The following is a 105,191-nucleotide window of genomic DNA, read 5'->3' on the forward strand; positions in this document are numbered from 1 at the left end:
ATGAGACTTTGGGTAGGAGTCTGCCTTCTTTGCCACAGTGACTTTTCTATCGTCTGTGCAAGTTTGAGCTGACCAACGAGGTCTAGACATCAAGACCGTTTTAAAGGAATAGCTCCCCCTATACCCACATCATGTGTGGCTAAGGCTGTACATCCTAGCTTACCCTTACAAACTTTTTGAAACATTGTGAAAACCCTGGTTAGGACTTCACGCTGTTTTGCCTCTAAGTCTAAAAGTCTATTGTTTAATTTTCCTAACCATTCTGCATTTGCTAATGGGATAGTTGGAGGTTCAATCTGAGAATTTCCTAGGCCTACTCCTGCCTCATCCTCACTATCCTTCTTCACAGTCCCGATTACCTGACATACTTGTACTGGCTTATCCTCCTCCCTGCGGTAAAATGGTTTCTCAACCACTGGTATGGTTTTATGGTAGGTTGTGGTTTTCCCACCCTTTGACAGGTGTGGTATGCTCTACAAAATTGTCTCACATCCTTTGTAAGACCTGGCCAGTAATAATGTTTGCTTATGTGTGATTTGGTCTTCCGAATTCCCCTATGTCCTGCAAAAGGAATGTCGTGTGCTAACCTTAATAATTCTGGTCGATATTTAGGTGGTACCACTATCTGTTCAACAACTGTCCAGTCTTCGTCGGCAGGCCTATGAGGCGGTCTCCATTTCCTCCTCAAAACCCCATTTGCCATATAATAGCCTTCCAGAACTCCTTTCACCGCAGCTTCTGACAGAGCTGTCTGTGCCATTTGGTATATCTCTGGATCAGCTTGCTGTGCTGCAATCATAGATGATCTGTTAAACATCTCACTTGGATGATCTAAATCCCCAAATAAGGTTTCAGATACTTGGCTATCAATTTGTGGTGCCCCTTTTACCTCTGACAATGGATCCTGTTTAGCCATTGCTCGGGTAACTACACATGCAGCAAATAATCCTGGAACTTGTTCCTGCAATTGCAATGGTTCTGTCACTATAGGAGAAACCGATACTTTTGATCCAGCCAAATTGTTTCCTAGGAGTAGATCAATTCCCTTTACTGGTAAACTGTGGACAACACCTACAGTTACTATCCCAGATATGAAGTCACTCTCTAGGTGTACTTTATACAAAGGTATGGATATATACTCCCCGCCAATTCCATTTACTAAAACTTTAGCGTTCAAGGCACTCTCTGGTGGAAACCTCATATCTTTCCCTAGCAAGAGTGTTTGGGTTGCTCCTGTGTCCCTGAGTATAATGATAGGTTTTCCTGCCTCCCTTACAGGATATGGAGTTACTCTCCCCTTTAACAAAAAATCATTATAATTCTCAGGTATTTTATTCTTAACCTCTACGCTCCTTTTAGTTTTAGTATCTGGTTTCACATTCACAGCTGTCATTAAAGCTATAACCTGGTCTGCGATACTTTCAGTCAGAGTCTTTTCCTCTGCACTAACTTTGCATACCCCAGCAAGTCCTATGGGTTTACCATGCAATTTCCAGCACTCTGAACGAAGATGACCCGTTTTGTTGCAATGATAACACTTTGGCTTGCGAACCCACTTCTACCATCAGCATCTTCCTTTCTGACCTGAGGAGGTGATCCTGGGGCATTCCCAACTGTTCCTCCTTGTCCCTGGCTACTTGCCTTCCTTTCACTCTCCCACTTTCTATCATTCTCGGGTTTATGAGGGTGACGGACAAAATAGGTTGGCTTATTCACAAACTCAAAATCATCAGCAATCTCTGCTGCTTGCCTAGCTTTCAAAACTTTCAGGTTATCTATATGTGTTCTCACTACTGAAGGAATGGAGTTTTTAAACTCTTCTAAGAGAATCAATTCTCGAAGGTTCTCATACGTGGTTTTTATCTTTAATGCCCGTATCTAACGGTCAAAATTCATTTGCTTCACCCTCTCAAATCCTAAATATGTCTGCCCAGTCAATCTACGTAAGTTCCTAAACTTCTGACGGTAAGCTTCAGGGACTAACTCATACAAAGCGAGAATGGCCTTTTTTGCCATCTTGTAATCTTCAAAAAACATGGCATAAGCTTCATGAGCTCTGCCTACCAGCCTGCCCTGCATGAGCAATGTCCAGCTTTGTTTCGGCCATTTCATCTGTTTGGCTGTTTTTTCAAAAGATATGAAAAATGCCTCTATGTCCCTTTCCTCGAACATAGGAAGAGGCTGTATAAATTTAAACAACTTCTCGCTGGGTCCTGATCTAAATTCAGATTATTCCTGACCCAAATTTTCCGTGGATTCAAGACCACCCTTTTGTCTTAGTTCCATCTCTCTTAGCCTATATTCCCTCTCTTCTCTTTCACTTTCTCTTCAAAACGCTCTCTCTTTCTCCCTTTCCTCTTTTTCCAATTCAAGTTTTTAAAATTCTTTTTCCTGCTAAAGCTCCAGTTTTTTATTTGTAGTCGAATCCTAGCCAATTCCACTGCATCACTGTCAGACCTACTACCTTCATGTCTCTCATATTCACTTTCTTGTTCCTCGTATTGCCCTTCATCTGTATCATCATCATCATCTTCTACTAATTCCAGATGTTCGGTTATTAATCCAATTATCCCTGCTTTTTAGGCACCTGATTTCAATTCCAACCCCAATTTCGTTGCCAATTCTTTTAATTTGTTCTTAGTTAAAGTTATCAAGCCACTCAGGGAAACATTCTGTTTCCCCAAAAACTCTGCTACAACCACTAATGCCATAACAATGGTATAGACTGTATCTTATTATACAAGAGACCCCTGGTTCTTTTAATTTATTTGCAATTGGTGTTCGCTTTATATCCCAACAATCGAGTTTCCAATTGATATGATCCCAGACTCGAAAGCAATTAATATGATGCCGAACGCAGGATCCCAAGTTAAATATGTTATCCCAGGGACAAATAGTTACTATGATTCCAAATACGAACCCTCCAAATTAGTCTGATTCTGTTCCCAGACACGAGCCACCGAATTAAATATGATTCAACTGCGAGCGAGCCCCAGTTAAGATGTGATTCAAATCCCAGATGGGAAACCCAATAAATATGTGATTCAAATCTGAGTGAGCCCCCAATTAATACGTTATTCAAATCCCAGATGAGAAACCTAATAAATATGTTACGACCGAACGCTCCAAAGTCCCCAATCAATATATACGATTCTGATTGTGGTGGGAGAAACGAACTGTTAATTCAATCCCGTCCCTCCACAGATCGCCTAACGTATCATTTAAAACTTTCCAAATTAAAGAAAGACCCAGCCAAATCATACCATCTATTAACCCCCAATGAGGCTAACCAAACCAGGTGTCTTTAAATCAGCAAATTAACCATTTAATTAGAAAAACTAAATTCTTAAACACTATGAAGATATAAACACAATTTAAAATAGGAAAAATTAGAGTCCTTGCAAATTTACAGGCCAATGTTGCTTGAAGTTCTCACAACCGTCTGATGGGGGATAAAAGGTTCTTCCACAGTAGAAAAGTTTGTCGTCTAATTCCAGCAGTACGTGATGCTTGCCTTCTCCAGCGAATTTCAACAATTAACAACTTGTGAACACATTCAATAGAATCAATCTGACTTTAGAGTTTTTGAGGGATAAAAGATTGTCACAGTCTAACTTCCCTTTCTGCAGTTCAAATTATCAGAGATCTCCATTTTGGCTTGACTTTTATTTTGAAGTTTGTAAGATAATAATTAAACAGACTAAAATTCTATTCCTTCAGTTTAAATGGTTGAGAGTTCTTTTTCCAGGTGCTGTCACCACAACTGTCTGTGTGTGTTCTGTGTCAGTTCTGTTAGAACAAACTGTCTTCAACTAAAAAGCCAGTTCAAAATTGAATTGTAACAAATGTATCGCATGATACTCACTGCCAGTGGCTGCATCTATGGTAACGAGAATGCACCCTTTGAATCGTTGTATCCAACGGCAACTGAAAATGCACCTTTCTATAACTCCTGAGGCTTGCTGGTTCTTAAAGTAATACTGATCCTTTGCAAGCCTTAAAGGCAAACTGCATATTCCCCGGAGAAAAAGCTATAGGACCATGACACTTAGAGCAAGCCATTGTTCTGGGTCCAGGGCTTCTCAGACTTCTGGCTCTGGTTGGGCCTTGGAATGTGCAAAAGTGTTTCAGATGCAAATTGGGGTGGCCATCTTGGATTTTGTTTTAAATTAGATTTTTAAAAAGTTAACTGTAGGATTTTCTCCTTTAAAAGTCTAATGTAAGTTTCCAACTGATGAATTAATATTTCTCACTTGGCATATAGTGTTTTCTTGACAATTACCCTCAACTCCATGAGCCCTTAACTTGCCTATTAATTTTTTGCTGTCACCTTATCGAATGCCTTTTGAAATCCAGGTACACTGCATCTACTGGTTTCCCCTTTATCTACCCTACTAGTTACATCCTCAAAAAACTAATAAATTTGTCAAACATGATTTTCCTTTCATAAAACTATGTTGACTTTGCCTGACCATGCCATGATTTTCAAGTGCGTTATTAAGATTTCTTTAATAATAGATTATAGCACTTTCCTGACAATTGATTTCAGACTAACTGGCCTGTAGTTCCCTGTTTTCTTTCTCCCTTCTTTCTTGAATAGTGGTGTTACATTTACTAACTTCCAATCGGCTGAGATCGTTCCAGAATCCAGGAAATTTTGGAAATTCATAGCCAGCGCAGCCACTATGTCTACAGCTATCTCTTTTAGAACCTAGGATGTAGGTCATCAGGTCCTGGGAATTTGCTGAATTTTAGTTCCTTAAGTTTCTCCAATACTTTTTCCCTACTGATAATTACCTTAATTTTTTCATTCTTTTTACCACTCGTTTAGCCCCCAGATTACCATCTATTTCTAATAGGCAACTTATGTCTTCTATTGTGAAGACAAACACAAAATATTTGTTCAATGTCTATGCCATTTCCTCATTCTCCATAATAATTTCTCCTGTCACTGCTTCCGAGGGACCAACATTTACTTGAGCTACTCTCTTCCTTTTTATATGCTTGTAAAAGCTCTTACAATCTGTTTTAATATTCCTAACGAGTTTACTTTCGTATTCTATTTTTTCCCTTTCTGACAACCTTTTGGTGGCCCTTTGCTTGTTTCTAAAACACACCCAAACCTCAGGCTTGACACTATTCTTTGCAACATTATAAGCTTCTTCTTTTAATCTAATACTATCCTTAACTTCCTGAGTAAGCCACAGTTGGAACTTTCTTACTGAGTTTCTATTTTTCAATGGAATGTATTTTTGTTGAACATTTTGAATTGTTCCTTTAAATGTTTTGTACTGTTTATTTACTGCCATACCTTTAGTCTACATACCCAATCAACCTCAGTCAGCTCTCTCCTCATACTTATGAATTGGCTTTGTTTAAGTTTAAGGTTCTTGTTTGTGATTGGAGTATGTCACTTTCAAGCATAACATGGAATTCAATTGTATTATGATTACTATTTCCCAGTGGATCTTTTACTATGAGATTATTAATTAACCCTGCCTCATTACACAATACTAGATCTAAAATAGATTTATCCCTAGTTGTTCCACAATGTATTGCTCCAGGAAACTGTCACAAAGCACTCCTCAGACACCTCCTCTAGGCTACCCTGCCAATTTGATTGGTCCAGTCTATATGATGATTAAAGTCCCCTACAACTATTGCATTGCCTCTGTTACAAGCTGCAATAATTTCTTGTTTAATACTCTGTTCAATGGTATAACTACTGTTCGGATGCCTATAAACTACTCACATCAGCATTTTTTGCCTCTTGCTATTCCTAATCTCCACCCATACTGATTCTATTTCCAGATCTTCTGAGCCAAGGTCTTTTCTCACTAATGCCCTTATCTCAGCCTTTACTATCAGAGCTACCCCTCCTCCTTTGCCATTCTGTCTGTCTGTCTTGAAATATTGTGTACTCTGGAATATTTATTTCCCAACCCTGGTCACCTTGTAACCATGTCTCTGTAATGGCGATTAGAACTAAACAATGTATTTCTATTTGTGCTACTAGAACATCTACCTTATTGCGATGCTTCATGCTTTCAGACAAAGAATTTTTAATTTATTATTTTACTGCTGTTCCCTGCATGGACCTTACTCACTGATGCACAATTGCTGTTAAACTCTCAGTCCCTTCCTGTTTCACTCTGCTTGTCTTTACCTATATCATTAGATTGTTAGGATGGAAGAGAAAGGGGGGTCGCCAATGCAGTGAAAGACACTCGACATGGCCAGCTGAACATCAAGTTAATAACTAACCACAGCATTCACTGCCTCTTGGCTGACGTTCGTCTCAGCCCAATTTATTTATTTATTTTATTTAGAGATACAGCACTGCAACAGGCCCTTCGGCCCAGAGTCTGTGCCGACCAACAACCACCCATTTATACAAATCCTACATTAATCCCATATTCCCTACTACATCCCCACCATTCTCCTACCACCGACCTACACTAGGGGCAATTTACAATGGCCAATTTACCCATCAACCTGCAAGTCTTTGGCTGTGGGAGGAAACCGGAGCACCCGGCGGAAACCCACACGGTCACAGGGAGAACTTGCAAACTCCGCACAAGCAGGACCCAGAACTGAACCCGAGTCACTGGAGCTGTGAGGTTGTGGTGCTAACCACTGCGCCACTGTGCTGCATGTCACTGGTTCCTTCATGGACTACGACAACTGGATCCTCCCCCTCCCACTCCAAGTTCGTCTCCAGCTCGGAGGAGATGTCTTTAACCCTGGCACTGGACTGGCAACATAACCTTTGGAGCTCTCAGTCGCAGCTGCAAAGAACAGTTTCTATCCCCCTGACTATACTGTCCCCTATCACTACCACATTCCTTTTCACTCCCTCCACTTGAATGGCACCCTGCACCATGGTGCCATGATCAGTTTGTTCATTCAATCTACAGTCCTTGTTCTCGTCCACACAGTTAGCAAGCACCTCGTTCCTGTTGGTCAATGTCAAGGCCTAAGGCTCTTCCAACACTACATGCTGAAAACCCATACCTGCCTGACTTGCAGTCATATTCTCCTGTCCCTGACCATTGACCAACTCTAAAGTTCTACTTAACCAAAGGCTTGTGACTGCCTCCTGGAATAAAGTGTCCAGGTAACTCTCCTCCTTCTGGATGCTCCACAATGTCTACAACTCAGACTCCAGATCAGCAACTCTGAGCCAAGGTTGTTCCAGCTGCAGACACTTACTGCAGATATGGTTGTCTGGCACTGCAGTGTGTTCCACAGATTCCCATGTCTTGTAGTCAAGGCACATCATCATCCCTGCTTTGTCTGTCTAACCTTATTTATTTAATTAGTAAATTAGTTATGAATTTATTCAGCTAAAATATTAGCAAAAGTTAGGCCTTCATCCAACTCTTTGATATATATATGTGGTGTAAAGCTGAGGCTGCAGTACGGATCTTTTGTAAACACCACTTAGCATATCCTGCCAATCAAAGTGTGTTCCCTTTATCCCCACTGTCTGTCTCCCACCCCCTAACCAATTACCGACCTCTGTCACAATGTTCCCTCCAATTCATTATACTTTTATTTTTGCTAATCTGTTTTGTGAAATCTTATTAAATGCCTTCTGGATTTCCACACCCATAGACACCAGTTACAATAAAAGGTCATTGACCCGAAACGTTCACTCTGCTTCTCTCTCCAAAGATGCTGCCAGTCCTGCCGAGCATTTCCAACATTTTGTGTTGCTGTTTCACATTTCCAGCAGCTGCAGTATTTCTGTTCGGTAGACTCCTGTGTCCACCATGCTAGATTAGTCAGACCTAATCCACTGTTCCTCCTAGCAAAGCAAAAATAACTGCACTTCACTTTTTGGTGTCTTTAACTCCTGATACAACTGGGTAGATTCTGCTCAACTGTCCCTTGAAATTGCTTTGGGGTCTAATGTATGTATTAGGAGTTTGAATTATATTTAGTAATGAGGGGGTGCAGGAGGAAGATTGGAAAGGCATATTGATAGGGGATTCTAGAGTTAGGGGAACAGACAGGCATTTCTGCGGCCGCAGATGTGAATGGTATATTACCTCCCTGGTGCCAGGGTCAAGAATGTCATGGAGCAGCTGCAGAGCACTCTGAGGGAGGAGGGTGAACAGCCAGCAAGTCGTGGTCCATATTGGTACCAACAACATAAGTATTAAGAGGGATGAGGTCCTGCAGGTAGAGTCTAGGGTGCTGGGAAAGAAACTAGCAAGCAGATTCTCAAAGGTAGTAATCTCCGGATTACTCCCAGTACCATATGCAAGTGAGTATAGAAATAGGAGGATAGAGCAGATGAATGCTTGGCTGGAGAGATGGTGCAGGAGGGAGAGCTTTAGATTCCTGGGACATTGAAACCAGCTCTGGGGGAGATGGGACCTGTACAGATTGCATCTGAACGAAGCCAGGACCTATGTCCTTGTGGGGCGATTTGCTGTGCAGGGATTAAAGGGTTTAAACTAACTTGGCAGGGATGTGGAAACAGGACGTTACATTGGAGAGGCAAACCAAGGTGCACAGAGGATTGGGAGAGACAGCACTATAGTAGGAAATAGTAAGACATTAGATGGGGTCACTGTAAGAGGGAATGTAATGTCTAAGATAGGTTTACTGTGCATGTATACGAATGAGTGAGGTGTGGTAAATAGGGTTGGTGAGCTGCAGGCACAGATAGCCTCATGGAATTATGATGTTGTGATAATAACAGAGAGTTGGCTCAAAAATGGGCAAGACTTCTTCTTCTTCTTTGGCCTCCTTATCTCGGGAGACAATGGGTAAGCACCTGGAGGTGGTCAGTGGTTTGTGAAGCAGCACCTGGAGTGGCTAAAAAGGCCAATTCTAGAGTGACAGACTCTTCCACAGGTGCTGCAGATAAAATTGGTTGTCGGGGTTGTTACACAGTTGGCTCTCCCCTTGCACTTCTGTCTTTTTTCCTGCCAACAGCTAAGTCTCTTCGACTCGCCACACTTTAGCCCCGCCTTTATGGCTGTCCGCCAGCTCTGGCGATCACTGGCAACTGACTCCCACGACTTGTGGTCAATGTCACAGAACTTCATGTCGCGTTTTCAAAACATCTGGATACTAAATATACCTGGATACAAAGTGTTCAGGAAAGATAGGGAATGAAAGAAAGGAGGAAGCGTAGCCGTATTGATTAAGGTGAACCTTACAGTGCTGGAGAGAGAAGATGCTCCAGAAGGACAAGGGAAGAATTATTTAGTTAGGGGTATGAAACAATAGCCATACCATTATATTGCTGGGTGTATTCTATCAGCCACCAATAGTGAGAAGGATATAGAGAAACAAATTTCCAGGAAAATGCAGAGAGGTGCAAAAACTATAGAGTAATTAAAATGGGGGACTTTAATTATCCTAATATAGACTGGGACAGTAATGGTGCAAAGGCAGAGAGCGGCAAGAGTTTCTAGTGCGCATTCAGGAGAATTTTCTAAATCAGTATGTTTCCAGTTCAATGAGGGAGGAGGCATTGCTGGATCTGGTTCTGGGCAATGAGGTGGGTCAAGTGGATCAAGTGTCAGTAGGGGAACATTTAGGGGACAGTGATCATAGTATCATCAGGTTTTGGTGAGCAATGGAAAAGAACAAGGAGCAATCCAGAGTAAAAATAATTAATTGGGGGAGGGCCAATTGCAATGGAGTGAGAATGAATCAAAGATTGGCAGGCAAATGTGTAACTAAACAATGGGCTACCATTAAACAGGAGAGAGTTCAGGTACAGTCAAGGTACATTCCGACAATGGGGAAAGGTAGGACAAACAAAGCCAGGGTTCCCTGGATGCCGAAAGAGATAGACAGTAAGAAGAGAGTAAGATGAAGCAGAAAAAGGGTATATATGACAGATTTCAGGTGCTAATACAATTGAGAACCAGGCTGAATATAGAAGGTTCAGAAGGGAAGTGAAGAAACAAATAAGAGAAGCAAAGAGACAGTACAAGAAGAGACTAGTGGCTAACATAAAACCAAATCTAAAAATCTTATACTGGCATATAAATAGTAAGCAGGTGGTAAAAGGAGGAGTGGGGCCAATTAGGAACCTAATAGGGGATTTACGCATGGAGGCAGAGGGCATGGCTGAGTTACTAAATGAATACTTTGCATCTGTCTTTACCAAGAAAGAAGATGCTGCCCAAGTCATAGTGAAAGAGGAGGTAGTTGAGATACTGGATGGGCTAAAAATTGATAAAGAGAAAGTATTAGATTGACTGGCTGTACTTAAAGTTGATAAGTCACCAGGACCAGTTGAGATACTTTCAAAGATACTTAGGGAAGTAAGGGTGGAAATTGCAGAGGCACTGGCCATAATCTTCCAACCCTCCTTTAGATACAGGGGCGGTGCCAGAGAACTGGAGAATTGCAAATGTTACACCCTTGTTCAAAAAAGGGTGCAAGGACAAATGCAGCAACTATAGGCCAGTCAGTTTAACCTCGGTGGTAGGAAAGCTTTTAGAAATTATAATTTGGGACAAAATTAATAGTCACTTGGACAAATGTAGATTAGTTAAGGAAAGCCAGCATTGATTAGTCAGGGGCAAATTGTGTTTAACTAACTTGCTGGAGTTTTTTGATGAGGTAACAGAGAAAATTGATAAGGCTAATGCAATTGATGTGGTGTACATGTACTTCTAAAGGCATTTGATAAAGTGCCACATAACAGGCTTGTCAGCAAAGTTAACGCCCATGGAATAAATGGGACAGTGGCATTGTGCATATGAAATTGGCTGAGTGATGGTTGTGAATAGTTGTTTTTCGGACTGGAGGGAGATATATAATGGGATTCCCCAGGGGGTGGTGTGAGGACCTAGACATGGGTGTGCAGGGCACAATTTCAAAATTTGAGGCTGACATGAAACTTGGAATTATTGTGAACTGTGAGGAGAATGGTGATAAACTTCAAGAGGACATAGGCTGGTGGAATGGGCAGACAAGTGGCAGATGAAATTTAATCCAGAAATGTGTGAAGTGATTCATTTTGGTAGGAAGAATGAGGACAGGCAATATAACTTAAAGGATACATTTCTACAGGGGGTGCAGGAGCAGAGGGAGCTGAGGGTATATGTGCACAAATCATTGAAGTAGTAGGGCAGGTTAAGAAAACAGTTAATAAAGCATATGGGATCTTGGGATTTATAAATAGCGGCATAGAGTACAAAAACAAGGAAGTTATGATAGACCTTTATAAATCACTGGTTCGGTCGCAACTGAAGTATTGTGTCCAGTTCTGGGCACTACACTTTAGGAAGGAAGTTAAGGCATTAGAGAGGGTGCAGAAAAGATTTACGAGAATGGTTCCAGGGATGTGAGACTTCAGTTACATGGATAGGTTGGAGATGCTGGTGGTGTTCTCCTTGAAAAAGAGAAGATTAAGAGGAGATTTGACAGAGGTGTTCAAAATCATGAGGGTTCTGGATAGAGTGGATAGGGAGAAACTGTTCCCATTGATCGAAGGATCAAGAACCAGAGGACACTGATTTAAGGTGATTGACAAAAGCAGCAACAGCGACATGAGGAAAAACATTTTTACGTAGCAAGTGGTTAGGATCTGGAATGCACGGCCTGAGAGTGTGGTGAAGGAAGGTTCAATCGAAGGCTTCAAAAGAGAACTGGATAACTATCTGAAGAGAAAAATTTGCAGGGCTATAGGGGAAAGACGGGGTAATGGGACTAGGTGAGTTGCTCTTGCAGAGAGCTGGCACGGACACGACGGGCTGAATGGCCTCCGTCTGTGTTGTAACCATTCTATGATCTATGATTCATGTGGGTTCCTGGAAGGTCGCAGTAAATGTGATAATGGAACGAGGATAGGCTCACAGTGATTTTAATTCTGCTATGGCCCAATTTCTGCCAGCTCTTCTTTCTTCTTCTTTGGCCTCCTTGTCTCGGGAGACAATGGGTAAGTGCCTGGAGGTGGTCAGTGGTTTGTGGAGCAGCGCCTGGAGTGGCTATAAAGGCCAAATCTAGAGTGACAGACTCTTCCACAGGTGCTGCAGATAAAATTGGTTGTCAGGGCTGTTACGCAGTTGTCTCTCCCCTTGCGCTTCTGTCTTTTTTCCTGCCAACTGCTAAGTCTCCTCGACTCGCCACATTTTAGCCCTGTCTTTATGGCTGCCCGCCAGCTCTGGCGATCACTGGCAACTGACTCCCATGACTTGTGATCAATGTCACAGGACTTCATGTCGCGTTTGCTGATGTCTTTAAAGCGGAGACATGGACGGCCGGTGGGTCTGATACCAGTGGCGAGCTCGCTGTACAATGTGTCCTTGGGGATCCTGCCATCTTCCATGCGGCTCACATGGCCAAGCCATCTCAAGCGCCGCTGGCTCAGTAGGGTGTATAAACTGGGGATGTTGGCCGCCTCGAGGACTTCTGTGTTGGAGATACGGTCCTGCCACCTAATGCCAAGGATTCTTTGGACGCAGCGAAGATGGAATGAATTGAGACGTCGCTCTTGGCTGATATACGTTGTCCAGGCCTCACTGCCATAGAGCAAGGTACTGAGGACACGGGCTTGATACACTCGGACTTTTGTGTTCGGTGTCAGTGCGCCATTTTCCCACACTCTCTTGGTCAGTCCGGACACAGCAGTGGAAGCCTTTCCCATGCGCTTGTTGATTTCTGCAGCGAGAGACAGGTTACTGGTGATAGTTGAGCCTAGGTAGGTGAACTCTTGAACCACTTCCAGAGCATGGTCGCCGATATTGATGGATGGAGCTTTTCTGACGTCCTGTCCCATGATGTTCGTTTTCTTGAGGCTGATGGTTAGGCCAAATTTGTTGCAGGCAGCCACAAACCTGTCGAAGAGTCTCTGCAGACACTCTTCTGTGTGAGATGTTAATGCAGCATCGTCAGCAAAGAGGAGTTCCCTGATGAGGACTTTCCGTACTTTGGTCTTCGCTTTAAGACGGGCAAGGTTGAACAACCTGCCCCCTGATCTTGTGTGGATGAAAATTCCTTCTTCTGAAGACTTGAACGCATGTGAGAGCAGCAGGGAGAAGAAGATCCCAAACAGTGTGGGTGCGCGAACACAGCCCTGTTTCACGCCACTCAGGATAGGAAAGGGGTCTGATGAGGCACCGCTATGTTGAATTGTGCCTTTCATATTGTCATGGAATGAGGTGATGATGATACTTAGTAGCTTTGGTGGACATCCGATCTTTGCTAGTAGTCTGAAGAGACCACGTCTGCTGACAAGGTCAAAGGCTTTGGTGAGATTAATGAAAGCAACGTAGAGGGGCATCTGTTGTTCACGGCATTTCTCCTGTAGCTGGCGAAGGGAGAACAGCATGTCAATGGTCGATCTCTCTGCCAGCTAGGCTGAGTTAAAATCAGGCATGGCGAGATTTGACCTCAGCAAGCTTTCCCAGGCATTCTTTAATGTTTGCAACCAGTGGTCATTCTTTTTAAACCCATGGGAATTCAGTCTCTTTTAAAATGCAGTCCTTAAATGTAACTCAATCCCACAGTCTGCAGTGTAGAAAAAATGATCAAAAATCCTGAAACGTGATGATTGGTGATAATTTGGCCAAGTGATATTAACTTACGATGTTAGTACTCTGCTACATTGATATTAATTTGCTTGTCACAAAATGAGACCATTTGAAATATTGCAGACTATTGGAGGGCTTCCTTTCTCTTGAACTTGAAAAAGTGAATGCAGTTCATTGTTCTACAGCTGCCAACTGATCAATGAAGAACATACTGAATAACATCTGTTTACGCTTCCAGTACTGTCAGTAGACAGGAGTTATTATCCTCACTTGCTAAGTGGTTTTAGCATCAGGTATACTCAATTGACCTGCTCTAAATACCATTCAAAGGCCACTAGTTGGTTCTAACTGTGCCACTGACAGCTTCTTAAGTCTCATAGCTTCACCATAACCTGGTCCAGATGCTTGTGCACATACTGGATGACTCCCAAATCCACACAGTACTAGGAAAAGATTGCAGATCACAGTACTAAGAATTACTAGCCAATTACTTCGAAGGTTTAGGATTGGTGAGTAAAACCCCAATTGTGCAGTGAAGCTGAATAATGAACCTCACAGCCTTGATTCCCCCCACCCCCACTTTCAGCTTCCTGTTTTTGGACAACGGTGAACTAGCCACATTATATTTATGGAGACGTGCCTCAGTAACCAATGTTAAGTTGACCAATTTTGAGGTTAATGCTCTGAAGTATGAATAGTCATTTTCTCAATCACAAATGCATTTATACTGTACAAATGACCTGTTACTGTTTTTGCTGCTACAGATGCTTACACATTCTTCAGCCAACACAGGCCAACGTGTCCAGTCTCAGCTATATTACCCCCGACCCCTCTCCCCCACTGCCAACCCCCACCCCACCAGCGCACCCCCACCCTCCCACCCACCCATTCTGATCCTAGCTTTGTTTTTTGATACATTGTCTTTTTCAGTTTTATGAATCCCTTATTGACAAGTTGCCCACTCGAATCCCTTCTGGTCCCAATTTTGTTGCATTAGAACCTTGCCACCATATTTGCCATGATGGTGAGGTAGAGGTGTAAAATACGAGGATAGAACCATTATACCCAGATTGCTAGTGACTGCATCATTTCCACCTGGGGGATAGCCAAAGTGATGTGATGCCCCATAATTTGTGGAGCTACCAGCACTGGACAAAGTCAAGGTGTCAGATTCTTTTTTAGGTGCAAACCATAAATCAGAAAACATAAACATGGCTAAAAGCATCAAGAGACATTCAAATATTCTTTTAATATGCTCCTGCTCCTCCTGGCCTTGTAAAGGACTGGAAAACACTTGCCCCTTCTGTGGCTGACCCTCTTCTGTCCTGGGCTGGCTTCAGCAGGAAAGCCTCCACAGTTCCCCACTGTGACCTGAGTTCAAATTGTAGCTGGGTCTCAATGACATCATGTACTGGGCAGGCATCCTTTCCGCCTGCTCAGAAAAGCAGGTTAAAATTGTGGACAGCGATGTCTTCAAAGCTCTAGGGTGGCTTAATTAACCCAAGGGATTTTAACTACCTAGCCACTCGATTTCCACTGGGTATGTAAAGTTAATATTGACCCTTGTGTTTTTTATTCTGTGCTGGCACTCATGGCAAAGTATTCACACCCTGCCCAGTCCTTCTCCTGCCAATACTGTGATGGTATAGTTACTGCTGGAAAGGCAGATAGAAAACCCATGCATGAGGAGGAGGAAAGGTAGGAGTGCAAAATAGTGGAAGAGAACTGCGAGGAGAAGAGGAAGAGTCAAGGGAGAGAGAGAAGGGAAAGGAGGAAGAAAAGTAACCTGAACAAAAATGAAAGAGGAAAGAACTAGACAAGAGGAGAAGAAAAGGAGGGACAAGGGGAAGAGAGTCTCAGGAAAGAATATTTCTCAAAGTATAGAGAGCTTATCGAAAATAAGGGAGCTGAGTAACATCCTGTAACGCGTCTACAAGGCCTTCTCTGAAGTGCTGCCTAGTAGGTCAATGCTATATTCACAACCTTGTAGTTACAAACCCAGATTAATTTTTAATTAAAAATGGAAAAGCAGATTGAAAAAGGAGGTGGAGTGAATGCAAGAAAGCTGGGCAACTCTATTCCAATTTATGCTTTTGCAGACTGGGCTAAATGTGATGCCAGAAGCTATAAACAAACAAGAGGGTAGGTGAAGCTAAAGAGGAGAGGGGATCCTCAGGTGTGAGTTGACAGCCAGTAGGGGAGGTGGAAAGGTGGCAGTCCCAGTCTGATCAGCTGAAGGCAGCAATTGGAGAGGTTCTCATGATACACTGCGAAGAATCAATCTAGCAGATGCAGCCTGCGTGCAGTCTGTCTACCAGGAGTAGAGGGGAAAAAGACCACTGAATTTCTATAGCATTTAACACCAGATCTGTTCCATACAGTTCACCCAGTGTGTACACAAGCACTTAGACCATGCCAGGAAGCTTACATTCATATGGCACCTTCTACATCCATAGAACATCCTGAAGCACTTCATATGTAGTTATAAGTTATTGTTGTATCTGTGTTGTGCTGCAATTTGTGGCTATTTCAAAGATTTCGAACCAGAAGACAGAAGCACCACGAGTGCTGCACTATGTTGTTTTGATGGTCACAGATGACCTGCACATCAAAAGCTCTGACAGTTTATGAAGACAATATGATTGTGTGGAAGGGTCTGTAGGGAACCTCTAAGTATACCTTAGTCTTGGGGAACCCTGCTATGTGAAAGCCTCAGCTCACTGATTGCCTCTGAGACAGAAGAATGTGGGGTCAAGCTCCATTCCAAAGAATTTGAGTATGTAGTTCTGATGAAAGGTTGTCCTATTTTTCCAATGATCAGTAATTAAATCCCTTATTGGTCTCCAACCATCCTAAGTCCTCCAGTCCTACATCCCCAGCCTGAACTCTCCATTCCTCTGACACTGGCCCCCTATTGCAACTCCTTACCTTTCTCCCCTCCTCCATTAGCAGCCATGCCTTCAGAGGTCTCGGCCTCACTCACTGATCTTTAGTCCTCAAACTCATGCACCCCTCTCCACCTCCCTCTCTTCCTTTAAAACTCTGCTTAAACCCATTTCTGTGACTAAACTTTGGCTAGCACTCCTGATATCCCCTTCGTTAGGAACACAGGAGCAAGAGGAGGCCATTTAGTCCATTGAGTCTGTTCGACCATTCAATGTTGAATTCATTGTTGATCTGCGACCAAACTCCATATTCCTGTCTTTACCCCATATCCCTTAACCTCTTTGGATAACAAAAATCTATCAGTATTAGATTCAAAATTAACAATTGATCTAGCATCAATTGCTGTTTGCAAAGAGAGTTCCAAACTTTTACCACCCTTTGCATGTTTCTTAATTTCACTCCTGGCTCTAATTTTTAGACTATGCCCCCCAGTCCTAGACCCCTAACCAGCGGAAATAGTTTCTCACTATCCACCTATCTGTTCGTCATAACATAATGAAAACTTGGATCAAATCACCCTTCTAACCTTCTAAATTCCAGGGAATATGACCCTGGTTCGGGTAATCTCTCCACGTAATTTAAGCCTTGGAGTCCAGGTATCATTCTGGTAAATCTCCGAAGCACTCCCTCCAAAGCCAATATATCCTTCCTTAGTAATATAAAAGCAAAATACTGCAGATACTGGAAATCTGAAATAAAAACAAGAAATGCTGGAAATACTCAGCAGGTCCTTAGCTTATCCTTCCTTCCTTAGCCTTGGCTAAGATTTTGCTTAAGCCTTGGGATGTTTTCAATATGTTAAACGCTTGTCAAGTTTTTGTGGTATTTCCTTAAGTCCTTCAGAGGCAACAACCCGCAAACAGTCCACCCTCCATTTAGCTTGTAGCAATTCATAGTGGTCCCTCAAAGTCAAAGTGACCATATTGCCTGCCATAGGGGAGGGATATATGCATGTATATACTCAGAACATAGGTTCAAATAGTTCTGCATTTTAGAGAAACCACTGTTTAGATAACTGATAAAATGGACCAGTTCCTCTTTCTCTTTTTTTCAAAGCTCGAATCAAAGGAACAAATGAAAAAGAGCAATTCCACTGAATGTGATAGATATCAAACTCCAGGTTTATTGCTTACAGTTTCCCCACCCAATGAAAAGGCCCCAACAACCGGAAATGACTTTTAAACAATGTGTGATATCTTCTCATGACATTCTGCTGCCCTCAGTTCCACACAATGACCACAGCTCCACTTCCAGCCTTCTGTAACCCCTGTTTCTGCGCACACAGCGACATCTCCACATCACCTTCCCTGGGTCCCGACAGAGCCAATACAAACAAACAGTACCTGAGGCCTGTTACTGCAGATCGCATGGTACAAAAGGGGCAAATCATTAACCCAGGGACTGAATCCACACATATATTCAGCTTAATCTCACCCTCCACTTCTATACACAAACTGTAAACAGTCAAGGCTTTTATACTTTCTTCACTGCTAGTCATCAGTTCGAATTTCACAATCATCACAACACTTCCTGTCACTAAGTATAGAAGAGGATTTAGCAATGAGTTCATTTGGATTTTCTTCACTCCCATCCTTGTGTGCTGTTAATATTGCAAATGATGTCTATTGTTCCATATTAGGTGCTGAAACCAAGGGCTGAACAATGAGGTAAATACCAGTGTAATGAGGGTAAATTTATTGATTATATCCCTTCCCTCCCTCCTGCCTTAAGTGGGTTCTGTTTGAAGGCAACACAGTTTAGCAGAGGGCCACAGTGCTAATCCCTGACTCCTGTTTGAGCATGGCTGCCCATAAGATTGTTCAACATTAAAATATAAACTTCTAATTTCACTGCAGTTACACTGTTTTATGCTCATAAGAACACTGTTTAGAGATAGGCTGAGGGCAGACAATTTGTGACAAACTTTCCTTGACACAACTGTAAATTTTCACCTTGGTGTCCTTATAAATTGGGCTCCACCTCCCCCTGAGGGGACTTGAGTAGGAAAGGAACAAGGAATGTTCCACATATCTTGCAAAAAGACAGGCAGGGCTAGGCCCCATGCAGGTACCCATAGCAACACCTAGTTATTTGGATAAAGTGAGTTGATTTAAAGGAGAAGTTGCTCAATGAGTGAACAAGTTCAGCCAGGCAGAGGAGAGTGATGCTGGAGACTGGTTGGACTTCCATTCAAGTAAGAAATGGAGAGTCCTTAGACTGTCCTGGTGGGGGATGGAAGTGTAGAGAGATTGGACTTTCATGGCAAAGAGGAGATGGTGAGAGCCAGGAAACTAGAAATTGCTGAAGTGCAGGAAGACATCGGAAAAGTGCAAAGAGACTAAACAAGAGGAGAAAAAGGTGGCCACAGCTGTTACTTCAGAGGCCTGAGACACAGGCCCAGCGCTGGAACACCGGACCTCAGGTAAGTGAGGCGGGGTTGCCAGAGCCAGTCGGAAGGCCCTGGCGAGGGGCGAGTGGGGGGTGGGGTGATCATGCAGTCCAGGGGAAGGGAAGATCACGGGGGGTATAGTGGCTCCCTGTGAGGGTCCTCCATGGTCCATGAATGAGGGACGCTCCCCACAAAGCCTGCAGGGAGGGCACCTCATTTTACAAGGTGTCCTCCCTACGTGGCGGAGGCACCCCCCCCCCGCCCCCCCGTGGCTGGTAAGATCCAGCGATGGCAGGAAGAGGCCCTTAATTGACTGTTAATAGGCCACTTAGGGCCTCAGTTGGCCTCTGGGTGGGAAGGCTGTAGTCAGTCTATCCCGCCCCCAGGAATATTGCTTGGCGATGGGGCGGCGACAGGCTCTGAACCCCCGCACCATCCGTCGCAATTCTATGGGCCCTCATGCCTCTGACTCCACCTCGGTGGGGGGGAGGGCAGGCATAAAATCCAGCCCAATGGGTCTACCAAGACAGTTGTGTTTGTAGTTCTTGGGAAGGAGGTAGAGGCGGGCTGTTCCAGATTGGGGGAATTATGAGGTTGGAGGCCATGGATATCTTCCCCCTTCAGCATTCAGAAGGGATCATTCCCTCTGCGACACCCTGCTCCACTCCTCCACCCCCAACACCCTGTCCTCTGCCCACAGCACCTTCCCACGCAAGCACATGAGTTGCAAGCACTTTCCCTTTTATCTCTTCCTTTCTTACCATCGAAGGCCCCAAACATTCCATCCAGGTGAAACAGCGATTAACTTGTGCTTCCTTCAATTCAGTATACTGACATGGCAGACTGCTCAGAAAAATGAAAGCCCATGGAATACAGGAGAATGTGGCAAATTGGATCCAAAATTGGCTCAGTGACAGGAAACAAAGGGTTGTGGTCGACGGATGTTTTTGTGAATGGAAAGCTGTTTCCAGTGGTGTTCCACAGGGCTCAGTGTTGGATCCCTTGCTGTTTGTGGTATATATGAATGATTGGGACTTAAATGTGGGAGGCATGATTGGGAAATTTGCTGGACACAAAAATTGGCTGTGTGTCTGATAGTGAAGAGGATAGCTGAAGACTCCAGAATGATATCAATGGTTTGGTTCAGTGGGCGGAAAAGTGGCAAATGGAATTCAATCCAGAAAAGTGTGAGGTAATGCATTTGGGGAGGACAAACAAAGCAAGAGAATACACAATAAACGGGAGGATATTGTGAGGGGTAGAAGTGAGACACCTTGGAGTGCATGTCCACAGGTACCTGAAGGTGGCAGGATGGGTAGATAGAGTGGTGAAGAAGGCATATGGAATGCTTTCCTTTATTGGCCGAGGTATAGAATACAAAAGCAGGGATGTGATGCTGGAACTGTATAAAACCCTGGTTAGGCCACAGCTGGAGTATTGTGTACAGTTCTGGTCACCACATTACAGAAAGGACATAATTGCTCTGGAGAGAGTACAGAGGAGATTTACAAGAATGTTGGTAGGACTTGAAAGTTGCAGCTATGAGGAAAGATTGGATAGGCTAGGGTTGTTTTCTTTGGAACAGAGGAGGCTGAGGGGTGATTTAATTGAGGTGTACAAAATTATGAGGGGCCTAGATAGAGAGGACAGGAAGGACCCTGTTTCCCCTAGCGGAGAGGTCAATTACCAGGGGGGCACAGATTTAAGGTGATTGGTAGAAGGATTAGAGGGACATGAGGAAAAACTTTTTCACCCAGAGGGTGATGGGTGTCTGGAATTCGCTGCTTGTATCGGTGGTGGTGGCAGAAACCCTCAACTCCTTTAAAAGGTACCTGAACATGCCCCTGAAGTGCTGTAACCTGCAAGGCTACAAGCCAGATGCTGGAAGGTGGGATTAGATTGGGCGGCTAGTTTTTTCAGCTGGCACAGACACGATAGGTTGAATGGCCTCCTTCTGTGCCGTAACTTTTCTGTGGTTCTATGGTACTGTATTCGCTACACATGATGAGGTCTCCTCTACATTGGGGGACCAAATGTAGATTGGGTAATTGCTTTCTGTTAAATCTGCAAGCGTGATACTGAGCTATGGTCACCTATCGATGTAATTCTCGGCCCCACTCCTACTCTGGCTTTTTTGTCCACTGCCTCTTACACTGTTCCAATGAAGCTCAAAGTAAGCTCGAGAAACAGCACCTCATCTCTCGACGACGCACTTTACAGACTTCTGGACTCAACGATTTCAGATCATAACCTCTGCCCCAATTGTTTTCTTTTTGTATCTTTTTGTTTATGGATAGCCGATAATTCTGCTTTTCACATTCACACCTCCTCTCGACACATCTTTTATTTCTTTACTTGTCCTATTAACATTCTCTTTTTGCCTTGCACTATCATTCCTTTTGTCATTCAATCTCTCCTACTTTCCACCCTATCACAGACCTTTCCTTTTGTTCTTTCCCCCTTCCCCGTTTTCCCCTGACTTTGCTTAAAAACTGTTCCTCCCAGTTCTGATGAATGGTCATTGACCTGAAATATTAACTCTGTATCTCTCTCCACAGCTGCTGCCTGACTTGCTGAGTATTTCCAACATTTTCTGGTTTCATTCATTCAATTAGTTAGTCATGAAATTCCTGCTCCACTGATAACTCAGCTCGTCATTTAGTTATAATTTTAAACAATGTTTATTGAATAACTTTCAATCACATGAGTTACATTTTGTGTATCACACAGCAGCAATGCGTTGTTCTATCTAAACAGAATCTGGGGTAGTGGGGACTGGGTTGGGGGGTGGCGGGTTATTCAGTGAAATTGGTGTTTGTCAGTAGCGTGAAACTCACAGCGAATCCACAGCCAGTTTCACACCGTGCCACAGTTTCATTTCCATCAAAGTCGCAACTGGTGAAGACCAATTTCAGCCCCGACTATGTAGCTGTTACATTCTTCAACTACGGGATCCCATCGCCCCACGTCCTGTGTCGGTGAGTGTGGAAACTCACAATGAGTCTGCCTCTGTGTTTTGTGTCGATTGTCACATAACTTCAGAACAATCTGCGAAAGCCAAGGACCTGCCGCCAGCAGTTTTATATCATTTGCGAAACAGTTGGAGAAGGTTTCTCTGTACACAGTCCTGCATTTCAAGCAGGTTTCATCTTACAATCAGTGAAAACACATTTGATTGTGAAGGGGGTTCATGGTCCGTGTGGTCTCTGCCTAGATATTAAAAGAAATCACATTTAATGGGTTTCACTTCCGGACTATCCTGTTTCATGAGATAAAGGTCCAGGACCCTTAGAAGATTCCCTTAGAAGTTTGAAACTACTGACATTTCACTCTCTGGATTTCACTTTTGTCTCCATCACTAAGGGTAAAGACAATTAAACGTGTGAAACATTATTAATGTAAGATTCAAACAATATTAAACAACTACAAGTGGGATTTGATATTTTTAAGTCATGATCTTCCAAAACTTTCTTGATCCAGGAATTGTTCCCTTGGATTGGAATACTGCCGTTATTTCGGAGAGAAACCAGGAAATGATAGATGTGTTAGTCCAATGTCCATGGTGGTGGTTTCTAGGATCTGTCATTTGGGACAGAGTGACTGAGCATTTGGACAAATAGGAATTGATCAGAGAGAGCCAGCATATGTTTGTAAAAGGTAAATCCAGTCTAACTAAACCTACTTGAATTTTATGAGGCAGTCACTAATGCGGCAGATAAGGTTGTGCATATGGATATTGTATGAATTTCCAGAAGGCATTCAAAAACGTTCCACACAAGAGGTTGGAATTGGAGGCAAACTATTGACATAGGTAAGGAATTGGTTAGGAGGTAGGAGACAGAGAGTAGGGACAATGGCTATATACTCAAATTGGCAAGATGTGACTACTAGTGTCTCCCAGAGATCTGTACAGGAGCCTCAGGCTTTCACTGTATTTATAAATGGCGTCAATGAGGCAATGGAGAGCCATGTATCCAAACTTGCTGATAACACTTAATGGCATATTAAGCAGTGTAGACAGCAGTTACAAAAGGACATTGATAAATTAAGTGTGTTGACAAACTGGTAGATGGAGTTCAATATGGAGAAGTGTGAGGGCATCCAGTTTTCACCTAAGAAAGTGATCAGAGTATTTTCTGAATGGTGAGAAGTTAGGAACTCCAGAGGATCAGAGAGAATTAGGAGTTCATGTACAGAAATCACTAAAGGTTAGCGAATATGTACTCCATCTCACTAAAGATAGATTGGCCTTGGATTGGGTGTAATGCAGATTCATCAGGATGCTAAAGTGTTTAGAATGATATTAAAGATTTGATCGGGTAGGTAGAAAAAATGATTTCCTGTGGTGGGGTGTAATCTTGAAGTTAGAACTAGGCTGTTCAGCGGGGATTTCAGGAAGAACTTCTTCACACTAAAGGTAGTGGAAATCTGGAACTCTTTCCCCCAAAAAGCTGTTGTGTTTGGAGGTCAATTGAACATTTCATAATTGAGATTGATAGATTTTTTTTAACTAGGTAAGGATATTAAGGGATAGGGAACCAAGGCAGGTAAATGGAGTTAAGATACAGATCAGCCATGGTCAAAGTGAATGGCAGAACAGGCAAATGGCCTCCTCCTGTTCCTGTGTCTCTATGATCATGAAATATGTGATGTGTTAGAATTATGACTTCAAAAATCATCATAATTAGTTCATACTAAAATACAATCTTCTAGATTTAGATCATTTTAAAGCTCTTGCTTACCTTTGGCAGACTGTCTTACCCTTCTGATTATGCAAATAACCCCATCAAGGCAAATTAGCGCAACCAGGTACAGAACCAGGATAGACATGCGCGTGTTACTGCAACTGGTGTAAGGACCTGCAGAGGGGAAGCAACATTAAATTCAGTCTGTGTAATCCTATATTATACGTGTGGCTCAGAACACTGGCTACCTGGACTGAGGACCATAACTTTCTGGAAGGAAGGAAACTGAACCAATTTACAATTGGTACAAACTGTACAACTGATCCACAATCTCTCAGCTTGAATTATTTATATTAAATGATTCATATCATATTCCAGATTGTTTCACCTACTTTCAGTATTTGTATGAGTTACACTGCTGGTCGCTGAGAATGTTCCAGATGTTGAGGTGTGGGTGTCTGAAGATTCTGCACTCGGTTCTGTCACGTTGAGGGAGATGTTTACTGAACTCTTCCAGACAGGTTTCCCTGATCCCTGATCAAGTATAGCACAGAGATACCTCCCAGTGTCCATCTACTCTGCTAAGTGAATAGTAAGGGTGTGAGACTGGTGTTTATTAGCAGGATTGTGTGAGCTTTGGGGAGAGATTCTTTGTGATGACTTTTTATCCACACAGCAGCGTCTGTCAGAATGTAGCCTATATTCCTCAGTGTGAACAGCGTGCAGACACTTGTTAACATTTCCAGATGTGATCCAAAACAGAGTGAAGGGCCGATCTTTTCTATTCTCAAACTGGCAGGGTAAAGTCACACTCTCTCCCTCTGACACTGTCAGCAACAAGGAGTTTTTATCAGTAGAAAATATTTCATCAGAATCTATAAACAACATTGAAAAGAATATTTGTTACTAATTGTTTAATTAAGTGTGAGTCTGTCTGTAACTAGCTGCGTTATCAGGAGTGGATTCAACATATGAGGCGGAGGGGCAAATCCTCTTTAGTTTTTAATCTTTTTCTGATTGCCCACAGTTAGGTTATACATTTCTAAGCTGAGGCAGATTGTATAAGATCAGCAAACACTCAGAGACTGAAACCAAAGAGCAAAACGACAGGACAAGTAACAAATGATCAAACCCACAATGAAAGACAAGGGCAGATGCTAAAGCACAGAGACAAGAAAGGAAAGATTTCAACCCCTTTTCTTTTTATCTAGAAACTCGGGAATTTTATTCTCCCTGATGCCTCAATGATACCTCCCCAATACTGCATCCCCACCTCGCAATACCTCCCCCAATATTGCCCCAGTACACTTGTGATGGAATATAGGTATAATAGGCTTAATTAGGTAGAATTTAGATATAGTTAATCTCTGATATAGATATTATACCTTTTAGAATTAAAAATTGAATAAATGGTCAGTTTTCAAGACTCACTGACATTCCCCTTTGAGAGGGTAGAGTTAAAAATTTCAAGGTCTTTCAAGGTTCCTGTTACAATAGAATGTGAGCCAGAAACAACTTTTGAGTTGGGAAATTCATTTCAGTGTTTCTGTTGCCAGGGAATTGGAGGATAAACATACATTGAAATATCCTGTGTGACATCAGTAAAAGGTAGCCATAAATTTAATTAATTGATGGTGTTGGTAAATGTAGGCAGACTGAGCCACAAAGAAAGTTCAACTTACCATAAAACACAATTGTAGATAATAAAGTAATAAATTAGAAAAGTGCTTACAAAGACATGTTAGGTAAAGCCAATTATAAATATTTTGACCAGATAAATGCTCACAACTTCAAGAGCAGAGGAATTCCTGCAAAACATTAAGTGGAGATATTAGTTAATGATATGCCCATACATGGATTTTAAAAACAGGAAAAGCATGCAGAAAGGTAACACCTATATACTAAAAGGTTAGATGACACCTTGGAAACAGTACAAACATGAGGGTGTCTAAAGCAAAGTGCTGAATTCCTCAAACAATACTTCTCACCCTATGGTTTACTTGGGGAATTTAAGGTAAAAGTTTACTTTAAATTTTGATGGATATTCTAAGATATTTTGCTGTAACATTAGCAAGGTTAAACTTTTGCATTCTATGTTAGAAATAAGGTTATGTGTTACATCTCTTGGTAATATTTGATATTGTGATATACATATCCACTTAAAAGTGTGTTGCATGTTAAATTATTTAATAAATATATAAAAGTTAATAAATGGTCTCATGTCATAATCTGTATACAACTACAAGAACCCCCTCTCTGTGTCTCTTTAAATGGAGAGATACGTATTGAAGAGAGTTTCCCAAACCCTTATAATATCTGGAATTTTTATGACAGCCATAATTATTAAAAATAGGCTATCCGAAAGATGGTAATATTCTCTGTTAGTTTTCTTTCTTTGAGGGAAAACTAGTTCAATTCTTTGGACCCAAATAAGTGTCTATAAAAATTTATCTGGTTTGAACTTAATTAAGGGAGGTTCATAAGGATGTACGCCTGATTTGGTTTAGTGCCTATAAGGGGTTAAAGTCATAAATCACTTCAGTTGGCGCCCAAAAACGTGGTCTTATATGTTAGTCTTTAATGTTTATTTTAGATTTGTAAGTACAGAAGGAATGTTTATTGTCAGTGGCATCAAGACCCAGATTTAAGAATGTAGAGATGGCAAACTCTTGATCACGGTTTGTGGATCTTAAATCAGAACTTCCTCATACTACTTTTGAGGTTCGGAAATTTCCGTTAAAGTTCACTTTAAATCCTAGTTGAGATTAGGTCCTGATGCATTTTAACTCCGAGTTCAGGTTCCATTCAGACAGAATGGCTTTTGTTGAAGGGATTCTTATTCTTTCTATCCAGAAGAATTACTATCCATACCCCTAGGCCAATTGACAGCACAGTATGCTGAAGCTGCAGCATTACGGTATGCTTTAAAAAAGGCAGACTCTATTAAGCCTGCATTAATTTGCACAGATAGTGACTATTGGCCATGTGAGCCGAATGGAAGATGGCAGGATCTCCAAGGACACATTGTACAGCGAGCTCGCCACTGGTATCAGACCTACCGGCCGTCCATGTCTCCGCTTTAAAGACATCTGCAAACGCGACATGAAGTCCTGTAACATTGATCACAAGTCGTGGGAGTCAGTTGCCAGCGAACGCCAGAGCTGGCAGGCAGCCATAAAGGCGGGGCTAAAGTGTGGCGAGTCGAAGAGACCTAGCAGTTGGCAGGAAAAAAGACAGAAGCGCAAGGGGAGAGCCAACTGTGTAACAGCCCCGACAACCAATTTTTTCTGCAGCACCTGTGGAAGAGTCTGTCACTCTAGTATTGGCCTTTATAGCCAATCCAGGCGCTGCTCCACAAACCACTGACCACCTCCAGGCGCTTACCCATTGTCTCCCGAGACAAGGAGGCCAAAGAAGAAGAAGAAGGCTATTGTAAACAAGTTTACAACTTTGTGTTCTGGGAGCAAACAGGCTTTACCAACCATAAAGCTAAACCCATCAAACACAAATCATAGTGAGAAGATATTCTCCATTTGTGAAAGGAGAAACGTAATTGTCAGGTAATTCGTGTGCCCGGACATACCACTGGTTCAGTACATTCAAAGGGCAACAGTCTTGCAGATGGACAGGCAAAACATGACATCCCCTCGAGAGGGGCCTGCCATAGTTAATGTAGTCACTAGGGCAGAATGGGCAGCAAATCAGGATGAGGAACTGATTCAGCTATTAGACCCGATGGAAGAGAATCCAAAAGAATATCCATCAAAGTACTTCTATTCGGAGACTCTGACTGGTATTGTACCGGTTAAGTTGCCCAAGGGTGTCCCGGAGGTACCCCAAGTCACAAACGAGAACAGCTTGTAATAGAAGCTCACAAGGATATAGGTCAGGCACACAGTGGTGCCCGAACAACATTCTGTAAATTGCCTCCTTTATATTGGTAGCCAGGTATGCTTAAAGCCTGTAAAACATATGTGGCAAATTGTGAGCCATGTAATTTGATCAACAAATCATCACTTATTAAACTGCCACCACTGGCTCCTGTGAAGCCTAATAAATCAATGGAGAGATTTTTTGTTGATTTCATTGACCACTACCCCCATCAATGGGGTATAAACATATTCTCATTTGTGTTGATGCCTGCACTTCTTTCTGCTGGCTGGTCCCCACAAAATCTGTTTGGGAAACCGCACTTGTCAATGCTATTACTGACATTATTACTGTAGCTGGTGCATCCAAAATCCTACACTCAGATCAAGGCAGAGAGAGCCTTTGTTTCCAAGGTTTTCAAAGACTATTGCGTGCAAAGGGGGATTGGGTTCAAGCACGGCACATCACGTCATCCGCAGTCAGCGGAACTGCTGAAACCAGGAAGTAAAAAAGCTATTGACCAAACTGTTGAGAATCAGAGGGAATAAGTGGGTCACCATCATTCCGGAGGTACAGTTATCACGAAATAATGTACCCATGTGTGCATCAGGGACAGTATTCCCCAGAACACCGTTTTATTTAATGTATGGTGTTGAAATGCATATACCACTTACTCACGATTCTTTTATTGCCTCTATGCTTTCTGACTCCTTGACCTGACAGTAACAATTAGATTTGAAACAAGAAATAACCAACCAAATTCATGAAATTGATCAGCGGATCAAAGAGAAGAATAGACAAAAGCAGGTAACTAAAAAAGCTTGGCAACCTGTAACCGGAGAGTGGGTTCAGGACAGAATGTTTGAACAGAAACCTGGTTTGTGACCAAAGTGGAAGAAACCTGTTCAAATACATTCTGTCATTATTGAAAGAACTGTCAAAATATTTGCTAATCAGCCCAATGGCAAGCAATCTTTTAAAATTGTCTCTGCAGCCCACCTGAAGAGGTGTCCTGAAGGGTACACGAATGAAGGAACAGTACAAGGTGCAGTCGTACACTATCTTTCAGGACCCAGCCTGCAGGATGGCATCAGAAACAATGCAAATCGAACTGAAACCAATTACGTCAATAATTGTTCCTCCTCCATGCAGGACTTTTTAGCGCCTCAAAGGTTGGTTTCACAAGGCACCACATGGTGCAATGAACGATCGTTGTTTTCTTCTGATTACGCAAATTACCCGAACAATGGGCGGCACAGTGGCGCAGTGGTTAGCACAGCAGCCTCACAGCTCCAGCAACCCGGGTTCAGTGCTGGGTACTGCCTGTGCGGAGTTTGCAAGTTCTCCCTGTGATCGCAAGGGTTTTCGCCGGGAGCTCCGGTTTCCTCCCACAGCCAAAGACTTGCAGGTAAATTGGCCATTGTAAATTGCCCCTGGTGTAGGTAGGTGGTAGGGAATATGGGATTACTGTAGGGTTAGTATAAATGGGTGGTTCTCGGTCGGCACAGACTCGGTGGGCCGAAGGGCCTGTTTCAGTGCTGTATCTCTAAATAAATAAAAATAAATAAATGAAAATGAGCACAAATGCGCACTATGGCTACTTGCACAGGTAATCCAGTGTTTGGACCTGCAGAAGAGAAGCAACAAATTCAGTCTGTGCAATTCTATATTATACAAACAGCTGATTACACTGGTTACCAGGCTGAGGAACAGAACTTTCTGGTTAGAATCTGAGATAGTACAATGGTGAAGGAAGACCTGTGCTCCAGAACTTGCCGCACCCCTAGCCAAGCTGTTCCAGTTTAGCTACAACACTGGCATCTACCCTGCAATGTGGAAAATTGCCCAGGTATGTCCTGTACACAAAAAGCAGGACAAGTCCAACCCGGCCAATTACTGCCCCATCAGTCTACTCTCAAACATCAGGAAACTGATGGAAGGAGTCATCAACAGTGCCATCAAGCAGCACTTGCTTAGCAATAACCTGCTCAGTGATACTCTGTTTGGGTTCCGCCAGGGCCACTCAGCTCCTGATCTGATTACAGCCTTGGTTCAAACATGGACAAAAGAGCTGAACTGAAGAGGTGAGGTGAGAGTGACTGCCCTTGATATCAAGGCAGCATTTGACTGAGTACGGCATCAAGAAGCCCGAGCAAAACTGGAGTCAATAGAAATCAGGGGAAAACTCTTTGCTGGTTGCAGTCATACCTAGCGCAAAGGAAGATGGTTGTGGTTGTTGGAGGTCAAACATCTGAGCTCGAGGACATCACTGCAGGAGTTCCTCAGGGTAGTGTCCTAGGCCCAACCATCTTCAGCTGCTTCATCAATGACCTTCCTTCTATCATAAGGTCAGAAGTGAGGATGTTCGCTGATGATTGCACAATGTTCAGCACCATTCGCGACTCCTCAAGTACTGAAGCAGTCCGTCTAGAAATGCAGCAAGACCTGGACAATATCCAGGCTTGGGCTGATAAGTGGTAAGTAACATTTGCACCACACAAGTGCCAGGCAATGACGATCTCCAACAAGAGAGAATCTAACCATCTCGCCTTGACATTCAATGGCATTACCATCGCTGAATCCCCCACTATCAACATCCTAGGGGCTACCATTGACCAGAAACTGAACTGGAGTAGCCATATAAATACCGCGGCTACAAGAGCAGGTCAGAGGCTAGGAATTCTGCGGCAAGTAACTTACCTCCTGACTCCCCAAAGCCTGTCCACCATCTACAAGGCACAAGTCAGGAGTGTGATGGAATACTCTCCACTTGCCTGGATGGGTGCAGCTCCAACAACACTCAAGAAGCTCGACACCATCCAGGACAAAGCAGCCCGCTTGATTGGCATCCCATCCACAAACATTCACTCCCTCCACCACCGACGCACAGTGGCAGCAGTGTGTACCATCCACAAGATGCACTGCAGCAACGCACCAAGGCTGCTTCAACAGCACCTTCCAAACCTGCGACCTCTACCACCTCGAAAGACAACAGCAGCAGATGCATGGGAACATAACCAGCTGCAAGTTCCCGTCCAAGTCATACACCATCCTGACTTGGAACGATATCACCGTTCCTTCACTGTCGCTAGGTCAAAATCCTGGAACGCCTCCCTACCTCACATGGACTGCAGCGATTCAAGAAGGCAGCTCACCACCACCTTCTCAAGGAGAATTAGGGATGGGCAATAAATGCTGGCATAGCCAGTGACGCCCAGATCCCATGAATGAATTTTTAAAAATGAACCGACTTACAAAACTGTACAAATGATCCTGAATTTCTCAGCTTGAATTATTTATATTAAATGATTCATATTATATTCCACATTGTCACACTTACTTTTACTATTTACACTGCTGGTCACTGAGGATATTCCAGATGTTGAGGTTGGAATGTCTGAAGATTCTGCACTCGGTTCTGTCACAGTGAGGGAGATGTTTGTTGAAATCTTCCAGACAGGTTTCCCTGACACCCAAACATGTACAGCACAGAGATACCTCCCAGTGTCCATCACCTCCGCTGAGTGAATAGTCAGGTTGTGAGACTGGTGTTTATCAGTAGGATTGTGCGAGCTTTGGGGAGAGATTCTTTGTGATGACTTTTTATCCACACAGCAGCGTGTGTCAGAATGTAGCCTATATTCCTCAATGTGAACAGAGTGCAGACACTTGTTAACATTTCCAGATGTGATCCAAAACAGAGTGAAGGGTAAATTTTGATCTTTCCTCGTCTCAAACTGGCAGGGTAAAGTCACATTCTCTCCCTCTGACACTGTCAGCGACAAGGAGTTTTTATCAGCAGAAAATATTTCATCAGAATCTGTAAATAACATTGAAAAGAATATTTCTTACTACAATAATCTCCAATGTGACATTATGCCAAAGAATTTCATAAAATCCATGTTAACTATATCCACTGCATTTCTCTACCTACCATGTCTGTTAACTCCTCAACGGTTTGTCAGACCCAATCACCCCCTTTGAAATTCGTGCCCTCTGCTTCTCATTATTATCGACTTATTTACATACGTTGCAATTTCATCTTAATAAAGACTCTAAAATTTACCCAATGATAACGATCTGCCCAAACCTGACCCTGATATCTCTCCTTAAATCTCCACAATTTCCTCCGTAATCCCTCACCCGATAACTCGATACCTCCTTTCATAACTCTCCAAAAACGTCCCCGATACCTCCCGATACCACCCTCGATACTTCGCCCAATATCTCCCTGATACCTCCCCCAATATTGCCCCAGTACACATACCACTCCAGTTTATCAGGATGAACAAGTCATGGTTTTCACATCCATCTCCAGACAGTGCAAACCAGGACGGACAGTTGGATAATTGTCTTCCTTTGGAATTCTGGACTGTGCAGGTAAATACCACCGAGTTAACTGGCTTCACATTGAAAGCCAGTGACTGAGACTCCATTTCATCTTCATTTATTTTGCATCTTTTACACATCGGCTGTTTTTGCCATTTATTCTTACGAGGATTGATTGTTTCACAAGATTTTATGCTCTTTTTAATTTCACATGTTATTTTGTCCATTTCGACTCCAAGATTACTGGTGCTACACAAGGTTACTACATTCCCAGCACCAGTGGACATGTTGCATTGCAGAGTGGTGACATCTTCTGATCCTCGGGAGAAGAGATAAGTGGATCCTGCAGGGAAAGGACAGAATCAGATGGAGATAAAAACATTCCACACAGGAAAGATCATGAAACAGTCAAAGTGCAACTTCACATGGGGAATGATAGTGGATAGTGACACCACTCCCCACCATCACAGAGTCCAGACCAAGACTGTCATCCTCCCCCACCCCATCCCCATCACACAGTCAGATAGGGCCCCCATCACCATCACACAATCTGACAGAGACCCCTCCCCATCACACAGTCTGATAGAGCCCCTTCCCCATCACACAGTCTGATAGAGAGCCCATCCCCATCACACAGACTGATAGAGAGCCCATCCCCATCACACAGACTGAGAGAGACCCCATCCCCATCCTCATCACACAGTCAGATAGGGCCCCCATCCCCATCACACAGTCAGATAGAGACTCCATCCCCATCACACAGTCTGATAGAGACCCCATCCCCATCACACAGTCAGATAGGGCCCCCATCCCCATCACACAGTCAGATAGAGACTCCATCCCCATCACACAGTCTGATAGAGACCCCATCCCCATCACACAGTCAGATAGGGCCCCCATCCCCATCACACAGTCTGATAGAGAGCCCATCCCCATCACACAGTCGAATAGAAACCCCATCCCCATCACACAGTCTGATGGAGAGCCCATCCCCATCACACAGTCAGAGAGGGCGCCATCCCCATTACACAGTCAGATAGGGCCACCATCCACATCACACAGTCAGATAGGGCCCCCATCCCCATCACACAGACTGATAGAGACCCCTTCCCCATCCCCATCACACAGTCAGATAGGGCCCCCATCCCCATCACACAGACTGATGGAGACCCCAACCCCATCCCCATCTCACATTCAGATAGGGACCCCATCCACATCACACAGTCTGATAGAGAGCCCATCCCCATCACACAGACTGATAGAGACCCAAACCACATCACACAGTCTGATAGGGCCCCCATCCCCATCACACAGTCTGAAAGAGAGCCCATCCCCATCACACATTCAGATGGGGCCGCCATCCCCATCACACAGTCAGATAGGGCCCCCATCCCCATCACACAGTCTGAAAGAGAGCCCATCCCCATCACACATTCAGATGGGGCCGCCATCCCCATCACACAGTCAGATAGGGCCCCCATCCCCATCACACAGTCTAATAGAGACCCCATCCTCATCACACAGTCTGATAGAGAGCCCATCCCCATCACACAGTCAGAGAGGGTCCCCATCACCATCACACAGTCAGATAGGGCCCCCATCCCCGTCACACAGTCTGATAGAGAGCCCATCCACATCACACAGTCAGATAGGGCCCCCATCCCCATCACACAGTCAGATAGAGAGCACATCCCCATCACACAGACTGATAGAGAGCCCATCCCCATCACACAGTCGAATAGAGACCCCATCCCCATCACACAGTCTGATAGAGACCCCATCCCCATCACACAGTCAGATAGGGCCCCCATCCCCATCACACAGTCTGAAAGAGAGCCCATCCCCATCACACATTCAGATGGGGCCGCCATCCCCATCACACAGTCAGATAGGGCCCCCATCCCCATCACACAGTCTAATAGAGACCCCATCCTCATCACACAGTCTGATAGAGAGCCCATCCCCATCACACAGTCAGAGAGGGTCCCCATCACCATCACACAGTCAGATAGGGCCCCCATCCCCGTCACACAGTCTGATAGAGAGCCCATCACGATCACAGTCTGATAGGGCCCCCATCCCCGTCACACAGTCTGATAGAGAGCCCATCACGATCACAGTCTGATAGGGCCCCCATCCCCATCACACAGACTGATAGAGAGCCCATCCCCATCACACAGTCTGATAGAGAGCCCATCCACATCACACAGTCAGATAGGGCCCCCATCCCCATCACACAGTCAGATAGGGCCCCCATCCCCATCACACAGTCTGATAGGGCCCCCATCCCCATCAAACAGTCTGATAGAGAGCCCATCCCCATCACACAGACTGAGAGAGACCCCATCCCCATCCTCATCACACAGTCTGATAGAGACCCCATCCCCATCACACAGTCTGATAGAGCCCATCCCCATCACACAGTCAGATAGGGCCCCCATCCCCATCACACAGTCTGATAGAGAGCACATCCCCATCACACAGACTGATAGAGAGCCCATCCCCATCACACAGTCGAATAGAGACCCCATCCCCATCACACAGTCTGATAGAGACCCCATCCCCATCACACAGTCAGAGAGGGCCCCCATCCCCATCACACAGTCTGATCGGGCTCCCATCCTCATCACACAGTCTGATAGAGAGCCCATCACGATCACAGTGAGATAGGGCCCCAATCCCCATCACACAGTCTGATAGAGAGCCCATCACCATCACACGGTCAGATAGGGTCCCCATCCCCATTACACAGTCAGATAGGGCCCCCATCCCCATCACACAGTCAGATATAAACTCCATCCCCATCACACAGTCTGATAGAGACCCCATCCCCATCATACAGTCTGATAGAGAGCCCATCCCCATCACACAGTCAGATAGGGCCCCCATCCCCATCAAACAGTCTGATAGAGAGCCCATCCCCATCACACAGTCAGATAGGGCCCCCATCGCCATCACACAGTCATATAGGGCCCCCATCCCCATCACACAGTCTGATAGGGCCCCCATCCCCATCAAACAGTCTGATAGAGAGCCCATCCCCATCACACAGTCAGATAGGGCCCCCATCCCCATCACACAGTCAGATAGAAACTCCATCCCCATCACACAGTCTGATAGAGACCCCATCCCCATCATACAGTCTGATAGAGAGCCCATCCCCATCACACAGTCAGACAGGGCCCCCATCGCCATCACACAGTCTGATAGAGAGCACATCACAATCACAGTGAGATAGGGCCCCAAACCCCATCACACATTATTGAGTTTTTTGACAAGGTGACCAAACAGGTGGATGAGGGTAAAGCCGTGGATGTGGTCTATATGGATTTCAGTAAGGCGTTTGATAAGGTTCCCCACGGTAGGCTGTTGCAGAAAATACAGAAGTATGGGATTGAAGGTGAATTAGTGCTTTGGATCAGAAATTGGCTAGCTGAAAGAAGACAGAGGGTGGTGGTTGATGGTAAATGTTCATCCTGGAGTATCGTTTCTAGTGGTGTACCGCAAGGATCTGTTTTGGGGCCACTGCTGTTTGTCATTTTTATAAATGACCTGGATGAGGGTGTAGAAGGGTGGGTTAGTAAATTTGCGGATGACACGAAGGTCGGTGGAGTTGTGGATAGTGCCGAAGGATGTTGTAGGTTACAGAGGGACATAGATAGGCTGCAGAGCTGGGCTGAGAGATGGCAAATGGAGTTTAATGTGGAAAAGTGTGAGGTGATTCACTTCGGAAGGAGTAACAGGATTGCAGAATACTGGGCTAATGGGAAGATTCTTGGTAGTGTAGATGAACAGAGAGATCTTGGTGTCCAGGTACATAAATCCCTGAAAGTTGCCACCCAGGTTAATAGAGCTGTTAAAAAGGCATATGGTGTGTTAGCTTTTATTAGTAGGGGGATCGCGTTTCGGAGCCACGAGGTCATGCTGCAGCTGTACAAAACTCTGGTGCGGCCGCACCTGGAGTATTGCGTGCAGTTCTGGTCACCGCATTATAGGAAGGATGTGGAAGCTTTGGAAAGGGTGCAGAGGAGATTTACTAGGATGTTGCCTGGTAGGGAGGGAAGGTCTTACGAGGAAAGGCTGAGGGACTTGAGGTTGTTTTCATTAGACAGAAGGAGGAGGAGAGGTGACTTAATAGAGACATATAAGATAATCAGAGGGTTGGACAGGGTGGATAGTGAGAGCCTTTTTCCTCGGATGGTGATGGCAAACACGAGGGGACATAGCTTTAAGTTGAGGGATGATAGATATAGGACAGATGTCAGAGGTAGTTTCTTTACACAGATATAATAGGGGTGTGGAACGCCCTGCCTGCAACAGTAGTAGACTCGCCAACTTTAAGGGCATTTAAGTGGTCATTGGATAGACATATGGATGAAAATGGAATAGTGTAGGTCAGATGGTTTCACATGTCGGCGCAACATCGAGGGCTGAAGGGCCTGTACTGTGCTGTAATGTTCTATGTTCTATGTTCTATCCCCATCACACAGTCAGAAAGGGCCCCCATCCCCATCACACAGTCTGATAGAGAGCCCATCACGATCACAGTCAGATAGGGACCCCATCCTCATCACACAGTCTGATAGAGAGCCCATCACGATCACAGTCAGATAGGGACCCCATCCCCATCACACAGTCAGATAGGGCCCCCATCCCCATCACAGAGTCTGATAGAGAGCCCATCCCCATCACACAGACTGATAGAGACCCCATCCCCATCACACAGGCTGATAGATAACACATCCCCATCACACAGACTGATAGAGACTCCATCCCCATCACACAGTCTGACAGAGAGTCCATCCCCAGCCTCATCACTCTGTCTGATAGAGAGCCCTTCCGCATCACACAGTCAGATAGGGCCCCCTTTCCCATCACAAAGTCTGATATGTCTCCCATCCCCATCACACAGTCTGATAGGGCCCCCATCCCCATCACACAGTCTGATAGAGACCCCATCCCCATCACACAGTCTGATAGACTCCATCCCCATCACACAGTCTGATAGACTCCATCCCCATCACACAGTTTGATAGACTCCATCCCCATCACACAGTCTGATAGTGAGCCCATCCCCATCACACAGTCAGATAGGGCCCCCATCCCAATCACACATTCAGATAGAGACTCCATCCCCATCACACAGTCAGATAGAGACTCCATCCCCATCACACAGTCAGATAGAGACTCCATTCCCATCATACAGTCTGATAGAGACCCCATCCCAATCACACAGTCTGATTGAGAGCCCATCCGCATCACACAGTCAAATAGCGCCCTCATCCCCATCACACAGTCAGATAGGGCCCCCATCCCAATCACACAGTCAGATAGAGACTCCATCCCCATCACACAGTCAGATAGAGACTCCATCTCCATCACACAGTCAGATAGAGACTCCATTCCCATCATACAGTCTGATAGAGACCCCATCCCCATCACCCAGTCTGATAGAGCCCATCCCCATCACACAGACTGATAGAGACCCCATCCCCATCACACAGTCTGACAGAGACCCCATCCCCATCACACAGTCTGATGGAGAGCCCATCCCCATCACACAGTCAGATAGGGCCCCCATCCCCATCGCACAGTCTGATAGAGAGCCCATCCCCATCACACAGTCAGATAGGGCCCCCATCCCCATCACACAGTCGGATAGGACCCCTATCCCCATCACACAGTCTGATAGAGACCCCATCCCCATCACACAGTCTGATAGAGACCCCATCCCCATCACACAGTCTGATAGAGACTCCACCCCATCACACAGACAGATAGAGAGACCAACCCCATCACACAGACAGATAGAGACCCCATCCCCATCACACAGACTGATAGAGACTCCACCCCATCACACAGACAGATAGAGAGACCAACCCCATCACACAGACAGATAGAGAGACCAACCCCATCACACAGTCTGATAGAGAGCCCATCCCCATCACACAGACTGATAGAGACTCCACCCCATCACACAGACAGATAGAGAGACCAACCCCATCACACAGTCTGATAGAGAGCCCATCCCCATCACACAGTCTGATAGAGAACCAATCCCCATCACACAGACTGATAGAGAGCCCATCCCCATCATACAGTCTGATAGAGACTCCATCCTCATCACACAGACTGATAGAGAGCCCATCTCCATCACACAGTCTGATAGAGACTCCATCCCCATCACACAGTCTGATCGAGAGCCCATCCCCAGCTTCATCACTCTGTTTGATAGAGAGCTCTTCCCCATCACACAGTCTGATAAGGCCCCCATCCCCATCACCCAGTCTGATAGAGAGCCCATCCCCATCACACAGTCTGATACAGACTCCATCCCGATCACACAGACTGATAGAGACTCCACCCCATCACACAGACAGATAGAGAGACCATCCCCATCACACAGTCTAATAGAGACCCCATCCCCATCACACAGTCTGAAAGAGACTCCATCCCCATCACACAGTCTAATAGAGACCCCATCCCCATCACACAGTCTGATAGAGACTCCATCCCCATCACACAGTCTGATAGAGACCCCATCCCCATCACACAGTCTGATAGAGACTCCATCCCCATCACACAGTCTGATAGAGACCCCATCCCCATCACACAGTCTGATAGAGAGCCCATCCCCATCACACAGTCTGATAGAGAGCCCATCCCCATCACACAGACTGATAGAGACCGCATCCCCATCACACAGACTGATAGAGAGCCCATCCCCATCACACAGTCAGATAGGGCCCCCATCCCCATCACACAGTCTGATAGAGAGCCCATCCTCATCACACAGTCTGATAGAGACCGCATTCCCATCACACAGACTGATAGAGAGCCCATCCCCATCACACAGTCAGATAGGGCCCCCATCCCCATCACACAGTCTGATAGAGACTCCATCCTCATCACACAGACTGATAGAGAGCCCATCCCGATCACACAGACTGATAGAGACTCCACCCCATCACACAGACTGATAGAGAGGCCATCCCGATCACACAGACTGATAGGGCCCCCATCCCCATCGCACAGTCTGATAGGGAGCCCATCCCCATCATACAGTCTGATAGAGACCCCATCCCCATCACACAGTCAGATAGGGCCCCCATCCCCATCACACAGTCTGATAGAGACTCCATCCTCATCACACAGACTGATAGAGAGCCCATCCCGATCACACAGACTGATAGAGACTCCACCCCATCACACAGACTGATAGAGAGCCCATCCCGATCACACAGACTGATAGAGACTCCACCCCATCACACAGACAGATAGAGAGACCAACCCCATCACACAGTCTGATAGAGAGCCCATCCCCATCACACACTCAGATAGGGCCCCCATCCCCATCGCACAGTCTGATAGGGAGCCCATCCCCATCATACAGTCTGATAGAGACCCCATCCCCATCACACAGTCTGATAGAGACTCCATCCTCATCACACAGACTGATAGAGAGCCCATCCCGATCACACAGACTGATAGAGACTCCACCCCATCACACAGACAGATAGAGAGACCAACCCCATCACACAGTCTGATAGAGAGCCCATCCCCATCACACACTCAGATAGGGCCCCCATCCCCATCGCACAGTCTGATAGAGACCCCATCCCCATCACACAGTCAGATAGGGCCCCCATCCCCATCACACAGTCTGATAGAGACCCCATCCCCATCACACAGTCAGATAGGGCCCCCATCCCCATCACACAGTCTGATAGAGACCCCATCCCCATCACACAGTCAGATAGGGCCCCCATCCCCATCACACAGTCTGATAGAGACCCCATCCCCATCACACAGTCAGATAGGGCCCCCATCCCCATCACACAGTCTGATAGAGACCCCATCCCCATCACACAGTCTGATAGAGAGCCCATCCCCATCACACAGACTGATAGAGACCCCATCCCCATCACACAGTCTGACAGAGACCCCATCCCCATCACACAGTCAGATAGAGAGCCCATTCCCATCACACAGTCAGATAGGGCCCCCATCCCCATCGCACAGTCTGATAGAGAGCCCATCCCCATCACACAGTCAGATAGGGCCCCCATCCCCATCACACAGTCGGATAGGACCCCCATCCCCATCACACAGTCTGATAGAGACCCCATCCCCATCACACAGTCTGATAGAGAACCAATCCCCATCACACAGACTGATAGAATGCCCATCCCCATCATCCAGTCTGATAGAGACCCCATCCCCATCACACAGTCTGATAGAGACTCCATCCTCATCACACAGACTGATAGAGAGCCCATCCCGATCACACAGACTGATAGAGACTCCACCCCATCACACAGACAGATACAGAGACCAACCCCATCACACAGTCTGATAGAGAGCCCATCCCCATCACACAGTCTGATAGAGAGCCCATCCCCATCACACAGTCTGATAGAGAGCCCATCCCCATCAACCACTCAGATAGGGCCCCCATCCCCATCACACAGACTGATAGAGAGCCCATCCCCATCACACAGTCTGATAGAGACTCCATCCCCATCACACAGTCTGATCGAGAGCCCAACCCCATCACACAGTCTGATAGAGAACCAATCCCCATCACACAGACTGATAGAGAGCCCATCCCCATCAACCACTCAGATAGGGCCCCCATCCCCATCGCACAGTCTGATAGAGACTCCATCCCCATCACACAGTCTGATAGAGACTCCATCCCCATCACACAGTCTGATAGAGACTCCATCCCCATCACACAGTCTGATAGAGACTCCATCCCCATCACACAGTCTGATAGAGACTCCATCCCCATCACACAGTCTGATCGAGAGCCCAACCCCAGCCTCATCACTCTGTTTGATAGAGAGCCCATCCCCATCACACAGACTGATAGAGAGCCCATCCCCATCACACAGTCAGATAGGGCCCCCATCCCCATCACACAGTCTGATAGAGAACCAATCCCCATCACACAGACTGATAGAGAGCTCTTCCCCATCACACAGTCTGATAAGGCCCCCATCCCCATCACCCAGTCTGATAGAGAGCCCATCCCCATCACACAGTCTGATACAGACTCCATCCCGATCACACAGACTGATAGAGACTCCACCCCATCACAGACAGATAGAGAGACCATCCCCATCACACAGTCTAATAGAGACCCCATCCCCATCACACAGTCTGATAGAGACTCCATCCCCATCACACAGTCTAATAGAGACCCCATCCCCATCACACAGTCTGATAGAGACTCCATCCCCATCACACAGTCTGATAGAGACCCCATCCCCATCACACAGTCTGATAGAGATTCCATCCCCATCACACAGTCTGATAGAGACCCCATCCCCATCACACAGTCTGATAGAGAGCCCATCCCCATCACACAGTCTGATAGAGAGCCCATCCCCATCACACAGTCTGATAGAGACTGCATCCTCATCACACAGTCTGATAGAGACCGCATCCCCATCACACAGACTGATAGAGAGCCCATCCCCATCACACAGTCAGATAGGGAGACCATCCCCATCGCACAGTCTGATAGAGAGCCCATCCCCATCACACAGTCAGATAGGGCCCCCATCCCCATCACACAGTCGGATAGGGCCCCCATCCCCATCACACAGTCTGATAGAGACTCCATCCTCATCACACAGACTGATAGAGAGCCCATCCCGATCACACAGACTGATAGAGACTCCACCCCATCACACAGACAGATAGAGAGACCAACCCCATCACACAGTCTGATAGAGAGCCCATCCCCATCACACACTCAGATAGGGCCCCCATCCCCATCGCACAGTCTGATAGAGAGCCCATCCCCATCATACAGTCTGATAGAGACCCCATCCCCATCACACAGTCTGATAGAGACTCCATCCTCATCACACAGACTGATAGAGAGCCCATCCCGATCACACAGACTGATAGAGACTCCACCCCATCACACAGACAGATACAGAGACCAACCCCATCACACAGTCTGATAGAGAGCCCATCCCCATCACACACTCAGATAGGGCCCCCATCCCCATCGCACAGTCTGATAGAGACCCCATCCCCATCACACAGTCAGATAGGGCCCCCATCCCCATCACACAGTCTGATAGAGAACCAATCCCCATCATACAGTCTGATAGAGACTCCATCCTCAACACACAGACTGATAGAGAGCCCATCTCCATCACCCAGTCTGATAGAGAGCCCATCCCCATCACACAGTCTGATACAGACTCAATCCCGATCACACAGACTGATAGAGACTCCACCCCATCACACAGACAGATAGAGAGACCATCCCCATCACACAGTCTAATAGAGACCCCATCCCCATCACACAGTCTGATAGAGAGCCCATCCCCATCACACAGACTGATAGAAACCGCATCCTCATCACACAGTTTGATAGAGAGCCCATCCCCATCACACACTGATAGAAACCGCATCCTCATCACACAGTTTGATAGAGAGCCCATCCCCATCACACAGACTGATAGAGACTGCATCCTCATCACACAGTCTGATAGAGACCGCATCCCCATCACACAGTCAGATAGGGCCCCCATCCCCATCACACAGTCTGATAGAGAGCCCATCCCCATCACACAGTCTGATAGAGACTCCATCCCCATCACACAGTCAGATAGGGCCCCCATCCCCATCACACAGTCAGATAGGGCACCCATCCCCATCACACAGTCTGATAGAGACCCCATCCCCATCACACAGACTGATAGAGACTCCATCCCCATCACACAGTCTGATAGAGAGCCCATCCCCATCACACAGACTGATAGAGAGACCATCCCCATCACACAGTCTAATAGAGACCCCATCCCCATCACACAGTCTGATAGAGACTCCATCCCCATCACACAGTCTGTTAGAGACCCCATCACCATCACACAGTCTGATAGAGAGCCCATCCCCATCACACAGACTGATAGAGAGCCCATCTCCATCACACAGACTGATAGAGACTGCATCCTCATCACACAGTCTGATAGAGACCGCATCCCCATCACACAGTCTGATAGGGCCCCCATCCCCATCACACAGTCTGATAGAAACCGCATCCTCATCACACAGTTTGATAGAGAGCCCATCCCCATCACACAGTCAGATAGGGCCCCCATCCCCATCACACAGTCTGATAGAGAGCCCATCCCCATCACACAGTCTGATAGAGACTCCATCCCCATCACACAGTCAGATAGGGCCCCCATCCCCATCACACAGTCTGATAGAGAGCCCATCCCCATCACACAGTTTGATAGAGACCGCATCCTCATCACACAGTCTGATAGAAACCGCATCCTCATCACACAGTCTGATCGAGAGCCCATCCCCATCACACAATTTGATAGAAACCGCATCCCCATCACACAGTCTGATGGAGACCGCATCCTCATCACACAGTCTGATAGAAACTGCATCCCCATCATACAGTCTGATAGAGACCGCATCCTCATCACACAGTTTGATAGAGACCGCATCCTCATCACACAGTCTGATAGAGAGCCCATCCTCATCACACAGTCTGATAGAGACCGCATCCTCATCACACAGTCTGATAGAAACCGCATCCTCATCACACAGTTTGATAGAGACCGCATCCTCATCACACAGTCTGATAGAAACCGCATCCTCATCACACAGTTTGATAGAGACCGCATCCTCATCACACAGTTTGATAGAGACCGCATCCTCATCACACAGTTTGATAGAGACCGCATCCTCATCACACAGTCTGATAGAGAGCACATCCCCATCACACAGTCAGATAGGGCCCCCATCCCCATCACACAGTCTGATAGAGAGCCCATCCCCATCACACAGTTTGATAGAGAGCCCATCCCCATCACACAGTCTGATAGAAACCGCATCCTCATCACACAGTCTGATAGAAACCGCATCCTCATCACACAGTTTGATAGAGAGCCCATCTTCATCACACAGTCTGATAGAAACCGCATCCTCATCACACAGTCTGATAGAAACCGCATCCTCATCACACAGTTTGATAGAGAGCCCATCCTCATCACACAGTTTGATAGAGACCGCATCCTCATCACACAGTCTGATAGAAACCGCATCCTCATCACACAGTTTGATAGAGAGCCCATCTTCATCACACAGTCTGATCGAAACCGCATCCTCATCACACAGTCTGATAGAAACCGCATCCTCATCACACAGTTTGATAGAGAGCCCATCCTCATCACACAGTTTGATAGAGACCGCATCCCCATCACACAGTCTGATAGAAACCGCATCCTCATCACACAGTTTGATAGAGACCGCATCCTCATCACACAGTCTGATAGAGACCGCATCCTCATCACACAGTTTGATAGAGACCGCATCCTCATCACACAGTCTGATAGAAACCGCATCCTCATCACACTGTTTGATAGAGAGCCCATCCTCATCACACAGTTTGATAGAGACCGCATCCTCATCACACAGTCTGATAGAAACCGCATCCTCATCACACAGTTTGATAGAGACCGCATCCTCATCACACAGTTTGATAGAGACCGCATCCTCATCACACAGTCTGATAGAAACCGCATCCTCATCACACAGTCTGATAGAGACCGCATCCTCATCACACAGTCTGATAGAAACCGCATCCTCATCACACAGTCTGATAGAGAGCCCATCCCCATCACACAGTCAGATAGGGCCCCCATCCCCATCACACAGTCTGATAGAGAGCCCATCCCCATCACACAGTTTGATAGAGAGCCCATCCCCATCACACAGTCTGATAGAAACCGCATCCTCATCACACAGTTTGATAGAGAGCCCATCCCCATCACACAGTCAGATCGGGCCCCCATCCCCATCACACAGTCTGATAGAGAGCCCATCCCCATCACACAGTTTGATAGAGAGCCCATCCCCATCACACAGTTTGATAGAGACCGCATCCTCATTACACAGTCTGATAGAAACCGCATCCTCATCACACAGTCTGATAGAAACCGCATCCTCATCACACAGTTTGATAGAGACCGCATCCCCATCACACAGTTTGATAGAGAGCCCATCCCCATCACACAGTTTGATAGAGACCGCATCCTCATTACACAGTCTGATAGAAACCGCATCCTCATCACACAGTTTGATAGAGAGCCCATCCTCATCACACAGTCTGATAGAGACCGCATCCTCATCACACAGTCTGATAGAAACCGCATCCTCATCACACTGTCTGATAGAGAGCCCATCCCCATCACACAGTTTGATAGAGAGCCCATCCTCATCACACAGTCTGATAGAGACCGCATCCTCATCACACAGTCTGATAGAAACCGCATCCTCATCACACTGTCTGATAGAGAGCCCATCCCCATCACACAGTTTGATAGAGAGCCCATCCCCATCACACAGTCTGATAGAAACCGCATCCTCATCACACAGTCTGATAGAAACCGCATCCTCATCACACAGTCTGATAGAAACCGCATCCTCATCACACAGTTTGATAGAGATCCCATCCCCATCACACAGTCTGATAGAGAGCCCATCCCCATCACACAGTTTGATAGAGAGCCCATCCCCATCACACAGTTGGATAGAGACCGCATCCTCATCACACAGTCTGATAGAAACCGCATCCTCATCACACAGTTTGATAGAGACCGCATCCTCATCACACAGTCGGATAGAGACCGCATCCTCATCACACAGTCTGATAGAAACCGCATCCTCATCACACAGTCTGATAGAGAGCCCATCCCCATCACACAGTTTGATAGAGAGCCCATCCTCATCACACAGTCTGATAGAGACCGCATCCTCATCACACAGTCTGATAGAAACCGCATCCTCATCACACAGTCTGATAGAGACCGCATCCTCATCACACAGTCTGATAGAAACCGCATCCCCATCACACAGTCTGATAGAGACCAGATCCTCATCACACAGTCTGATAGAAACCGCATCCCCATCATACAGTCTGATAGAGACCGCATCCTCATCACACAGTCTGATAGGGACCCCATCCCCATCACACAGTCTGATAGAGACCCCATCCCCATCACACAGTGTGAGATGTCCCCACATGCCCCAGTATTACAGAGAACTTGATGACTCTCATCTCGTGAACAGAGGAAGATGGTTGTGGCTGTTGCAAGTCTATCATCTCAGTCGCAGGACATCACTGCAGGAATTCCTCAAGGTAGTGTCCTAGGCCCTCACCTTTACATGGTCTATCTCCGACACTTCCCTTCCCTTATTCGACTTCTCTGTCTCCATGTCTGGGGATAGGCTGTCTACTAATATTCATTATAAGTCCACTGACTCCCACAGTTGCCTCGACTACACGTCTTCACACACTGCCTCCTGCAAGGACTCCATTCCATTCTCCCAGTTTCTCCATCTCTGACGCATGTGCTCTGATGATGCAACCTTCCATGACAGCACTTCTGATATGTCGTTTTCCTCAACCAAGGATTCCCCCCCACTGTGGTTGACAGGGCCCTTGACCATGTCCGGCCCATTTACTGCACCTCCACCCTCACCCCTTCCCCTCCCTCCCAAAACAGCAACAGGGTTCCCCTTGTCCTCACTTTCCACCCCACCAGCCTCTGCATCCAAAGGATCATCCTCCGCCATTTCCGCCATGCCCAGTGTGATGCCACTGCCAAACGCATCTTCCCTTCTCGTCCCTTGTCAGCATTCCGAAGGGATCGTTCCCTCCGCGACATCCTGGTCCACTCCTGCATTATCCACAATGCCTCGTCCCCCTCCCATGGCACCTGCCCATGCAATTACAGGATGTGTAACACCTGCCCTTTTATCTCCTCTCTCCTCACCACCCAAGGCCCCAAAAACTCCTTTCAGGTGAAGCAGTGATTTACTTGTACTTCTTTCAATTTAATATACTGTATTCGCAACTCACAATGTGGTCTCCTCTACACTGGAGAGACCAAATGCAGATTGGGTGATCGCTTTGCGGAACACCTCCACTCAGTCCGAAAGCATGACCTCCATATTCCGGTTGCAGACCATTTCAACACCTACCCCCTGCTGTCATGCCCACATCTCTGTCCTGGGCTTGCTGCAGTGTTCAGTGAACATCAATGCAAGCTCAAGGAACAGCATCTCGTTTACCGATTAGGCACGCTGCAGCCTGCCTGACTGAACATTGAGTTCAATTATTTCAGAGCATGATGGCACCCCTTTCTATTTTTAGTTATTTTTTCCTTTTTTATTTTTTATTTGTTTATTTTATTTTACTTTATTTCATCAAACATTTTTTAACCATGTGCCTACCCACTGTTTTTTTTCATGCTTGTGCTTGTGGCCAGGCTGTTCATTTTTCTGTCAATTAACACCCTCTCTGCACTAATGCTTTGTCTTTCAGCACACCATTAACATGCCGTTTGCCTTTGCTCCATGAGCTTCTGGTCAATTATTCTTTGTGAACCTCTGTCCTATCAACACCTTGCCTTTTGTTATCTCTTGCCCCACCCCCACTTTACTTGCTTAAAACCGATTACATTTCTCACATTTGCCAGTTCTGATGAAGTCACTGACCTGAAACGTTAACTCTGCTTCGTTCTACACAGATGCTGCCTGACCTGCTGAGTATTTCCAGCATATCGTGTGTTTATTTCAGATTTCCAGCATCTGCAGTATTTTGCATTTATTTTAGTGCCCTAGGCCCGACCCTTTTCAGTTGCTTTATCAATGACCTTCCCTCCATCATAAGGTCAGAAGTGGGGATGTTCGCTGATGATTGTTCGATGTTCAGTACCATTTGCGACTCCTCAGATACTGAAGCAGTCACTGCCTGCATGCAACAAGATCTGGACAACATTCAGGCTTGGACTGGTAAGTGGCAAGTAACAGTCACATCACACAAGTGCCAGACAATGACCACCTCCAACAAGAGAGGATCTAACAATCTTTCCTTGTTGTTCAATGCCATTACCATTGCTGAATCCCCCACCTTCAACATTCTGGGGGTGACCATTGATCAGAAAATTAACTGGACCAGCCATATAAATACTGTGGCTACAAGCCAGGTCAGAAGTTTGGGCTTCTGTGGCGTGTAACTCATCTCGTGACTCCCCAAAGCCTGGCCACAAGGTACAAGTCAGGAGTGTGATGGAATACTCTTCACTTGCCTGGATGAGTGCAACTCCAACAACACTCAAGAAGCTGAACACCATTCAGGTCAAAGCAGCCCGCTTGATGGACATCCCATACATCACCTTCAACACTCACTCCCTCCAACACACAGTGGCTGCAGTGTGTACCATCTACAAGATGCAATGCAGCAACTCTCCAAGGCTCCTTCAACAGCACCTTCCAAACTCTACCACATTGAAGAACAAGGGCAGCAGACGCATGACAACACAACACCTGCAAGTTCCCCCTAAGGCACACACTATGCTCACTTAGAACTACATCGCCATTCCTTCACTGTCACTGGGTCAAAAAACTGGAACTCCCCCCCCGAAAAGCACTATAGGTGTATGTACAGGCCAAGGACTGCAGTGCTTCAAGAAGACAGCTCACCAACACCTCTCAAGGGTAATTAGGGATGGGCAATAAATGCTGGCTTTGCCAGCAATACTCACATCCCAGGACCGAATAAGAAAATGCCAGAGCCTGGAAATACTGTGGCGAGTAACCCACCTCCTGACTCCCAAAGCCGGTCCACCATCTACAAGGCACAAGTCAGGAGTGTGATGGAATACTCTGCACATGCCTGGATGGGTGCAGCTCCAACAACACTTAAGCTCAACACCATCCAGGATAAAGCAGTCAGCTTGATTGACACCCCATCCATCACCTTAAACAGTCACTCCCTCCACGACCAGCGTACAGAGGCTGCAGTGTGTACAATCTACAAAATGCACTGCAGCAACTCACCAAGGCTCTTTGACAGCACCTTCCAAATCTGCAGCCTCTACCATCAAGAAGCACAAGGGCAACAAGCGCTTAGGAACACTACCACCTGCAAGTTTCCCTTCAAGTCACACATCATTCTGACTTTCAAATATAACACCATTCCTTAATTGTTGCTGCGTCAAAATCCTGAAACTCCATCCCAAGCAGCATTGTGGGGGTATCTACAACACACAGACAGTAGCAGAAGAAGGCCAACCCAATATCTCCTTCTCAGTGGTAATGAGGGATTGGGCAATAAATGCTGAAATTGCCAGCGACACCCACTTCCTGAGAAATGATAAAATTAATATGAAGTAATCATCCACTTCCTGAAGAAATTTACTTTAAGAAGTAGCATTGAATACTGCCTCCTAAGTTTCAGCAAGATTAGAATAACTGGTAATAGGTTTATGGATGCTAGTTTGACCTTTAAAAGGAAAGCATCTAGATCAGTATTATCTTTTTAATTGGGGTTTCTGTAGCAGCAGGGAATTAGCCAGAGCAGAATGGTGCAGGACCAAAAAGATATTTACAATTAAATGTTTCATTTGATGGAACAACAATGATATGGAACAAGAGCAAAATTATTAATAAGGTACCGACCTGCAAGTTGTACCAATTTCATCAGCCGAACGGGAAAACAGCTCATTAGTTAGGAAACAAACTGGTATCTAAAATGATGAACATGGACTCAGTTTAGATAGTCGCTCCTTATATGGTGTTGTATTTTAATGCAAAAACATAACGGCTGTCAAATTCAGCTGTGGCACAGTTGGTAGTAGTCGTGCCTCTGTGTTACAAGGTTCTGGGTTCAACTCCCACTCCAAGACTTGAACACAATCAAGGCTGACATTCCAGTGCAGTACTGAGGGCGTACTGCACTGTCGGAGGTGCTCGCTTTTGGATGAGATATTAAACCATTTGTCTGCTCGGGTGACTATAAAAGATCCCATGGCACTATTTTGACAAAGAACAAGGAAGTTATCCAATCTTTATCCCTTGATCAATATCGCAAAAATAGATTATCTGATCATTATCACTTTGTTGTTTATGAGAGTTTGCTACTTGCAAATTAGCTTCCGTTTTTCCTACATTACAATAGTGACTGGACTTCAAAAGTACTTCATTGACTGTATATTGCTTTGAGACAAAGCTCTTGTTACATATCATTGTTATTCCATCAAATGAAACATTTAATTATAAATAACTTTTTGTGGTTGTGAAAGGCACTATTCAAAAGCAAGTCTTTCTTTCTTCAGTCAGGGTTAGGAGCATATACAAAAAGTGGCAGAGATTAATCAGTATTTGGATTCAAAGGGGTTTGATCAGTCTCAAATACTGAACATTAACCATCAGCTTTTGTAAGCACTGTACTTTAAACGTGGCTTTTCAGCAGAACAAACTGACTAACTCGCTCTCCCCACAGTCCTTTATCTTTTACAGTCTCAAATGTTCAGCCAATTCTCACTTAAAAGATGCAAAGGACTCTGCCTCAACCACTGCCTGTCAAAATATTCTCTGCCCCCAACAACCCTCTGTGTAAAGAATTTGCTCCTCACTCTCGAAATGGCAATTTTAAACTGATGGCTACTGATTAAACTGTGTTAAAATGGCATGGTAAGGACAACGATACAATGACATTGAACATCCATACAAGAACAATGATTTATATCCTTCAACTTTTATATTTCTCCATTGAGATACTGATAGAAACTGATATTTCCAGATAAGGAATGTGTTGAAGATTAATGGAAAGTATTGATCCTTACCTGCAACATGTTGGAACAGGTTGATGGTCGGCACAGACTCGGTGGGCCGAAGGGCCTGTTTCAGTGCTGTATCTCTAAACTAAACAAAACTAAACTAAACTAGAACGAAAAGACCCACAAACAGAGCACCAAGTGCCATTTCAGATTCCTGGATGTTACTCTTTAGAAGCTGGGTGGCTGTTTCACCATCGCATTCTGATCTGTGAGAAAAAAAGGGAAGTGTGACTTTTAGAGGCTGTGGAAGAGAAAAGCTGCTTCCTCTGTGATCAGCTCAGATGAAATGTGTGATCTGTCATTGTATTAATAGGCCTGGGGACAGCAGTTGGCCTGTTTGTTCAACTCTCCGATCAGAGAAGGGACTGGAGAGGTGAGAGGCTCCGAAATGCAAAGTGTACATTCTGAGTGTGCACCACATTAACAGTAACAAACTGTACCAGCAACTACAGTCCACACGGTGATCAGTCTTTGTGTGAAGACATTCTTCCCAGCAGCTGTGTTCAAATTTCTTTTCACCAGTGTTAGCTCCAATCCATTGTTCTGCTATCTTGACTTATCTTCAAATATGCACAGTGGTCAATATACTTTCTCTTTAATGACTCTTCAGTATCTGGGCATCACTGGCAATTCCGGCATTTATTGTCCATTCCTTGCTGCCCTGGAGAAGATGGTGGTGAGCCGCCTTCTCCTTAAACTGCTCGCTATATGTGTGGTGTAGTTACACCCAGAGTGCTGTTTGGAAGGGAATTCCAGGATTTTGACCCAGTGATAGTGAAGGAACAGCGATATAGTTCCAAGTCAGGATGGTGTGTGACTTGAAGGGGAACTTGCAGGTGGTGATGCTCCCATGCGCCTGCTGCTCTTGTCCTTCTCGGTGGTCGAGGTAACGGGTTTGGAAGGTGCTTTCAAAGGAAGCTTGGTGAATTGCTATAGTGCTTCTTGTAAATGATACACACTGCAGCCACTGTGAAGTGGTGGTGGAGGGAGTGAATGTTTAAGGGCTGTTTTGTGGATAGGGTGTTGAACCAGTGGACTGCTTTGCCCTGGATGGCGTTGAGCTTCTTGAGTGTTTTTGGAGCTGCACTCATCCAGCCAAGTGGGGAGTATTCCATCATACTGGTTTGTGCTTTGTAGATTCTGGACATGCTTTGGGGAGTCATGAGGTGAGTCACTTGCTGCAGAATACCCAGCTTCTGATCTGTTCCTATAGTCACAGTATTTATTTGGCTGTTCCAGCTAGGTTTCTGGTCAATGAATGTTTGTGGTGGGACACTCCAGGATGGTAATGCCATTAAATGTCAAGGGGAACAGGTTAGATTCTCTCTTGTTAGAGATGACCATTGCCTGGCACATAGAGTCATAGAGTCATAGTGTTATGCAGCACAGAAACAGGCCCTTTGGCCCATCGTGTCTGTGTCGGCCATCAAGCACCTAACTATTCTAGTCCCATTTTCCAGCACCTGGCCCGTAGCCTTGTATGCTATGGCATTTCAAGTCCTCATCTAAATACTTCTTAAATGTTGTGAGGGTTCTTGCCTCCACCACCACTTCAGGGAGTGTGTTCCAGATTCCAACCACCCTCTGGGTGAAAGATTGTTTCCTCAAATCCCCTCTAAACCTCCCGCCCCTTACCTGAAATTTCTGCCCCTTGGTTATTGACACCTCTGCTAAGGGAAAAAGTCTCTTCCTATCTAACCTATCAATGCCCCTCATAATTTTGTATACCTCAATCATGTCCCCCCTCAGCCTCCTCTGTTCTCAGGAAAACAACCCTAACCTTTTCAGTCTCTCTTCATAGTTGAAATGCTCCAGCCCAGGCAACATCCTGGTGAATCTCCTCTGCACCCTCTCCAGTGCAATCACATCCTTCCTATAGCGTGGTGCCCAGACCTGTACACAGTACTCCAATTGTAGCCTAACTAGTGTTTTATACAGCTCCATCATAACCTCCCTGCTCTTATATTCTATGCCTCGGCTAATAAAGGCAAGTATCCCATATGCCTTCCTAACCACCTTATCTACCTGCGCTGCTGCCTTCAGTGATCTATGGACAAGTACACCAAGGTCCCTCTGACTTTCTGTACTTCCTAGGGCCCTACCATCCATTGTATATTACCTTGCCTCGTTAATCCTCCCAAAATGCATCACCTCACACTTCTCAGGATTAAATTCCATTTGCCACAGCTCTGCCCATCTTACCAGCCCAATCTAAGGCTTTCCTCCTCACTATTTATGACACCACCAATTTTCCTGTCATCTGCGAACTTACTGCTCATACCTCCTATATTCATGTCTAAATCATTAATGTACACTACAAACAGCAAGGGTCCCAGCACCGATTCCTGTGGTAAACCACTGGTCACAGGCTTCCCTTCGCAAAAACAACCCTCGACCATTACCCTCTGTTTCCTGCCACCAAGCCAATTTTGGATCCGATTTGCCAAATTGGCCTGGATCTCATGGGCTCTTACCTTCTTAACCAATCTCCCATGCGGGACCTTCTCAAAAGCCTTACTGAAGACCATGTAGATTACATCAACTGCCTTACCCTCATCTACACATCTAGTCACCTCCTCGAAAAATTTAATCAAGTTAGTTAGACACGATCTCCCCCTGACAAAGCTGTGCTGACTATCTCTGATCATTCCCTACTTCTCCAAGTGCAGATTAATCCTGTCCCTCAGAATTTTTTCCAATAGTTTCCCAACCACTGATGTTAGACTCACCGGCCTGTAATTACCTGGTTTATCCCTCCTACCCTTCTTGAATAATGGTACCACATTCGCTGTCCTCCAGCCCTCTGGCACCTCTCCTGTGGCCAGAGAGGATCTGAAAATTTGTGTCAGCCCCTGCTATCACCTCCCTCGCCTCACACAACAGCCTGGGATTCATCTCATCTAGGCCTGGGGATTTATCCACTTTTAAGCCTGCTAAAGCATCTAATACTTCCTCCCTTTCAATGTTAATATGTTCAAGTATATCGCAATCCCCCTCCCTGATCTTTACACCTACATTGTCGTTCTCCACAGTGAAAACAGATGAAAAGTAATCATTTGAAACCTCACCTATGTCCTCTGGCTCCACACACAGATTGCCACTTTGATCCCTAATGGGCTCTACTCTTTCCCTGGTTATCCTCTTGCCCTCAATATAATTATAAAACGCCTTAGGATTTTCCTTTATATTGACTTCCAATGTTTTTTCATGTCCCCTCTTCGCTCTCCTAATTACTTTTTTAAATACCCCCCTACACTTTCTATACTCCTCTAATGCCTCCGCTGTGTTCAGTGCTCCTAACCTGCCAGAAGCCTCCTTTTTTCCTCTGATCCAATACTCTATATCTCTTGACATCCAGGGTTCCCTGGACTTGATAGTCCTGCCCTTGACCTTAATGGGAACATGTTGGCACTGAACGCTCACTATTTCCTCTTTGAATGCCTCCCACTGGTCTGATGTAGACTTTCCTACAAGTAGCTGCTCCCAGTCCACTTTGGCCAGATCCTGTTTTATCAAATTGAAATCAGCCTTTCCCCAATTCAGTACCTTTGTTTCTGGCCCGCCTTTGTCCTTTTCCAGAACTACTTTAAATCTTACAGAGTTATGGTTACTATCCCCGAAATGCACCCCTACTGATACTTCTATCACTTGTCCAGCTTCATTCATGAAGATTAGGTCCAGTACTGCCCCTTCTCTTGTAGGACTTTCTGCGTACTGGCTCAAAAAGCTCTCCTGTATGCATTTTAAGAATTTCTCCCCCTTTAAGCCTTTTGCACTAAGACTATCCCAGTTGATATTAGGCAAGTTGAAATCCACTACTATTATTATCCTATTATTTTTACACCTCTCTGATATTTGCCTACATATCTGTTCCTCTATCTCTCCCTGACTGTTTGGAGGCCTGTATTACATGCCCAGCCAAGTGATTGCCCCCCTTTTGTTCTTAAGTTCTACCCATATGGCCTCATTTGAGGAACCTTCTAAGATATCATCCCTCCTTACTGCAGTAATTGACTCCTTGATCAACAGTGCAATGCCACCTTCTCTTTTATCCCCTCCACTGTCATGTCTGACGATTCCATACCCTGGAATATTGAGTTGCCAGTCCTGCCCCTCCCTCAGCCATGTCTCTGTGATAGCAATAATATCATAATCCCATGTGCTAATCAAAGCCCTCAATTCATCTGCCTTGTTAGTAAGACGCCTTGCATTAAAGTATATGCAATCCAGCCTTGCACTTTTCACTTGTGCCTTAACAGGTCTATATTTGCTCTGCCTTCCAGACTGACTCAGTTTCTCTTCTATATTTGGCTGTGTTTCACCCCCTACTGTACTTCCACTCTGTATCCCATGCCCCTGCCAAATTAGTTTAAACCCCCCCCACCCCCACCGACACTAAAAAACCTCCCAGCAAGGATGTCGGTCCCGTTCTGGTTCAGGTGCAACCCGTCCAACTTGTACAGGTCCCACCTTTGCCAGAAACAGACCCAATGATCCAAAAACCTAAAGCCCTCCCTCCTGCACCACCTCCTCAGCCATGCATTCATCTGCTCTATCCTCCTATTCCTTTACTTGCTAGCACATAGCACTGGGAGTAATCCAGAGATTACAACCTTTGAGGTCCTGCTTTTTAATCTGCTCCCTAGCTCCCTAAATTCTTGTTGCAGGACCTCATCCCTTTTTCTAACTATGTCATTGGTACCAATGTGTATCACGACCTCTGACTGCTCACACTCCCCCCTCAGAATGTCCTGCAGCCACTCCGTGACATCCTTGACCCTCGCACCTGGGAGGCAACATATCATCCTGGAGTCTCATTTGCAGCCACAGAAACACCTATCTGCACCCCTTACGATAGAATCCCCTATCACTAAAGCTCTTCCAATCCTTTTCCTCCCCTACTGTGCAGCAGAGCCCTCCGTGGTGCCACGAACGTGGCTGATGCTGCTTTCCCCTGGGAGGTCATCCCCCAAATAGTATCCAAAGCGGTAAATATGTTTGAGAGGGGGATGGCTACAGGGGACTCCTGCACTACCTGCCTGCGCCTACTAGTCCGTCTGGTGGACACGCATCCCTTTTCTGCCTGTGCAGCCATTACCTGCGGTGTGACCACTTCACTAAACGTGCTATCCACGACATCCTCAGCATTGCGGATGCTCCACAGTGAATCCACCCACAGCTCCAGCTCTGTAATGTGGGTAGCCAGTAGCTGCAGATGGATACACTTCCTGCACACATGGTCATCAGGGACACTGGAAGCATCCCTGATTTCCCACATAGCGCAGGAGGAGCATATCACGGGGCTGAGCTCTCCTGTCATAACTTAACCTTAGATTAATTAGTTACTCCCTTAATTACAAAATACTAATTATCACCAGAGGTATTTTTTTCAACAAAAAAAACTTTGCCCTTATTTTTTTCAGCTATTTAAATGCACTCACAGCTGCTACTCACCCAACCAATCACTTTGCAGATTTCCCATGATGTCACTCCCGCTCCGGATCAGCTTCCGCCCAGGTCCGCAAGCCGCCGCCGCTCCTGTCTTCAGGTAAGTCAATGTGTAAGTCAATGGAAGACATGTGTGGCGCAAATGTGTAGCCAGTCCATCCACAACTTAAAGGGCTCAACAATTTAAGTTCAAGCAACGGTATTGCAAAAGGGCCATTTATAATGGGCAATTGACTGAAGTTGGCCACGTTTCACAACCCAGGATCTCACGAGATTTTGTAACTCAACTTTAAAAAAAAACAATCTAGGAATCGAAATGAAACACAGACACAATGGGGTGACTTCATGAATATACTAGTCAAGAGCTAGTTGATGCAATCAGACCACACAATGGTATGCGTCTGTCCAGATTTAAGTGACCTACCTCGACCATTGAAGTCCTGTAGCCAAACTGTAAATAACACTTACAAGCTAACAAGCTGTGGGTTCCAGTATGTTTGTGGTGGACACCCACATCCCTTGGAAATGTGAAAAAAAACTGTTTCATTAGCGTGAAACTCATTCACCAATTTGATGATGCTGATAAGCCAGAATCTTCCACATCGAAATGCCTTCAGATGCTAATGGTCTAATCACAACGCAGGATCTCGAATTGTTGCAAGATTTAAGAAGTTACAATTAAAAGGAGGGAGTTGCTTCAATTATTGTCACGGGTGTGATTTTTGTACTATTAGAAACGTGTCTTTAGGAACAAGAGAAGCAACTTGCAAGGGAACCGCAGGCAGGATTGACCATCCACACAGATGGGAACGTACTCTCTGAGTGACCGACAGGGTGAGTGCATTTCAGAAATTAAGGGACAGCGTTTGTGAGTATTGATTTAACTTGAAGGGAGCTGATGTTTGTAAGTTATCAGGAGTACAATAAACTGTTAAAAAGAGTATTGTGTATACTGAGTTGTGAGCCTTGACCATTTCCCCACCTGGAGGGGGTCAGGTTGGATTTTAGAGTTAGGAGTATAAGAGGGGAGGTGTGGGTTCACCTACCTGCAAATGTTACTTGCCACTTATCAGCCCAAGCCTGAATGTTGCCCAGATCTTGCTGCATGCAGGCACAGACTAAATCATTATCTGAGGATTTGCAAAAGGAGTTGAACACTGAAAACATCAGTAAACATGCTCACTTCTGACCCTATGATGGAGGGAAGGTCAGTAATGAAGCAGTTGAAGATGTTTGGTACTAGGACATTGCCCTGAGGAACTCATGCAATGATGTCCCTCTGGTGTTGAGGTGATTGGCCACCAAAAACCACAACTATCTTCCTTTGTGCCTTAAAATTCATTCCTTTGATCAAGCTTTTGACTGCCCTTCCTATTAGCTCCTCCTTTAGGTCAGATTCCAATTTTTGCTCACATCTCTGTAGGAAAGAAATGTTGGGGACAGTTCAAATTTTGTACCAGTTCCTCTTTGTCATCATTTCTCTTTGAAATCTTGAATCAAATAACAAATGAAAATGAGGTAGTCTGCTGAATGTGATAAATACAATCGAACTCGAGGAAAATGTCCCACCAGTCTAGAAAAACCTGAGAACTGTTACTGCGGATTGTATGGTATAAATGGAGCAAATCATTAAGTAGCAGAAATATCCAAAGACTGAATCCATTTGTATTTTTGGCTGAATCTCACACCCACTTCTGCACCCACAAGCTATAACTATCTGAGAATTCTGCACTTGCTTCACTGTCAGTCATCAGTATAAATTTCACAATCATGACAACACATCCTGCCAAAATGTATGGTGGAGGCTTTAGTACTGAATTAATCTGGGTTCACTTCAATCCAGACCTTGTTGTGCGGTGTTCATATTACAAATGAGTGAGGTGCTGAAATCAAGGGCTGAAAAATAAGGCCAATGGTAGTGCTATCAAGAAACAGTTGGAGCTTGATTAAAAATATATTTCTTGGGATGTGGCCACCATTTATTGCTTGTCCCTAGTTGCCCTTGAGTAGGTGATGACAAGCCTTCTCCTCGAACCCTGCAGTCTGTGTGGTGTAACTACATCCATAAAGCTTTCAGGTTCGGAGTTCCAGGATTTTGACCTCGGGTGAATGAAGGAGAAGTAGCAATTAGGGATAGTGCCGTACGTATGAACAGGAGGACTTGGGCACTCGTCAGTGTTGGGAGCCCTGGTTGAGCCTGATTGCTGCGTCCTCACTCGGATCAGTTCATGAACTCCATTAGTTTGGCGTAAAATTCCTGCTCCACTGATAACTCAGCTCGTCATTTAGTTATAATTTTAAACAATGTTTATTGAATAACTTTCAATCACATGAGTTACATTTTGTGTATCACACAGCAGCAATGCGTTGTTCTATCTAAACAGAATCTGGGGTAGTGGGGACTGGGTTGGGGGGTGGCGGGTTATTCAGTGAAATTGGTGTTTGTCAGTAGCGTGAAACTCACAGCGAATCCACACCGTGCCACAGTTTCATTTCCATCAAAATCACAACTGGTGAAGACCAATTTCAACCCCGACTATGTAGCTGTTACATTCTTCAACTACGGGATCCCATCGCCCCACGTCCTGTGTCGGTGAGTGTGGAAACTCACAATGAGTCTGCCTCTGTGTTTTGTGTCGATTGTCACATAACTTCAGAACAATCTGCGAAAGCCAAGGACCTGCCGCCAGCAGTTTTATATCATTTGCGAAACAGTTGGAGAAGGTTTCTCTGTACACAGTCCTGCATTTCAAGCAGGTTTCATCTTACAATCAGTGAAAATGCACTTGTGTTCATGGGAGTCAGTTGCACTCTTGTATTCTGCATGTTTTCCCTTCCCTGAAAATTAATGGAAGGTTTTAAGACGATCTGAGACAACAGCTGGGTCCTCGCTTTCACGTTTCATCCAAAAGACAGCTCCTTTGGCAGTGCGGCAGTCCCTCGGTACTGTAGTCAAGTGTCAGCCTAGATTATGTGCTCAAGTCTCGGGATTGCCATTCAAATTTCCTGATACGCATTTTTAATATCTGAGGTTCCATAGCAGCAGCTTGAATCTGTAAAATCATCTCTACAGACTCCTAGCTTCAGTATGCCTCCTTGTATTTGCTCCAAAAACGCATGTTGATCCCAGCTTCTAAACAGCATCACAACAGCCTCCCATCCCCCCACCACCACCTGGCTCACACTAGTAATTCAGTGCTGTGCTATCAGGCCATGTGGGCTGGGCAGTGCTGGGCCACGCCAAACTCATTTCATGTCACAATGCTGCAAGCAGTGGAATGAGGAGACCATCCTCTAGACATTCAGGACTGCGTTTAAGCCCAGCTGCCAGAGGTGAAAGGTGAAAGGTTATTGTGCTAAAACTGCCACCAACATAGCACGCGCTGGCACAGAGAGGTCACAAGTTCAGGTGATAAGAGTAAAGCAAAAGTTCACACACTGAAACACTGGAGTCCTTCTCTGTGCTTGAGATCAATGCACCTTGTAGGTTCTGTGTGGACGAAATTGGCTCTGCACCAAATCCATCTGTACCTGATCTGGGCCCGCTCGACAATGGGGCCTAGAAATTGGATCCTGGTGCAGCGCACACTGCATATGTCCAATTAGATGGCAGCAGGAACACGGTGAATTGTACCCCTGACCTCATTTAGGAACATAGGAAATAGGAGCAGGAGTAGGCCATTGGGCCCCTCAAGCCTGCTCTGCCATTCAACTAGATCATGGCTAACCTTCTACCTCAAAGCCATTTTCCCACACTATCCCCATATCTCTTGATATCTCTAATATCTAATAGAAGGTTGTGGGCCCAGTCACAGCCCCAGAAGCAGCTGATCAGTTACAGGGGGAGGGTGCAAGCCTGAGTGACTGGGACCTGAAGTGATTGTGGGATGGGGAGAGAAGGTGTGCTCGTGGGCAGTGGCTGGTAGCGGCTCACGGTTTTAATGTGGGACTGGGAGGAGCATTCCTGCTTTCCTCCTGATTCACAATCAGGTATGGATTCTTTTTAAAACTTACTGCTTTGATGTTGGCCTCCAGTCATCTTTTTAAGGACCCTGCTTAGGTCTGGTGAGGCCACTTGGAGACCTGGTCATCCTGAATTCAGCAGTCCCCGAGTCAGCAATGCTCAGGGAAAACCAGTCTCTGGTTTGCGTCCTAGAACAAGAGTTAGGTCCTTCTTAGCATATCCAAAGTGCCTAACACCTGTTCTAGGTGACCGGCAGAGACACCTCTGCAGCACTGAAACAATATGGTGACAGTAGTGTTTCCAACACTATTTGGGTATGGAGGGTTGGTCTCTTAAATTGGACTTCTTTTGCATCCATTATCTGCCAGGAAATATGTTGCAGCGATGGGAAAGTGTTCAATACCCAGTACTTAGCACGAAGAGTGTAAAATATTTACATATTTGTTAAAAACTTGGAAAAACACTATGAATTTAAACAAGTTATCCATTGTCTTTCTCCTATTACTCGTTTATGCTCAGGTGTCCTCCATTTTAGCATAAATAGGATTTTCTTCCATTTCTAATGGGCAATGTTTTGGGTCATTTTCCTCCAGGTGGGACTGTGTCACTGCCTCTCCCGGGTTCTCTGACCCAGGACAGCCTATCACAGAATACGTCTGGTCAGTATATAATGCACCGGGATCCTCCTCTTTGAACTGTGACTGGCCATTTAGTTCGAGTTCAGTGGCTTCAGAGATTCCATGGTCCATGTGGTCTTTGCCTAGATAGTAAGAGAGATCCATGTTTAATGAGGTTCACTCGCAGTCAGGGAAAAATCATGAAAAGGGACGATCCCATTGCATGAGATAAAGGTCCAGGAGCATTAGAACAGATACAGTGTTGTCTGGGAGGATTATGTTGAAAGATTGAAACTACTTACATTTCACTCCCTGGATTTCAGTTTTGTCTCCATCACTGGGAAAACAGAACATTATGTGTGAATAATCAGTAACATGAGATTCAAACAATATGAAACAGCTGCAAGTGGAGACTCCATTCGGTCATTTTCTCCCCAGGGCCTGGATTTGAGTCCAGCCCAGGCTAAAATTCTCTCATTCATTTTAGCTCTCTCTCTCTCATTGTCTCTCCCACTCTCTCTCTCTATCTCTGACTCTGTCTTTCTATGTGCCTGTGTCTGTCACTTTCTCCTTGTCTCTCTCTACAAACATACAAATTAGGAGCAGAAGTAGGCCACTCGGCCCCTCTATCTCACTCGCTGCCTCTGTCTGTCTTTTTTCTCTGTGTGTGTGTCTCTCTCTTTATATATATTTATATATATCTGTCTCTTTGCCTGACTCTCTCTCTGGGCTGCATTTTCGTTATGGGGGTGGGAAACTCTTTCCAGGTCCCAAACCCACCCCTGAGGGGGCACTTGTTGGAATTTTGACCGGGTGACTCATTAACTGGCATGGAGACGGGTTCCCTGTCCAATTAAGGGCAGTGGGCGAGCTCTCAAGGCTGGAGAGCCAATCAGAGGCCTTCCAGCATCAGAGAAGCACCCGGTCTACCTGGAGTATTGACATATTGGCCTGCCACTGGGTCCCCACCTCCAGGCAGTTGACCTGCTCCCCGTCACATCAGGAAACTGGAGGAGACTAGAAAATCCCAGTCAGCCCCCATTAAGTGTCATTAACAAAGCTCTTAATGAGCCTAATTAGCTGCCCACTTCATGAGGATGGGCGGCTTTGCCATGCCCCAAACTCGCCTTCCCCAGAATGGCTGGGAAATGAGCACGCCACCCAGCGCTGGTATTTTCCAGGCCCCATCCACCTCAGCGGGGCCCAAAAATTCAGTCTGCTGTCCTTCCCTCTCTCTCGCCCCCTGTCTGTCTCTGTCTCTCTCCCTTTCTCTCTCTGCCTCTCTCTGCCTGTCTCTCACTATAGCTGTCTGACTCTGTTTTTCTTCCTCGCTGTCTCAGCCTCTCTCTCTCTCTTTGCCTCTTTCTTTCTACTTGTTCGCTGCCTCTCTCTCTTTCTCTTTGCCTCTCTCTTTGTCTCTCTGCCTCTGCTATGTGAGCAGTCCTCTTGCAATGAGTTTTCACAAGCTCAATCCAGTTCCCTGCCTAACACTGCTCATCTTTCAGTAAAATATTTGGACTAAGTGATCATTAAAGTTGTTCAAAGCATAAAATTGTCTTACTCAGTGTAAGTTGATTATTACAATCAGATAAGCCAAAATATTGTAATTAGAAAGTTTTAAAAAAAAGAACTGAATACATGACAGTGAAGGGATCTATTCTGACGTTGGGATGAAGGAGCACTATCGGATCAGGGAGCTGCATCTCCAGGATAAAGGAACACTATCGGATCAGGGAGCTGCATCTCCAGGATAAAGGAACACGATCAGATCAGGAATCAGAATCTTCGGGATAAAGGAACACTGTCAGATCAGGGAGCAGAGTCTCCGGGATGAAGGAATACTGTCAGATCAGGGAGCAGAGTCTCCAGGATAAATGAACACTGTCAGATTAGGGAGCAGAATCTCTGGGATAAAGGAACACTATCAGATCAGGAAGCAGAGTCTCCGGGATAAAGGAACACTATCAGATCAGGAAGCAGAATCTCTGGGATAAAGGAACGCTATCAGGTCAGGGAGCCGAGTCTCTGGGATAAAGGAACGCTGTCACATCAGGAAGCAGAATCTCCGGGATAAAGGAACACCATCAGATTAGGGAGCTGAGTCTCCTGCCATTCTATAGTGGACTTACAACTGTTCGGTTGTGAAATTGGCTGGAAAATCAGAAAATGCTTTGTGCTGTGTAGTGGAATAGTTCAGTATTTCCCTTTCAGGTTTTAGGATTTGTTCACAAATCATATCCAGTCTATTGGGAATAAAAGTGTTCTTTTTATATCACCCAATCTTTCTCTGTTTGTCTCTAACTGTTTGTCTGTCTCTAAATGTCTCTGTCTCTTTGTCTTTCTCTCTCTCTGTCACAGTCCCTGTCCCTCTCTTTCTCTATAAGGCTCCTTGATGAGATGCGTTTGAATGTCTCGATTCAGTTTGCAGCTTGTGTCAGGCACAATACAAATCCATCCCTAAATTGTCACTTTTATTCAAACAGCCTGTGAGGTGTGAGAAGTGGTGATGTCCAAGCTCCTCCCTACATTTGGAGTTGAGCAGCATTGCTAAGAGAGAGCAGAGAGAGCTTTACGCTGCGTCTAATCTGCACAGTGCCTGACCTGGAGTGCTCCGAATGATACTGGATGGCCAAAGTGGAAAAGCACCCGTGGGCTCCCCTCACCTTCACTCTATCAACAATCATCTAATCCTCCGATGCAAAAAACCCTGTTGTCAGTACTGAACATTGCTGGGGATGATGGCTGTCACCCTGCTTACCCTTTCACCACTGGCTCTTCGATCAAACAGTACACATGCCCTGTAGAGGCAGAGATTGGGCCGGTGCCCTCCAGCCCTTCACCAGGCCTTGGCTGGCTCATTGGCGTTGAAACTCTCGTCACTGAGTACGCAACATACTCTTTTTCATCTGTCTGATCCCTTCTGGGAACCACCGAGTATGGCAAACCTAGACAGAAGGATAGGAACACAATGTCTGCTTTTAGTTTCAACTCTCCAAGAGACAGGCTCGGGAGAGCTGGGCAGTAATACTAGTCACTTACATTCATCTTCCTGTGTCAGCTGCACATCAGCACCCCTACATTTATAAAAGAAAAACCTCCTGTAAGCTTCATTAAATAAGCAAAACAATACAGAAAGTCCGCCTGAAAACTGTGTGAATCCCATCCCTACCTTGGTCCTGCTGCTGAGGATCCTTTACAATACATGTGACAAGATTGGAAAGACAAAAATAAATCTTTGTAAGGCGTCTGCACTTAAATACAATTTTCTAGATTTAAATTCAACATTTTAAAGCTCTTGCTTACCTTTGACCATTTGTTGTTTCCTTCTGATTATGCAAATTACCCCAACAATGCAAATTAGCACAACGGCGCACACTATGGCTACTTGCACAGGTAATCCAATGTTGTGACCTGCAGAGGAAAAGCAACAAATTCAGTCTGTGCAATTCTATATTATACAAACAGCTGATTACACTGGTTACCAGGCTGAGGAACATAACTTTCTGGATGGAATCTGAAATAGGACAATGGTGAAGGAATGTAATTGAAACAACTTAAAATAGGTAGAAACTGTACAGCTAATCCACAATCTCTCATCTTGAATTATTTATATTAAATGATTCAAATCATATTCCAGATTGTTTCACCTACTTTCAGTATTTGTATGAGCTACAGTGCTGGTCACCGAGGATATTCCAGATGTTGAGGTTGGAATGTCTAAAGATTCTGCACTCGGTTCTGTCACAGTGAGGGAGATGTTTGTTGAAATCTTCCAGACAGGTTTCCCTGACACCAAAACATGTACAGCACAGAGATACCTCCCAGTGTCCATCACCTCCGCTGAGTGAATAGTCAGGTTGTGAGACTGGTGTTTATCAGTAGGATTGTGCGAGCTTTGGGGAGAGATTCTTTGTGATGACTTTTTATCCACACAGCAGCGTGTGTCAGAATGTAGCCTATATTCCTCAATGTGAACAGAGTGCAGACACTTGTTAACATTTCCAGATGTGATCCAAAACAGAGTGAAGGGTAAATTTTGATCTTTCCTCGTCTCAAACTGGCAGGGTAAAGTCACATTCTCTCCCTCTGACACTGTCAGCGACAAGGAGTTTTTATCAGCAGAAAATATTTCATCAGAATCTGTAAATAACATTGAAAAGAATATTTCTTACTACAATAATCTCCAATGTGACATTATGCCAAAGAATTTCATAAAATCCATGTTAACTATATCCACTGCATTTCTCTACCTACCATGTCTGTTAACTCCTCAACGGTTTGTCAGACCCAATCACCCCTTTTGAAATTCGTGCCCTCTGCTTCTCATTATTATCGACTTATTTACATATGTTGCAATTTCATCTTAATAAAGACTCTAAAATTTACCCGATGACAACGATCTGCCCAAACCTGACCCTGATATCTCACCTTAAATCTCCACAATTTCCTCCGTAATCCCTCACCCGATAACTCGATACCTCCTTTCATAACTCTCCAAAAACGTCCCCGATACCTCCCGATACCACCCTCGATACTTCGCCCAATATCTCCCTGATACCTCCCCCAATATTGCCCCAGTACACATACCACTCCAGTTTATCAGGATGAACAAGTCATGGTTTTCACATCCATCTCCAGACAGTGCAAACCAGGACGGACAGTTGGATAATTGTCTTCCTTTGGAATTCTGGACTGTGCAGGTAAATACCACCGAGTTAACTGGCTTCACATTGAAAGCCAGTGACTGAGACTCCATTTCATCTTCATTTATTTTGCAACTTTTACACATCGGCTGTTTTTGCAATTTATTCTTAGGAGAATTGATTGTTTCACAAGATTTTATGCTCTTTTTAATTTCACATGTTATTTTGTCCATTTCGACTCCAAGATTACTGGTGCTACACAAGGTTACTACATTCCCAGCACCAGTGGACATGTTGCATTGCAGAGTGGTGACATCTTCTGATCCTCGGGAGAAGAGATAAGTGGATCCTGCAGGGAAAGGACAGAATCAGATGGAGATAAAAACATTCCATACAGGAAAGATCATGAAACAGTCAAAGTGCAACTTCACATGGGGAATGATAGTGGATAGTGACACCACTCCCCACCATCACAGAGTCCAGACCAAGACTGTCATCCTCCCCCACCCCATCCCCATCACACAGTCTGATAGAGACCCCATCACCATCACACAATCTGACAGAGACCCCTCCCCATCACAGTCTGATAGAGCCCCTTCCCCATCACACAGTCTGATAGAGAGCCCATCACCATCACACTGATTAAGAGCCAATCCCCATCACACTGTCTGATAGAGAGCCCATCCCCATCACACAGTCAGACAGGGCCCCCATCCCCATCACACAGACTGATAGAGAGCCCATCCCCATCGCACAGACTGCTAGGGCCCCCATCCCCATCACATAGACGGATAGAGAGCCCATCCCCATCGCACAGACTGCTAGGGCCCCCATCCCCATCACATAGTCTGATAGAGAGCCCATCCCCATCACACAGACTGACAGAGAGTCAATCCCCATCACACAGTCTGATAGAGAGCCCATCCCCATCACACAGACTGACAGAGAGTCAATCCCCATCACACAGTCTGATAGAGAGCCCATCCCCATCACACAGACTGACAGAGTCAGTCCCCATCACACAGTCTGATAGAGAGCCCATCCCCATCACACAGACTGACAGAGAGTCAATCCCCATCACACAGTCTGATAGAGAGCCCATCCACATCACACAGACTGATAGAGAGTCAATCCCCATCACACAGTCAGATAGAGAGCCCTTCCCCATCACACAGTCTGATCGAGAGCCCATCCCCATCACACAGTCAGATAGGGACCCCATCCCCATCCCCATCACACATTCAGCTAGGGCCCCCATCCACATCACACAGTCTGATAGAGAGCCCATCCCCAACACACAGACTGATAGAGACCTCATCCCCATCACACAGTCTGATAGAGTGCCCATCCCCATCACACAGTCAGATAGGGCCCCCATCCCCATCACACAGTCTGATAGAGAGCCCATCCCCATCACACAGACTGATAGAGAGCCCATCCCATTCGCACAGACTGCTCGGGCCCCCATCCCCATCACACAGTCTGATAGAGAGCCCATCCCCATCACACAGACTGATAGAGAGCCCATCCCCATCACACACACTGACAGAGAGTCAATCCCCATCACACAGTCTGATAGACAGCCCATCCCCATCACACAGACTGATAGAGAGTCAATCCCCATCACACAGTCTGATAGAGAGCCTATCCACATCACACAGACTTATAGAGAGCCCTTCCCCATCACACAGTCTGATAGGGCCCCCATCCCCATCACACAGACTGATGGAGACCCCATCACCATCCCCATCTCACATTCAGATAGGGCCCCCATCCACATCACAGTCTGATAGAGAGCCCATCCACATCACACAGACTAATAGAGAGCCCTTCCCCATCACACAGTCTGATAGAGAGCCCATCCCCATCACACAGACTGATGGAGACCCCATCCCCATCCCCATCACACATTCAGATAGGGCCCCCATCCCCATCACACAGACTGATGGAGACCCCATCACCATCCCCATCTCACATTCAGATAGGGCCCCCATCCACATCACACAGTCTGATAGAGAGCCCATCCCCATCACACAGACTGACAGAGAGTCAATCCCCATCATACAGTCTGATAGAGAGCCCATCCCCATCACACAGAGTGACAGAGAGTCAATCCCCATCACACAGTCTGATAGAGAGCCCTTCCCCATCACACAGTCTGATCGAGAGCCCATCCCCATCACACAATCAGATAGGGCCCCCATCCCCATCAAACAGACTGATGGAGACCCCATCACCATCGCCATCACACAGTCTGATAGAGACCCCATCCCCATCACACAGTCTTAAAGAGAGCCCATCCCCATCACACAGACTGATAGAGACCCAAACCACATCACACAGACTGATAGGGCCCCCATCCCCATCACACAGACTGACAGAGAGTCAATCCCCATCACACAGTCTGATCGACAGCCCATCCCCATCACACAGACTGACAGAGAGTCAATCCCCATCACACAGTCTGATAGAGAGCCCATCCCCATCACACAGACTGATAGAGAGTCAATCCCCATCACACAGTCTGATGGACAGCCCATCGCCATCACACAGACTGACAGAGAGTCAATCCCCATCACACAGTCTGATAGAGAGCCCTTCCACATCACACAGACTGATAGAGAGCCCTTCCCCATCACACAGTCTGATCGAGAGCCCATCCCCATCACACAGTCAGATAGGGTCCCCATCCCCATCCCCATCACACATTCAGATCGGGCCCCGCATCCCCATCACACAGACTGATAGAGAGCCCATCCCCATCACAAAGACTGAGAGAGACCCCATCCCCATCCCCATCTCACATTCAGATCGGGCCCCCATCCACATCACACAGTCTGATAGAGAGCCCATCCCCATCATACAGTCTGATAGAGAGCCCATCCCCATCACACAGTCAGAGAGGGCCCCCATCACCATCACACAGTCAGATAGGGCCCCCATCCCCGTCACACAGTCTGATAGAGAGCCCATCACCATCACACAGTCAGACAGGGCCCCCATCCCCATCACACAGTCAGATAGGGCCCCCATCCCCATCACACAGTCTGATAGAGAGTCCATCCCCATCACACAGACTGATAGAGAGCCCATCCCCATCGCACAGACTGCTAGGGCCCCCATCCCCATCACATAGACTGATAGAGAGCCCATCCCCATCGCACAGACTGCTAGGGCCCCCATCCCCATCACATAGCCTGATAGAGAGCCCATCCCCATCACACAGACTGACAGAGAGTCAATCCCCATCACACAGTCTGATAGAGAGCCCCATCCCCATCACACAGACTGACAGAGAGTCAATCCCCATCACACAGTCTGATAGAGAGCCCATCCCCATCACACAGACTGACAGAGTCAATCCCCATCACACAGTCTGATAGAGAGCCCATCCCCATCACACAGACTGACAGAGAGTCAATCCCCATCACACAGTCTGATAGAGAGCCCATCCACATCACACAGACTGATAGAGAGTCAATCCCCATCACACAGTCAGATAGAGAGCCCTTCCCCATCACACAGTCTGATCGAGAGCCCATCCCCATCACACAGTCAGATAGGGACCCCATCCCCATCCCCATCACACATTCAGATAGGGCCCCCATCCACATCACACAGTCTGATAGAGAGTCAATCCCCAACATACAGACTGATAGAGACCTCATCCCCATCACACAGTCTGATAGAGTGCCCATCCCCATCACACAGTCAGATAGGGCCCCCATCCCTATCACACAGTCTGAAAGAGAGCCCATCCCCATCACACAGTCAGATAGGGCCCCCATCCCCATCACACAGTCTGATAGAGAGCCCATCCCCATCACACAGACTGATAGAGAGTCAATCCCCATCACACAGTCTGATAGAGAGCCCATCCCCATCACACAGACTGACAGAGAGTCAATCCCCATCACACAGTCTGATAGACAGCCCATCCCCATCACACAGACTGATAGAGAGTCAATCCCCATCACACAGTCTGATAGAGAGCCTATCCACATCACACAGACATATAGAGAGCCCTTCCCCATCACACAGTCTGATAGAGAGCCCATCCCCATCACACAGTCAGATAGGGCCCCCATCCCCATCACACAGACTGATGGAGACCCCATCACCATCCCCATCTCACATTCAGATAGGGCCCCCATCCACATCACAGTCTGATAGAGAGCCCATCCCCATCACACAGTCAGAGAGGGCCCCCATCCCCATCACACAGTCAGATAGGGCCCCCATCTCCATCACACAGACTGATGGAGACCCCATCCCCATCCCCATCCCCATCACACATTCAGATAGGGCCGCCATCCCCATCACACAGACTGATGGAGACCCCATCACCATCCCCATCTCACATTCAGATAGGGCCCCCATCCACATCACACAGTCTGATAGAGAGCCCATCCCCATCACACAGACTGACAGAGAGTCAATCCCCATCATACAGTCTGATACAGAGCCCATCCCCATCACACAGACTGACAGAGAGTCAATCCCCATCACACAGTCTGATCGAGAGCCCATCCCCATCACACAGTCTGATCGAGAGCCCATCCCCATCACACAATCAGATAGGGCCCACATCCCCATCAAACAGACTGATGGAGACCCCATCACCATCGCCATCACACAGTCTGATAGAGACCCCATCCCCATCACACAGTCTGATAGAGAGCCCATCCCCATCACACAGACTGATAGAGACCCAAACCACATCACACAGACTGATAGGGCCCCCATCCCCATCACACAGTCTGAAAGAGACCCAAACCACATCACACAGACTGATAGGGCCCCCATCCCCATCACACAGTCTGAAAGAGAGCCCATCGCCATCACACAGTCTGATAGGGCCCCCATCCCCATCACACAGACTGACAGAGAGTCAATCCCCATCACACAGTCTGATAGAGAGCCCATCCCCATCACACAGACTGATAGAGAGTCAATCCCCATCACACAGTCTGATAGAGAGCCCATCGCCATCACACAGACTGATAGGGTCCCCATCCCCATCTCACATTCAGATCGGGCCCCGCATCCCCATCACACAGACTGATAGAGAGCCCATCCCCATCACAAAGACTGAGAGAGACCCCATCCCCATCTCACATTCAGATCGGGCCCCCATCCACATCACACAGTCTGATAGAGAGCCCATCCCCATCATACAGTCTGATAGAGAGCCCATCCCCATCACACAGTCAGAGAGGGCCCCCCATCACCATCACACAGTCAGATAGGGCCCCCATCCCCGTCACACAGTCTGATAGAGAGCCCATCACCATCACACAGTCAGACAGGGCCCCCATCCCCATCACACAGTCAGATAGGGCCCCCATCCCCATCACACAGTCTGATAGAGAGCCCTTCCCCATCACACAGTCTGATCGAGAGCCCATCCCCATCACACAGTCAGATAGGGACCCCATCCGCATCCCCATCCCCATCACACATTCAGATAGGGCCCCCATCCCCAACATACAGACTGATAGAGACCTCATCCCCATCACACAGTCTGATAGAGTGCCCATCCCCATCACACAGTCAGATAGGGCCCCCATCCCTATCACACAGTCTGAAAGAGAGCCCATCCCCATCACACAGTCAGATAGGGCCCCCATCCCCATCACACAGACTGATAGAGAGTCAATCCCCATCACACAGTCTGATAGAGAGCCCATCCCCATCACACAGTCAGAGAGGGCCCCCATCTCCATCACACAGACTGATGGAGACCCCATCCCCATCCCCATCCCCATCACACATTCAGATAGGGCCCCCATCCCCATCACACAGACTGATGGAGACCCCATCACCATCCCCATCTCACATTCAAATAGGGCCCCCATCCACATCACACAGTCTGATCGAGAGCCCATCCCCATCACACAATCAGATAGGGCCCACATCCCCATCAAACAGACTGATGGAGACCCCATCACCATCGCCATCACACAGTCTGATAGAGACCCCATCCCCATCACACAGTCTGATAGAGAGCCCATCCCCATCACACAGACTGATAGGGCCCCCATCCCCATCACACAGTCTGAAAGAGACCCAAACCACATCACACAGACTGATAGGGCCCCCATCCCCATCACACAGTCTGAAAGAGAGCCCATCGCCATCACACAGTCTGATAGGGCCCCCATCCCCATCACACAGACTGACAGAGAGTCAATCCCCATCACACAGTCTGATAGAGAGCCCATCCCCATCACACAGACTGATAGAGAGTCAATCCCCATCACACAGTCTGATAGAGAGCCCTTCCACATCACACAGACTGATAGAGAGCCCATCCCCATCACACAGTCAGATAGGGTCCCCATCCCCATCCCCATCACACATTCAGATCGGGCCCCGCATCCCCATCACACAGACTGATAGAGACCCCATCCCCATCTCACATTCAGATCGGGCCCCCATCCACATCACACAGTCTGATAGAGAGCCCATCCCCATCATACAGTCTGATAGAGAGCCCATCCCCATCACACAGTCAGAGAGGGCCCCCATCACCATCACACAGTCAGATAGGGCCCCCATCCCCGTCACACAGTCTGATAGAGAGCCCATCACCATCACACAGTCAGACAGGGCCCCCATCCCCATCACACAGTCAGATAGGGCCCCCATCCCCATCACACAGTCTGATAGAGAGTCCATCCCCATCACACAGACTGATAGAGAGCCCATCCCCATCACACAGTCTGATAGAGACCCCATCCCCATCACACAGTCTGACAGAGAGCCCATCCCCATCACATGGTCTGATAGAGACCCCATCCCCATCACACAGTCTGATAGAGAGCCCATCCCCATCATACAGTCTGATAGAGAGCCCATCCCCATCACACAGTCAGAGAGGGCCCCCATCACCATCACACAGTCAGATAGGGCCCCCATCCCCGTCACACAGTCTGATAGAGAGCCCATCCCCATCACACAGACTGATAGAGAGCCCATCCCCATCACACAGTCTGATAGAGACCCCATCCCCATCACACAGTCTGATAGAGAGTCCATCCCCATCACACAGACTGATAGAGAGCCCATCCCCATCACACAGTCTGATAGAGACCCCATCCCCATCACACAGTCTGATAGAGAGCCCATCCCCATCATACAGTCTGATAGAGAGCCCATCCCCATCACACAGTCAGAGAGGGCCCCCATCACCATCACACAGTCAGATAGGGCCCCCATCCCCGTCACACAGTCTGATAGAGAGCCCATCACCATCACACAGTCAGACAGGGCCCCCATCCCCATCACACAGTCAGATAGGGCCCCCATCCCCATCACACAGTCTGATAGAGAGTCCATCCCCATCACACAGACTGATAGAGAGCCCATCCCCATCACACAGTCTGATAGAGACCCCATCCCCATCACACAGTCTGACAGAGAGCCCATCCCCATCACACAGTCAGATAGGGCCCCCATCCCCATCACACAGTCAGATAGGGCCCCCATCCCCATCACACAGTCTGATAGGGCCCCCATCCCCATCAAACAGTCTGATAGAGAGCCCATCCCCATCACAAAGACTGAGAGACCCCATCCCCATCCTCATCACACAGTAAGTTAGGGCCCCCATCCCCATCACACAGTCAGACAGAGACTCCATCCCCATCACACAGTCTGGTAGAGACCCCATCCCCATCACACAGTCTGATAGAGAGCCCATCCCCATCACACAGTCAGATAGAGAGCACATCCCCATCACACAGACTGATAGAGAGCCCAGCCCCATCACACAGTCGAATAGAGACCCCATCCCCATCACACAGTCTGATAGAGAGCCCATCCCCATCACACAGTCAGAGAGGGCCCCCATCCCCATCACACAGTCAGGTAGGGCCCCCATCCCCATCACACAGTCTGATAGAGAGCCCATCACGATCACAGTGTGATAGGGCCCCAATCCCCATCACACAGTCTGATAGAGAGCCCATCACCATCACACAGTCAGATAGGGCCCCCATCCCCATTACACAGTCAGATAGGGCCCCCATCCCCAACACACAGTCAGATAGGGCCCCCATCCCCATCACAGTCTGATAGGGCCCCCATCCCCATCAAACAGTCTGATAGAGTGCCCATCCCCATCACACAGACTGATAGAGACCCCTTCCCCATCCCCATCACACAGTCTGATAGGGCCCCCATCCCCATCAAACAGTCTGATAGAGAGCCCATCCCCATCACAAAGACTGAGAGAGACCCCATCCCCATCCTCATCACACAGTAAAATAGGGCCCCCATCCCCATCACACAGTCAGACAGAGACTCCATCCCCATCACACAGTCTGGTAGAGACCCCATCCCCATCACACAGTCTGATAGAGAGCCCATCTCCATCACACAGTCAGATAGGGGCCCCATCCCCATCACACAGTCTGATAGAGAGCCCATCCCCATCACACAGACTGATAGAGAGCCCATCCCCATCACACAGTCGAATAGAGACCCCATCCCCATCACACAGTCAGATAGGGCCCCCATCCCCATCACACAGTCTGATAGAGAGCCCATCACGATCACAGTGAGATAGGGCCCCCATCCCCATTACACAGTCAGATAGGGCCTCCATCCCCAACACACAGTCAGATAGGGCCCCCATCCCCATCACAGTCTGATAGGGCCCCCATCCCCATCAAACAGTCTGATAGAGTGCCCATCCCCGTCACACAGACTGATAGAGACCCCTTCCCCATCCCCATCACACAGTCAGATAGAGACCGCATCCTCATCACACAGTCTGATAGAGACCCAAACCACATCACACAGACTGATAGGGCCCCCATCCCCATCACACAGTCTGAAAGAGAGCCCATCGCCATCACACAGTCTGATAGGGCCCCCATCCCCATCACACAGACTGACAGAGAGTCAATCCCCATCACACAGTCTGATAGAGAGCCCATCCCCATCACACAGACTGATAGAGAGTCAATCCCCATCACACAGTCTGATAGAGAGCCCTTCCACATCACACAGACTGATAGAGAGCCCATCCCCATCACACAGTCAGATAGGGTCCCCATCCCCATCCCCATCACACATTCAGATCGGGCCCCGCATCCCCATCACACAGACTGATAGAGAGCCCATCCCCATCACAAAGACTGAGAGAGACCCCATCCCCATCTCACATTCAGATCGGGCCCCCATCCACATCACACAGTCTGATAGAGAGCCCATCCCCATCATACAGTCTGATAGAGAGCCCATCCCCATCACACAGTCAGAGAGGGCCCCCCATCACCATCACACAGTCAGATAGGGCCCCCATCCCCGTCACACAGTCTGATAGAGAGCCCATCACCATCACACAGTCAGACAGGGCCCCCATCCCCATCACACAGTCAGATAGGGCCCCCATCCCCATCACACAGTCTGATAGAGAGCCCATCCCCATCACACAGACTGACAGAGAGTCAATCCCCATCACAATGTCTGATAGAGAGCCCATCCACATCACACAGTCTGATCGAGAGCCCATCCCCATCACACAGTCAGATAGGGACCCCATCCGCATCCCCATCCCCATCACACATTCAGATAGGGCCCCCATCCACATCACACAGTCTGATAGAGAGCCCATCCCCAACATACAGACTGATAGAGACCTCATCCCCATCACACAGTCTGATAGAGTGCCCATCCCCATCACACAGTCAGATAGGGCCCCCATCCCTATCACACAGTCTGAAAGAGAGCCCATCCCCATCACACAGTCAGATAGGGCCCCCATCCCCATCACACAGTCTGATAGAGAGCCCATCCCCATCACACAGACTGATAGAGAGCCCATCCCATTCGCACAGACTGCTCGGGGCCCCATCCCCATCACACAGTCTGATAGAGAGCCCATCCCCATCACACAGACTGACAGAGAGTCAATCCACATCACACAGACATATAGAGAGCCCTTCCCCATCACACAGTCTGATAGAGAGCCCATCCCCATCACACAGTCAGATAGGGCCCCCATCCCCATCACACAGACTGATGGAGACCCCATCACCATCCCCATCTCACATTCAGATAGGGCCCCCATCCACATCACAGTCTGATAGAGAGCCCATCCCCATCACACAGTCAGAGAGGGCCCCCATCCCCATCACACAGTCAGATAGGGCCCCCATCTCCATCACACAGACTGATGGAGACCCCATCCCCATCCCCATCCCCATCACACATTCAGATAGGGCCCCCATCCCCATCACACAGACTGATGGAGACCCCATCACCATCCCCATCTCACATTCAAATAGGGCCCCCATCCACATCACACAGTCTGATAGAGAGCCCATCCCCATCACACAGACTGACAGAGAGTCAATCCCCATCATACAGTCGGATACAGAGCCCATCCCCATCACACAGAGTGACAGAGAGTCAATCCCCATCACACAGTCTGATCGAGAGCCCATCCCCATCACACAATCAGATAGGGCCCACATCCCCATCAAACAGACTGATGGAGACCCCATCACCATCGCCATCACACAGTCTGATAGAGACCCCATCCCCATCACACAGTCTGATAGAGAGCCCATCCCCATCACACAGACTGATAGAGACCCAAACCACATCACACAGACTGATAGGGCCCCCATCCCCATCACAGTCTGAAAGAGACCCAAACCACATCACACAGACTGATAGGGCCCCCATCCCCATCACACAGTCTGAAAGAGAGCCCATCGCCATCACACAGTCTGATAGGGCCCCCATCCCCATCACACAGACTGACAGAGAGTCAATCCCCATCACACAGTCTGATAGAGAGCCCATCCCCATCACACAGACTGATAGAGAGTCAATCCCCATCACACAGTCTGATAGACAGCCCATCGCCATCACACAGACTGACAGAGAGTCAATCCCCATCACACAGTCTGATAGAGAGCCCATCCCCATCACACAGACTGATAGAGAGCCCATCCCCATCACACAGTCAGATAGGGTCCCCATCCCCATCCCCATCACACATTCAGATCGGGCCCCGCATCCCCATCACACAGACTGATCGAGAGCCCATCCCCATCACACAGTCAGATAGGGTCCCCATCCCCATCCCCATCACACATTCAGATCGGGCCCCGCATCCCCATCACACAGACTGATAGAGAGCCCATCCCCATCACAAAGACTGAGAGAGACCCCATCCCCATCTCACATTCAGATCGGGCCCCCATCCACATCACACAGTCTGATAGAGAGCCCATCCCCATCATACAGTCTGATAGAGAGCCCATCCCCATCACACAGTCAGAGAGGGCCCCCATCACCATCACACAGTCAGATAGGGCCCCCATCCCCGTCACACAGTCTGATAGAGAGCCCATCACCATCACACAGTCAGACAGGGCCCCCATCCCCATCACACAGTCAGATAGGGCCCCCATCCCCATCACACAGTCTGATAGAGAGTCCATCCCCATCACACAGACTGATAGAGAGCCCATCCCCATCACACAGTCTGATAGAGACCCCATCCCCATCACACAGTCTGACAGAGAGCCCATCCCCATCACACAGTCAGATAGGGCCCCCATCCCCATCACACAGTCAGATAGGGCCCCCATCCCCATCACACAGTCTGATAGGGCCCCCATCCCCATCAAACAGTCTGATAGAGAGCCCATCCCCATCACAAAGACTGAGAGACCCCATCCCCAACCTCATCACACAGTAAGTTAGGGCCCCCATCCCCATCACACAGTCAGACAGAGACTCCATCCCCATCACACAGTCTGGTAGAGACCCCATCCCCATCACACAGTCTGATAGAGAGCCCAACCCCATCACACAGTCAGATAGAGAGCACATCCCCATCACACAGACTGATAGAGAGCCCAGCCCCATCACACAGTCGAATAGAGACCCCATCCCCATCACACAGTCTGATAGAGAGCCCATCCCCATCACACAGTCAGAGAGGGCCCCCATCCCCATCACACAGTCAGGTAGGGCCCCCATCCCCATCACACAGTCTGATAGAGAGCCCATCACGATCACAGTGTGATAGGGCCCCAATCCCCATCACACAGTCTGATAGAGAGCCCATCACCATCACACAGTCAGATAGGGCCCCCATCCCCATTACACAGTCAGATAGGGCCCCCATCCCCAACACACAGTCAGATAGGGCCCCCATCCCCATCACAGTCTGATAGGGCCCCCATCCCCATCAAACAGTCTGATAGAGTGCCCATCCCCATCACACAGACTGATAGAGACCCCTTCCCCATCCCCATCACACAGTCTGATAGGGCCCCCATCCCCATCAAACAGTCTGATTGAGAGCCCATCCCCATCACAAAGACTGAGAGAGACCCCATCCCCATCCTCATCACACAGTAAAATAGGGCCCCCATCCCCATCACACAGTCAGACAGAGACTCCATCCCCATCACACAGTCTGGTAGAGACCCCATCCCCATCACACAGTCTGATAGAGAGCCCATCTCCATCACACAGTCAGATAGGGGCCCCATCCCCATCACACAGTCTGATAGAGAGCCCATCCCCATCACACAGACTGATAGAGAGCCCATCCCCATCACACAGTCGAATAGAGACCCCATCCCCATCACACAGTCAGATAGGGCCCCCATCCCCATCACACAGTCTGATAGAGAGCCCATCACGATCACAGTGAGATAGGGCCCCCATCCCCATTACACAGTCAGATAGGGCCTCCATCCCCAACACACAGTCAGATAGGGCCCCCATCCCCATCACAGTCTGATAGGGCCCCCATCCCCATCAAACAGTCTGATAGAGTGCCCATCCCCGTCACACAGACTGATAGAGACCCCTTCCCCATCCCCATCACACAGTCAGATAGAGACCGCATCCTCATCACACAGTCTGATAGAGACCGCATCCCCATCACACAGTCTGATAGAGACCCCATCCCCATCATACAGTCTGATAGAGAGCCCATCCCCGTCACGCAGTCAGATAGGGCCCCCATCGCCATCACACAGTCTGATAGGGCCCCCATCCCCATCACACAGTCTGATAGAGAGCCCATCCCCATCACAGTCCAATAGAGACTCCATCCCCATCTCACAATCTGATAGAGAGCCCATCCCCATCACACAGTCAGAGAGGGCCCCCATCCCCATCACACAGTCTGATAGAGAGCCCATCACGATCACAGTGAGATAGGGCCCCAATCCCCATCACACATTATTGAGTTTTTGACAAGGTGACCAAACAGGTGGATGAGGGTAAAGCCGTGGATGTGGTCTATATGGATTTCAGTAAGGCGTTTGATAAGGTTCCCCACGGTAGGCTATTGCAGAAAATACAGAAGTATGGGATTGAAGGTGAATTAGTGCTTTGGATCAGAAATTGGCTAGCTGAAAGAAGACAGAGGGTGGTGGTTGATGGTAAATGTTCATCCTGGAGTATAGTTTCTAGTGGTGTATCGCAAGGATCGTTTTGGGGCCACTGCTGTTTGTCATTTTTATAAATGACCTGGATGAGGGTGTAGAAGGGTGGGTTAGTAAATTTGCGGATGACACGAAGGTCGGTGGAGTTGTGGATAGTGCCAAAGGATGTTGTAGGTTACAGAGGGACATAGATAGGCTGCAGAGCTGGGCTGAGAGATGGCAAATGGAGTTTAATGCGGAAAAGTTTGAGGTGATTCACTTCGGAAGGAGTAACAGGATTGCAGAATACTGGGCTAATGGGAAGATTCTTGGTAGTGTAGATGAACAAAGAGATCTTGGTGTCCAGGTACATAAATCCCTGAAAGTTGCCACCCAGGTTAATAGAGCTGTTAAGAAGGCATATGGTGTGTTAGCTTTTATTAGTAGGGGGATCGAGTTTCGGAGCCACGAGGTCATGCTGCAGCTGTACAGAACTCTGGTGCGGCCGCACCTGGAGTATTGCGTGCAGTTCTGGTCACCGCATTATAGGAAGGATGTGGAAGCTTTGGAAAGGGTGCAGAGGAGATTTACTAGGATGTTGCCTGGTATGGAGGGAAGATCTTACGAGGAAAGGCTGAGGGACTTGAGGTTGTTTTCGTTAGAGAGAAGGAGGAGGAGAGGTGACTTAATAGAGACATATAAGATAATCAGAGGGTTGGACAGGGTGGATAGTGAGAGCCTTTTTCCTCGGATGGTGATGGCAAACACGAGGGGACATAGCTTTAAGTTGAGGGGTGATAGATGCAGGACAGATGTCAGAGGTAGTTTCTTTACACAGAGATAATAGGGGCGTGGAACGCCCTGCCTGCAACAGTAGTAGACTCGCCAACTTTAAGGGCATTTAAGTGGTCATTAGATAGACATATGGATGAAAATGGAATAGTGTAGGTCAGATGGTTTCACATGTCGGCGCAACATCGAGGGCTGAAGGGCCTGTACTGCGCTGTAATGTTCTATGTTCTATCCCCATCACACAGTCAGAAAGGGCCCCCATCCCCATCACACAGTCTGATAGAGAGCCCATCACGAACACAGTCAGATAGGGCCCCCATCCCCATCACACAGTCAGATAGGGCCCCCATCCCCATCACACAGTCTGATAGAGAGCCCATCCCTATCACACAGACTGATAGAGAGCCCGTCCCCATCACACAGTCTGATAGAGACCCCATCCCCATCATACAGTCTGATAGAGACCCCATCCCCATCACACAGTCTGATAGAGAGCCCATCTCCATCACACAGTCTGATAAATAACACATCCCCATCACAGAGACTGATAGAGAGCCCGTCCCCATCACACAGTCTGATAGAGACCCCATCCCCATCACACAGTCTGATAGAGACCCCATCCCCTTCATACAGTCTGATAGAGACTCCATCCCCATCACACAGTCTGACAGAGAGCCCATCCCCAGCCTCATCACTGTCTGAAAGAGAGCCCTTCCCTATCACACAGTCTGATAGAGACTCCATCCCCATCACACAGTCTGATACACTCCATCCCCATCACACAGTCTGATAGACTCCATCCCCATCACACAGACTGATAGGGCCCCCATCCCCATCACATGGTCTGATAGGTCCCCCATCCCCATCACACAGTCTGATAGAAACTCCTTCCCCATCACACAGACTGATAGAGAGCCCATCCCCATCACACAGTCTGATAGAGAGCCCATGGCCATCACAGTCAGATAGGGCCCCCATCCCCATCACACAGACTGATAGAGACCCCATCCCCATCACACAGTCTGATAGAGACCCCATCCCCATCACACAGTCTGATAGAGAGCCCATCCCCATCACACAGTCTGATAGACTCCATCCCCATCACACAGACTGATAGGGCCCCCATCCCCATCACACAGTCTGATAGGTCCCCCATCCCCATCACACAGTCTGATAGAAACCCCATCCCCATCACACAGTCTGATAGAGACCCCATCCCCATCACACAGTCTGATAGAGACCCCATCCCCATCACACAGTCTGATAGAGAGCTCATCCCCATCACACAGTCTGATAGAAACCCCATCCCCATCACACAGTCTGATAGAGACCCCATCCCCATCACACAGTCTGATAGAGAGCCCATCCCCATCACACAGTCTGATAGACTCCATCCCCATCACACAGACTGATAGGGCCCCCATCCCCATCACACAGTCTGATAGGTCCCCCATCCCCATCACACAGTCTGATAGAAACCCCATCCCCATCACACAGTCTGATAGAGACCCCATCCCCATCACACAGTCTGATAGACTCCATCCCCATCACACAGACTGATAGGGCCCCCATCCCCATCACATGGTCTGATAGGTCCCCCATCCCCATCACACAGTCTGATAGAAACTCCTTCCCCATCACACAGACTGATAGAGAGCCCATCCCCATCACACAGTCTGATAGAGACCCCATCCCCATCACACAGTCTGATAGAGAGCCCATGGCCATCACAGTCAGATAGGGCCCCCATCCCCATCACACAGACTGATAGAGACCCCATCCCCATCACACAGTCTGATAGAGACCCCATCCCCATCACACAGTCTGATAGAGAGCCCATCCCCATCACACAGTCTGATAGACTCCATCCCCATCACACAGACTGATAGGGCCCCCATCCCCATCACACAGTCTGATAGGTCCCCCATTCCCATCACACAGTCTGATAGAAACCCCATCCCCATCACACAGTCTGATAGAGACCCCATCCCCATCACACAGTCTGATAGGTCCCCCATCCCCATCACACAGTCTGATAGAAACCCCATCCCCATCACACAGTCTGATAGAGACCCCATCCCCATCACACAGTCTGATAGAGACCCCATCCCCATCACACAGTCTGATAGGTCCCCCATCCCCATCACACAGTCTGATAGAAACCCCATCCCCATCACACAGTCTGATAGAGACCCCATCCCCATCACACAGTCTGATAGAGACCCCATCCCCATCACACAGTCTGATAGAGAGCCCATCCCCATCACACAGTCTGATAGACTCCATCCCCATCACACAGACTGATAGGGCCCCCATCCCCATCACACAGTCTGATAGGTCCCCCATCCCCATCACACAGTCTGATAGAAACCCCATCCCCATCACACAGTCTGATAGAGACCCCATCCCCATCACACAGTCTGATAGAAACCCTATCCCCATCACACAGTCCGATAGAGACCCCATCCCCATCACACAGACTGATAGAGACCCCATCCCCATCACACAGTCTCATAGAGAGCCCATCCCCATCACACAGTCTGATAGAGAGCCCATCCCCATGACATAGACTGATAGAGACCCCATACCCATCCCCATCAAACAGTCAGTTAGGGCCCCCATCCCCATCACACAGTCAGATAGAGAGCACATCCCGATCACACAGTCAGATAGGGCCCCCATCCCCATCACACAGTCTGATAGAGAGCCCATCCCCATCACACAGTCAGATAGGGCCCCCATCCCCATCACACAGTCAGATAGGGCCCCCATCCCCATCACACAGTCTGATAGAGACTCCATCCCCATCACACAGTCTGATAGAGACCCCATACCCATCCCCATCAAACAGTCAGTTAGGGCCCCCATCCCCATCACACAGTCAGATAGGGCCCCCATCCCCATCACACAGTCTGATAGAGAGCCCATCACACAGTCAGATAGGGCCCCCATCCCCATCACACAGTCAGATAGGGCCCCCATCCCCATCACACAGTCTGATAGAGAGCCCACACCCATCACACAGACTGATAGAGAGCCCATCCCCATCATACAGTCTGATAGAGACCCCATCCCCATCACACAGACTGATAGACTCCATCCCCATCACACAGTCTGATAGAGAGCCCATCCGCAGCCTCATCACTCTGTCTGATAGAGAGCCCTTCCCCATCGCACAGTCTGATAGGGCCCCCTTCCCCATCACAAAGTCTGATATGTCCCCCATCCCCATCACACAGTCTGATAGAAACCCCATCTCCATCACACAGTCTGATAGACTCCATCCCCATCACACAGTCTGATAGTGAGCCCATCCCCATCACACAGTCAGATAGGGCCCCCATCCCCATCACCCAATCTGATAGAGCCCATCCCAATCACACAGTCTGATAGAGACTCCATCCTCATCACACAGTCTGATAGAAACCGCATCCTCATCACACAGTCTGATAGAGAGCCCATCCCAATCACACAGTCTGATAGAGACTCCATCCTCATCACACAGTCTGATAGAAACCGCATCCTCATCACACAGTTTGATAGAGAGCCCATCCCCATCACACAGTTTGATAGAGAGCCCATCCCCATCACTCAGTTTTATAGAGACCCCATCCCCATCACACAGTCTGATATAGAGCCCATCCCCATCACACAGTCTGATAGACTCCATCCCCATCACACAGACTGATAGGGCCCCCATCCCCATCACACAGTCTGATAGGTCCCCCATCCCCATCACACAGTCTGATAGAAACCCCATCCCCATCACACAGTCTGATAGAGACCCCATCCCCATCACACAGACTGATAGAGACCCCATCCCCATCACACAGTCTCATAGAGAGCCCATCCCCATCACACAGTCTGATAGAGAGCCCATACCCATCCCCATCAAACAGTCAGTTAGGGCCCCCATCCCCATCACACAGTCAGATAGAGAGCACATCCCGATCACACAGTCAGATAGGGCCCCCATCCCCATCACACAGTCTGATAGAGAGCCCATCCCCATCACACAGTCAGATAGGGCCCCCATCCCCATCACACAGTCAGATAGGGCCCCCATCCCCATCACACAGTCTGATAGAGACTCCATCCCCATCACACAGTCTGATAGAGACCCCATACCCATCCCCATCAAACAGTCAGTTAGGGCCCCCATCCCCATCACACAGTCAGATAGGGCCCCCATCCCCATCACACAGTCTGATAGAGAGCCCATCACACAGTCAGATAGGGCCCCCATCCCCATCACACAGTCAGATAGGGCCCCCATCCCCATCACACAGTCTGATAGAGAGCCCACACCCATCACACAGACTGATAGAGAGCCCATCCCCATCATACAGTCTGATAGAGACCCCATCCCCATCACACAGACTGATAGACTCCATCCCCATCACACAGTCTGATAGAGAGCCCATCCGCAGCCTCATCACTCTGTCTGATAGAGAGCCCTTCCCCATCGCACAGTCTGATAGGGCCCCCTTCCCCATCACAAAGTCTGATATGTCCCCCATCCCCATCACACAGTCTGATAGAAACCCCATCTCCATCACACAGTCTGATAGACTCCATCCCCATCACACAGTCTGATAGTGAGCCCATCCCCATCACCCAATCTGATAGAGCCCATCCCCATCACACAGTCAGATAGGGCCCCCATCCCCATCACCCAATCTGATAGAGCCCATCCCAATCACACAGTCTGATAGAGACTCCATCCTCATCACACAGTCTGATAGAAACCGCATCCTCATCACACAGTCTGATAGAGAGCCCATCCCAATCACACAGTCTGATAGAGACTCCATCCTCATCACACAGTCTGATAGAAACCGCATCCTCATCACACAGTTTGATAGAGAGCCCATCCCCATCACACAGTTTGATAGAGAGCCCATCCCCATCACACAGTCAGATAGGGCCCCCATCCCCATCACACAGTCTGATAGAGAGCCCATCCCCATCACACAGTTTGATAGAGAGCCCATCCCCATCACTCAGTTTTATAGAGACCCCATCCCCATCACACAGTCTGATAGAGAGCCCATCCCCATCACACAGTCTGATAGACTCCATCCCCATCACACAGACTGATAGGGCCCCCATCCCCATCACACAGTCTGATAGGTCCCCCATCCCCATCACACAGTCTGATAGAAACCCCATCCCCATCACACAGTCTGATAGAGACCCCATCCCCATCACACAGTCTGATAGAAACCCCATCCCCATCACACAGTCTGATAGAGACCCCATCCCCATCACACAGACTGATAGAGACCCCATCCCCATCACACAGTCTCATAGAGAGCCCATCCCCATCACACAGTCTGATAGAGAGCCCATCCCCATGACATAGACTGATAGAGACCCCATACCCATCCCCATCAAACAGTCAGTTAGGGCCCCCATCCCCATCACACAGTCAGATAGAGAGCACATCCCGATCACACAGTCAGATAGGGCCCCCATCCCCATCACACAGTCTGATAGAGAGTCCATCCCCATCACACAGTCAGATAGGGCCCCCATCCCCATCACACAGTCAGATAGGGCCCCCATCCCCATCACACAGTCTGATAGAGACTCCATCCCCATCACACAGTCTGATAGAGACCCCATACCCATCCCCATCAAACAGTCAGTTAGGGCCCCCATCCCCATCACACAGTCAGATAGGGCCCCCATCCCCATCACACAGTCTGATAGAGAGCCCATCACACAGTCAGATAGGGCCCCCATCCCCATCACACAGTCAGATAGGGCCCCCATCCCCATCACACAGTCTGATAGAGAGCCCACACCCATCACACAGACTGATAGAGAGCCCATCCCCATCATACAGTCTGATAGAGACCCCATCCCCATCACACAGACTGATAGACTCCATCCCCATCACACAGTCTGATAGAGAGCCCATCCGCAGCCTCATCACTCTGTCTGATAGAGAGCCCTTCCCCATCGCACAGTCTGATAGGGCCCCCTTCCCCATCACAAAGTCTGATATGTCCCCCATCCCCATCACACAGTCTGATAGAAACCCCATCTCCATCACACAGTCTGATAGACTCCATCCCCATCACACAGTCTGATAGAGACTCCATCCCCATCACACAGTCTGATAGAGACCCCATACCCATCCCCATCAAACAGTCAGTTAGGGCCCCCATCCCCATCACACAGTCAGATAGGGCCCCCATCCCCATCACACAGTCTGATAGAGAGCCCATCACACAGTCAGATAGGGCCCCCATCCCCATCACACAGTCAGATAGGGCCCCCATCCCCATCACACAGTCTGATAGAGAGCCCACACCCATCACACAGACTGATAGAGAGCCCATCCCCATCATACAGTCTGATAGAGACCCCATCCCCATCACACAGACTGATAGACTCCATCCCCATCACACAGTCTGATAGAGAGCCCATCCGCAGCCTCATCACTCTGTCTGATAGAGAGCCCTTCCCCATCGCACAGTCTGATAGGGCCCCCTTCCCCATCACAAAGTCTGATATGTCCCCCATCCCCATCACACAGTCTGATAGAAACCCTATCTCCATCACACAGTCTGATAGACTCCATCCCCATCACACAGTCTGATAGTGAGCCCATCCCCATCACACAGTCAGATAGGGCCCCCATCCCCATCACCCAATCTGATAGAGCCCATCCCAATCACACAGTCTGATAGAGACTCCATCCTCATCACACAGTCTGATAGAAACCGCATCCTCATCACACAGTCTGATAGAGAGCCCATCCCAATCACACAGTCTGATAGAGACTCCATCCTCATCACACAGTCTGATAGAAACCGCATCCTCATCACACAGTTTGATAGAGAGCCCATCCCCATCACACAGTTTGATAGAGAGCCCATCCCCATCACACAGTCAGATAGGGCCCCCATCCCCATCACACAGTCTGATAGAGAGCCCATCCCCATCACACAGTTTGATAGAGAGCCCATCCCCATCACTCAGTTTTATAGAGACCCCATCCCCATCACACAGTCTGATAGAGAGCCCATCCCCATCACACAGTCTGATAGACTCCATCCCCATCACACAGACTGATAGGGCCCCCATCCCCATCACACAGTCTGATAGGTCCCCCATCCCCATCACACAGTCTGATAGAAACCCCATCCCCATCACACAGTCTGATAGAGACCCCATCCCCATCACACAGTCTGATAGAAACCCCATCCCCATCACACAGTCTGATAGAGACCCCATCCCCATCACACAGACTGATAGAGACCCCATCCCCATCACACAGTCTCATAGAGAGCCCATCCCCATCACACAGTCTGATAGAGAGCCCATCCCCATGACATAGACTGATAGAGACCCCATACCCATCCCCATCAAACAGTCAGTTAGGGCCCCCATCCCCATCACACAGTCAGATAGAGAGCACATCCCGATCACACAGTCAGATAGGGCCCCCATCCCCATCACACAGTCTGATAGAGAGTCCATCCCCATCACACAGTCAGATAGGGCCCCCATCCCCATCACACAGTCAGATAGGGCCCCCATCCCCATCACACAGTCTGATAGAGACTCCATCCCCATCACACAGTCTGATAGAGACCCCATACCCATCCCCATCAAACAGTCAGTTAGGGCCCCCATCCCCATCACACAGTCAGATAGGGCCCCCATCCCCATCACACAGTCTGATAGAGATCCCATCACACAGTCAGATAGGGCCCCCATCCCCATCACACAGTCAGATAGGGCCCCCATCCCCATCACACAGTCTGATAGAGAGCCCACACCCATCACACAGACTGATAGAGAGCCCATCCCCATCATACAGTCTGATAGAGACCCCATCCCCATCACACAGACTGATAGACTCCATCCCCATCACACAGTCTGATAGAGAGCCCATCCGCAGCCTCATCACTCTGTCTGATAGAGAGCCCTTCCCCATCGCACAGTCTGATAGGGCCCCCTTCCCCATCACAAAGTCTGATATGTCCCCCATCCCCATCACACAGTCTGATAGAAACCCCATCTCCATCACACAGTCTGATAGACTCCATCCCCATCACACAGTCTGATAGTGAGCCCATCCCCATCACACAGTCAGATAGGGCCCCCATCCCCATCACCCAATCTGATAGAGCCCATCCCAATCACACAGTCTGATAGAGACTCCATCCTCATCACACAGTCTGATAGAAACCGCATCCTCATCACACAGTCTGATAGAGAGCCCATCCCAATCACACAGTCTGATAGAGACTCCATCCCCATCACACAGTCTGATAGAAACCGCATCCTCATCACACAGTTTGATAGAGAGCCCATCCCCATCACACAGTCAGATAGGGCCCCCATCCCCATCACACAGTCTGATAGAGAGCCCATCCCCATCACACAGTTTGATAGAGAGCCCATCCCCATCACTCAGTTTTATAGAGAGCCCATCCTCATCACACAGTTTCATAGAGACTCCATCCTCATCACACAGTCTGATAGAAACCGCATCCTCATCACACAGTTTGATAGAGAGCCCATCCCCATCACACAGTCTGATAGAGAGCCCATCCCCATCACATAGTTTGATAGAGACCGCATCCTCATCACACAGTTTGATAGAGACCGCATCCTCATCACACAGTTTGAAAGAGAGCCCATCCCCATCACACAGTCTGATAGAGAGCCCATCCCCATCACACAGTTTGATAGAGAGCCCATCCCCATCACTCAGTTTTATAGAGACTCCATCCTCATCACACAGTCTGATAGAAACCGCATCCTCATCACACAGTTTGATAGAGAGCCCATCCCCATCACACAGTTTCATAGAGACTCCATCCTCATCACACAGTCTGATAGAAACCGCATCCTCATCACACAGTTTGATAGAGAGCCCATCCTCATCACACAGTTTCATAGAGACTCCATCCTCATCACACAGTCTGATAGAAACCGCATCCTCATCACACAGTTTGATAGAGAGCCCATCCCCATCACACAGTCTGATAGAGAGCCCATCCCCATCACATAGTTTGATAGAGACCGCATCCTCATCACACAGTTTGATAGAGACCGCATCCTCATCACACAGTTTGATAGAGACCGCATCCTCATCACACAGTTTGAAAGAGAGCCCATCCCCATCACACAGTCTGATCGAGAGCCCATCCCCATCACACAGTTTGAAAGAGAGCCCATCCCCATCACACAGTTTGATAGAGACCGCATCCTCATCACACAGTCTGATAGAAACCGCATCCTCATCACACAGTTTGATAGAGAGCCCATCCTCATCACACAGTCTGATAGGGCCCCCATCCCCATCACAGTCTGATAGAGAGCCCATCCCCATCACACAGTCTGATAGAGAGCCCATCCCCATCACACAGTTTGATAGAGAGCCCATCCCCATCACACAGTCAGATAGGGCCCCCATCCCCATCACACAGTCTGATAGAGAGCCCATCCCCATCACACAGTTTGATAGAGAGCCCATCCCCATCACACAGTTTTATCGAGAGCCCATCCCCATCACACAGTCTGATAGAAACCGCATCCTCATCACACAGTCTGATAGAAACCGCATCCTCATCACACAGTTTGATAGAGAGCCCATGCTCATCACACAGTTTGATAGAGACCGCATCCTCATCACACAGTCTGATAGAAACCGCATCCTCATCACACAGTTTGATAGAGACCGCATCCTCATCACACAGTCTGATAGAGACCGCATCCTCATCACACAGTCTGATAGAAACCGCATCCTCATCACACTGTTTGATAGAGCGCCCATCCTCATCACACAGTTTGATAGAAACCGCATCCTCATCACACAGTCTGATAGAAACCGCATCCTCATCACACAGTTTGATAGAGACCGCATCCTCATCACACAGTCTGATAGAAACCGCATCCTCATCACACAGTTTGATAGAGAGCCCATCCTCATCACACAGTTTGATAGAGACCGCATCCTCATCACACAGTCTGATAGAAACCGCATCCTCATCACACAGTTTGATAGAGAGCCCATCCTCATCACACAGTCTGATAGAGACCGCATCCTCATCACACAGTCTGATAGAAACCGCATCCTCATCACACAGTTTGATAGAGAGCCCATCCTCATCACACAGTTTGATAGAGACCGCATCCTCATCACACAGTCTGATAGAAACCGCATCCTCATCACACAGTCTGATAGAGACCGCATCCTCATCACACAGTCTGATAGAAACCGCATCCTCATCACACAGTCTGATAGAGAGCCCATCCCCATCACACAGTTTGATAGAGAGCCCATCCCCATCACACAGTCAGATAGAGAGCCCATCCCCATCACACAGTTTGATAGAGAGCCCATCCCCATCACACAGTTTGATAGAGAGCCCATCCCCATCACACAGTTTGATAGAGACCGCATCCTCATTACACAGTCTGATAGAAACCGCATCCTCATCACACAGTTTGATAGAGAGCCCATCCCCATCACACAGTCTGATAGAGAGCCCATCCCCATCACATAGTTTGATAGAGACCGCATCCTCATCACACAGTTTGAAAGAGAGCCCATCCCCATCACACAGTCTGATCGAGAGCCCATCCCCATCACACAGTTTGAAAGAGAGCCCATCCCCATCACACAGTTTGATAGAGACCGCATCCTCATCACACAGTCTGATAGAAACCGCATCCTCATCACACAGTTTGATAGAGAGCCCATCCCCATCACACAGTCAGATAGGGCCCCCATCCCCATCACACAGTCTGATAGAGAGCCCATCCCCATCACACAGTCTGATAGAGAGCACATCCCCATCACACAGTTTGATAGAGAGCCCATCCCCATCACACAGTCAGATAGGGCCCCCATCCCCATCACACAGTCTGATAGAGAGCCCATCCCCATCACACAGTTTGATAGAGAGCCCATCCCCATCACACAGTTTTATAGAGAGCCCATCCCCATCACACAGTCTGATAGAAACCGCATCCTCATCACACAGTCTGATAGAAACCGCATCCTCATCACACAGTTTGATAGAGAGCCCATCCTCATCACACAGTTTGATAGAGAGCCCATCCCCATCACACAGTTTGATAGAGAGCCCATCCCCATCACACAGTCTGATAGAAACCGCATCCTCATCACACAGTCTGATAGAAACCGCATCCTCATCACACAGTTTGATAGAGACCGCATCCTCATCACACAGTCTGATAGAAACCGCATCCTCATCACACAGTTTGATAGAGAGCCCATCCCCATCACACAGTCAGATAGGGCCCCCATCCCCATCACACAGTCTGATAGAGAGCCCATCCCCATCACACAGTCTGATAGAGAGCACATCCCCATCACACAGTTTGATAGAGAGCCCATCCCCATCACACAGTCAGATAGGGCCCCCATCCCCATCACACAGTCTGATAGAGAGCCCATCCCCATCACACAGTCTGATAGAGAGCACATCCCCATCACACAGTTTGATAGAGAGCCCATCCCCATCACACAGTCAGATAGGGCCCCCATCCCCATCACACAGTCTGATAGAGAGCCCATCCCCATCACACAGTCTGATAGAGAGCCCATCCCCATCACACAGTCTGATAGAAACCGCATCCTCATCACACAGTCTGATAGAAACCGCATCCTCATCACACAGTTTGATAGAGAGCCCATCCTCATCACACAGTTTGATAGAGAGCCCATCCCCATCACACAGTTTGATAGAGAGCCCATCCCCATCACACAGTCTGATAGAAACCGCATCCTCATCACACAGTCTGATAGAAACCGCATCCTCATCACACAGTTTGATAGTGAGCCCATCCTCATCACACAGTTTGATAGAGACCGCATCCTCATCACACAGTCTGATAGAAACCGCATCCTCATCACACAGTTTGATAGAGAGCCCATCTTCATCACACAGTCTGATAGAAACCGCATCCTCATCACACAGTCTGATAGAAACCGCATCCTCATCACACAGTTTGATAGAGAGCCCATCCTCATCACACAGTCTGATAGAGACCGCATCCTCATCACACAGTCTGATAGAAACCGCATCCTCATCACACTGTTTGATAGAGAGCCCATCCTCATCACACAGTTTGATAGAGACCGCATCCTCATCACACAGTCTGATAGAAACCGCATCCTCATCACACAGTTTGATAGAGAGCCCATCCTCATCACACAGTTTGATAGAGACCGCATCCTCATCACACAGTCTGATAGAAACCGCATCCTCATCACACAGTTTGATAGAGAGCCCATCCTCATCACACAGTCTGATAGAGACCGCATCCTCATCACACAGTCTGATAGAAACCGCATCCTCATCACACAGTTTGATAGAGAGCCCATCCTCATCACACAGTTTGATAGAGAGCCCATCCTCATCACACAGTCTGATAGAGACCGCATCCTCATCACACCGTTTGATAGAGAGCCCATCCTCATCACACAGTTTGATAGAGAGCCCATCCTCATCACACAGTCTGATAGAGAGCCCATCCCCATCACACAGTTTGATAGAGAGCCCATCCTCATCACACAGTTTGATAGAGAGCCCATCCTCATCACACAGTCTGATAGAGACCGCATCCTCATCACACCGTTTGATAGAGACCGCAACCTCATCACACAGTTTGATAGAGACCGCATCCTCATCACACAGTTTGATAGAGAGCCCATCCTCATCACACAGTCTGATAGAGACCGCATCCTCATCACACAGTTTGATAGAGACCGCATCCTCATCACACAGTCTGATAGAAACCGCATCCTCATCACACAGTCTGATAGAGACCGCATCCTCATCACACAGTCTGATAGAAACCGCATCCTCATCACACAGTCTGATAGAGAGCCCATCCCCATCACACAGTCAGATAGGGCCCCCATCCCCATCACACAGTCTGATAGAGAGCCCATCCCCATCACACAGTTTGATAGAGAGCCCATCCCCATCACACAGTCTGATAGAAACCGCATCCTCATCACACAGTTTGATAGAGAGCCCATCCCCATCACACAGTCAGATAGGGCCCCCATCCCCATCACACAGTCTGATAGAGAGCCCATCCCCATCACACAGTTTGATAGAGAGCCCATCCCCATCACACAGTTTGATAGAGACCGCATCCTCATTACACAGTCTGATAGAAACCGCATCCTCATCACACAGTTTGATAGAGAGCCCATCCTCATCACACAGTCTGATAGAGACCGCATCCTCATCACACAGTCTGATAGAAACCGCATCCTCATCACACTGTCTGATAGAGAGCCCATCCCCATCACACAGTTTGATAGAGACCGCATCCTCATCACACAGTCTGATAGAAACCGCATCCTCATCACACAGTCTGATAGAAACCGCATCCTCATCACACAGTTTGATAGAGAGCCCATCCCCATCACACAGTTTGATAGAGACTCCATCCTCATCACACAGTCTGATAGAAACCGCATCCTCATCACACAGTCTGATAGAAACCGCATCCTCATCACACAGTTTGATAGAGATCCCATCCCCATCACACAGTCTGATAGAGAGCCCATCCCCATCACACAGTTTGATAGAGAGCCCATCCCCATCACACAGTTGGATAGAGACCGCATCCTCATCACACAGTCTGATAGAAACCGCATCCTCATCACACAGTTTGATAGAGACCGCATTCTCATCACACAGTCGGATAGAGACCGCATCCTCATCACACAGTCTGATAGAAACCGCATCCTCATCACACAGTCTGATAGAGAACCCATCCCCATCACACAGTTTGATAGAGAGCCCATCCTCATCACACAGTCTGATAGAGACCGCATCCTCATCACACAGTCTGATAGAAACCGCATCCTCATCACACAGTCTGATAGAGACCGCATCCTCATCACACAGTCTGATAGAAACCGCATCCCCATCACACAGTCTGATAGAGACCAGATCCTCATCACACAGTCTGATAGAAACCGCATCCCCATCATACAGTCTGATAGAGACCGCATCCTCATCACACAGTCTGATAGGGACCCCATCCCCATCACACAGTCTGATAGAGACCCCATCCCCATCACACAGTGTGAGATGTCCCCACATGCCCCAGTATTACAGAGAACTTGATGACTCTCATCTCGTGAACAGAGGAAGATGGTTGTGGCTGTTGCAAGTCTATCATCTCAGTCGCAGGACATCACTGCAGGAATTCCTCAAGGTAGTGTCCTAGGCCCTCACCTTTACATGGTCTATCTCTGACACTTCCCTTCCCTTATTCGACTTCTCTGTCTCCATGTCTGGGGATAGGCTGTCTACTAATATTCATTATAAGCCCACTGACTCCCACAGTTGCCTCGACTACACGTCTTCACACACTGCCTCCTGCAAGGACTCCATTCCATTCTCCCAGTTTCTCCATCTCTGACGCATGTGCTCTGATGATGCAACCTTCCATGACAGCACTTCTGATATGTCGTTTTCAACCAACCAAGGATTCCCCCCCACTGTGGTTGACAAGGCCCTCGACCATGTCCGGCCCATTTACTGCACCTCCACCCTCACCCCTTCCCCTCCCTCCCAAAACAGCAACAGGGTTCCCCTTGTCCTCACTTTCCACCCCACCAGCATTTGCATCCAAAGGATCATCCTCCGCCATTTCCGCCATGCCCAGTGTGATGCCACTGCCAAATGCATCTTCCCTTCTCGTCCCTTGTCAGCATTCCGAAGGGATCGTTCCCTCCGCGACATCCTGGTCCACTCCTGCATTATCCACAATGCCTCGTCCCCCTCCCATGGCACCTGCCCATGCAATTACAGGATGTGTAACACCTGCCCTTTTATCTCCTCTCTCCTCACCACCCAAGGCCCCAAACACTCCTTTCAGGTGAAGCAGTGATTTCCTTGTACTTCTTTCAATTTAATATATTGTATTCGCAACTCACAATGTGGTCTCCTCTACACTGGAGAGACCAAACGCAGATTGGGTGATCGCTTTGCGGAACACCTCCACTCAGTCCGAAAGCATGACCTCCATATTCCGGTTGCAGACCATTTCAACACCTACCCCCTGCTGTCATGCCCACATCTCTGTCCTGGGCTTGCTGCAGTGTTCAGTGAACATCAATGCAAGCTCAAGGAACAGCATCTCATTTACCGATTAGGCACGCAACAGCCTGCCTGACAGAACATTGAGTTCAATTATTTCAGAGCATGATGGCACCCCTTTCTATTTTTAGTTATTTTTTCCTTTTTTATTTTTTATTTGTTTATTTTATTTTACTTTATTTCATCAAACATTTTTTAACCATGTGCCTACCCACTGTTTTTTTTCATGCTTGTGCTTGTGGCCAGGCTGTTCATTTTTCTGTCAATTAACACCCTCTCTGCACTAATGCTTTGTCTTTCAGCACACCATTAACATGCCGTTTGCCTTTGCTCCATGAGCTTCTGGTCAATTATTCTTTGTGAACCTCTGTCCTATCAACACCTTGCCTTTTGTTATCTCTTGCCCCACCCCCACTTTACTTGCTTAAAACCGATTACATTTCTCACATTTGCCAGTTCTGATGAAGTCACTGACCTGAAACGTTAACTCTGCTTCGTTCGACACAGATGCTGCCTGACCTGCTGAGTATTTCCAGCATATCGTGTGTTTATTTCAGATTTCCAGCATCTGCAGTATTTTGCATTTATTTTAGTGCCCTAGGCCGACCCTTTTCAGTTGCTTTATCAATGACCTTCCCTCCATCATAAGGTCAGAAGTGGGGATGTTCGCTGATGATTGTTCGATGTTCAGTACCATTTGCGACTCCTCAGATACTGAAGCAGTCACTGCCTGCATGCAACAAGATCTGGACAACATTCAGGCTTGGACTGGTAAGTGGCAAGTAACAGTCACATCACACAAGTGCCAGGCAATGACCACCTCCAACAAGAGAGGATCTAACAATCTTTCCTTGTTGTTCAATGCCATTACCATTGCTGAATCCCCCACCTTCAACATTCTGGGGGTTACCATTGATCAGAAAATTAACTGGACCAGCCATATAAATACTGTGGCTACAAGCCAGGTCAGAAGTTTGGGCTTCTGTGGCGTGTAACTCATCTCGTGACTCCCCAAAGCCTGGCCACAAGGTACAAGTCAGGAGTGTGATGGAATACTCTTCACTTGCCTGGATGAGTGCAACTCCAACAACACTCAAGAAGCTGAACACCATTCAGGTCAAAGCAGCCCGCTTGATGGACATCCCATACATCACCTTCAACACTCACTCCCTCCAACACACAGTGGCTGCAGTGTGTACCATCTACAAGATGCAATGCAGCAACTCTCCAAGGCTCCTTCAACAGCACCTTCCAAACTCTACCACATTGAAGAACAAGGGCAGCAGACGCATGACAACACAACACCTGCAAGTTCCCCCTAAGGCACACACTATGCTCACTTAGAACTACATCGCCATTCCTTCACTGTCACTGGGTCAGAAAACTGGAACTCCCCCCCGAAAAGCACTATAGGTGCATGTACAGGCCAAGGACTGCAGTGCTTCAAGAAGACAGCTCACCAACACCTCTCAAGGGTAATTAGGGATGGGCAATAAATGCTGGCTTTGCCAGCAATACTCACATCCCAGGACCGAATAAGAAAACATCAGAGACTGGAAATACTGAGGCGAGTAACCCACTTCCTGACTCCCCAAAGCCGGTCCACCATCTACAAGGCACAAGTCAGGAGTGTGATGGAATACTCTGCACTTGCCTGGATGGGTGCAGCTCCAACAACACTTAAGCTCAACACCATCCAGGATAAAGCAGTCAGCTTGATTGACACCCCATTCATCACCTTAAACAGTCACTCCCTCCACGACCAGCGTACAGAGGCTGCAGTGTGGACAATCTACAAAATGCACTGCAGCAACTCACCAAGGCTCTTTGACAGCACCTTCCAAATCTGCAGCCTCTACCATCTAGAAGCACAAGGGCAACAAGCGCTTAGGAACACTACCACCTGCAAGTTTCCCTTCAAGTCACACATCATTCTGACTTTCAAATATAACACCATTCCTTAATTGTTGCTGCGTCAAAATCCTGAAACTCCATCCCAAGCAGCATTGTGGGGGTATCTACAACACACAGACAGTAGCAGAAGAAGGCCAACCCAATATCTCCTTCTCAGTGGTAATGAGGGATTGGGCAATAAATGCTGAAATTGCCAGCGACACCCACTTCCTGAGAAATGATAAAATTAATATGAAGTAATCATCCACTTCCTGAAGAAATTTACTTTAAGAAGTAGCATTGAATACTGCCTCCTAAGTTTCAGCAAGATTAGAATAACTGGTAATAGGTTTATGGATGCTAGTTTGACCTTTAAAAGGAAAGCATCTAGATCAGTATTATCTTTTTAATTGGGGTTTCTGTAGCAGCAGGGAATTAGCCAGAGCAGAATGGTGCAGGACCAAAAAGATATTTACAATTAAATGTTTCATTTGATGGAACAACAATGATATGGAACAAGAGCAAAATTATTAATAAGGTACCGACCTGCAAGTTGTACCAATTTCATCAGCCGAACGGGAAAACAGCTCATTAGTTAGGAAACAAACTGGTATCTAAAATGATGAACATGGACTCAGTTTAGATAGTCGCTCCTTATATGGTGTTGTATTTTAATGCAAAAACATAACGGCTGTCAAATTCAGCTGTGGCACAGTTGGTAGTAGTCGTGCCTCTGTGTTACAAGGTTCTGGGTTCAACTCCCACTCCAAGACTTGAACACAATCAAGGCTGACATTCCAGTGCAGTACTGAGGGCGTACTGCACTGTCGGAGGTGCTTGCTTTTGGATGAGATATTAAACCGTTTGTTTGCTCGGGTGACTATAAAAGATCCCATGGCACTATTTTGACAAAGAACAAGGAAGTTATCCAATCTTTATCCCTTGATCAATATCGCAAAAATAGATTATCTGATCATTATCACTTTGTTGTTTATGAGAGTTTGCTACTTGCAAATTAGCTTCCGTTTTTCCTACATTACAATAGTGACTGGACTTCAAAAGTACTTCATTGACTGTATATTGCTTTGAGACAAAGCTCTTGTTACATATCATTGTTATTCCATCAAATGAAACATTTAATTATAAATAACTTTTTGTGGTTGTGAAAGGCACTATTCAAAAGCAAGTCTTTCTTTCTTCAGTCAGGGTTAGGAGCATATACAAAAAGTGGCAGAGATTAATCAGTATTTGGATTCAAAGGGGTTTGATCAGTCTCAAATACTGAACATTAACCATCAGCTTTTGTAAGCACTGTACTTTAAACGTGGCTTTTCAGCAGAACAAACTGACTAACTCGCTCTCCCCACAGTCCTTTATCTTTTACAGTCTCAAATGTTCAGCCAATTCTCACTTAAAAGATGCAAAGGACTCTGCCTCAACCACTGCCTGTCAAAATATTCTCTGCCCCCAACAACCCTCTGTGTAAAGAATTTGCTCCTCACTCTCGAAATGGCAATTTTAAACTGATGGCTACTGATTAAACTGTGTTAAAATGGCATGGTAAGGACAACGATACAATGACATTGAACATCCATACAAGAACAATGATTTATATCCTTCAACTTTTATATTTCTCCATTGAGATACTGATAGAAACTGATATTTCCAGATAAGGAATGTGTTGAAGATTAATGGAAAGTATTGATCCTTACCTGCAACATGTTGGAACAGAACGAAAAGACCCACAAACAGAGCACCAAGTGCCATTTCAGATTCCTGGATGTTACTCTTTAGAAGCTGGGTGGCTGTTTCACCATCGCATTCTGATCTGTGAGAAAAAAAGGGAAGTGTGACTTTTAGAGGCTGTGGAAGAGAAAAGCTGCTTCCTCTGTGATCAGCTCAGATGAAATGTGTGATCTGTCATTGTATTAATAGGCCTGGGGACAGCAGTTGGCCTGTTTGTTCAACTCTCTGATCAGAGAAGGGACTGGAGAGGTGAGAGGCTCCGAAATGCAAGGTGTACATTCTGAGTGTGCACCACATTAACAGTAACAAACTGTACCAGCAACTACAGTCCACACGGTGATCAGTCTTTGTGTGAAGACATTCTTCCCAGCAGCTGTGTTCAAATTTCTTTTCACCAGTGTTAGCTCCAATCCATTGTTCTGCTATCTTGACTTATCTTCAAATATGCACAGTGGTCAATATACTTTCTCTTTAATGACTCTTCAGTATCTGGGCATCACTGGCAATTCCGGCATTTATTGTCCATTCCTTGCTGCCCTGGAGAAGATGGTGGTGAGCCGCCTTCTCCTTAAACTGCTCGCTATATGTGTGGTGTAGTTACACCCAGAGTGCTGTTTGGAAGGGAATTCCAGGATTTTGACCCAGTGATAGTGAAGGAACAGCGATATAGTTCCAAGTCAGGATGGTGTGTGACTTGAAGGGGAACTTGCAGGTGGTGATGCTCCCATGCGCCTGCTGCTCTTGTCCTTCTCGGTGGTCGAGGTCACGGGTTTGGAAGGTGCTTTCAAAGGAAGCTTGGTGAATTGCTATAGTGCTTCTTGTAAATGATACACACTGCAGCCACTGTGAAGTGGTGGTGGAGGGAGTGAATGTTTAAGGGCTGTTTTGTGGATAGGGTGTTGAACCAGTGGACTGCTTTGCCCTGGATGGCGTTGAGCTTCTTGAGTGTTTTTGGAGCTGCACTCATCCAGCCAAGTGGGGAGTATTCCATCATACTGGTTTGTGCTTTGTAGATTCTGGACATGCTTTGGGGAGTCATGAGGTGAGTCACTTGCTGCAGAATACCCAGCTTCTGATCTGTTCCTATAGTCACAGTATTTATTTGGCTGTTCCAGCTAGGTTTCTGGTCAATGAATGTTTGTGGTGGGACACTCCAGGATGGTAATGCCATTAAATGTCAAGGGGAACAGGTTAGATTCTCTCTTGTTAGAGATGACCATTGCCTGGCACATAGAGTCATAGAGTTATACAGCACAGAAACAGGCCCTTCGGCCCATCGTGTCTGTGTCGGCCATCAAGCACCTAACTATTCTAGTCCCATTTTCCAGCACCTGGCCCGTAGCCTTGTATGCTATGGCATTTCAAGTCCTCATCTAAATACTTCTTAAATGTTGTGAGGGTTCTTGCCTCCACCACCACTTCAGGGAGTGTGTTCCAGATTCCAACAACCCTCTGGGTGAAAAATTGTTTCCTCAAATCCCCTCTAAACCTCCTGCCCCTTACCTTAAATATCTGCCCCCTGGTTATTGACACCTCTGCTAAGGGAAAAAGTCTCTTCGTATCTAACCTGTCATTGCCCCTCATAATTTTGTATACCTCAATCATGTCCCGCCTCAGCCTCCTCTGTTCTCAGGAAAACAACCCTAACCTTTTCAGTCTCTCTTCATAGCTGAAATGCTCCAGCCCAGGCAACATCCTGGTGAATCTCCTCTGCACCCTCTCCAGTGCAATCACATCCTTCCTATAGCGTGGTGCCCAGACCTGCACACAGTACTCCAGCTGTAGCCTAACTAGTGTTTTATACAGCTCCATCATAACCTCCCTGCTGTTATATTCTATGCCTCGGCTAATAAAGGCAAGTATCCCATATGCCTTCCTAACCACCTTATCTACCTGCGCTGCTGCCTTCAGTGATCTATGGACAAGTACACCAAGGTCCCTCTGACTTTCTGTACTTCCTAGGGCCCTACCATCCATTGTATATTACCTTGCCTCGTTAATCCTCCCAAAATGCATCACCTCACACTTCTCAGGATTAAATTCCATTTGCCACAGCTCTGCCCATCTTACCAGCCCAATCTAAGGCTTTCCTCCTCACTATTTATGACACCACCAATTTTCCTGTCATCTGCGAACTTACTGCTCATACCTCCTATGTTCATGTCTAAATCATTAATGTACACTACAAACAGCAAGGGTCCCAGCACCGATTCCTGTGGTAAACCACTGGTCACAGGCTTCCCTTCGCAAAAACAACCCTCGACCATTACCCTCTGTTTCCTGCCACCAAGCCAATTTTGGATCCGATTTGCCAAATTGGCCTGTATCTCATGGGCTCTTACCTTCTTAACCAATCTCCCATGCGGGACCTTATCAAAAGCCTTACTGAAGACCATGTAGATTACATCAACTGCCTTACCCTCATCTACACATCTCGTCACCTCCTCGAAAAATTTAATCAAGTTAGTTAGACACGATCTCCCCCTGACAAAGCTGTGCTGACTATCTCTGATCATTCCCTACTTCTCCAAGTGCAGATTAATCCTGTCCCTCAGAATTTTTTCCAATAGTTTCCCAACCACTGATGTTAGACTCACCGGCCTGTAATTACCTGGTTTATCCCTCCTACCCTTCTTGAATAATTGTACCACATTCGCTGTCCTCCAGCCCTCTGGCACCTCTCCTGTGGCCAGAGAGGATCTGAAAATTTGTGTCAGCCCCTGCTATCACCTCCCTCGCCTCACACAACAGCCTGGGATTCATCTCATCTGGGCCTGGGGATTTATCCACTTTTAAGCCTGCTAAAGCATCTAATACTTCCTCCCTTTCAATGTTAATATGTTCAAGTATATCGCAATCCCCCTCCCTGATCTCTACACCTACATTGTCATTCTCCACAGTGAAAACAGATGAAAAGTAATCATTTGAAACCTCACCTATGTCCTCTGGCTCCACACACAGATTGCCACTTTGATCCCTAATGGGCTCTACTCTTTCCCTGGTTATCCTCTTGCCCTCAATATAATTATAAAACGCCTTAGGATTTTCCTTTATATTGACTTCCAATGTTTTTTCATGTCCCCTCTTCGCTCTCCTAATTACTTTTTAAAATACCCCCCTACACTTTCTATACTCCTCTAATGCCTCCGCTGTGTTCAGTGCTCCTAACCTGCCAGAAGCCTCCTTTTTTCCTCTGAACCAATACTCTATATCTCTTGACATCCAGGGTTCCCTGGACTTGATAGTCCTGCCCTTGACCTTAATGGGAACATGTTGGCACTGAACGCTCACTATTTCCTCTTTGAATGCCTCCCACTGGTCTGATGTAGACTTTCCTACAAGTAGCTGCTCCCAGTCCACTTTGGCCAGATCCTATTTTATCAAATTGAAATCAGCCTTCCCCCAATTCAGTACCTTTGTTTCTGGCCCGTCTTTGTCCTTTTCCAGAACTACTTTAAATCTTACAGAGTTATGGTCACTATCCCCGAAATGCACCCCTACTGATACTTCTATCACTTGTCCAGCTTCATTCACGAAGATTAGGTCCAGTACTGCCCCTTCTCTTGTAGGACTTTCTGCGTACTGGCTCAAAAAGCTCTCCTGTATGCATTTTAAGAATTTCTCCCCCTTTAAGCCTTTTGCACTAAGACTATCCCAGTTGATATTAGGCAAGTTGAAATCCACTACTATTATTATCCTATTATTTTTACACCTCTCTGATATTTGCCTACATATCTGTTCCTCTATCTCTCCCTGACTGTTTGGAGGCCTGTATTACATGCCCAGCCAAGTGATTGCCCCCCTTTTGTTCTTAAGTTCTACCCATATGGCCTCATTTGAGGAACCTTCTAAGATATCATCCCTCCTTACTGCAGTAATTGACTCCTTGATCAACAGTGCAATGCCACCTTCTCTTTTATCCCCTCCACTGTCATGTCTGACGATTCCATACCCTGGAATATTGAGTTGCCAGTCCTGCCCCTCCCTCAGCCATGTCTCTGTGATAGCAATAATATCATAATCCCATGTGCTAATCAAAGCCCTCAATTCATCTGCCTTGTTAGTAAGACTCCTTGCATTAAAGTATATGCAATCCAGCCTTGCACTTTTCACTTGTGCCTTAACAGGTCTATATTTGCTCTGCCTTCCAGACTGACTCAGTTTCTCTTCTATATTTGGCTGTGTTTCACCCCCTACTGTACTTCCACTCTGTATCCCATGCCCCTGCCAAATTAGTTTAAACCACCCCCCCCCCCCCCCACCCCCCACGCCCCTAACAACACTAACAAACCTCCCAGCAAGGATGTCGGTCCCGTTCTGGTTCAGGTGCAACCCGTCCAACTTGTACAGGTCCCACCTTTGCCAGAAACAGACCCAATGATCCAAAAACATGAAGCCCTCCCTCCTGCACCACCTCCTCAGCCATGCATTCATCTGCTCTATCCTCCTATTCCTTTACTTGCTAGCACGTAGCACTGGGAGTAATCCAGAGATTACAACCTTTGAGGTCCTGCTTTTTAATCTGCTACCTAGCTCCCTAAATTCTTGTTGCAGGACCTCATCCCTTTTTCTAACTATGTCATTGGTACCAATGTGTATCACGACCTCTGACTGCTCACACTCCCCCCTCAGAATGTCCTGCAGCCACTCCGTGACATCCTTGACCCTCGCACCAGGGAGGCAACATATCATCCTGGAGTCTCATTTGCAGCCACAGAAACACCTATCTGCACCCCTTACGATAGAATCCCCTATCAGTAAAGCTCTTCCAACCCTTTTCCTCCCCTACTGTGCAGCAGAGCCCTCCGTGGTGCCACAAATGTGGCTGTTGCTGCTTTCCCCTGGGAGGTCATCCCCCAAATAGTATCCAAAGCAGTATATATGTTTGAGAGGGGGATGGCTACAGGGGACTCCTGCACTACCTGCCTGCGCCTACTAGTCCGTCTGGTGGACACGCATCCCTTTTCTGCCTGTGCAGCCATTACCTGCGGTGTGACCACTTCACTAAATGTGCTATCCATGACATCCTCAGCATTGCGGATGCTCCACAGTGAATCCACCCACAGCTTCAGCTCTGTAATGTGGGTAGCCAGTAGCTGCAGATGGAGACACTTCCTGCACACATGGTCGTCAGGGACACTGGAAGCATCCCTGATTTCCCACATAGCGCAGGAGGAGCATATCACGGGGCTGAACTCTCCTGTCATAACTGAACCTTAGATTAATTAGTTACTCCCTTAATTACAAAATACTAATTATCACCAGAGGTATTTTTTTCAACAAAAAAAACTTTGCCCTTATTTTTTTCAGCTATTTAAATGCACTAACAGCTGCTACTCACCCAACCAATCACCTTGCAGATTTCCCATGATGTCACTCCCGCTCCGGATCAGCTTCCGCCCAGGTCCGCAAGCCGCCGCCGCTCCTGTCTTCAGGTAAGTCAATGTGTAAGTCAATGGAAGACATGTGTGGCGCAAATGTGTAGCCAGTCCATCCACAACTTAAAGGGCTCAACAATTTAAGTTCAAGCAACGGTATTGCAAAAGGGCCATTTATAATGGGCAATTGTCTGAAGTTGGCCACGTTTCACAACCCAGGATCTCACGAGATTTTGTAACTCAACTTTAAATAAAAACAATCTAGGAATCGAAATGAAACACAGACACAATGGGGTGACTCCATGAATATACTAGTCAAGAGCTAGTTGATGCAATCAGACCACACAATGGTATGCGTCTGTCCAGATTTAAGTGACCTACCTCGACCATTGAACTCCTGTAGCCAAACTGTAAATAACACTTACAAGCTAACAAGCTGTGGGTTCCAGTATGTTTGTGGTGGACACCCACATCCCTTGGAAATGTGAAAAAAAACTGTTTCATTAGCGTGAAACTCATTCACCAATTTGATGATGCTGATAAGCCAGAATCTTCCACATCGAAATGCCTTCATATGCTAATGGTCTAATCACAACGCAGGATCTCGAATGGTTGCAAGATTTAAGAAGTTACAATTAAAAGCAGGAGAGAGTTGCTTCAATTATTGTCACGGGTGTGATTTTTGTACTATTAGAAACGTGTCTTTAGGAACAAGAGAAGCAACTTGCAAGGGAACCGCAGGCAGGATTGACCATCCACACAGATGGGAACGTACTCTCTGAGTGACCGACAGGGTGAGTGCATTTCAGAAATTAAGGGACAGCGTTTGTGAGTATTGATTTAACTTGAAGGGAGCTGATGTTTGTAAGTTATCAGGAGTACAATAAACTGTTAAAAAGAGTATTGTGTATACTGAGTTGTGAGCCTTGACCATTTCCCCACCTGGAGGGGGTCAGGTTGGATTTTAGAGTTAGGAGTATAAGAGGGGAGGTGTGGGTTCACCTACCTGCAAATGTTACTTGCCACTTATCAGCCCAAGCCTGAATGTTGCCCAGATCTTGCTGCATGCAGGCACAGACTACTTCATTATATGAGGATTTGCAAAAGGGGTTGAGCACTGAAAACATCAGTAAACATGCTCACTTCTGACCCTATGATGGAGGGAAGGTCAGTAATGAAGCAGTTGAAGATGTTTGGTACTAGGACATTGCCCTGAGGAACTCATGCAATGATGTCCCTCTGGTGTTGAGGTGATTGGCCACCAAAAACCACAACTATCTTCCTTTGTGCCTTAAAATTCATTCCTTTGATCAAGCTTTTGACTGCCCTTCCTATTAGCTCCTCCTTTAGGTCAGATTCCAATTTTTGCTCACATCTCTGTAGGGAAGAAATGTTGGGGACAGTTCAAATTTTGTACCAGTTCCTCTTTGTCATCATTTCTCTTTGAAATCTTGAATCAAATAACAAATGAAAATGAGGTAGTCTGCTGAATGTGATAAATACAATCAAACTCGAGGAAAATGTCCCACCAGCCTAGAAAAACCTGAGAACTGTTACTGCGGATTGTATGGTATAAATGGAGCAAATCATTAAGTAGCAGAAATATCCAAAGACTGAATCCATTTGTATTTTTGGCTGAATCTCACACCCACTTCTGCACCCACAAGCTATAACTATCTGAGAATTCTGCACTTGCTTCACTGTCAGTCATCAGTATAAATTTCACAATCATGACAACACATCCTGCCAAAATGTATGGTGGAGGCTTTAGTACT

At 47.2% G+C, this 105,191-nt stretch overlaps 2 protein-coding genes across 2 annotated transcripts; both read right to left on the reverse strand.

Moving 5' to 3' along the window:
* Nucleotides 1-21,523: 21,523 nt before the first annotated feature.
* Nucleotides 21,524-55,364, reverse strand: LOC137350528 (uncharacterized). The gene is made up of 7 exons (XM_068015189.1): nt 55,301-55,364; nt 50,508-50,674; nt 50,405-50,423; nt 31,669-32,073; nt 30,742-31,221; nt 23,589-23,705; nt 21,524-22,056 (listed from the first exon to the last, which is right to left on the reverse strand). Exons 1-7 carry the CDS (start codon nt 55,362-55,364, stop codon nt 21,992-21,994), a joined length of 1,317 nt encoding a protein of 438 aa, XP_067871290.1. The 3' UTR covers nt 21,524-21,991.
* Nucleotides 55,365-57,821: 2,457 nt separating this feature from the next.
* Nucleotides 57,822-98,179, reverse strand: LOC137350603 (uncharacterized). Its single transcript, XM_068015319.1, has 9 exons — nt 98,005-98,179; nt 65,015-65,419; nt 64,079-64,567; nt 63,731-63,838; nt 63,597-63,618; nt 63,467-63,501; nt 63,186-63,372; nt 60,730-60,764; nt 57,822-60,570 (listed from the first exon to the last, which is right to left on the reverse strand). The coding sequence occupies exons 1-9, from the start codon at nt 98,057-98,059 to the stop codon at nt 60,326-60,328; spliced, it is 1,581 nt and encodes a 526-aa protein (XP_067871420.1). The 5' UTR covers nt 98,060-98,179; the 3' UTR covers nt 57,822-60,325.
* Nucleotides 98,180-105,191: the final 7,012 nt, after the last annotated feature.

The sequence above is a fragment of the Heterodontus francisci genome, chromosome 35, assembly GCF_036365525.1.
Source record: "Heterodontus francisci isolate sHetFra1 chromosome 35, sHetFra1.hap1, whole genome shotgun sequence".
Classification (NCBI taxonomy): Eukaryota; Metazoa; Chordata; class Chondrichthyes; order Heterodontiformes; family Heterodontidae; genus Heterodontus; species Heterodontus francisci.

Excerpts from the sequence above, each read along its gene's own strand:
- LOC137350528 (XM_068015189.1), bottom strand. The coding sequence starts at position 55,364 with ATGACCTCCCAGGGGAAAGCAGCATCAGCCACGTTCGTGGCACCACGG. Across the intron at positions 31,222-31,668 it reads CATCCTGATAAACTGGAGTG|ATTCTGATGAAATATTTTCT; the intron begins GTATGTGTACTG and ends TGTTATTTACAG. Across the intron at positions 23,706-30,741 it reads CAGCAGTGTAAATAGTAAAA|GTCCTTACACCAGTTGCAGT; the intron begins GTAAGTGTGACA and ends TCCCCTCTGCAG.
- LOC137350603 (XM_068015319.1), bottom strand. The coding sequence starts at position 98,059 with ATGGCACTTGGTGCTCTGTTTGTGGGTCTTTTCGTTCTGTTCCAACAT. Across the intron at positions 64,568-65,014 it reads CATCCTGATAAACTGGAGTG|ATTCTGATGAAATATTTTCT; the intron begins GTATGTGTACTG and ends TGTTATTTACAG. Across the intron at positions 63,373-63,466 it reads GCTGACACAGGAAGATGAAT|GTTTGCCATACTCGGTGGTT; the intron begins GTAAGTGACTAG and ends CCTTCTGTCTAG.